Here is a 121,896-nt window from a genome sequence, read left to right on the forward strand (position 1 = left end):
GGTGAATTTAGAGAGCTAGGAAATAAACTAAAAAGTAGGACCTCAAAGGTAATAATCTCTGGATTACTACCAGTGCCACGTGCTAGTCAGAGTAGGAATAGGAGGATATTTCATATGAATACGTGGCTTGAAAAATGGTGCAAGGGGGAGGGATTCAAATTTTTAGGACATTGGAACCAGTTCTGGGAGAGGTGGGACCAGTACAAACAGGACGGTCTGCACCTGAGCTGGAATGGAACCAATGTCCTAGGGGTAGTGTTTGCTAGTGCTGTCGGGGAGGATTTAAACTAATGTGGCAGGGGGATGGGAGCTGGAGCAGAGAGACAGAGGGGTGTAAAATGAGGGTAGAAGCAACAGGTAGCAAGGTGAAAAGTAAAAGTGGCAGGCAGACAAATCCAGGGCAAAAATCAAAAAGGGCCACTTTTCAACATAATCGTACAAGGCATAAGAGAGTTGTAAAAACAAGCCTGAAGGCGTTGTGTCTCAATGCAAGGAGTATACGTAATAAGGTGGATGAATTAAATGTGGAGATAGTTATTAATGATTATGATATAGTTGGGATTACGGAGACATGGCTCCAGGGTGACCAAGGCTGGGAGCTCAACATCCAGGGATATTCTATATTCAGGCGGGATAGACAGAAAGGAAAAGGAGGTGGGGTAGCGTTACTGGTTAGAGAGGAGATTAAAGCAGTGGAAAGGAAGGACATTAGCTTGGAGGAAGTAGAATCGATATGGGTAGAGCTACGAAACACTAAGGGGCAGAAAACGCTAGTGGGAGTTGTGTACAGGCCACCTAACAGCAGTAGGGAGGTTGGGGATGGCATCAAGCAGGAAATTAGAAATGCATGCACTAAAGGCGCAGCAGTTATAATGGGTGACTTCAATCTACATATAGATTGGGTGAACCAAACTGGCAGGGGTGCTGAGGAAGAGGATTTCTTGGAATGTTTGAGAGATGGTTTTCTAAACCAACATGTCGAGGAACCAACGAGAGAACAGGCCATTCTAGACTGGGTATTGAGTAATGAGGAAGAGTTAGTTAGCAGTCTTGTTGTGCGAGGCCCCTTGGGCAAGAGTGATCATAATATGGTAGAGTTCTTCATTAGGATGGAGAGTGACAAAGTCGATACAGAAACAAGTGTTCTGAACTTAAAGAAAGGTAACTTTGAGGGTATGAGGCATGAATTGTCCAAGATAGACTGGCGATTGATGCTGAAAGGGTTGACGGTGGACATGCAATGGAAGGCATTTAAAGGTCGCATGGATGAACTACAACAAGTGTTCATCCCAGTTTGGCAAAAGAACAAACCAGGAAAGGTAGTGCATCCGTGGCTAACAAGGGAAATCAAGGATAGTATTAAAACAAAAGATGAAGCATACAGATTAGCCAGAAAAAGTAGCATACCAGAGGACTGGGAGAAATTCAGTCCAGCAGAGGAGGACAACGGGCTTAATTAGGAAAGGGAAAATAGATTATGAGGGAAAACTGGCAAGGAACATAAAAACAGACTGCAAAAGCTTTTATAAATATGTCAAGAGAAAAAGATTAGTTAAGGCAAATGTAGGTCCCTTGCAGTCGGAAACAGGTGAATTGATCATAGGGAACAAGGAGATGGCAGACCAATTGAACAAATACTTTGGTTCTGTCTTCACTAAGGAAGACATAAACCGTCTGCCGGAAATAGCGGGGGACCGAGGGTCTAAAGAGATGGAGGAACTGAGGGAAATCCAGGTTAGTCGGGAAGTGGTGTTAGGTAAATTAAATGGATTAAAGGCAGATAAATCCCCAGGGCCAGATAGGCTGCATCCCAGAGTGCTTAAGGAAGTAGCCTCAGAAATAGTGGATGCATTAGTGATAATTTTTCAAAACTCTTTAGATTCTAGAGTAGTTCCTGAGGACTGGAGGGTAGCTAATGTAATCCCACTTTTTAAAAAGGGAGGGAGATAGAAAACGGGGAATTATAGACCAGTTAGCCTAACATCGGTAGTGGGGAAAATGCTAGAGTCAGTTATTAAAGATGTGATAGCATTACATTTGGAAAGTGGAGAAATCATCGGACAAAGTCAGCATGGATTTACCAAAGGCAAATCATGTCTGACGAATCTTATAGAATTTTTCGAGGATGTAACTAGTAGAGTGGATAAGGGAGAACCAGTCGATGTGTTATATCTGGACTTTCAGAAGGCCTTCGACAAGGTCCCACATAGGAGATTGGTGTACAAACTTAAAGCACACGGTATTGAGGGTTCAGTGTTGAGGTGGATAGAAAATTGGTTGGCGGACAGGAAGCAAAGAGTAGGAATAAACGGGTCCTTTTCGGAATGGCAGGCAGTGACTAGTGGGGTACCGCAAGGCTCAGTGCTGGGACCCCAGTTATTTACAGTGTATATTAATGATTTGGACGAGGGAATTGAATGCAACATCTCTAAGTTTGCGGATGACACGAAGCTGGGTGGCAGTGTTAGCTGCGAGGAGGATGCTAGGAGGCTGCAGAGTGACTTGGATAGATTAGGCGAGTGGGCAAATGCATGGCAGATGCAATATAATGTGGATAAATGTGAGGTTATCCACTTTGGCGGCAAGAACAGGAAAGCAGAGTATTACCTGAATGGTGACCGATTGGGAGAAGGGGAGATGCAACGTGACCTGGGTGTCATGGTGCACCAGTCATTGAAAGCAAGCATGCAGGTGCAGCAGGCAGTGAAGAAAGCGAATGGTATGTTGGCATTCATAGCAAGAGGATTTGAGTTTAGGAGCAGGGAGGTTCTGCTGCAGTTGTACAGGGCCTTGGTGAGACCGCACCTGGAGTATTGTGTGCAGTTTTGGTCTCCTAACCTGAGGAAAGACGTTCTTGCCTTAGAGGGAGTACAGAGAAGGTTCACCAGATTGATCCCTGGGATGGCGGGACTTACATATGAGGAAAGACTAGATAGACTGGGCTTGTACTTGCTGGAATTTAGAAGACTGAGGGGGGATCTTATAGAAACATATAAAATTCTTAAGGGGTTGGAGAGGCTAGATGCGGGAAAATTGTTCCCGATGTTGGGGGAGTCCAGAACCAGGGGTCACAGCTTAAGGATAAGGGGGAAGTCTTTTAGGACCGAGATGAGAAAACATTTCTTCACACAGAGAGTGGTGAGTCTGTGGAATTCTCTGCCACAGAAGGTAGTTGAGGCCAGTTCATTGGCTATATTTAAGAGGGAGTTAGATGTGGCCCTTTTTGCTAAAGGGATCAGGGGGTATGGAGAAAAGGCAGGTACAGGCTACTGAGCTGAATGATCAGCCATGATCATATTGAATGGCGGTGCAGGCTCGAAGGGCCGAATGGCCTACTCCTGCACCTATTTTCTATGTTTCTATGTTTCTATGTATCGTGGAGACACCCTTCAAACATGAGTGCCAAGGGTGCTGGGTATAATTATGGTTTTTGGGAACTGCCAAACAGAACACTAATGGATGTATGTATAGCCATCGAGAATGTTGATGTAATTTTGCACAGTTCTTATTTTGTGCATTTTTTTAAAATCTTGAGTAAAGTTTATTTTGATTTTATAAAGAGTGTTAGTGACTCTGGATGCACTCCAGTGGGAGTCGGCATTGCCAGAAGTGGAGATAAGAAAATACTACATTAAAAAATCCTTACTCATTTAGCCGATTAAAATTGCCCATTGCTAAAAGCCAAGGAGGCAGTCAGCTTGCAATCAGATCACATTTGACCTGTATGATATTATGTATTTCACCCAGTTCAGCCAGTTTTGAATTGACATTGATTTCAGATTACAATGCAAGACTGATGAAAGAACAATTTTTCAGTTTAGCAGTAGAATCAAATCAAGGAATTAATCATCCATTTTATCTTTCGTTATTTCCTTACAATATGGAAATAGGCCATTTGGCCCATAGAGTCCGTGCCAGCTCACAGATCAACTCAATGAATTTCCCTGGATCCTATCTTCCCCATATTTCGTTTAGTTTAGCGGAAACGGACCCTTCGGCCGACCGAGTCCGCACCGATCAGCGATCCCCACACATTAACACTCCCCTACACACCCTGGGGACAATTTACATTTATACCAAGCCAATTAACCTACAAACCTGTACGTCTTTGGAGTGTGGGAGGATACCGAAGGTCTCGGAGAAAACCCACGCACGTCACAGGGAGAACGTACAAACTCCGTACATAGAGCACCCACAGTCAGGATCAAACACGGATCTCTGGCGCTGTAAGGCAGCAACTCTACCGCTGCATCACCGTGCCAACCCAGTTATGTGGCTCAAGTATCAAAAGCTCTCTGATGTTCCACTTGCAAGCTTACTACTCTCCCTTGCACCGAATGATTCCATCTCAAATTGACATTGAGTCCATGTTATCAATCAGCTAGAAATCAATCAATGAAAAATATTCTCTTGGGAAACGCCAGTTCAATGTAAATTAGTAGATTTCTTTCTGAATATAGTATGTTGACACAAAGTGAGTGGACCTGGTCATGGTGTGTGGATAGTGTTGAGAGCCAGGTGATCTTTAATATTGGCCTCACAAATCTCTCCCTCCCAAGGACTTTCTGCATCAATGTGAGCTCCTTGGAGATTAATTGACTGAAGCAAATAGGCGAAAGCTCCATTATTGCCAAATCCTGGTCTCTGGCGCTGTAATTGCTATAAGGCAGCAACTCGACCACTCTGCCTCTGTGTCACCCGCATTTTCTCATGAATTCTACCACCCACCTACACACAAGGGGCCATTCACAGCAGACAATTTACCTACCATCCCTCGTGTCTTTGGCATGTGGGAGGAAATCAATGTGATCACAGAGAGAATGTGCGGGGAGAATAAAATTAGGATTAGCGCAATGGATAATACAGTATGTGTCAGTATGGACTGGTGAGCCACAGGGTCTGTTTCTGTTGTGCATGGCCCTATAATTCGTCCCAAACAACATCGGAGGTCGGTATTGAACCCAGGTCACCGGAACTGCGAGGCAGCAACTTTAATAGCTGCCCAGCGTTGTGCTGTCTAATCGATCTCTGTCTAATAGGCCTGGATAGAGTGGTTGTGGGGAGAATGTTAGTTCCATTAGTGGGAGAGTCTAAGTCCAGAAGTCATAGCCTCAGAATTAAAGGACGTTCCTTTAGCAAGGAGATGAGGAAGAATTTATTTAGTCAGTGGATGGTGAATCTGTACAATTCATTGCCACACAAGGCTGTAGAGGCCATGCCAATTGATATTTTTAAGGCAGAGATAGATAGATTCTTGATTAGTATGGGTGTCAGGGGTTATGGGGAGAAGGCAGGAGAATGGGGTTTAGAGGGAAAGATAGATCAGCCATGATTTAATGGCGGACTAGACTTTATGGGCCGAATGTCCTAATTCTGCTCCGATCACTTGTGAATCTCTGCTCATTTCCCTCTGCCTCCTACAGAAAAAGGTCCAAGCTTGGTCCACTGCCAGTCTTCACACCTGCACTCCACACACTCAGCCAACAGCTGACAACGCCAGTTCTTTATCCCACAGTACTCCATATCCTAGAAACGTTCACAATTGTAAATTCCACTCCACGTGGCCTCTGATTCCAAATGTCCTAAGCTAGACATAAGGTGGAAATCTCTGCCCTGGTCCCAAGATAAATATCTAGCTTAGGACATGATGAAGCAGAGACCACATGGTGTACATACACACACACACATATAGTTATATATGTGTGTGTTTATATATAAATAAATATATATATTATATATATATATATATATAAATATATATGTGTGTGTTATACACATGTATACACATACATACACAAAAACACACACACACACACACACACACACATATATATATATATATATGTGTGTGTGTGTGTATATATATATATATATATATATACATACACACACACACACACGTGTATATATATATGTGTGTGTGTGTGTGTGTTGGTGTGTGTGTGTTTTTGTGTATGCATGTGTATACATGTGTATAACACACACACACATATATATGTATATATAAATGTACATATAGTTTAAATGGAGAGAACCTAAATACCTAAATAGTGTTCGGGTGGATTTGGGGTCCTCGTGCAAGAAACTCAAACGATGAACACCCAACTACTGCAGGTAGGAAGAGAAATAAAAAGTTGGTCTTAATTTTAAAGAAAGTGAAGTACAAGTGCTACACTTGTAGACTCTACCAGCCCAGGAATCTGAACACAGGGATGCATAGTCTGAATCTGTGGTGGCCATCAATGCCTGTGTTGCCTGCATTGGGGAGTTTAGTGAAGGGGAGCATATTAAACCGATGTAGTATGTTTTCACACAGGCCATCAATGACTGTGTTGCCTGCATTGGGGAGTTTAGTGAAGGGGAAGGGGAGCATATTAAACCGATGTAGTATGTTTTCACACAGGATCTTGCTCCTTATGGAAGGCCCCTTTCTTTTTCTCCTATCTCTATAATTCCTTTAAGATCTTGAAAATAAATACAACCCAGAGAGTCATCCATGTCTCTTATGTTAGTTGAGTGTACAGCTCTCAATCTATCGTCAACTTGCACCCTCTTCTATCAGCAATACTTCAACGGTTGTAAACATGACCCTTGGTTACACTGTACATGCAGAGGTGTGTAAGAGCTGGAGTGGAATGTTTGTTTCTGATGCAATGTTAACATTGATTAATCAATTACAAATGATAAATAGATAAGGAATCACCCTGGAATGGTTTCAAACTGTTGACCTCTTACCTTATCTGCTGTCAGCCTATTGTTAATGAACGCCTCATGCCAAAGTGAATGGTGCCAAACCTCTGACCCCCTAGGCCATTCTTCCTGACCTAGGCCAAGGCTTTACTAAGCTACTGACAGCCTTGTTCTGCTAAGGTTCGTAAAGTGAGAGTTTAATCATCCCAAAAGGAACATTCGTTCAACAGCCTGACTGTAGAAGGGGGAACAATGATGCTCCGGTAGAGTTGCTGCCTTACAGTGTCAGAGACCCGGGTTCGATCCTGACTATGGGTGCCGTCTGTCTGGAGTTTGTACGTTCTCCCTGTGACCGTGTGAGTTTTCTCCAGGTGCTCCGATTTCCACCCGCACTCCAAAGACGTGCAGGTTTATAGGTAATTGACTTATGTAAATTGTCCCTAGTGTGTGTAGGATAGAAATAGTGTCCAGGCGATTGATGGTCAGCGTGGACTCGTTGGGCCGAAGGGTACTGATCAATGCGTTTAATACAAGGCAGGGTTCACTGGGATAGACTTGGAAATGGAGTTGATCAATAAATACTGTCTGTCTCCAAGTCTATCTCACTGAACTCTGCCCTTTATTATATTGATCGGTACCTCTACCTGTATTAAACATGTTGATTAGCATCTGAACCTGCACCAAATACCTTGAAGCATTGTCCTCTCTATTTCTTTTTACGATGTCTGAAAGCCATCTTTGCACTGCAATTACTTACTCAGTTTTGCAGGAGTTTGACTGATTATATTTGTCCGGTTTTCTTCGTTCAAAATAATAATCTCTTCTCTGATTGAAAATCTCTTTAATCTTTCCGCAGCAAGGTTGTGGATGGATCAGTCCTGCTCTCCAGTCTAATGCATCTCAGGCCTGTCTGCTGGCATTACGCTGCCTCTACTTTCTGACTTTGTGTTGTGCCTTCTGTCACTTTCCAATGTATCAAAGGGTTTTCAAAATGTAACATGGGAAACACAAGGTTAATTTTCAGGCAGACAGCTGCACAATACAAGGTGAAAGTAACATCAGTTCAAGTGACGGTGGATGGGGGATGAGCGATGGACAGTATTGGATTAGTACTGAGGGATGCTGAATGGTCCATACATTAGTACTGAGGGATGCTGAATGGTCCATACATTAGTACTGAGGGATGCTGAATGGTCCATACATTAGTTCTGAGGGATGCTGAATGGTCCATACATTAATACTGAGGGATGCAAAATGGTCCATATATTAGTACTGAGGGAGTACTGAATGGTCCCTACATTAGTACTGAGGGATGCTGAATGGTCCATACATAAATACTGAGGGATGCAAAATGGTCCATATATTAGTACTGAGGGATGCTGAATGGTCCATACATTAGTACTGAGGGATGCAAAATGGTCCATACATTAGTACTGAGGGATGCAAAATGGTTCATATATTAGTACTGAGGGAGTACTGAATGGTCCCTACATTAGCACTGAGGGATGCTGAATGCTGCCTACATTAGTACTGAGGGATGCTGAATGGTCCATACATTAGTACTGAGGTATGCTAAATGGTCCCTACATTAGTACTGAGGGATGGTGAATGCTCCCTACATTAGTACTGAGTGATGGTGAATGCTCCCTACATTAGTTCTGAGGGATGCTGAATGGTCCATACATTAGTATTGAGGGATGCTAAATGGCCCATATATTAGTACTGAGGGAGTACTGGATGCTCCCTACATTAGTACTGAGGGATGGTGAATGCTCCCTCATTAGTACTGAGGAATGCCGAATGCTCTCTACATGAGTACTGAGGGGCGCTGAATTCTCCATCCATTAGTATTGATGGAGTACTGAATGCTCCATGCATTAATACTGAGAGAGTACTGAACGCTCCATGCTTTAGTACTGATGTAGGCAATGCTCCATGCATTAGTACTGAGAGAGTACTGAACACTCCATGGATTAGTACTCAGAGAGTACTGAACGCTCCATGCATTAGTACTGAGAGTACTGAATGCTCTTGCCTGACAAATCTGTTGAGTTTTTTCTTGCCTGGCAAATCTAATGGAGTTTTTTGAGTAGGTAGCAAGCAGGATAGACAAAGAAGAGTTGGTGTATGTTCTATACTTATTTCAGGAGGCCTTTGGAAGGTGCCACACATGAAGCTGCTAAGTAGTAGAGTCATAAATGAAGGCAGTGTTGAGAAAATCTGCAGAAGGACTTGGACAGGTTGGGAGTGTGGGCAAAGTAGTTGCAAATGGTATAGAGTGTAGCTAAGTGTGTGGCTATGCACTTTGGTAAAAGGAATAAAGGCATAGACTACTTTCTAAATGCGGAGAAGATTCAGAAAATGGAGGGGCAAAGGGACTTGGGAGTGCTTGTGCAGAATTCCTAAAAGGGTCTTAGGGTGGCACAGTGGCACAGAGGTAGAGTTGCTGCCTTATGGCGTTGCAGCACCAGAGACCCGGGTTCGATCCCGACTATGGGACGACGGGTGCTGTCCGTACGGATTTTGTACATTTTTCTGTGATCTCCGGTTTCCTCCCACTCTCCAAAGACGTACAGGTTAGTAGGCTAATTGGCCTGGTATAATTGTAAATTATCCCCAGTGTGTCAGTGTTAGTGTTAGTGTGCGTGGATCGTCGGTCGGCGCAGACTCGGCGGGCCGAAGGGCACTGTCTCCGCGCTGTATCTCTAAACTAAACTAAAAGAATCCTTTCACTGGTGGGGAATAGGCTGTGCTTGGTTATGGTGATGTCTATTGGATTCAGCAGCCCGCTGAAGGGAGGCTAGCACAGCAAAGGAACTCCGATCAAGGGAGCCAAGGAACTGAGAGTCACGGCGGCAATAACAGTTTACAGTGTGTGAAACAGTCTGTGCAAGATTAATGAGAGTTCAAATTCAAAGCCAATTGTCACAGTTAACAGCTTGTGTTCTAGGTTCTAGCTCTGCAACATATCTTCTGACAAATACCTAATTCAAGGGTTGACTGTCTCTCAGTCTTTCTTGACACAATGTCAGTATCAAAGAGTAATCAGATTTCATCCTCCAAAGGAATTGTGGGAGAATCTATTATTGAATAGGCTAAAGCATTGTTAAGCTGGTCACAGTCCTAACAGCACACTTACAGAATCTTAAGTCTTGCAAAAATTATACACAGAAAAAAGCCACTTGTATCTAATTATCTTCAATATAATTCATTAACAAATTGCCAGCAGAAATTCATTTCATTGTGCAAGCAGCCAGCTTGCTTCAATACATCAAAGGCCAGCTTTTGACCCTATCTCCTTCTCTCTCAGAGACACCATCCCTCCCCATTTTACCCGTTCTGCATTCCTCTCTCTCCCGCCCACTTGCCCAATCTTCAGTTCAGTTTAATTTATTGTCACGTGTACCAAGGAACAGTGAAAAGCTTTTGTTGCGTGCTAACCAGTCAGCGGAAAGACAACACATGATTACAATCGAGCCATTTACAATGTTTAGCGAATACATGATAAGCGAATAACGTTTAGTGTAAAGTAAAACCAGTAAAGCCCGATCAAAGATAGTCCGAGGGTCACCAATGAGAAAGATAGTCGTTCAGGACTGCTCTCTAGTTGTGGTAGGATGATTTAGTTGCCTGATAACAGCTGGGGAGAAACTGTCCCTGAATCTGGAGGTCTGCATTTTCACACTTCTATACCTTTTGCCCTATGAGAGAGGGGAAAGGAGGGAGTGGCCAGGGTGCGACTCATCCTTGATTATGCTGCTGGTGTTGCCAAGAAAGCGTGAGGTATAAATTGAGTCAAAGGAAGGGAGTTGGTTTGTGTGATGGTCTGGGCTGCGTCCACAATTCGCTGCAAATTCTTGTGGTCTGGGAAGGAACTGTTCCCAAACCAAACTGTGATGCATGCTGATAAAATGCTTTCTATGCCTCACCCTGCCTTTTCTTCATCCCCCATCGCACCTCCTGCTATCACTCCCTCATACCCCATTCTCTCTTTCTCCCGCTCCTTCCCTCCAAACATCTCTTTCTACCTTCCTCCCATCCCCAACCAGTCTTCATCCCCAAATTCTTCACTGAACCCCTCAAGTTTTAATGCCTCGTTAACTCTTCCCACCATCTCTGCTTGGAATCTACACACCTCACCGTGGCAGTCACGGTGGCGCAGCGGTAGAGTTGCTGCCTTACAGCGAATGCAGCGCCGGGGACGGGTGCTGTCTGTATGGAGTTTGTACGTTCTCCCCGTGACCTGCGTGGGTTTTCTCCGAGATCTTCGGTTTCCTCCCACACTCCAAAGACGTACAGGTTTGTAGGTTAATTGCTTGCAGGTTAATTGCCTTGGTAAATGTAAAAATTGTCCCTAGTGGGTGTAGGATAGTGTTAGTGTGCAGGGATCGCTGGTCAGCACAGACCCGGTGGGCCGAAAGGACCTGTTTCCGCACTGTATCTCTAAACTAAACTAAATTTAACAATACATTGGAGGGGAGAAGGTGGGAATATTAGAAGCTGGTTGCGATGATTGAGTTACTGGACGAGAACTCCAGAATACACGAGGAAAACCTGCTTGAAACTTTGATCTCAGTTAAAAGTGTAGTTTAGTCATTCATTATTCAATGCGAGTCTTGAGTGCCAAGTAACTTGTGCTATGGTAATGTAGAAAGGGCTGGACCTTCTTTCATGTAGCACATACAGTACTTGTTCGTGCGACAAGCATAGCAATCCTGCAATCAGCTTCCATCGCAAGGTGCCAGGCTCAATGTGCTCCAAGCTCTCCAGCCTGTGGCATGAGCCAGGCATGCATACTGATGCTACAAAGCACACACAGAAACAGCCCTTCACATGAAAGGTCACGCCAACCTTGCGATGGAGCTTGGCACACACTATGGTAGTGTGATAAGGTCCTTAGCTCCTTCAAAGGGTCATTCCCCTAAACATCTCCAGTTTAGTTTAGTTTTGCTTAGTTTAAAGATACTGCGCGGAAATAGACCCTTCGGCCAACCTAGTCTGCACCGACCAGCGATCTCCGCACACGAGCACTATCCTACACACTAGGGACGATTTACAATCTTTACCGAAGTCAATTAATCGACAAACCTGAATGTCTTTAGAGTTTGGGAGGAAACCGGAGATCTGAAAGAGCAATGGCAGAATGGAAATAGGCCCCAATTAAATTGATTTTCAGTCTGCCGCTGCACAGATGAAAAAGCAACCGTCATCGCCTCTTAAGTCCCCACAAGTTTTGCCTCGTTCACTGTTCACAGATTGTGCTCCATTTCCCACTCGATGCTCATGACAAAATGCCTTGGTAGATGTTGCACAGTGCTTTAAAAAATCTTGTTGTAATCTATAGTTCAGGACAGCAGTATCTGTGAGTGCAGCTAAACTCGGTTGACAGTTACTGTAACTTCATAATACATGCAGAGGAAGGTGGAAGTTAGTCCCAGGAGGTACAAGTAAATGTCTTCCAATGAGATGCCGAGCCTAATCACTGTATTTGTACAATGATGGGTTCCTCAATGTGTGCATGAATGCTGATACAATTCAGAATGAAGTCTGGTTCTGACCTTGCAAGTACACAGCGAAGCAGAGAGCCTATGTAAGAACATTGACTTTTCTAACTTCAGATAGTCCCTGCTTTCCCTTTCTATCCCCTCCCCTTTCCCAGTTCTAGTCTTCCTGTCTCCGACTACATCCTATCTTTGTCCCACCCCCTCCCCTGATGTCAGTCTGAAGAAGGGTCTCGACCTGAAACGTCACCCATTCCTTCTCTCCAGTGATGCTGCCTGACCCGCTGAGTTAGTCCAGCATTTTGTGTCTATCTTCGATTTAAACCGGCATCTGCAGTTTTTGTTTCCTACATATCAACAGATAACGTGGACTGAGTGTATATTATAATATAATTATAACATTCCAACTGCAAACATGTTCAGAAACTATTTAATTTATTGGAAGAATTTTTGGGATATCATAGAGTCAAAGTCATACAGCATGGAAACAGATCCTTTGGCCAAACGCCCACACCATCCAGCATGTCCCATTTACACTAATCTTACCTTCCTGCATTTGGCCCAAATTCCTCTAAACCTGTCCTATCCATGTACCTGTCTAAATGCTTCTTAAACATTGCGATAGTCCCTGCCTCAACTACTTCCTCCAGCAGCTCGTTACATACACCCACCACCCTATGTGTGAAAAAATTACCCCTCGGGTTCCTATTAAATCTTTCCCCTGTCACCTTAAACCTATGTCCTCTGGTTGTTGATTTCCCTACTCTGGGCATCCGATCTATTCCTCATAATTTTGTACACCTCCATAAGATCACCCCTCATCCTCCTGCGCTCCACGGAATAGAGTCCTAGCCTGCTTAACCTTTCCCTATAGCTCAAGCCCTCGAGTCCTGGCAACATCCTCGTAAATCTTCTCTGCGCCCTTTCCAGCTTGACATCATCATTCCTATAACATGGTGCCCAAAACTGAACACAATACACTAAATGCGGCCTCTTATATAACTGCAACATGACCTCACAACTTCCATACTCAATGCTCTGACTGATGACGGCTAATGTGCCAAAAGCCTATTTGACCGCCCTATCTACCCGTGATGACACTTTCAACTAACTATGTACCTGCGCTCTTAGATCCCCCTGCTCTACAACACTCCGCTGAGAACTCCCCGTCCTGGAGTTTTGAAAGTTTTGTGATATCCCATCGTCACGTTGTAGTCTGACCTTCACCACTTACCGAGTGCCAAGATGGGAGAGGTGAGGTGTCTTGACGTGGTGTTAGGAGATGAAGCCAGAGTGAATGGCCATTGCCACGGGTCACTATTGCTCTTTGAACCCTGCCGAGACCAAATTTATTTGATATGAGGCGGCCTGAACAAAATCCCTAAACCTCTGCCCCATTCTGTGAGTGCCAGCTTTTGGGACATTGGCCTTCGTCAATCAGAGTATTGAGTGTAGAAGTTGGGAGGTCATGTTACATTGCAGAGCACTGCTCAATCCATAACACCAAGGATACAGGACAAAAGCAATTCCTGCAACTAGAATGGCAGCCGATGGTGTAAATGGATCACTGGAAATGACCCGTGAGTCAGTGGGAAATTAGGTAATAAACATGACCTATTATCATGGAGCACAGACCCGGATATCTTCATGGGAACAGGCAACAACAGATTGAACAATCCATCCTCCATTACTGCCCCACAGAATTAATTTGGTTGGGTTCCATTATCTAAATGGTGCAGATCAGACCCCTATTTTATCATTGATTTGAAATCACATTTATTTAATAGCAGGATAATGAATGGTTTGCTTTGCAAAAAAATACAAGTCTTCCTATTAACGAGACGCTCCACGCGATATTCAGTTTCACGACAAGCATCAAGCCGTTCTGTATCTTCATAAACATTTTGGTTCCATATATCGAAATAAATGTTTAGAATTGATTGCAAAGAAAGGGAAAGGGGCGCGTTCAAATGACACCTGCTTTCAGAGTGTAGGAAAGAAAACAGCAGATGCTGCTTTAAATCGAAGGTAGACACAAAATGCTGGAGTAACTCAGCGGGTCAGGCAGCATCTCTGGAGAGAAGGAATGGGTGACGTTTCGGGTCGAGACCCTTCTTCAGACTGAAGCGTCACACATTCCTTCTCTCCAGAGATGCTGCCTGACCCGCTGAGTTATTCCAGCATTTTGTGTCTACCTGCTTTAGGAGTGTTTGTTGGGAAAGTGTGGAGGTTAGGAAACTTTATAGTGTATGTTATTCATTCTCCAACCTGCCCTTGGACTGGTTTGTGTGCGAAGAGACAGGGGGACATTTGAGTTCCAGACCTGACACCCTTCACCTTGAGAAGTGAAGGTCACTCGGCTTTGAGCATAAGGTCTAGTCTGTGACTCCAAGCTGTACAGTGATTAATTTCCTTTGTTTTGTTTGATTAACGTGTAATAATGTGTTCATTTCCATTGAATAAATTGATAAGGTGATTAACTGGAAGGAAGCAAATTAGCTGAGAATATTAAGCTTCGACAAATGGCCGCAGATAAATAGGAACCTTTGTTACTGTTGTTATCTAACTCTGCAAGCTGTGATACCAGAGGTTGGTCTATATGCACCAGCATTTTATTTTGGCTATAAATGGTGAACGCATGTATCTGTAGACACTGAGTGCAGCCCTGTGGAATGAGCTGCCGGAGGAGGTAGGTACTATCGCAGCATTTTAAAAAACATTTGGACATGGCACAGCAGTAGAGTTGCTGCCTTACAGCGCTTGCAGCACCAGAGGCCCAGGTTCGATCACGACTACGGGTGCTTGTCTATGCGGAGTTTGTACGTTCTCCGCGTGGCCTGCGTGGGTTTCTCCAACATTCCAAAGACGTACAGGTGTGTAGGTTAATTGGCTGGGTATAGGTGTAAATTGTCCCAAGTGTGTGTAGGATAGCGTTAATGTGCGGGGATCGTTGGTCGGTGCGGACTCGGTGGGTCGAATGGCCTGTTTCCGCGCTGTATCTCTAAAGTAAACGAAACTAAATGTACATGGATAGAAAAGGATTGGAGGGTGGTTAACTTGCTCATGGTCGCCTCACACTCCTGACATGACTCCCATGACATGACTCCTAGGAGCTTTGGCCACGAGCCCTGGTGGCACGTGGCTAGTTCCTCTAATGTCCACTCTGTCCCCATATGTAACCACCCTGACATCAGGAGCACCCTCCTCTGCTGGAGTGGCTGCGTCCTGGCTGGAAGTGATCATGCGCCAGACCCATGGAAAGGTCCCAGCAACTCCCATGGAGTTAAAGCTAGGAACTTGGTGTCATCCTAAAAGCAGTGTCCTTGCAGATAAAGTACATCATCTGGTATAACTGCAAGATCCAAAGGCGAAGATTCGTGCCTTGGTCATTTCAGCATGCATAAGTGTCCTTTTCACCTCAGCTTATAGTTGTAGATGCTTTAACAAAGTAAAATGTGCTAAAATGTGACCAAACAAAATTGAACAAGAAGCTCTCAAATCAGGTAACTATCAAACGTTGAGAGGGAGAGAACTTGAGGGACAAAATTCCAGATGTCAGGCCTGGACATCAGAAGTATAAGAAAATAACTGCAGATGCTGGTACAAATCGAAGGTATTTATTCACAAAGTGCTGGAGTAACTCAGCAGGTCAGGCAGCATCTCAGGAGAGAAGGAATGGGTGACGTTTCGGGTCGAGACCCTTCTTCAGACATCAGAATCTGTGCTGATGTGATCAGATTTTTTTGGTGTTCATGAGGGGCGCTGATATCACAGTCTGGAGAACATTAATGTAAAGTAGGACAATTCGATGCGAAGGATTTGAAATATCCCTTGACAGGGCAGCACTGTGGTGCAGCGGTGGAGTTGTTGCCTTACAGCGCCGGAGACCGGGTCCGAACCTGATTACCGGTGCTGTCTGTAGGGTGATTGTACGTTCTCCCTGTGACCGCTTGGGTTTTCTCTGGGTGCTCTGGTTTTCTCCCATACTCCTCCCACACTCCAAAGACGTGCAGGTTTGTAGGTTCATTGGCTTCAGTAAATTGTCCCTCGCGTGTAGAAAAGAACTATTGTACGGGTGATCGCTGGTCGGCGAGGACTTGGTGGGCCAAACGGCATGTTTCCACGCTGTATCTTTAAACTAAAGTAAATTAAAGGATGAAAGCGGAAGAACAGGAAGATGAATTCAGCCATTTGAGCCTTTAATTAGATTCTATCTGATCTGAACATCAGTTTCACCACCTTTAATTTACTACTTTTAATTTACCACCTTTGATTTACCACCTTTAATTTACTTCCTCGATACCATTCTCTGAAACAACATCCATAAATCTTGGTCTTGAGAGTTTTCATTGATCCCAGCAACCACAGTTTTTTGCGGGGGTGAGAGTTCCTGTTTTCCCTAAGACAATAGGTGAAACGCACCTCCTGATGTCACTTGTAAAGGCACTGGCTGTAATCAGTAATGGGCTCCTGCATCTCCCAGCAGGAAACATAATTTCTCTGTAGACACAAAAGAAGCTGCAGATGCTGGTTTACAAAATAAGACACAAAGTGCTGGAGTAACTCAGCAGGTCAGGCAACATCTCCAGAGAAGATGGGCAGATGGTGTCCATTTCCTACACTCTAGGGAATGGAGGCCAGGTTACACTACCTGGTTTTATAATGCAAGCCTGTGAATCAACTTTAAAAACGTATTGTGCAGGAAGGAACTACTGACGCTGGTTTGAACCAAAGAAAGACACAAAAAGCTGGAGCAACTCAGCGGGACAGGCGGCATCTCTGGAGAGAAGGAACGGGTGACGTTTCGGGTCGAGACCCTTCTTCGGACTTATTGGTCTGCACAGAATGCTCCACTTTGGGACCCCAATGTAAAAGGGAAGATCCACCTTGATTGAATGGCAGAGTAGACTCTGTGGAACGAATGGGCTGATTCTGCTGCTGTGACCTACATGAACTTATGAACCCATCTCACGGGCGATGGTGTCCAATGTTCCCTGCTCCCACCACCCACTGCCACACTCCTTCAGATTGTCGTCAACAGGCCAGCCCTAGACTGTCTGGTGAGGGTCCCGACTGTGCCAGCAGGATCCACCTCCATCACCATCCTGCCCCATCACCATCCCACTCCATCCCACCCCACCCTACATCCATGACAGCTTCCCCAGTCCCCCTGGAGAATCAGGCCCATAAATGACCCTGGATCAGGATCCCACCCACCCCAGGTGTCCCGATACATGGTGTAGGAAGGAACTGCAGATGCTGGTTTAAACCAAAGAAAGACACAAAAAGTTGGAGCAACTCAGCGAGCCAAGCAGCATTTCTGGGGCAAAAGAATAGGTGAGGTCTGAAAAAGGGTCTCGACCCTCACCTATTCCCTTTCTCTGGAGGGACAAGTCAGTGGCTCCAGGATTGCCATTTTCAGCCATCTCATGGCCCACAAGAAGGACGCACCAAGAGGACAATCATACAAGTAAGTGATCGCTGATGATGATCATTTTATTCATTAAAAAAAAACACACACACAGTGCTGGAGTAATTCACTGGGTCATGACCCGCAGATTTACGCCAGCACTTTGTGTTATTTTGTTTTTGTAATCCGGCGTCTGCAGTGTACCTCCTATCACTTTATGCAATATTAGGTTTATATAATAAACTTGCGTCATGTAATATTAGGTGGAGTGCGTACTTAATTTTAATAAACATTGGTTTTAATAAACTAATAACAAGTTCTGGCTTGTGTTTCTATGTGCGTCTGGTGAACGCGCGAAAAGACGGATAAAACCTATGTTTGGCAGCACGTCTCGGGCAAAGAACAGCAGTTGGCGAAGGAACATCAGGAGAATGAAACACTGAGGGAAAATAAGATAAAGCTCTAGGTGAAAGATGCGTTAATAGAAGGTAACAAATGACGCGTCAGAAAATAGACAGGAAAAAGGAAAGGACTGGAGGCAAAGTGCACTTACTGAGCACGAAAGGCAGTTGACTTGCAACGCCGGTGCAGTAAATGAAGGGAGGGAGGAGGAGGAGGAGGAGGAGGAGGAGGAGGAGGAGGAGGAGGAGGAGGAGGAGGAGGAGAGTGAACGGGCGGAAAATAATGTAGTGTCCCAGGGGTGCGGTGAATTAAGGGCAGTCTCCCATGTGCTGCGAGCACAGTATTTAGTATCTGAAGCACGCGCTGGCCATTCAGCAGGCGAGAACGAGATTGAATGGCTGCAGTGGAATTACAGAGACAGAGAGGTGTAATCTGTGCGGTGACAGGAGCGGTGGAGGAAGGGAGGCTTTCAGAAACGTGGTGGAAAGGGGCTGCGGAAAAAATACAGTGCAGAGTGGGGAATACTACACTACGTAGAGGCATAGAGTCATACAGCATGGAAACAGTTCCTTCAGCCTACACCAACCAATATGCCCCATCTAAATGTTCCTTAAACATTGCCATAGTCCCTGCCTCGACTACCTCTTCCGACAGCTCGTTCCATACACCCACCACCCTTTGCGTGAAAAAGTTACTCCTCAGGTTCCTATTAAATCTCCCCCCTCCTCTCACCTTAAACCTATGTTCTCTGGTTCTCGATTCCCGTACTCTGGCCAAGAGACTCTGTGTATCTATCTCCCTGATCTATTTCTCTCAAAATGTATGCACTTCTATAAGATCGCCCCTCACCCTCCTGCGTTCCAAGGAATAGTCCTAGCCTGCTCAACCTCAGGCCCTCGCGTCCTGGCAACATCCTCGTAAATCTTCTCTGAACCCTTTCCAGTTTGACAACATCTGGGAGGGCAGAGAGGAAGAGGGGGAATCTGGAGTTGCTAATTAATGATAAAGCTTTGCTCTCTCACAGTTAAGGGGAACACAGCTGTGTTGACGAGGAACCACTCCTCTCTCAATGGCAGGTTCATTCCTCTGCACTGATTTCCAATTGATCGGGGAACCTTCAGTTGGGGCGGAGATGTGGAAGACCACCGTGTCCATTTCAAAACAAAAGATTAGATACAGGTTCGATATATATCTGAAGAAGGGTCTCTCGAACCGAAACATCGCCCATTCCTTCTCTCCAGATACTGCCTGTCCCGCTGAGTTACTCCAGCATTTTGTGTCTACCTTCGATTTAAACCAGCATCTGCAGTTCATGCCTAATCTCAATATATTGAAGATTCAATATTGAGAAGAAATCCTTTCCGTTTGTATTGGATTATTCCACTGGGGCGAGTTGAGTTGCTGCCTCGCAGCACCAGACCCTGGTTTGATCCTGACTACGGGTGCTATCTGTATGGAGTTTGTACGTTCTCCCCGTGACTGACTGTAGGCTTTTCCTGGGTGCCCCGGTTTTCTCCAACACTCCAAAGACATACAGGTTTGTAGGTTAATTGGCTTCTTTAAAAATTGTATTGTGTGCAACATGTGCTCGTGTAATGGGTGGTGGGCGCAAACTCGGTGCGCCAAAGGGCCCGTTTCCGTGCTGTATCTTTAAACTAAAATAACTAAACTAAACTTACCCCCAGACATCAAGTTTTTATACCACCTTCATGTCCTGTGGCACACAGGAGCCAAAGGTGAAACATCTAAGTGACCATGTTTGAGGGTGAAGAGAGATTAGCAAGTGCGACCAGAAGTGTCTCACACAGGATGTGTCAATAGTTCAATGGTTCTTTATTTGTCACGTATGTACAGCACAGGTAGTTCAATGGTTCTTTATTTGTCAGAATGCACAGCACAGTGAAATTATTTTTCACAAATGCACAGTCACCGTATTTTTGGCACCAAAGAAAAATAAAAAATAAATAAAAGTCCAAAGTCGTTGGAAGTACTGGAGCACCTCTGATCCAGGTAAACTCCAGGTGCCCTCGGTAAGCCCCAGGCTGCTGCAGACCTCCCCTCCTCTCCCTGCAGTAACGTGGGAAGATATCAAAGCCCACGTGAGCAAAATTTGCAGGTGTGGAAGAAGTGATCCGGTTTGAGATGACCACACAATTATCCAGGGGAAAGAGAAGTACGTGGAAGAATTTGCAACCAAAGATTATGTTTGCATTTCAATGAGGAAAAACTTTTTCAGTCAGAGAGTTGTGAATCTGTGGAATTCTCTGCCTCAGAAGGCAGTGGAGGCCAATTCTCTAAATGCATTCAAGAGAGAGCTGGATAGAGCTCTTAAGGATAGCGGAGTCAGGGGGTATGGGGAGAAGGCAGGAACGGGGTACTGATTGAGAATGATCAGCCATGATCACATTGAATGGCGGTGCTGGCTCGAAGAGCCGAATGGCCTCCACCTGCACCTATTGTCTATTATCAATCCAGGGAGTGTTAGGTCAGGTCAGCATCTCCATGGGTGTGTGTGGGTGAGGAGGAGCTGATGTTGCTGTGACTGAAGCAGCCGTCAAGCTGGATCTGAGAGGCCGGGTGTGGCAGAAGCGTGGCGGGCGCCGGGGAACGTGGTCGTGCTTTGGAGGGACAAACACCGCAGCTCCAGGGCGGCCCGCAGAACCCACCCGAAGGCCCGGGGCGGTGGTGGATCACGGAGCCAGGAACCCGCCCACAGGGGGCCCCGAAGGCTCGGCGGAGCGTGGCACGGCGCCAGGAGGAGGAGGAGGGGACGGCCGGGCGCGCGCGAGGAGCAAGGGCCGGTTGGACGGGCGGGGTGATGCTTCCAGAACCTTCCAGAGAGAGTCGGCTGCAGGAGACGGCCCCCTGTCCACAAAGACGGCCGGCCGGGCGAGGGAAGGAGACGGGACGTCGGTTCTCGGGCCGATGCGGTCGAAGGCGACGGAGCGAGGTAGGCCCTGACGGAGCGAGGTAGGCCCTGACGGTGCGAGGTAGGCCCTGACGGTGCGAGGTAGGCCCTGACGGAGCGAGGTAGGCCCTGACGGAGCGAGGTAGGCCCTGACGGAGCGAGGTAGGCCCTGACGGTGCGAGGTAGGCCCTGACGGTGCGAGGTAGGCCCTGACGGTGCGAGGTAGGCCCTGACGGTGCGAGGTAGGCCCTGACGGTGCGAGGTAGGCCCTGACGGAGCGAGGTAGGCCCTGACGGAGCGAGGTAGGCCCTGACGGTGCGAGGTAGGCCCTGACGGTGCGAGGTAGGCCCTGACGGTGCGAGGTAGGCCCTGACGGTGCGAGGTAGGCCCTGCAAGAGCCTGGGGCTCGCCTGGGATCAGGAACCGCTCCAGTGGACAGAGGAGCGCGGGGTGGGCGGGCCCGACTGGAAATGGTGCCAAAACACGGCGGCGGCGCCGCCTGCATGTGTAAATATGCAAGAAGGATTTCACAGTGCAGCTGCACATGTGACCAATGAAACTCCCCATTGAACCACTGATGGTATGATTAGGAGATATAAGAAAATAACTGCAGATGCTGGTACAAATCGAAGGTATTTATTCACAAAATGCTGGAGTAACTCAGCAGGTCAGGCAGCATCTCAGGAGGGAAGGAATGGCTATGAAGGAAGGTATGATTAGGAGATGTTAGATGATGACCCTACTGTCAGTGCAGTTCAGGGAACTGGCAAAATGTGCAGCAAAGCATCAACTACGGTACTCTGAAGCACCAATTTGTCACTTTTGACTGTTGTAGTTGACATACGAAAGAAGAAGTGGCAGTTCAACTGCCTGCAGTTGATTACCAGGAAGCCGAACCACCTGAAGAACCACCCTGCATTTATCCCAGGAGAAAGGAAAGCTCAAAGGAACTGAAAGCAGTAACACAGTTAGTCAGGCAGTATTTCTTGAGAAAAGGAATAGGTGACGTTTCCAGTCGAAACCCTTCTTCAGACTCTGAAGAGTTCAGATTCAGAGTTTGAGGGGCCTTGACCTGAAACGTCACCTATTGCCAACTCTACCGCTGTGCCACATTGCCCTCAGTCTGCCCTCTCCCTTTCCCACCACCCTTAGAATATTAGATTCGCGTAGGTTCAGCAGGTTAATTCCTGGGATGGCGGGACTGACATATGATGAAAGAACGGATCGACTGGGCTTATATTCACTGGAATTTAGAAGGATGAGAAGGGATCTTATAGAATCATAACATTCTTAAGGGATTGGACAGGCTAGATGCAGGAAAAATGTTCCCGATGTTGTGGGAGTCCAGAACCATGAGGCACAGTTTAAGAATAAGCGGGAGGCCATTAAGGACTGAGATGAGGAAAAACTTTTTCACCCAGAGAGTTGTGAATCTGTGGAATTCTCTGCCACAGAAGGCAGTGGAGGCCAATTCATTGGATGTATTCAAGAAAGAGTTAGATATAGCTCTTGGGGCTAATGGAATCAAGGGATAATGGGGAAAAAGCAGGAACAGGGTACTGATTCTGGATGATCGGTCATGATCATGTTGAATGGCATTGCTAGCTCGAAGAGCCAAATGGCCTACTCCTGCACCTACTTTCTATGTTTCTGTTTCTATGTAGATTCATGAAAAAACTTCCAGTATAGACTCAACCTCTCTTGGAACTCAAAATGAATCATACGTTTCATGCAATATTTTCAATATTTAAAAATACACAGAGAATGCATGCACTTTAAATCAGTTCAGAAACAAATTCAAACCTTCTCTCAGGGGTAAAACTGACTGCACAGAATAAAACACACTTGTAAACAAGGAGACTTCTGAACTTCAAAGATTTGCCGCAGAGAAATGCTGTGAGTTATTGATCATGCAAACACATGCATTCAATCACTCCACAGCAATCAGATTTCCAGCAAAATTATTTGCTTTCTGATGTTTCTACTCAGAATTTAAACCTGTGACCTACAGACCTGGCCAATGTGTCACATTATAACACTCTCTCCTCTTAGATAGACACAAAAAGCTGGAGCAACTCAGTGGCTCAGGTGGGTGCCTAATAACTTTCTAATGGGGCAATGTGGATGGAGCTCTGCTCTTTCCTGGGACAGTTTGATGAGTTAGTGGAGAATTTGATGAGAGAGAGAATTTCATATCTTAAAAGGACACAAATTGCTGGAGTAACTCAGTAGGTCAGGCATCATCTCTGGACAACATGGATAGGTGACATTTCCGGTTGGGACCCTTATTCAGACTGCCATATCTCACCTGCACTGTACCTGTCTTGGAAGAATATGATGGAATCGCATGGAGGGAGTTTTCCTATGTAACTAACCCCTGCTGCCCAAGGCCCTGCAGGAGTGTGCTGAGACAGTGTGCTGAGGGTTTAACCCTATATTTAATCTGGTTTCTTTGCCTGAGTATATTGAGAGTGAGTATCACTGTTTAATGAACCCATGCTGTTCCTGTTCTGGAGCTTATTGACAGGAGAGCATAGGAGATTTATGCTACATCTAACCCACATTTGTAGGTGATGGGGCAGTATAGAGGGAAACGCATTCTGCAGGTAACCCACTTTTCGCTTACTATCCAACTCATGATCTTCCTTTCGGTGGGTTTGCAGCAACAATGGAGTGGGACTTTCACTCTGTAACTTACCCGTGGTCTATACACAGATGAGCTTTCAATGGGACAATGAGGAGGAGCTTTACTCTGTCCCCCGAGTACTAATGGGCAGTTTAGTTTAGCGATACAGTGCAGAAACAGACCCTTCGGCCCACCGAGTCCACACTGACCAGCGATCCCAGCACATTAACACTACCCTATACACACTAGGGACATTTTTACATTTATACCAAGCCAATTGACCTACAAATCTACGTCTTTGGGGTGTGGGAGGAAACCGAAGATCTCGGAGAAAACCCACGCAGGTCACGGGGAGAACGTACAAACTCCGTACAGACAAGCACCCGTAGTCAGGATTAAACAGCGCTGTGAGGCAGTGGCTCTACCGCTGCGCCACCATGCCGCCCTGTGTAGAGGAAGGTTCACTCTCAACCTAATCCATGCTGCACCAGGACCATTTGATTGGACAGGGTAAGGAGAGCGTTACTCTATTCTTATCCCATTCTTTCTCAGCTCTGGGGACATTAAATAGGAAAATATATCGGGAGCTTTACTCTATCTAGCTCCGGTGTCCCTCTATGGGACTGTATGATGGTGCAGTGTATAGGGAGCTTTACACTGTATGTAAATATGCTGTAATGCCCTGGGAGTGTTTGATGATGTAATTGGAAAATATTCCATTCGCAGCACTCACACAGCTGCTAAATGTATTAAGGTTAAACCGGTGGCACTCATCCGCATAAAATCTGCTTGTGAGACAAAGGGTCAGTTATTGTACAGGAAAAAAACAAGACAGCAATAAGCGAACCTGCTTCCAAAATACTTCCTCTATTCTTGCTGTCAGAGTGTGGTAAAGAATGACAAATTACCTATTGCAATAGTGTGGACACAAATAGCAGAAAGATATATTGCGCCATCACCATCATTATTTACCACGTATAAATCTCCCAGTGGAATATTGATGATTACCTCATGCTCTAAAAACACTGGTCTCCACACATACTATCTCTACTCCTTCAACACTTTATCTTCACCCACAGGGACTCTTTGTCAGGTCATCTCAGTACATTTTTCCTTCTCTGCAGATCTATTCTGTCTGGAGTTTGGGGTCTCACTGTTCACCAACCACTAACCTCTCCCCCCCCCCCACCGGTCCTTAAGATGCCCTAAAGAGAGATGTACGCATGCTCCTGTTCCAATGGGGTCAGGACCAGGACTTGCTGGTCAATCGGGCAATCTTCACAGGGCTTGCAAAGTCGGATGGGTTAGGGGACACGAGGAATAGGGGCAAGGGTATGGCTCATCAAAACTGCTCCTCATTTCAGCAGGATTATGCTCGACCTGATCTTGCCCTCAAACTTCACTTTCCTTCCAGTTCTCCCCAACCGATCACTCCCCAATACACCAAAGATGTAGTTATCTTAGTCTTAGATTCATAGTGGTAGAGCATCAATGAGTCATACAGCACAGAAACAAGTCCTTCCACCCAACTCATCCACGCTTACCCAAGATACTCATCTATGATAGTCCCATTTGCCTGTGTTTGACCCAAAGCCCTCTAAACTTGTACTACCCATGTACCTGTCCAAGTGGCCCTTAAATGTTGTTTGTGTACCTTGCCTCAACCCCTTGAACATGTTGAAGGACAGTCAGCAAGTTACATTGTTTTATATTAAGTGCAAGTACTTTAATATGGCCAGGAAACTGGTTGAAAAGCCTGTTTCCATGCTGCATGACCATGACTCTAACTAAAAGCATCAGTGCCAAGAATTTTAGACATGAGGGGAATACCAGTTAGGACTGAGATATGGAAACATTTTATCATGCAGAGCGAGGTGAATGGTTCAGTTCTCTATCCCAGGGCACTGCTGAGGCTGAGATGTTGAGTTTGTTCAACACAGAAATCAATGGATTTCTGGATGTTGAGGAAATCAAAGGATATGGAGATAGTATCGGAAAAGGGCGCTGACCCACAAGATGAGCCAGGGTCTGACGGATGGTGGAACAGGCTCAAAGGGCCACATGACCTACTTTCTATATTCCCAAATTCGTACGTTCCAGAGTATAAATTTAGAAATATAGGCACAAGTAACAATTAAGCTCCTGTAACTCATTTTGCCATTCGATTAGATCATTGCTGATCCGTGACCTACTTTTCCCCAAATCCTTCAATAATTTGAGTTACAATTGAGTTAAAAAAAACTCAACCATAAATGTAGCAATTGAATCGGTACTGATTAAAAGAGAACTCCAAATTTCTCCAACCCCTCTGCAGGTTGACGTGTTTCCCAATTTCATTCAAAAAAAGATCCTGCTCACATCTTACAACCCCGAACCATCAACTCTACAGCCAGTGGAGATAGTTTGTCCCAATCAATTCGCCTCAGCTTAAAAACTTAGATCAATTTATCCCCTATCCTTTGAGATTTCAGTGAATACCTTTCTGTAAAGATAAGCCGGTTCTCTGTAATCAATGGATGGGAAAAGTTGAGAAGGATATGGGCCAAATGCGGGCAAATGGGACTATCTTAAATGGAGCATCTTGGTCGTTATGAACGAGTTGGAACAAAGGGCCCTTTTCCTTGTTCTACACTCCATGACGCTACTTGTAATTTAACCCTAGGAGTCCAAATCGGTTGTGGCAAATCTATGCAATGCATTTTCCAAGATTAAGATAATCCTGCACTGCCGATAATGGTGGTTGGGTCAGTTCTGAGGACTGACGAAGCAGAATGAGGACTAGAATCCCGCTGATAAAATAAATAAGTTATGAAGCACGCACAGACAAGCCGCTCATTACACAAACCGCTGCAGCAGGGAGAACTGTTCTTTATGAGACCAAGATCTACTTTTATTTTTTTGTTGCCCATAGCAACAAGACCTTACAGAGAAAAGGCCTTGACTACTCTTAGTCCGTCACAACATTGTAAGTTAAAGGAAGGTGTAAACACCTGCCATGTACAAAAGCTCTCCCCAGCTGGGAACTTCTGCACCAGAAGCCGAGCAATCACACAGGCCTCTCCTGCCCAGTGTTCACTGTCTTCCTCACTCCCTATTTTTGTATTGAGGGGTCATCGATCGTTCTCATCGGCACGTTTGTGATTGTGTAATGATGCACAGCTTCAGAGAGTATGTTCTGTCCAGAACAGGGAAAAGCTCTGCTGCAGATTATGTACTTTTCCACTTCTGTATATTTCTGTAGGTTTGGGCAAGATGTTCTCTGGAAATATAGACACAAAATGCTGTAGTAACTCAGCAGGACAGGCAGCATCTCTGGATAGTCTGCTGCGAACCATAGAAAGATGCTGGTACGCCATACCAGCACATGCCATCACAAAATAAAACACTGGTTATGGGACTGGTTACAGGGAATATTACAGTGCAGAAAAAGTTGTACAGCAGCTGTCACTGTGCAAGAAGCATTATATAGTGTTATAACAAAGGAATTCAATCAGAAATTATAATGTGCAAGAGGTTGCATATAGTGATATTCAGAGTGCGGTTAGGATAATACAATGAATGTAACGGTGAGGGAGAAGCAAAGATTGTTACCTTTGTGGCAAACAGTTTAAACAGTGTGGTATGGTGAGGGAGATTATACAGGTAATATTACTATGAAGGAGAGGTTATGCAGAGGAAGGTAAATGAGGTATTTTTTACATAAAGTGTACAATCAGAGAGGTTATACTGTAAGAGTGCAGGTGTTTCATGCAGACAATGCTACCATTGAGGGGAGTTGCAATGCAATGCGTTACAGAGGGATAGACACAAAAAGCTGGAGTAACTCAAAGGAACAGGCAACATCTCTGGAGAGAAGGAATGGGTGACGTTTCGGGTTGAGACCCTTCTTCAGACTATAACCCCTGTTATAGCCTGAAGGGGGGGGGGTGTTCCTAGAAAATGTTCCATACACAAAGGGTGGTAAGTATAGGAATGCTGCCAGAGGAGATAGTTGAGGCAGGTACTACCACAACATTTAAGAAAGGGCTTTTTCCTGTACTGTATTGTACTGTTCCATGTTCTATGAATTCTGTGAATTTGTGAATTTCCATTGCCCAAACGCCCATAAAATAAGAGTCACTTGTATTACAGTCTGGGATGAATAATATCAAGACTATCTCATGGGGGGAGGTTCTACGGAAGTGTTACTGTGTGAGGAGTATGGAGAAAGTATTACAGTGTAGAAGGGTTATTTAGAGTTTGCTGTGGTGAGATTTAGTTTAGTTTGGTTTAGATATACAGTGCAGAAACAGGCCCTTCGGCCTACCGAGTCCATGCCAAACAGTGGTCCCCATACACCAACACTATCCGATGCACACTAGGGACAATTTACAATCTTTACCAAAACCAATTCACCTACAAACCTGTGCGTCTTTGGAGTGTGGGAGGAAACCGGAGCACCTAGGAAAAATGCCTCAAATGGTTATACGCGGAGTCTTAGAATGTGGAAGTGCTTAGAATGAGGAAGTGCTATGCAGAGAGTGTTATGCTGTAGGAAATTATTCAAAGGTGGGAGAGCAAGGAAAGTTGTAGTGCAGGACAGCTAACCATTGACTGTGACAGTGATGAAAGTTATACAACAAGTGTAAGATATATCATGCAGGTACAGTTACTATGAAAAGCTACAAGAATACATAGAGTGGTAATCCGAGAAAACAGATGAACTATGTGAATGCTTTCAGTAGGTGGACTAGTCCATATTCAAGGACTCAGCAGCCAATCTAAATGAATACATCATTGTAGTCACAGACTTGCCAAACAAGTCAATCCAAAGTTTCCTCAACCAGAATACATGAATGAATCATGAGATCCACTCCCTTGTGAAGGCAATTCCACCAGGGGTGCTAAGAGACAATTCTAGAGCAAGTTAGAGTCCAGACTAACCTCACCAACACCCATTGCTTATGGCAAGGCTTGCATGCTGTAACGGGCTACAGCACTAAGTCAGGCACAACCGCTGTTAACAACACATTCCTCCCCATGGAGCTCATTGCCTTCTACGCTCCTTTCGTGCAGAAGGTCAGTGGAATGAATTCACCTGCCCAACAGCCTTGAGTACCCAATGCCCATGGTCCATTGCAGACCCCAGGTTAGTCTTCCTGAGAGTGAACCCACGGGAAAGCAACTGGCCCGGTTGGAGTCCACGGCTGTGTCCTCGGAACCTGCAAGGACCAGTGGGCGGGAGTATTAATGGACATCTTTAACTTCTCCCTAATCCAATCTGACGTTCCCACCTGCTTTAAGAAGACCACTATCATCCCAGTGTCAAAGAAAATCAAGGTAACACACCTTAATGACTCCTATCCATTGACTCTGACATCTACCATCATGCAGTGCTTCGAGAGGCTGGGCATGGCGCTCATCAGTCTCTCAGGCAGCCTTGATCCTTTGCAATTCACCCATTGCCAGCTCCCAGACTTAGGACTCAACCTCCCCCCTATCTCTGCAACTGGATCCCTGACGTCTTGACCCATTGAGGCAGGGGAATGGGGTTAGGAGGGAGAGATAGACCAGCCATGATTTTGAATGGGGGAGTAGAACTTTAGAACTGAGATGAGGAAAAACTTTTTCAGTCAGAGAGATGTGAATCTGTGGAATTCTCTGCCTCAGAAGGCAGTGGAGGCCAATTCTCTGAATGCATTCAAGAGAGAGCTAGATAGAGCTCTTAAGGATAGCGGAGTCAGGGGGTATGGGGAGAAGGCAGGAACGGGGTACTGATTGAGAATGATCAGCCATGATCACATTGAATGGTGGTGCTGGCTCGAAGGGCCGAATGGTCTCCTCCTGCACCTATTGTCTATAGACATGATGGGGCAAATGGCCTAATTCTACTCCTATTCCTTCTGACCTTATGATTGCAATCAGCAAGAATAGGCAACAAAACATCTTTAAAGTCAGCAAAACAGAGCAGCTGGCCATTAACTGAAGGACGGGTGGAGTACATGCCTTGATTAGTATCAATGATGCTAAAATGGAAATGAGCAAAAGCTTCAACTTCCTAGGTGTAGATATCACCATCAGTTTGTCCTGGTGCAACCTCATTGAGTCTTTGGCCAAGAAAGCACACTAACACCTCTACTTCCTCAGAAGGCGAAGGAAATTCCGTATGTCTCCATTGACTTTTACCACTTTCTGCAGATGCATCAGGAAGAGCATCCTATCCAGACACATTACAGCTTGGCAAGGTAACTGCTCAAGAAATTGTAGTTATGAACGCAGTCCAGTTCATCTCACAAACCATCCTCCATTCATCAGTTCAATCTACACTTCACAACGCCTTGGGAAAGCAGCCAGAATAATCAAGGACCACTCGCACCCCAGTCATTCTCTCATCGCCAGTCAGGCAGAAGATACAAAAGCTTGAAAGTGCGTGGCACGAGATTCAAGAACCGCTTCCCCTCTGTCATCAGACTCTTGAACGGTCCTCTCATATGCTAAGGATGAATTACTGATCCTCCAATCTATCTTGTTGCAGGCTCCTGCACTTTTTTATATCTGCATTTTCTCTAGCTGTAACATTATAGTCTGCAATCTGTTTGTTTTCTCTTTTGCAGTACCTGATGTATTCATGATTGAAGTATATAGATTGTGCAAAATCATGTTTGCCTGGATAGCATGCAACACAAAGTTTTTACTGTGTATTGGTCCACATGACAATAATAAACCATTACCAATATCAAGGCAATGTACAGGAGTGCTACAGAGAAGAAGGTTATATAGAGTGTGTTACTGTGTCGGAAGATTTATGCAGAGAGACTTATAGGGAAGAGGTAATGTTGCATAGAAGATTTTACATTTATTTAAATTATATCACAATGAGGATGGTTGTATAAAGAGTTTCAAAGTGCAAGATGGCTTTAGATTGAATGTTACAATGAGTGAGGATACAAACAGAGTGATACAGGGCAGGGTAGGTTAACCAAAGAGTATTACCTGGAATGTGCCTCTACAGAAGGAGAGGTAATTGTAGAGCATGTTAGAATGAGAGACGGGTACAGAGAAAATATTGCACTGGAGGTAGTTAGATGGGAGTATTGCAATGTACTAGATTATACAGAGACTGTTACAATGGAGATACTATGCCATGGATAGAGAGCAGAAGCATTTACACATACAGATCGTTTCGGGTCGAGACGCTTCTTCAAAAGAAGAAACTACAAATATTTTGTTGGGTTAGGATGTTTAGGTATGCAGAGCAAAGGATGCGAAATGGAGTTACATCACAAAGAAGCCATGTTGCAACTCATGATAGAATAGATTGGAAAGCCTGAATGGCCTCCCATTATTCTTCCTGTATTGTGTTAACTTGCAGTCAGCCCATTCTGGCACCAGGGGGAGCATCAGTAAGAGTTAAAACCAGCAGGAACAATCAAGATTTTCCTGACACACTACAATCAAACACACAATTGCAGGGCTTTGTACAGTTGTACTCTGTAACCTTCCCACGTGCTTCATTCTAATAAAGCACTGCTTTTTTTCAGATATTGAGTTATTTCCCCCACTCGGAGAGTTTCAAACAAGGCAGCACTTTATTTTTCAAATCCCTTCGTTTTACATTCTCCCACAAGTGGAAACATCATATCATATCATATCATATATCTACAGCCGGAAACAGGCCTTTTCGGCCCTCCAAGTCCGTGCCGCCCAGTGATCCCCGTACATTAACACTATCCTACACCCACTAGGGACAATTTTTACATTTACCCAGCCAATTAACCTACATACCTGTACGTCTTTGGAGTGTGGGAGGAAACCGAAGATCTCGGAGAAAACCCACGCAGGTCACGGGGAGAACGTACAAACTCCTTACAGTGCAGCACCCGTAGTCAGGATCGAACCTGCGTCTCCGGCGCTGCATTCGCTGTAAAGCAGCAACTCTACCGCTGCGCCACCGTGCCATCCTCTCCACATCCACCCTGTCAAGACCATTGAATCTGATATGTTGCATGCAAGTCTCCTCTGGCTCTTCCGAGCTTCTGTTTCCTCCCTCACCTCCTCCGCCTACGCACAGCCCTGCGTGAGGTAATGAGGAGGTGTGCATTTGATTTCACAGCTGAGACCCAAGCCAAGTGGCACTACGAATACTATAGACTGGAGCAGGAAGCCGGTGGCACTGCGAATACTCTAGACTGGAGCAGGAAGCTGTAGCACTGTGAATACTCTAGACTGGAGCAGGAAGCTGTAGCACTGTGAATACTCTAGACTGGAGCAGGAAGCCGGAGTAGCACTGTGAGTACTCTAGACTGGAGCAGGAAGCCAGTGTAGCACTGTGAATACTCTAGGCTGGAGCAGGAAGCCGGAGTAGCACTGTGAATACTCTGGGCTGGAGCAGGAAGCCGGAGTGGCACTGTGAATACTAGACTGAAGCAGGAAGCCGGTGGTACTGTGAATACTCTACACTGGAGCAGGAAGCCGGTGGCACTGCGAATGCTCTAGACTGGAGCAGGAAGCCAGTGGCACTGTGAATACTCTACACTGGAGCAGGAAGCCAGTGGCACTGCGAATGCTCTAGACTGGAGCAGGAAGCCAGTGGCACTGCGAATGCTCGGGACGAGCAGGAAGCCGGAGTGGCACTGCGAATGCTCTAGACTGGAGCAGGAAGCCGGGGAGGGTTGCTGTTCGGCTGAATGACTGAACCAAGCCGTTTGATGTGGGTTAAAGTGAGGACACCCACAACAAACCCCCAAACAAAATCATAATACTTTCAAACTATTAAAAGTTGAGAATTCTGAAGGAGCAGAGAGATGTGTCGGAATGAACTGCAGATGCTGGTTTACACTGAAGATACCCACAAAATGCTGGACTAACTCAGCGGCATGGGCAGCATCTCTGGAGAGAAGGAATGGGTGACATTTCGGGTTAACACCCTTCTTCTGAAAGGTCTCGACCCGAAACGTCACCCATTCCTTCTCTCCAGAGATGCTGCCTGTTCCGCTGAGTTACTCCAGCATTTTGTGTCTATCTCAGGAGCAGAGAGAATTGTGGCTCCCAATGTAGACGACACATGATTGAGACCAACACTAATTTAAAACCGGGACATAAGGAACTTCAGGTGCTAGAGTAACTCAGCGGATCAGGCAGTTTCTCTGGAGGACATGGATAGGCGTTCTCTCCACAGATGCTGCCTGACCCACTTAATTATTCCAACAATTTCTGTTTTGTACTATTTTAAAACCATCAGACCATTGGTTTTAATCACAGGGCACAGTCACTGTGTTCCAGCTATAGTGAAAACTATACAGGGAGCTGCAACCACAGGAATTGGGAAAGAGCCGTAAGCAATAAAAGAGTGCATATAAGACAAAGAGTTAAACTATGAGGACACACAACTTGGATTGCAAATCCGCAAGAAAATAGGTTATTGAGGCGTGATTTGAGTGAGGGTGTTTGGGTTTATCAAAGGGCTGATAGGGTAAAACAGTTCCTTCTTGTAGTAAGCGAATGGGACAAAGAGAAATAACATGAAACATGGGTTCAGGGTAATGTCTGAAAACATATATTCGCATTTAGCCAAAATAAAATTATTTTCCCTAAAAGGTGTCAGAACTGGGGCTCCAGTGAAAATGTCAAAACTGAACTGTTGGAATTGTATTGGAGAAAGGGAGAGAGGTCTGTGGGCAAGAGCAGGGAGATAGAGTCAAGGCACATATCGATGGCAATCTAACTGAACAATCAAGAGAGTCAAGACTATTTTATTGTCATGTGTTCCAGATAGAACAATGAAATTCTTACTTGCAGCAGTGCAACAGAATATGTAAACATAATACACTGTAAACAATATATATGAGAAAAAAAGTTCAGTGTGTTTATATACACACGCACACGCATACGTACACATAAAAGACAAACAATAATAGTGCAATAATTACAATAATAGTCTTAAGTAGTTCAGAGCTTATTTGAGGTAGCAGACTCGAGCGACAAGGAACTGCAGTTATCGGAGTCTTGAGTAAAATATAGAATGCTGAAGGAACTCAGTGGGTTGGACAGCAACTGGTGATGTTTCGTATCGGGACCCTTGTGCATGTGAGACAAGATGGCGGTGAAGTCAAGCTGACGAAACGTAAGTGGCTGAGGTAGTGAAGAAGTGTAAAAACAAGGAACTGCAGATGCTGGTTTACAAAAGGACACAAAGTTCTGGAGTAACTCAGCGGGTCAGGCAACATCTCTGGAGAACACGGATGGGTGACGATTCGGGTGGGGACCCTTCTTGGGTTCCAATCGGAAACTTCACCCATTCATGTTCTCCAGAGATGTTATCTGACCCGCTGAGTTACTCCAGCACTTGGTGTCCTGGGTACAGCAGTGAGTTTGGGTCAGAACATGGTCATGAACAGGAGAGCAGCAGGTATCACAGAGGCAGAGCAGTGAGAGAGGGTCTCACACTCCCATCAGAGAGAGGAGGAGAACTTCTCCACAGCAGGCATACCTTTTGGAGATTCGCAGTGGAGCAGTAAAATTGAGGGAGACACAAAATATTGGAGTAATTCAACGGGTCAGGCAGCATCTTTGGAGAAAAGGAATGGGTGATGTTTCGAGTCAGAACCCTTCAGACAAAAATTGAGACAGGAACAACTAACTGCAGGTGTTGGAATCTTGATCAAAATACAAAATTCTGGAGCAACCAAAGGAACTCCACCCAAAACGTCAGTTTAGTTTATTGTCATGTGTACCGAGGTACAGTGAAAAGCTTTTGTTGTGTGCTGACCATTCAGCTGAATGACAACACATAATTACAATTGAGCCATTTACAGTGCAGAGATACATTGATAAGGGAATAACGTTTATTGCAAGGTAAAGCCAGCGAAATCCGAAGGGCTGCTCTCTGATTGTGGTGGGATGATTCAGTTGCCTGATCACAGCTGGGATAACACTGTCGCCTGTCCATTTCCTTCATGGATGTTGTCCGAGCCGCTGTTCCTCCAGCACTTTGTGCAGAGCAAACCCAATGGGCTGAATGCTTGCTCCCACCTGCCCTGCTATGACTTGCTCTCCGGGTTCTAGGGTGGGAATTTGAGTGGAGGAATTGAAACTGGCAGGACGCCAGCCCCTTTGCTCTGCACGGTACCTGGCGAAGAGTTATAAAGATTACACCCGCCTTGCCATTAGCGTGCAGCTCCTCGTGGGATCTTGCCGTGCCCCTAAACTGGTGCAACTTGGCTGCAAGGTTCCCCGGGGTGTCCGGAAAGGTAACAGGATGGGCAATGAAAAGAAACCTCCCTCTTCCCCCACACACTCAAACTCCGCCCAACCACGCCTCCAAGCGCACTACTCCGCGGCCTGCAAATTGTGTCCCGTCCTTGCCACATTTGCCCCTTGTTTCACCATCTCCCCCCCCCTCATTTAAACCCCGAACCCAATTTACTCGCATGTCTCTCCGTGAATCTCCTTTCCCCTCATTCCTCTCTCACACAATCTCTGCCTGCCACTTCCCCTGCTCTCTGGGCTGCCACTTCCCCTGGGCCCTAGCTACGCCTGCCTCTTGTCGGGTTGTTGAACAATCCCTGTTCCGGGCGTACACCGGCCCCATCCACGAACTCTACCTCCGCTACATCGACGACTGCATTGGTGCTACCTCTTGTACCCATGCAGAACTCACTGACTTCATACACTTCACCTCCAATTTCCATCCTGCCCTTAAATATACCTGGACTATCTCCGACATCTCCCTCCCGTTTCTGGACCTCACCATCTCCATCACAGGAGACAGACTAGTGATGGACATTTACTATAAACCCACTGACTCGCACAGCTATCTGGACTACACTTCTTCCCACCCGGTCCCCAGCAAAAAGTCTATCCCCTACTCCCAATTCCTCCGTCTACGCCGCATCTGCGCCCGGGATGAGGTGTTTCACACTAGGGCTTCAGAGATGTCCTCGTTCTTCAGGAAACGGGGCTTCCCCTCCTCCATTATAGATGAGGCTCTCTCTAGGGTCTCTTCTACATCCCGCAGCTCCGCTCTTGCTCCCCCTCCCCCCCACTCGCAACAAGGACAGAATCCCCCTCGTTCTCACCTTTCACCCCACCACCCAGCGGATCCAACAAATCATCCACCAACATTTCCGTCACCTACAACGGGACCCGACCGCTGGCCATATCTTCCCATCCCCTCCCCTCTCTGCGTTCCGCAGAGACCGTTCCCTCCGTAACTCCCTGGTCCACTCGTTCCTTCCTACCCGAACCACCCCAACCCCGGGCACTTTCCCCTGCAACCGCACGAGATGCAACACTTGTCCCTTTACCTCCATCCAAGGACCCAAACAGTCTTTCCAGGTGAAACAAAAGTTCACCTGCACCTCCTCCAACCTCATCTATTGCATCCGCTGCTCTAGATGTCAACTTATTTACATCGGCGAAACCAAGCGCAGGCTCGGCGATCGCTTCGCTGAACACCTGAGCTCGGTCCGTATTGACCAAACTGATCTCCCGGTGGCTGAGCACTTCAACTCCCCCTCCCATTCCCAGTCTGACCTTTCTGTCATGGGTCTCCTCCAGTGCCATAGGGAGGCCCACCAGAAATTGGAGGAACAGCACCTCATATTTCGCCTGGGCAGCTTGCAGCCCAGCGGTATGAACATTGACTTCTCCAACTTTAGATAGTTCCTCTGTCCCTCTCTTCCCCTCCCCTTCCCAGTTCTCCCTCTATCTTCCTGTCTCCACCTATATCCTTCCTTTGTCCCGCCCCCCTGACATCAGTCTGAAGAAGGGTCTCGACCCGAAACGTCACCCATTCCTTCTCTCCCGAGATGCTGCCTGACCTGCTGAGTTACTCCAGCATTTTGTGAATAAATACCTTCGATTTGTACCAGCATCTGCAGTTATTTTCTTATACTTCCCCTGCTCCCCCCCCCTTCCCTCTCTCCCTCTCCCTCTCCACTCTCTCCCTTTCACCCTCCCCCTCTCTCCCGCCTCCATCTTCCAATCCCTCACTCTCCCTTTCCTCTCACACCCTCTCCCTCCTCCACTCCCTCTCTCCCTTTCACCCTCTCTCCCGCCTCCATCTCCCAATCCCTCACACTCTCCCTCCCTCTTCCTCTCCCCTTTCCTCTCCCACTCCCTCTCCCCTGCCGGGCGGTGGGAGTGGGCGGCGGCTGAGTGTAGCAATGTCCCGGAGCGGCCGGGGTAGCGCTGCTCAGGTTAAACAGTGAGGATCGGGGTGGGGGGAGAGGGAGAGAGGAGCGTCAGCGGCGCGGGGACGGCACGTTTAAATATTGATATCTCCCAGTCTCCTGCATTGGCATTCCCGGTCAACTTTGCAACAAGGTCCAGGGACGAGCGACTGGGAAGCGGGGCGACGGGCGGAGGGGAGAGCTGGCACTGTGGGACACTACACTATCTGCTACACTGCGAAAGGACTGCTACTCCTCGGATACATCGGTCCGGCACGTCGTTGAAAGCTGGGCGGAGGGTGGAGGAGCTGCCAGTGGATGGGATTTGTGTGTGAGAGAGAGAGAGTGTGTGTGAGAGAGAGAGTGTGTGTGAGAGAGTGTGAGTGTGTGAGAGAGTGTGAGTGTGTGAGAGAGAGTGTGCGAGTGTATCAGAGAGTGTGAGAGAGAGAGAGTGTGAGTGAGTGTGTGTGAGTGGGAGAGTGTGTGTGTGGGGGGGGGAGAGAGTGTGAGTGGGAGGGTAGGGGAGGAGATTGTGATTCTCCCTCTACAATGTCAGGTTAATGTTTCCCGAGCCGGCGACGGACGGGTGGTGCTGCACGAACGCCGCCGATGCCGAGGCACCTGAAAGCCGGAGTTGCCAGACGGAGTAGTGAGTAGTGCAGGAAGGAACCGCAGATGCTGCTTTACACCGGAGAAAGACACGAAATGCTGGAGTAACTCAGCGGGACACGCAGCGTCCCTGGAGAGAAGGAACGAGTGACGTTTGGGAGTCGAGACCCTTCTTCAGACGGATTTGGGATGAAGAAGCTGGGATTGCAGGAGCGGACCTCGCCTCGTCCCACTGAGCACCGGTTACATCTCCCCTCTTAAACAATCTCCCCCCCCCCCCCCCCCCCCCCCCTCGAGCTTAGACCCTAATGTCCAAAGGTGTATCCCCCCAGATCCTGAAGCAAGATCATGTTGGAGTGTTTCTGGGCAGCTGTCTGTAGCCATGCCATCTAGACATGCCACCCGCGGGGCGCCGCCTTCCTCCAGGTTAAGTCGCAGGGTGCTATTCATCTTCAGCTTGTCCCTGTGTTTCACCTACCTGTGCTACAGCCTCCTGTACTGCGCCCACCCCGTCATGCAGAGACCCCTGGGCTTTGCTGAGGACCGCGCCTGTTACTTGCTGCAGCCAGGGCCGCCGAAGAAACTCCTGCACAAGTCACAGTATTGTGGCGACTCGGAGCAACACGGCCAGGCAGCGGTGGTGGAAAGGGACCGAGATCATGGCGCTCACCTCCGGGCTTCCCCTCCAGCCGCCGGGCCGCTCACCCAGGGGGCTCCTCACCAACAGGACAGGAGCGCTAATGGGACCTTCAGACTGGGCAACAAGCGCCTGCCCAGGGCTATCATCGTGGGCGTGAAGAAAGCGGGCACACGGGCCGTGCTGGAGTTCATCCGTGTACACCCCGACGTCCGAGCGCTGGGCACCGAACCGCACTTCTTCGATCGGCACCACGACAAGGGGCTGGACTGGTACAGGTAACGATGTGGGCACCCCAGCTTCCCCTGCCCCTCCCGCTTCCCTCTCCCTCACACCATCCCTCTCCCTCCCTCCATCTCCCCCTCTTTCTCCCTCCATCTCCATCTCCCTCTCCCTCCCACCATCTCCCTCTCGCTCTTCCTCCCACCATCTCCCTCTCCCTCCAACCATCTACCTTTCCCTCCCTCCCACCATCTCCCTCTCCCTCCATCCATCTCCCCCTCCCTCCCTCCATCTCCCCCTCCCTCCCTCCATCTCCCCCTCTCTCCCTCCCTCCCTCTCCCTCCCACCATCTCCCTCTCCCTCCCACCATCTCCCTCTCGCTCTTCCTCCCACCATCTCCCTCCCTCGCCCTCTCCCTCCCTCTCTTCCTCCCTCCCATCTCCCTCCCCCCATCTCCCTCCCTCTCTCCCTTTCCCTCCCACCATCTCCCTCTCCCTCCATCCATCTCCCTCTCCTCACCCTCTCCCTCTTTCTCTTCCTCCCACCTCCCTCGCCCTCTTCCTCTCTCCCTCCCTCTCTTCCTCTCCCTCCCACCATCTCCCTCTCTCCCTCCCCCTCTCCCACGGGTAAAGATGGGTACCCCTGTGGAAAATAAATAGGAATGGTTGTGGTGTGGGTCCGGCTGTGTGTGCAGAATGGGAATGGTATGGGAGAGGAACGGATGAGAAAGATTTCAGTACAGACGTGGGCAGGGTTCAGTGCAAGGAATGGGTAAAGGGTGGGTGTGGATATGCTGGGGCAGTTTGGTTATGGGATGAGAATGCTGATTGGCACAATGCAGATGGTGTGGACTTGATTATCGATGGGTATGGTCCAGGCATAGTTATGGATGCTGTATACCAGACCATTGGCACAGTCATTGATGCAGTATAGGTATACTGTGGTAAGCAAGCTCTCTGTGAGGTTATACAAGTCAGTATAGACACCACATGGATATTGGGTAGAATGGAACTGCAGAGGCTGGTGTATACTGAAGATAGACACAAAGTGCTGGAGTAACTCTATGGGTCAGACTGCATCTCTGGAGAATATGGGTGAAGTTTAGTCATCGATCACGGAAGGCATGGACTATGGTATAGATGTCATAGGATGCTCAGGGTTATAGATAGATAGATATTTTATTGTGTATTGTTTTGGCCATGAAGGTACAATGACATTCGAGGTTATAGGAGTATTTGCCAACTAGTACCGTGACCACAGACAAAATGGACAGGTGACGGGCATGGTTCAGGCACAGAATTGGCATGGTTTGACTTGGTTACAGCTGCAGTATAGTAACTCTATGGCATAGTTATAGTGAGAATGGGTTAGGTATCACCATGGTTAAAAAGCATAATGAATTTGTGATTTTGGAATGATTGCAAGTACAGTATGGCTGATAAGGGCAATAGGACTAAGGCTTGGGCATGGGTATAGATCTGGTGTGGGTATGAATAGACATGCGTATTGGCATTGCATTGATGATGTTACATAGTTATAGGTACTGTAGATATGCTATTGGCATGGTTAGCACAGCGCGGAAAACGAATGGGGATCACCGTATGGACCTTATTGGTATGGCACGGACATGGTAAAGATGCAGCATGGTACAGATTTGGGCACAATTATAGATGCCGTATCGGCATGGCAAGGGCCTGGATGGAACACAGAATGAACGTGGTTGAAGGCATGGAACGGGTTTGCCATCGACATAAACATAGGTGCAACACGGGTAGAATATGGGTCAGGGAATAGGTGCAGGATTGGCTTTAGCTTATTATTATCACGTGGACAGTGAAAAGCTATTTTGTGTGCTATGCAAGCAAATCATACCATACATGAGTACATCAGTACTGCAAAAGGGAGAATGGACAGAATGCAGTATATAACGTTACCGGTACACAGGAAGTGCAGATAAAAATGTATAAGGGCAGCAACAAAATACATTGGAACATTAAGAATTCATCACTAACATACGAGAGGTCTGTTTATATGGATTGGTTATTGCTGTCGGATAGTGTTCATCATGTGTGGTGATAGGCAATGTCTGAATATGTTTTGGCATTCTGCATGCACTGGAGTCATGATTCTAAATACAAACATGTGCATGATTGGGGTAGACTCTAGGTAGGGCATACATGGATATAAGCTCAAGATGGGTATTCCTTTCGTATGATTCTTGGTGCAGTGTGGCCCTAGTGGAGGCTTGGTCATATGCATGAAATGGCCACTGTAAGAGCATGCATGAAGGCATAGTATTGATACGGCATATAATTATTGCTGTGGTATCACCATTATATGAACATGGATATAGGCATTATATGGACATGGTACATTATGTTTCTGGGTGCAATATTGGCATGATACTGGCCTGCTTCCTCAGGCACTTGGTATGTGTGTTGTGAAGGTTTATAGACACAGTACTGACATTGTTTTGGGCATCATTATAGGTGTAGTCTTGTATTCAACATAAGTAGAGGAAAGTGATCTTAGTTGTGAAAGTCAAGAAGTAGATTCAGAGCAAAAGTGCTGGAGATACTCAACAGGTCAGGCAGCATCTGTAGAAACAGAAGCAGAGTTAATTTTCTGGTTGATGATCTTTCCTCAGAAACCAGCATCGCCGATTTTCTGCCTTAGGAAGTCATATCAATTTGTATAGAGACAGGAAACCGCAATAGGCAGTGAGATCAGTGAGTCAGGTATAGACAGCCAATTGATAATAGAAATTCAGGGCATGGCTTATGTCAGGAAACTGGAGGTAAAATGCAATCTTAACAGGGGAGTTTAATCCTCATAATGTCTGGGCAAATTGAATGAGTAGCAAGAGTATGGAAGAGTTTATAGATTACTTAAGGGATAGGAACAGACTGGTTTAAAGCTGCTATTGTGTATTCAGAATGGGTTAATTGATACGTTGATACTTAAGGATCTTTTAGGGAACACTGACCCAGTTGATACAGTTTAATATTAAAATTGAAAGTGATTTAATTTAATCTGGAAATAAGGATCTTAAATCTGAGTGTAGCACCCCACGAAGGAATCAGGTGTGAGTTGACAATAGTAGTAGTTTAGTTTATTTTAGTTTAGAGATACAACGCAGAAACAAGCCCTTCGGCCCACCAAGTCCATGCCGACAAGCGATCACCATAGACTAGCACTATCCTACACACACTGGAGACAATTTACAATTTTACAATTTATAATTTACCAAGACAATTAACTTACAAAGCCTGTACGTCTTTGGAGTGTGGGAGGAAACCGGAGCACCCAGAGAAAACCCACATGATCACAGGGAGAACGAACAAGCTCCATACAGACAGCACCCGTGGTCAGGATCGAACCTGGGTCTCTGGCGCTGTAAGACAGCAAATCTACCGCTGCGCCACTGTGCAGCTCTGGTAGGAAAACTACATTGAAAGGTATGAAAGTTAACTAGCAATGGTTAACTTAAAAAAAAAGAATATTTTTCTTACCAGCAATATGTTTTCTGTCTGTTAACCAATCTTCAATCCACACTGGTGGAAATGGCAGGTGGAAATATTAGAGCTCATCTGCTTTTGTGAAATAAATAAGATGTAGTTATTTTTTAAGAGCTGTACGAATGTGAGGTGTTTGCATTCAGAGGGCCCCGGGTGCCTATGTTCATGCATCAATGATAGTTAACGTGCAGGTAGAGCAGCAATTAGGAAGTCAAACATATGTTGCCTTTACTGCAAGAGGATTTAAGTACAAGAGTAGAGACATCCTGCTTCAATTATAATAGGGCCTTGAGGAGACCGTTTCTGGAAATCTGTATTCGACAGGGTGAACGTAACAGCCGATGTTTCCCCTGACTGGTGTGTCTAAAACCAGCGGGTCGCAATCGTACCATAACAGATCAGCCATTCAAATAAAGATGAGAAGAAATGTTTTCACCCAAATTGTAGAGAATCGTTGTAATTCTCTACCCTGGAGGACTGTGGATGCTCAGCTCTGATTATATTCAAGGCAGAATAAGGGAATCAAAGCCGAAGGGGGTCAGCGCAAGAAAGTGGAGCCGCGTGGTTGCCTGTGATGTTGCTACAATCAAGATTTTCATTGTACCTGTACCTCACTATACAATACACTTCAACCATGACTTCAATGAATGGTGCAGACCCAGATACGAAGGTTTGAATGCATATCCCTACTCCTATAATCTTATATTCTTACGTGAATGACGTGATACTGTTTATAGATACAGTCTGAGTATGGTGTGATCTTCGGATCGTTCACCTTGTCGTGGTGAAGAGGCTTGCGTGCCCCCATGATTCCGAGAGTGATGCCATCGGAAGCACTAGCTTCTGGTGGGTCACCCATGGCGGTAAGGTCGAGGGTGAGGGTCCGGACTATGAACGATCTAACCTACAAGGCCTCCACGGCGGACCAGGTGGACAAAGTTATCTTGAGCTCAACGGCAGTGAAGGCAGTTGATGGCTGCAACAGATCTATCAGCTCCAATCATCTTGGTTCTCTTGCCATTGGAATTAGTTGATTGATTTGTGAAGGACCGGGTCATTCTTGGAGTGCAACATCAAGTACATGTTAAACAGACACACACGCACAGGCGTCTTCGTTCTTCGGAACATAGACCATCATCCTCGACCTCGAGGGATAGCCATGACGAGTATGGTTAAAGGGATAGTATAGATATGGTATGCACATGGTTACAAGCATTCTCTGGGTGTGGTATGGAATTATTGTGATATAGTAGATATAGAATTGGAGTGGTATGTGTCAGATTACATGGTAAAGTATGTGCTTGGCATGGTAAGACAGAATGCGATACAATGTGGAAAGGACTTGGTTACACAAGTTCATAAGTCTTGGAGCAGTATTAGGACATTCGGCCCATTAAGTTTACTCCGTCATTAAATTATGGCTGATTTATCTTTCGTTCTCAACCCCATTCTCCTGCCTTCTCCCCGTATCCTTTGACACCCTTACTAATCAAGAATCTATCAATCTCCACTTTAAAAATACTCAATGGCGGCTTGCACAGCTGTCTGCGGCAATGAATTCCACAGATTCACCACAGATTCACCACCCCTTCTCCACATCTCCTTTCTAAAGGTATGTCCTTTTATTCAGAGGCTGTGCCCTCTGGTCCTAGACTCTCGCACTAGTGGAAACACCCTCTCCGTCACATCCACTCTGTCCAGGCCTTTCACTATTCGGTGTGTTTCATTAAGATACAGATGCACTCCGGGTACAGTGCTCATGGACGAATTATGGCCTGGTGTGGACAGGGTCATAGGTTCAGCGTGGACATAGTAATTTGGTTTTGGTCACAGTGTGGATATGGTGTAGTGTCCGTGTGGTTATAAATTGAGAATGGGAATGCTGTGAATAGTGTGGACAAGCACAGTGCATGGCACTGAGCTGAACAAGGGCAGAGTGTGGACACGGCCCATTAATACATCTCCCCCTCCAAACATGTTCTTTCAAGCCATAGAAGCTCAAAGCAGGTAAGCGGGCCATTCAGCCCACCGCATTCATGCTGACAAGCTGCTCAATCCAACCAAACGTTTGTACTCTGTTTATGACGTTTCGGATAAAGAATTAATGGCACTGTCAGGAAGAGTTGCACTGAGGGAATTGTGATGTCTACACGGGTGTGAAATGCATCTCTCTCCAGCTCTGAGATGTGGCCAGGTCTGTGTTAGTTTATTTCAAAGTGGCCACACTTCTTCCAGTGCCCACGGTATTTCGAATAAGTTTAATAAGTAGTTGATTGATGAAATAAGAAAGTTATTGCGTTTAGCTCAGTAAACTCTGAAAGACGCTCTAATTCTCTTCAATGCGAGTGTATGGAACCCGCCCCAAAGGGATGGTCCTTTCATCGATCTCTGTCACAGACATTCAGCACTGGAACTGAGGCAGGTCTTAACTAACCACGAACACTGGATGCAAAATAACAATTTTTGTTTGTGATTCAATTAATCTTGATCATTTACGTTCCAGCTCAGGGACACAGAAGCCTCTCATCAATTCTTGGCTTATTATTTTTAAAGCAGTAACACTGGAAAAAATATCCTCCTTGCGGTTACACTAATCCGAGACATGATCAATGAGAAATATACCATGATGTGTCACAATGACTGCAGTGAAAGAATTCTGTGACATTAGCTTGTTCCTCATTCCCTCCCCTATCTCTCCCTTCCTTCCGGCCCATTCCCCCAGGTCTGCATCTGTCCTCCCCCCCCCCCCCCCCCCCACACCTTTCAGTCATCATTCTCCCCTGCTTTCCTGTCTCGCTGAGTTACTCAAGCACTTTGTGTCTATTTCCTGTCTCCCCCCCCCCCTTATAGCTCTCACACGCTCCCTTTCCATCTCTCTCTCTCTCTCCCTTATTCCCTCCCTCATTCCCTCTCTATATCTCTGTCACTGTCTCTCGCTCTTTAACTATCTCTGTCTCTGACTCTCTGTCTGTCTGTCTGTCTCTCTCTCTCTCCCTCCATTCTGCTCTCCCCTCTTGCTCCCTCATTCGCAGATTAAGGCTTCACCTGATGCCCTTTTCAAAAATGAATGGTATAAGGTCACTGACAGATAAGATGCAGTGAATCCAATGAGTGACTAGGCTCGCCCTTTCCAGATCAGCAATTAGTTAGTTGAGCAAGAGAGACCTCGTGCCACTCTGCTGTACAGTCAGCTCTCTCCAGTATTCACTTCCTTGGTTCTGGACCAGCGAGGGGAAGCAAGACATTAACCCCAATTGGAGAAATGTTACAGGATGAATAACAGCTCAACCTTGACGCTGATATCCCCATGGACACAAGGGTTACTGACACTTGCTGCGAAACCAAGCGCAGGTTCGCCGATCATTTCGCTGAACACCTCTGCTCAGTCCACCTAATCCGACCTGATCTGGTTGCCAAACACTTTAACTCACCCTCCCATTCCTACATTGACCTTTCTGTCCTGGGCCCCCTCCATTGTCAAAGTGAGGCCCAGCGCAAATTGTAGGAAGAGCACCTCATATTTCACTTGGGCAGCTTACAGCCCAGCGGTATGAACATTAACCTCTAACTTCAAGTAACCCTTGCTTTCCCTCTCTCCCCATCCCAACCCCCGTCCCAGTTCTCCGACCAGTCTGACTGTCTCCGACTACATTTTATCTCTGTTTGCTTTGTTGTTCCCTTCTTTCAGCTAACAATGGTCTATTCTACATTTTCCTTGATCTCCTTACCCTTTGTCCTGTTTTCACACCTCAAACTTCCTTATCTATGTATCTCCCTCTTCCCTGAAGGATCTCGACCCGAAACGTCACCCATTCCTTTTCTCCAGAGATGCTGCCTGTCCTGCTGAGTTACTCTAGCATTTTGTGTCTATCTTCTTTCAGAGAAAGGCTGGAACGAAGAACAATACAGAACAGGAACAGGCCCCCACGGCCTACAATGTCTGTTCTGAACATGATGTCAAGTTAAACTAATCTTATCTGCCGTCACGTGATCCATATCCCTCCATTCCCATGCATATCCATGTGCCTATGATAAAGCCACCACCATATCTGCCTCCACCACCACCACCACCACCACCCCTGGCAGCACGATCCAGGCACCCACCACCCTCTGTGTAAAAAGAACTTGCCCAGTACATCTCTTTTAAACTTTGCCCCTTGCACCTTAAAGCTCTGTCCTCGGTGTTTGACATCTCCACATTAGAAAGAGGTTCTAACTGTCCTATCGTTGAGTCATAGAGAGTGAAAACAGGCTCTTTGCCCACACCGACCAAAATGTCCCATCTGCATTTGGCCCATATCCCACCAAACCTGTCTAATTGCTTCTTAAACGTCCTGATAGTCACTGCCTCAACAACCTCCTCTGGCAGCTCGTTCCATAAGACCACCAACCTTTGTGTGAAAAAGTTTCCCCTGAGATTTTATAGATCTTTCTGCCTTCTCCTTAACCCTACACCCTCTGGTTCTCGATTCCTCCACTCTGGGCAAAAGTATACCCAATCTATTTCTCTCATGATTTTGTACACCTCTATAAGATCACCCCTCATCCTCCTGCGCTCCAGGGAATAGAGTCCTAACCCAAAGCCGAGATCATCGACACCTGGCAACATCCTCAGTAAATCTTCTCTGCACCCTTTCCAACTTAACAACATCTTTCCTATAACATGGTGCCCGGAACTGAACACAATACGCTAAATGCGGCCTCTCCAACGACTTGCATGACAGCAACTATCTCCGCCTATAATTTGATACGCATACTTCTATCAGGTCTCCCCTCAACCTGGGAAAAGGAAGGATGATTACTGAGCCTCTTCAGGAAATGCAGTGAGTTTGCATGTCAGCCCCCTTCCAGACTCTGTGAAATAGGTCAGCCACTCCCAGTGCATCGCTAATCCATTTACAGAGTCGTGTTAAAATATATTAAAACAAAGGCATTAAACAAAGCAGAGGCCAGGCAAAGCAGACTAAATCAAAATGAAAGATATGTTCCTGTGCTTGGCGCATCCGTCAGCTTTTGCAGAGCAGTCGGTGGCCTTTGTTCTGCTTGACTCTACGCAGGAAATCAAATGAGCTACAAAGAAAGAATGCCTTTGTAAATCTACGATTATTAAAAAACATCCTCTCCCAGACAGCAGAATGGATTGCAATGGACTCTCAATGACTCCCTCGCAGTTTCAGGGACGGGAGAGTTGCTGGGTTGGACACACCTGACCCTCGCTCATAGTTCTCGGTGACAGATTCACCGACTTTGATTCGTAAACAACAACCCTCCCCACCCTACCCCCCCTCAATTCCCTCCCAAATGCCCCCACCATAAAATGAATTCACATCAGGCAACAAGAGAGATGCAAAGTGCTGGAGTAACTCAAGGGGTCAGGCAGCATCTCTGGAGGAAAAGGACGGATGACGTTTCGGGTCGGGACCCTTTCTCATACGCAAGAGAATCTTTTGGCACCGTGCCATCCGTACAGGTGAATGTAAAAATATGTGGGCAGTTGATATCATTGTTGGGGGTAGACACAAAATGCTGGAGTAACTCAGCGAGTCAGGCAGCATCTCAGGAGAGAAGGAATGGGTGACGTTTTGGGTTGAGACCCTTCTTCAGACTGATGTCAGGGGAGGGGGCGGGACAAAGATAGTAGGAGACAGGAAGCCAGTGGGAGAACTGGGAAGGGGGAGGGGAAAGGGAGGGACAGAGGAAGTTGGAGAAGTCAATGTTCATACCACTAGGGTGTAAACTGCCCAAGTGAAATATGAGATGCTGTTCCTCCAATTTGCAGTGGGCCTCACTATGACAATGGAGGAGGCCCATAACAGAAAGGTCAGACTGGGAGTGGGAGGGGGAGTTGAAGTGCTGAGCCACCGGGAGATCAGGTTGGTTAAGGCGGACTGAAGTATGATTATTGCAGGATTAATGCAAGCGGGGTTTGATAGTCGGTATGGACCTGATGGGCTGAAGGGCCTGTTTCCATGCAGTGCAGATCCATGACTAGCCACTCAGGGGTACATAACGGAAACCCACAGCAATATTCAATAGAGAACAGTGGGCTTACCCCTGGTGTTCTATTCAATATTTATTGCTCAACTGAAGCTCATCTGTTTACTTATCCCACTGCTGTTTGCAGAAATACAAACAGAAAATGTTGGAAACACTCAGCAGGTCCGAAGAAACGGCTTACATTTCGAGTTGAAGATCCATCATCGGTTCTGATGCAGAATCTTTGATGTGAAACATTGACTGTGTTTCTCTTGCAATAGATGCTTCCGGGACCCATTGATTGTTTCCGCATTTTAGTTTCATATTTCCAACGCCCGTCGTTTTTTTAAAATGTTCATTTCCTATTTGTAGAAGTTTGCTATGCACAAATTGAATGAAATGGCTCCAGCATTAGAATAGGTTCCACATTATAAAATAGATCATTAGCACCCAGGTATTTTTTGAATATCCTCAGGCTGAAGAAGGTTCTGTCAAGATGTCATCTCATTGATTTTTTTGTTGCAAAGCCCTTGTCATTCTTAAAATCTCTTTAGTTTAGTTATCTCTCGTTTATTTTTAGAGATACAGCGCGGAAACAGGCCCGTCAGCCCACCGAGTCCGTGCCACACACCAATCCCTGTACATGGTGGTTAGGTCGGCATGGTGATCAGCGGTGGAGCTCCTGCCTTACAGCGCCAGAGACCCGGGTTCAATCCTGACTACAGGTGCTGTCTGCACGGAGTTTGTACGTTCTCCCAGCATGGGTTTTCTCTGAGATCTTCGGTTTCCTTCCGCACTCTAAAGACGTACAGGTTTGTAGGTTAATTGGCTTGGTATAAATGTAAAATGTAAAATGGTCCCTGGTGTGTGTAAGATAGTGTTATTATGTGGAAATCACTGGAAATCAGCGCGGACTCGGTGGGCAGAAGGGCCTGTTCCTCGCTGTATCTCTAAACTAAACTAAATTAGCAGTACCCTACACACTAGAAATAACTTACAATTTTTATCGAAACCAATTAACCTACAAATGTGTACGTCTGTGGAGTGTGGGCTGCAACCGGAGAAAACCCATGCGGTCATAGAGAGAACGTACAAACTCCGTGCAGCCAGCACCTGTAGTCAGGATCGACCCCGGGTCTCTGGCGCTGTAAGGCAACAACTCTACCGCTGCACCACTGTGCCTCTTCTATCTAGGGGGTTTGCTAGTCTACCTCATGTACTTCTGTAGAGATTCCACATGGTCAGGGTAGCTTTTGATAATACAGCTTAAGAAACAGATCGAACCAATTTAAAACCCTCACATTATAACACTACAAAGACATGTGAGTATGTAAGTAAATTGGCTTGGTATAGTGTAAATTGTCCCCAGTGTGTGTAGTAGGACAGTGTTAATGTGCGGGCATCGCTGGACGGTTGGGCCGAAGGGCTTGTTTCCACCCTGTCTCTCCAAACTAAACTAAACTGAACTAAACTATAACCTGCAACTTACTTGTAATTGGCAGGCTGGTTCAAAATAATTGGGAGCCTGAATTCAACTGAACGCATTACATAAAAACCAAGAAGATAAGAAATAAGGAGAGGAGTCAGGGATAAATCCTCCTGAGCTGTTCTGCCGTTCAATAAGTTCAAGCCTGATCCTGTGTCATGTCCAGATTCATGTAGCACTTGATTCCCCTTGAGTCCGAATACGTTAACTTTAGCTTTCAATGTTAATTTGAATTAGTATTCAATAATGACACATGAATTAGGAGCAGGACCAGGTCATTTGGCCCCTCTACCATTTAATAAGATCGGGCCTGATCTGATCTGATCCTCAGCTCACTATTCTTGTCTCCCTGCCAGATTTGCAATGTCTGTACTTTTAATCTTTCATCTTTTAAGGCTACCTCTGCCTTAAAAAATATGAGGTTTTATTCCTGCCACCTTTTGAAGAACGAGAGATCCAAAGACTCACGACTCTGAGAAAAAAAAAGTTTGGCCTCACATCTGTCTTAAAAGAGTAGCCCCTTATTTTTAGAAAAAAGACACAAAATGTTGGAGTAACTCAGCGGGACAGGCAGCGTCTCTGGAGAGAAGTTTCTCTCCATCACAGGCAGCATCTTGCTCCTCTCCAGAGATGCTGCCTGTTCCGCTGAGTTACTCCAGCATTTTGTGTCTATTTTTGATTTAAACCAGCATCTGCAGTTCTTTCCTACAGCCCCTTATTTTTCCTACTTCTAGACAGTCCTACAATATGAAGCATTCCTCTCTCAAGACACCTCTTTCTTCATAACTTCATTACTTACGAACGTAGAATGTCCAATTCTTCTTCATAAGTCAATCTGTTCACTCCATCTAGTAATCCAGGATGTCTTCCCTGAGTTCTTTCCAATACACTAACATACTTCCTTAAATAAGGCGTCCTTCCCAGCTGTTATCAGGCAACTAAATCATCCTGCCACATCTAGAGAGCAGTGCTGAACTACTATCAACCTCATTGGTGACCCTGGGACTATCTTTGATCGGACTTTACTGGGTGTACCTTGCACTAAACGTTATTCCCTTATCATGTATCTATGCACTGTAAATGGCTCGATTGTAATCGTGTATTGTCTTTCCGCTGACTGGTTAGCACGCAACAAAAGATTTCCACTGAACCTCGGTACACGTGACAATAAACTACACTAACCAACCAGCAATATTGTGCACATTACTCAGGAAGTGGTCTCAGCAGCTTCGTAAATAACTGAAGCACAAGCCTCCCTGCTTTTAAACCATAGGACATAGGAGCAAAATTTAGGCTCCTGTACTTTTAATCTTTCATCTTTTAAGGCTACCTCTGCCATTATAATGCTCCGCCATTAGATCATGGCTGATCTATTTTTCCATTTTTGTAGGCATAAGAGACTCTAGCTGCTGGAAACTGATGGAGAAGAGTCACGACCTGAATCATCTTGTCCACATTCTTGCACAAATGGTGATTTCCTCCAATAGTATGTTTTTGCTCCCTCCATTTGTATTCAATCCCCCTTGCGATAGCGATAATACCTGTTACCTTTCTCAATGTTGCCCCATCTATGTACCATGAGTTAAGCACCCGGGCACCCAGGATGGCACAGTGACATAGTTAGTAGAGCTGCTGCCTCACAACCAGTGCCTCAGGTTCAATCCTGACCTCAGGTGCTGTCTGTGTGGAGTTTACTCGTTGTCCCTGTGACAACTTGGGTTTCCTCAAATTCCCAGATGAAAGGTTTGACCAACATATCTCGTTTAGTTTAGTTTAGAGATACAGTGCGGAAACAGGCCTTTCGGCCCACCAGGTCCACGCCGACCAGCAATCCCCACACATTAACACTACACCGCACACACTAGGGACAATTTTACATTTATACCGAGCCAATTCACCTGTAAGCTGTGGGAGGAAACCGAAGATCTCGGAGAAAACCCACATAGGTCACAGGGAGAATGTACAAACTCCGTACAGACAGCACCCGTGGTCAGGATCAAACCCGGGTCTCTGGCACTCTAAGGAAGTATCTCTACCGCTACGCCACCGTGCTGCACAATTTATTCATTTACAAGTTGATGCTAGCAAAGACAGAGTGTATTGCCCATTGCCTGTTGCCCCTGAGAAGGTGGTAGTGAGCCACCATCTTGAACTGCTATAGTGCATCTCATGAAGGCGCTTGCGCCGTGTGTGGTGGTGGGAGTGTCAGCATTTATACCCAGCAGTGATGTGGGGTCAATTATATATTTCCAAGTCAGGTGTATGACCGGGAGTGGAGCCTGCATGTAGGGTTGGTCCCATGCACCGGCTGTCCTTACCCATCTTTGTCGTAGAAGTTATTGCTTCAGGAAGTACTAAGAGTACTAAGAGTGGGTGTCACGGTGGCACAGCGGTAGAGCTGCTGCCTGACAGCGCCAAAGACCCGGGTTAGATCCTGACTACGGGTGCTGTCTTTACAGAGTTTGCACATTCTCCCTGTGACCACGTGGGTTCTCCAGCTCTTACGGTTTCCTCCCACACTCCAAAGACGTGCAGGTTTCTGTAGGTGAATAGGCTTCAGTAAATTTATAAATTGTCCCTAGTGCGTTGGATAGTGTTAGTGTGCGGGGTGATCGCTGGTCATCGCGGACTCAATGGGCTGAAGGGCCTTTTTGCTGTATCTCTAAAGTCTAAAAGAGCAGTCCAGGCAAGTAATTGTGATGCATTTTGTGAACTTAATGCGAAAAATTATGAACAAAATGATGAGAAATCTCTTCAATTGGAATCGGAGTCTCCACCCTGGAGAGGCGGATAAGCTGAGACACTGAGACGTGAATCGGGAATCAGAAGGGAGGGAAAATTACAATCATCAAGGAAGTGCCAGTGAGCAAGTGGTTGGAGTGAGGACTGACAAGTCTCCAGGTTCTGATGAACTTCATCCAAGTGACTTAAAAGAGGATCATGAGATAGTTAGACACAAAATGCTGGAGTAACTCAGCAGGTCAGGCAGCATCTCTGGAGAAAAGGCAGAGGTGACGTTTCAAGTCGAGACCCTTCACGGATCAGGTCTCGAATTGAAACGGGTCTCGACTCTGAATGTCACCTCTTCCTTTTCTCCTGCCTGACCGTTGAGTCACTCCAGCATTCTGTGTCTTCCTTCGGTGTAAACCAGCATCTGTAGCTCCTTCTTCCACATCAGGAGATAGTTGATGCATCGGTTTAATTTTTTTTTTAATTCCTATAATTCAAGGAAGGTTCCATAAGACTGGAAAAGACCAGATGTAACTCTTTTATTCAGAAAGCTGGAAACTCCAGGCTTGTGGGCTTAACGTGTTATGGGGAAAATGCTCGAAGCTATCATTAAACACATAGCAGCGCACTGAAAAAAACTGAAAAGGTACTCAAGCAAAGTCTACGTGGCTTTGTGAAAGGAAATTAATGTTAGACTAGTTTATTGGAGTTTTTTTTAAAGATATAACATGTGCTTTGGATGCACCCTATTTACATTTCCAGAAGGCATTTGATAAGATGCCACATCAAAGGATTATGCCGGAAATAAAAGCTTGTGATGTAGGAGGTTAAATGTTGAAGTGGATAGAAGACTGTCTGGCTTCACAGGAAATACAGAGTCGGTACAACTGGGTCTTGTTCTCGTCGACAAGGAGTATTGTGCAGTGCACCGCGGGAATTGGTGCTGGAGCCTCGACCTTCCATAACGTATATCATTTATTTGGTCAAAGGCACCAAAGGGATGGTCACTAAATTGATAATTTAGTTTAGTTTAAAGATACAACGTGGAAACGAGCCCTTCGGCCCACTGAGTCCGCACCAGGCAGCGATCCCCAGACACGAACACACACTGCACCACGCACACCAGTACGTTCTCCCCGTGACCCCGCATGCGTTTTGCCCGGGAGCTACGGTTTTAATAGACAATAGGTGCAGGAGTAGGCCATTCGGCCCTTCGAGGCAGCTCCGCCATTCAATGTGATCATCCACAATCAGTACCCCGTTCCTGCCTTCTCCCCATACCCCCTGACTCCGCTATCATTAAGAGCTCTATCTAACTCTCTCTTGAAAGCATCCAGAGAATTGGCCTCCACTGCCTTCTGAGGCAGAGAATTCCACAGATTTACAACTCTCTGAGTGAAAACGTTTTTCCTCATCTCCGTTCTAAATGGCCTACCCCTGATTCTTAAACTGTGGCCCCTGGTTCTGGACTTCCCCCACACTCCAAAGACGTGCAGGTATTTTTAGGTTAATTGGCGGTCACATGGAGAACGTACAAACTCCGTACAGGCAGCACATGCATTGCATCTCTGTTCTTCCTCCCTGAATGAGGGTCCTCACACTTTGCTATGGATCAGATGGGGATGTCAGCCTGGGAGGCAGAATGGGCAGCAAAAAAAACTGCAGATGTTGGAAATCTGAAATCAAAATATAAAAATATGGGAATGGAGATATATGGAACCTGTGCAGGCAGATGAGATTAGTTTATCTAGGCACCATGTCTGGCACTGACATAGTGGGCCATAGGCTCTGTTCCTGTGCTGCACTGTTCTATAGACTGCACAATGCTGGAGTAACTCAGCGGGTCAGGCAGCATCTCCGCAGAAAAGGAATAGGTGATGTTTTGGGTCGAGACTCTTTTTTTCTCCTGAGATGCTGCCTGTCCCACTGAGTTACTCCAGCATTTTGTATCTATCTACGATCTAGTCCGGCATCTGCAGTTCCTTCCTACACATTCTGTACTGTTCTCTGTTCTAAAATGCTTCACACACTCAGCAAGCCGGGCAGCGTCTGGAGAGAGGGAATTGTTTTAGATCGATGACCTTTCATCAGGAATGGAGTGGCCCATGCCCTTTGCAAATAGACTCTCTGCATTCTCCCTGCAGCTCACTTATTAGTTGGTCCCAAAATGGATACAAGGCCCCTAGTCCTTGCATCCAAGTCACTAAGCTGGTAAATGGATGAGGTCACTGTAGTGATCTGTGTAACACTGCACTAGCAACAGTCCATCATGTTGTCCCCCTTATTACAGTCTCAGTGGAAACTGATGATTTTGGATCCTGATTAGTTGAGAACAAAATATAGGCGGCACGGTGGCGCAGCAGTAGAGTTGCTGCCTTACAGCATCAGAGACCCAGGTTCGGTCCTGACCACAGGTGCTGTCTGTACTTCTCCCCGTGACCTGCGAGGGTTTCCTCCCACACTCCAAAGACATACAGGTTTGTAGTGTAATTGGCTTTGGTAAAAATTGTAAGTTGTCCCTAGTGTGTAGGATCGTGCTAGTGTACAGGGTGATCATCGATCGATGTGGACTCACTAAACTAAACTAAACTAAACTAAACTAAACTAAACTAAACTAAATTAAACTAAACTAAATTAAACTAAACTAAACTGACCACTCACCAGCATGTGTTAATCATTTTTAGCTACAGAGTAAAGTTCCCCCTACACTGACCCATCAGTTACAGTTTACAGGACAAAGTGAGGAGATTACTATCACTTTACTCCTGATGAGATTGCCATTTGCCTGGAGTTCAGTGTTAGTGACCTGTGAGTGAGTGGTAGATTCAAATCGATGGACAATGTAGCTTGTAGTGGCTAAGATCAATATTATATGGGGAGGTGGAAAGGCAGTAGTGGACTAAGGAGACACACAAAGCACACATGCACAAAACCTCTTTCTTAGTTGCTCATTGATCTTTGTCACAAACCCTCAAAGATCGATCACTTCAAATGGCAACCCTTCTTTCTGTATACACTAAGCAGACGGGAAGGAAAACAGTGCATTGGCCCTAATGTCAGAGCTTTTAGTGCAAAGATACTGTGACTATAAGGTGCCCTCATGAGACCACAACTGGATTAAAGTTGAATGTATACATGGGCAGGAAAGGTTTACAGGGATATGGGGCAAACGTGGGCAGGTGAGGGCAGCTTACAGCCCAGTGGTATGAATATTGATTTCTCTAACTTCAGGTATCCCTGGCATTCCCTCTCTCTCTATCCCTCCCCCATGCAAGTCACACCAGCTTCTTGTTTTCACCCAACAAACAGCTAACAATGGCCTGTTTCCTCTATCATAGTTATTTTTTTGCATATCTTTCATTCATTGTTCTTTATCTCTCTACATCATCGTCTATATCTCTCATTTCCCTTATCCCTAACCAGTCTGAAGAAGGGTCTCGACCCGAAACGTCACCCATTCCTTCTCTCCCGAGATGCTGCCTGACCTGCTGAGTTACTCCAGCATTTTGTGAATATAAACCTTCGATTTGTACCAGCATCTGCAGTTATCTTCTTATGTTACTCCAGCTTTTTGGGTCGATCTTGTGTAAATGGGGCAGCTTTGTCGGCATGGCCAGGATGGGCCGAAGGGCCTGTTTCCGTGGTGTATGACTCTATGACTCCAGAGAGAATTGAGACCGGCAGATATGCTGAAAAGGTAGGTTGATGGTATGCTGGATATATAAGACCGTGTTGGTGACATTGGCAGATGGGAAAGCTGAGCACGTGGGAGGGGACAGGGTTGTTTTGTCTGATGACCTTCACCTTGTCCATTCTAGCCTAAAGTGTTAGTGTGCGGAGATCGCTGGTCGGTGCGGAATCTGTTGGTTGGAGGGCCTGCTTCCACACTGTATCTCCAAACTAAACAAAACTCACCGGGTCAGGCAGTATCTCTGGAGAAGCTGATCTGAGTCCGAAGAAGGGTCCCAACTCGAAACATCACCTAGGCATGTTCTCCACAGATGCTGCCTGAAGTTCTGAGTTACCCCAGCACTTTGTGTCTTTTTTAAAAATATGATATGATTTACCCAGAGAGTATGTGAAACAAAGTTTTTCACTGTACCTCAGTGCACATGGAATACCTGCATGCCAGCAGACTTACCTTGTGAATCCTAACAGCAGATCGTCGAGGTATAAATACTTTACATTATTTGACAACAACGCATCACGCTATATAAATAGATTATAGCTGGGTATTTATTCCACTTGTGAAACAGACTCTTGTCAGTTGCAACTTCGTTGCTTGGGTTTGACAAGATTTCTTCAACCTCCGGATGAAACATTACTTTTGCTGTTTCCCAGTTAGCGGGCAGTTCATCCTGTCAATGCTTTCAATCGCTCACGATCTTCTAATGCTATAATTGGCATCATCAAGTGAGCCATTTTCCTCCGCTTTCACAACAGCAGCTCCTACTTGTTCTGTTAATTGGAAGCTACATCAGGGCACTATTCAGATCATTAAATTGCAGAAGAACTTATTTTGCTCACTAACCCCCAGTCTACCAATTCTATAAACTGTGCAATTTACTGCTTCATTCATTGGTTTATTCCCTGATGTTCCTGCTGTTAATGCTCTATCGCACACTGTCTCACGCTGCCTCGGCAAGGCCAGCAGCATAATCAAGGACGAGTCGCACCCCGGCCACTCCCTCTTCTCCCCTCTCCCATCAGGCAAGAGGTATAGAAGTGTGAAAACGCACACCTCCAGATTCAGGGACAGTTTCTTCCCAGCTGTTAATCAGGTAACCAGCATCTAGAGAGTGGTCCTGAGCTAACATCTTCCTCATTGGAAACCCTCAGATCGGACTTTATCTTGCACTAAACATTATTCACGTTATTTACTTTATCGTGCATCTGTACACTGTGGGTGGCTCGATTGTAATCATGTATTGTCTTTCCGCTGATTGGTTAGCTCGCAACAAAACCTTTTCACTGTACCATTCCCACACGCGACAATAACCTAAACTCAAACTCAGACTCAAACCCCTTCCTGGCAGGTCGAATAAGCCACCCTTGCCCAGTACGTCCAAACCCACCCAGATCTCTGCCCCAGAGTGGGTACTTTGTTCAATTCAGCTCATGGTGCAGGCACAGTGCACCCACTTTCTGCACTCACTCCTGAAATCAACACACAGTTCCCACATCCCTGCATTCATGCCCAGCATTTTGCACTCATTCCCAGACTCTCATCCTCCCGGAATCCAGCACTGTTCCCAGAATGACTCTCCCAATCCAGAATCTTGTATTCACCTTCAGACTGAGAATCATCCCTTTCTCCATCAACCGTTCCCACAACCCGCCCCCCCCCCAGCCATTCCTGCACTCCCCACCCATTCCTTTACTCCATCTCCCTGTCCCTCTCCCCCTCTCTTTTTTTTTCCCATTCCAAGAACTTTATTCAACAAATACATAATACAGTGTGCCAAAAAGTAAATAAACACTCAATGGTCACAATACATCAATCAATCATTACAGTACAATGGTGCAATCTCTATTTACAATAGCCTCTCTCTCTCTCTCTCTCTGTCTGTCTGTCTCTCTCTCTCTCCGTCTGTCTCTCTCCCCCTCTTATTCTCTCTCTCCCTCCCATTCTCTCTCTCTCCCTCCCTCTCCGCCTCTCTCTCTCTTCATTTATTACCACACATTCACCCAAAGCCCCAATGACTCCAACAACCTACCCATCCAGCACACCAGTATCATCCACCCTGTTAATCCCCCCACATGCAAGCCTCACCTGCCCTCATCCTGCTGTTCCCCGCCTTCACTAACATTTGAGGGGGAAGTCCCACAGTCGCTTCAGAGATCTACAGATGAGATGTTTGACACGTTTGCACCATCCATGGCCCCCCAACTCCAGACCCCAACCTGCCCTCTCCTTATCCACACCTCCCGCTCCAAGTCATAGATCAGCACTCTGGTTGGCAATTCCAGTGGGACCTCCTCTGTAATTATATATATTACTCACACTTACAACATTAATCAATGATAAGTTAACACTATGATAATTACAGGGCTATATCTCATAATGTGATACAGTCTCTATCCACTGGGTGATCCCACGATATCTATCCTTGAGGGCTGGATGCATCAGCTTGGTTTAGATTGGTTCTCCCCTCTTTCTTTATTGTTGGTGATCCTCATATCGTTCGTGTAACATTGTGTTGAGGCACAGCCACGGTTAGCTTGCATGACAACATTTTGAGTCGTACTCAATGGGCAGCCTTTAAGGAAGAGATGGTTCAAGTACAGTCAAGGCATGTACCGTGAAGGACCAAGTAAATGCAAGTAAATCAGGAGCTGACAAGAAAGGCGCCAAGTAAGATGAAGCATAAAGAACCTTGTGTACAGCAAGTATTGGTTGCAAGTACCGGGGGAATAAGGCTGACTGCAAAAGAGACAGAAAGAATGAATATCAAAATAAGAGGCAATGAGGGGCCGGCAGAGCAGCACAGTGTAGAGCTGCTGCCTTACAGCGCCAGAGATCCGGATTCAATCCTGCCTATGGGTGCTGTCTGTAAGGAGTTTGTACTTTCTCCCCGTGACTGCATGGGTTTTCTCCGGGTGCTCTGGTTTCCTCCCACACTCCAAAGACGTACAGGTTTGTAGGATAATTGGCTTCAGTAAAATTGAAATTTATCCCTGGTGTGTTGGATAGTGCTAGTGTATGGCATGAGCGCTGGTCGGCGTGGACTCGGTGGGCCAAAGGGCTTGTTTCTATAAAGCGCTGTATCTCTAATGTCTAAACTCTATAGAGAGACGACATGTGAAAAGATGGGCTGCCACCGCAAATGGAAATTCAAAAGTGTTCTATGGGCACATAAACAGTGGAAGGATAGTATAGTGTGGACTGGGATCTACTGAGGAGAGAAATGGAAGTTTGTACATGGGTGCTGAGGCACTGTTAAGATATTAAATGAGTATTTATCATCTATCTTCATCAGGGAACAGGGAAGAAGTAACAGTGAAGGAGAAGGTAGTTGAAGCCACTCGATGGGTTAAGAATGATAGCTCAGAGCTATTAGAAATATTGGCTGAACTTAAAAGTAAATAAGTCACCAGCACTCCATGGGATATTTCATAGAATTTCCCAAGGAAGTTCGGGAAGAAATTGTTGGACAACAATCCAAAATCTTCCAATGTTACAGGGTGATGATGACAGGAGTTTGGAAACTGCAAATGTTACTCACTTATTCAATGAAAGGAATCAGGATAAACCCCACAACAACAGGTCACTCCGTTTAACCTCGATGGTGGGAAAGCTGCTTGAAACATTGACCAGTATCTGTGGAGGCAAAGGGATGGTTGATGTTCCGGTTCGATTCCCTGTAGAAGGATTGATGCAGGGTCTCGCCCCGACATGTCGACTGTCTCTTTGTCTCTACAGATGCTGCCTGACCTGCTAAGTTCTTCCAACACCTTATCTTTAGCTGCAGATTCCGACTATTGTGCTTCCAGGAATTAATAGTCACTTGGAGGAAAATCAATTGAGGCAAATCAGCTGACAATTTTTATGGTCAATTCAAAGATCTTATAGAAACACATAAAATTCTTAAGGGATTGGACAGGCTAGATGCAGGGAAAATGTTCCCGATGTTGGGGGAGTCCAGAACCAGGGGCCACAGTTTAAGAATAAGGGGTAGGCCATTTAGGACCGAGGTGAGGAAAACCTTTTTCACCCAGACAGTTGTGAATCTGTGGAATTCTCTGCCACAGAAAGCAGTGGAGGCCAATTCACTGGAAGTTTTCAAGAGAGATTTAGATATAGCTCTTAGGGCTAACGGAATCAAGGGATATGGGGAAAAAGCAGGAACAAGGTACTGACTTTGGATGATCAGCCATGATCATATTGAATGGCGGTGTTGGCTCGAAGGGCTGAATGGCCTAGTCCTGCACCTATTTTCTAAGTTTCTATGTTTATTTAACCTGTTAGGAATCTAGTAAGAACTGACTGCAAATGTGGTGGAGGTAGGTTTCACTGTGGCCTTTAAAAGGGAAATGGATAAATAAATATATGGTGGAGAAAGATTTGCAAGTGGACAGAGAAAGGGCAGTAGGTAGAACGAGTGAGTAGCTCTGGCAGAGAGCTAGCATGGATGTTAAGGGCTGAATGGTCTTCCTGTTCTGATCTGATCGTTCTCTGATCCCACGATTCTCAGATTCTATATTGGGTACTGTAAGCACTGTTAGTTCCAATGAACATTTTGATTCACTCCCATCATCTGGGATCCAGTTGATCAAATCAGTTCCATTCACTCCCACAGCACATCATGTGGGGCCACATTTAGAATATTGTGTTCAGTTCTGGGCACCATGTTACAGGAAATATGTTGTCAAGTTGGAAAGAGTACTGAGAAGATTTACGAGGATGCTGCCAGGACTCGAGGGTCTGAGCTACAGGGAGAGGTTGAGCAGGCTTGGACTCCATTACTTGGAGCGCAGGAAGATGAGGGGTGATCTTATAGAGGTGTGTGAAATCATAAGAAGAATAGATCAGGTAGACATGCAGAATCTCTTACTCAGAGTGGGGGAATCGAGAACAGTAGACATAGGTTTACGGTGAAGGGGCAAGGGTTTAATAGGAATCTGAGGGGTAACTTTTTCACACAAAGGGTGGTGGGTGTATGGAACGAGCTGCCAAAGGAGGTACTTGAGGCAGGGACATTTAAGAAACAATTAAACAGGTACATGAATAGGACAGGTTTAGAGGGGTATGGGCCAAATGCAGGAAAGTAGGACTAGTGTAGATGGGACATGTTGGTCGGTGTGGGCGAGTTGGGCCAGAGGACCTGTTTCCACGCTGTGTGACTCTATTACTCTATCCCACTGGGCCAATTGAATTCCCAAGCAACCAATTTGTTAAAGGTTGCATCCTGCAACGTCCTACTCTGTTTCCACCTGCTGTATAGCTTCTCTATGGGCCCAACCTTCTCCATTTCACTTCCAATATAAAATATTCCAATTGGCCACCATTTATCTCATTCACTTCCATTTCGCAGAATCTTCATAAGTTCATAAGTGTTAGGAGCAGAAGTAGGCCATGCGGCCCATCAAGTCTATTCCGCCATTCATTCATGGCTGATCTATCTTTCCCTCTCCACCTCATTCTCCTGCCTTCGCCCCATAACCCCTGACACCCTCACTAATGAAGAATCTATCAATCTCTACCTTAACTTGACTTGGCCTCCACAGGTCAAGTGGCAATGAATTCCACAGATTCACCACCCTTTGACTCAAGAAATTCCTCTTCTTCTCCTTCTTAAAGGTACGTCTTTTTATTCTGAGGCTATGGCCTCTGGTCCTAGACTCGATTATTAGTGGAAACATCCTCCCCACGTCCACTCTATCCAGGCCTTTCACTATTCGGGGGTAAGTTTCAATGAGGTCGCCCCTCACTCATCCTTCTAAACTCCAGCAAGTATAGGCCCAGTGCCGACAAGCGCTCATCGTGTGTTAACCCGATCATTCCTGGGACTTCATGGAAGAAACTTCACCCAGTCACTCATATTAGGAAGAATTTCAATGGATCAAGCCCCTTCCCATTTATCCTCATTAAAAAATCCATATGGATCAAAACTACCACATTCTCTCTTACGGTAAGGAATCAGGATGCATCACATCACTTGTTGTTGGACCCCAAATGGAGAAGTTTAGCCAACCATCATTAAATCTTGGTTCACGATTTAACATGCATTTGTTATATGTTCGACTATGAACATGTATTATGTTCACTTGGGAACGTAATGAGAAAGACAGGTGCACCAAAGTCTTTGTGTGTGGGCATAGCAGTGTCCACACACAGCAAGCAAACCTCAAAATAGAAACAATTAAATCAAAAAATGCTGATTAAATATTCTCTCTTATCAGGATTTTGAGATCCGTGCACCATCTATTTTGAGCACTGTTGCAGAGTGAAGAATGTGCCAATAGATTCACAGCTTTCACATAAAGCTCACTACTTTGCACCATTTCTATTTTATTCTTTAATTGTATTAAAATGAGATAGGCAGTGTGGGCAGATGCACTCGTTGTAGCTGGTTTAGAAATATTTGATCCTAATTCCCAACCTCTGTGTTAACGTTGAGTTATGTTTAATCTGAATTGAAGGCGATCCATGGTCTCCTTGGATGAGCTGGTCTCTGTGTCAGCTTTATTTTAATTGGGAAGCAGAGAGAACATCTCCTCTGGCAACAGAACATTCCCAGAATTTCTTATATTCGGGCTGGGAGCCTGGCACTCCATGCGACGTACAACACACACCCCTAATGTTCCTTCTGTTGCAAAGCCTGGCAGTATATAATTCAACAGCTCTGTGTACAATGCACTTCTCAGTATGGGACCTATACCATGTATCTAAAGTCATGGAGTCATACAACATGGAACCAGGCCCTTTTGCTCAATTTTGAGTAATTCGGCATGGAAACAGGCCCTTTGGCCCAACTTGTTTATACCAACCAAGATGCCCCAGCTACGTTAGTCCCACCTGCCTGCGATTTGGCCCAAGTCCCTCTAAACCTTTCCTATCCATCTACCTGTCCAAATGTCCTTTAAATGTTGTAATAGAACATCCCTCAACTACCTCCTCTGGCAGCTAGTTCCATACACCCACCACCCTCTGTGGTGTGGAAAAAGTTGCCACTCAGATTCCTTTTAAACCTATGTTCTTTTTATGCACCTCTCTATAAGATCACGCCTCATCCTCCTGTGACCCAAGCGATAAACCTCTAGAGCCCAGGCCCTCAAGTCTTGGCAACATCCTTGTAATTCTTCTCTGCATGCTTTCCAGCTCAACAATATCCTTCCTATAGAAGCATAAGCAAAACTGAACACAATATTCCAAACGTGGCCTCAAATCTTATCAAAGCACCAGAATTTTTATAGTAATATTCTGGAATATAGGGTGTTCCATAACCCACAAATATGGCAAATGGTAATTCTAAAGGAAATAAGAAAAAAATGGACACATTACACAATAATTGAGTTGGCATTGCCTGTATAGGAAGAGAAAACTAACGTTGAATCAGGGACTGCATCTTGCCAAAATTAATGTGAGCAAAATGAAAAAAACATAGTGCCAATGACAGACAACCTCTCAGGGCCAGATATTCATGGTAAGTTACATAGTTTAGTTTATTGTCACATGTACCGAGGTACAGTGAAGAGCTTTTGTTGCGTGCTAACCAGTCAGCGGAAAGACAATATCACTGGATAAATTTAAGAGAGAGTTAGATAGAGCTCAGGGGGCTAGTGAAATCAAGGAATATGGGGAGAAGTTGGGCACAGGTTACTGATTGTGGATGATCACCCATGATCACAATGAATGGCGGTGCTGGCTCAAAGGGCCGAATGGCCTCCTCCTGCACCAATTTTCTATGTTTCTATGTTTAATACATGATTACAATCGTGCAGTGTACAGATTTAGATTTTAGATTTAGAGATACAGCACAGAAACAGGCCCTTCGGCCCACCGGGTCCGCGCCGCCCAGCGATCCCCGCACACTAACACTATCCTACACCCACTAAGGACAATTATGTTTACATTTGCCCAGCCAATTAACCTACATACCTGTACGTCTTTGGAGTGTGGGAGGAAACCGAAGATCTCGGAGAAAACCCATGCAGGTCACGTGGAGAACGTACAAACTCTGTACAGACGGCGCCCATAGTCAGGATCGAACCTGAGTCTCTGGCGCTGCATTCGCTGTAAGGCAGCAACTCTACCGCTGCGCCACCGTGCCGCCTTATAGGATAAAGGGAATAATGTGAATAACGTTTAGTGCAAGCTAAAGTCCAGTGGAGTCCGATCAAAGATAGTCCAAGGGACTCCAATGTGGTAGGTAGTAGCTCAGGACTGCTCTCTAGTTGTTGGTAGAATGGTTCAGTTGCCTGATAACAGCTGGGAAGAAACTGTCCCTAAATCTGGAGGGAGTTGCTGGGGTGCGACCCGTCCTTGATTATGCTGTTGGCCTTGCCGAGGCAGCGTGAGGTGTAAATGGAGTCAATGGAAGGGAGGCTGGTTTGTCTGATGGTCGGGTCTGCGTCCACAAATCTCTGGATTTTTAATAAGTAAGTGAAAACATTGAAATAATATTTATGACTTCTTTAAAGTTCCTTCCATTGGGGAACCATTCCTTCAGGTTGGGAAATTGCCTTGTCACTCCACTGCTTGAGAAAGTGGAGAAAAGTAAACCGAGGAATGAAAGATTGGTTAACCCAGCATCTGTTGTCATGAAATTACCAGAGCCTATGATTAATGGCGGAAAAATTGAACGGCTTAAAAGACTTAGTTGAACAGCGCAAGCTAGTGTGGATTTATAAAGACTGTTCAACCGTATTGATGTTTTTTGAAGAGAATGACTAAAAAACTGGGCAGGAGAATGTCTATGATTGTTATAGATTTCCAATGGTCATTTATAGAACGTGGAACAGTGCAGAATAATAACAGGGCCTTCAGTTTACAATGCCTGTGCCGATCATAATGCCAAGACTATCTCTTATCTGCCTGCATGTAATCCAAATCCCTACATTAACTGCCTATCTAAATGTTTCTTAAAAGCCATTATAGTATCTGGCTCAACCACCACCCAAAGCAGTGTATTCCATGCACACACAACCCTCTGTGCAAAAACACAACCCGAGACTCAGGTTCGATCCTGACTACGGGTGCTGCACTGTAAGGAGTTTGTACGTTCTCCCCGTGACCTGCGTGGGTTTTCTCCGACATCTTCGGTTTCCTCCCACACTCCAAAGACGTACAGGTTTGTAGGTTAATTGGCTGGGTAAATGTAAAAATTGTCCCTAGTGGGTGTAGGATAGTGTTAATGTACGGGGATCGCTGGGCGGCACGGACTTGGAGGGCCGAAAAGGCCAGTTTCCGGCTGTATATATATGATATGATATGATATGATTACAAATCCTGGGCAAAAGGCTGTGCATTCACCCGATCTATTCCCCTCATGATTTTATGCACCTCTACAAGATTTCCCCTCAGCCTCCTGCTCTCCAAGGAATAAAGTCCTAGCCTGTTCAACCTCTCTCTATACTCAGGCCCTCAGGTCTTGGCAACACTGTCTTAAATCATCTCTACACTTACTGTGTGCGTAGAGGGGAGATGAGGTCAGGTACGGTATGTGGTATTGCATGAGGAGTGAAATCTATAAAGCAGTTTGTCGTGTGTGCCACTGTATGAAACTCCTCTCAAGCCACCTGGATCTACACGCCCATAAACGTTGGAATAGGAATATTGGAAGTTAGGGGAGGTCCTTTAGTTCCTTAAACCATTTTCATCCCTTCATTGCAATAAGGAACACAGATTGAACTGACTCCAAGCACATACCATTTCTCCACATTCCTCAATAGCTTTGGCCAAAATGAGTCAGTTTCATAAGTGATTAGGAGCAGAATTAGGCTATTCGGCCCATCAAGTCTACTCCGCCATGGCAGATCTATTTCTCCCTCCTAACCCCGTTCTCCCGTCTTCTCATGTTGTTTGGCTGAACATCTGAAAGGTTTGGGTTCTAAGTTTTAGACAATGTCCCCTCGTCCAGGACATTCTAACCCCCAGTTTCAATTTAAATAATAATAAGTGACCGGGCGTGTAGTTCCAGCTATGGAAGCAAGCTTATGTTTAGTTTAATTTAGAAATATGGTGCGGAAACAGGCCCTTCGGTCCATCGAGTCTGTGCCGATCAGCGTTCCCCGCACAATAGCCCTATCCTACACACACTATGGACAATTTACAATTATACCAAGCCAATTAACCTACAAACCTGTATGTCTTTGGAGTGCGGGAGAAAACCGGAGCACCCGGAGAAACCCCACACGGTCAGGGAGAACGTACAAACTCAGTACGGACAACACCCGTAGTCATGATCGAACCCGGGTATCTGGCGCTCTAAGGCAGCAACTCTACCGCTGCGTCCCAAAAAATGAATCAATATTTCTAGCATTTGGAGAGCCTACTAGCAGCTCGGAGAAGCTACAGTCATGAGCCTTAAATTAGCAGAACTTCAACCAAAAAAAATCACCTGAAACATAATCAGACAAATGATTGATCTCCACCTGGAAGCACAACGAACTACAAATGCTGGACTCTTGAACAAAACACAAAGTGCTGGAGTAACTCAGTGGTTCAGGCAGTGTCTGTGGAGTGAATGGATAGATGATGTTTTGGGTTGTAAGAAGTCTGAAGAAGGGGTCCCGAACTGAAACGTCGCCTATCAATAGACAATAGGTGCAGGAGTAGGCCTTTCGGCTCTTCGAGCCAGCACTGCCATTCAATGTGATCATGGCTGATCATTCTCAATCAGTACCCCGTTCCTGCCTTCTCCCCATACCCCCTGACTCCACTATCCTTAAGAGCTCAATCTAGCTCTCTCTTGAATGCATTCAGAGAATTGGCCTCCACGGATGCTGTCTGGCCCACTGAGTTATCCCAGCACTTTGTGTTTTGCTCAGTTATCTCCACTTTCTTCACATGACCACAAATATAATATGAGTACAGGTATTACCAAAACAAGGCCCGCACGGTGGTGCAGCGGTAGAGTTGCTGCCTTATTATGCCAGAGACCCGGATTCGATCCTGAGTGTGGAGTTTGCCCATTCTCCCTGTGACCATGTAGGTTTTCGCCAGGTGCTCCAGCTTCCTCCCATACTCCAAAGACGTACAGGTATGTAGGTTAAATGGCTTCGCCAAAAATTGTAAATTGGCCCCAGTGTGTAGAACAGACTAGTGTACAGGGATCGCTGGTTGATGTGGACTCGGCAGGCTGAAGGGCCTGTTTCCACACTGTATCTCTAAATTAAACTCTAAACTAAAAGGGCATTAACCAAATATGAACATTGATCAAACAGGAGCAATAACCAGTCAAGGGCATTTAGTCAATGTGTGTCAAACAGATGAGCAATAGTTCAGGATTAGTTAAAGAGGGGAGAAGACTGGATATTTTTTTAACTAAATGTGAGCAGGCTCGGTGGGCCAACGAGCCAGTTTCCATGCTGTATCTTTCAATCCATCAATCAATATGGCAGCATTAGGGGAATAGAAATACTAGAAACATAGAAAATAGGTGCAGGAGTCGAAAATTTTGCCTTTCGAGCCAGCATCGCTATTCAATATAATCATGGCTGATCATCCAAAATCAGTACCCTGTTCCTGCTTTCTCCTCATATCGCTTGATTCCGTTAACCCTCAGAGCTAGATCTAACTCTCTCTTGAATACATCATAAAGTTGCCCAGTTGTGAGTTCAAATATTAATGTAATGAGTGCAATATGCGTGTGCTGGACAGAAATATCATCTGATGAAGGTTCCTAACGTTAAATTAAGCATTAATAATCTGAGAATCTTGACCAACAAAGTTCATTAAGTGGGAGTATTAACTGGGATTCACTGAGGAGGAGGAGGAGGATTAACCAAATGAGAAGTGTTTGGGTAGTGTCAATAGCTTTCATCAAATGAAAATATCAGGGGTGTTAATTAAATGTAATTATGAACTGCACGGGGCATTAGCTGAGCAGGAGACGTAACATTAGTGCAGTAAAGTGTTCTGAACCATGAGCAGCAACCAGATGTGAGGCATGAACTACACCAAGGAAGTCACACAGAATTTAGTTCAGTTTAGTTTAGAGATACAGTGTGGTAACAGACCCTTCGATCCACTGAGAGCGCACCGACCAGCAATCTCTGCACATTAACACCACCCTACGACCAGCGATCCCCACACATTAACACCACCCCTGCTCACATTAGGGACAATTTCCATTTATACCAAGCCAATTAACCTGCAAACCTGTACATCTTTGGAGTGTGGGAGGAAACCGGAGATCTCGGAGAAAGCCCACGCGGTCACGGGGAGAAGGTACAAACTCTGTACAGACAGCACCCATAGTCGGGATTGAACCCGGGTCTCCAGAGTTTCAAGCACTGTAAGGCAGCAACTCTACCGCTGTGCCACCGTGCCGATCTAATTGCTGTGTTTCTTGGCAAATGCCTCCAGCAGTTGTCCCAGTCCCAGTGCCATATGCTGTTTATACTTCACCGTGCTTACACTTTGTGTACTTTAAGATGGGTACAAAGGATTAAATGCAGCCTCCATCTGATAATTGCCTTGCAAAGTCTATCATGATAATTTTAGGTGGCAATGCCAGGGGGCTTTTTTACCTCAGTTCCAGGCTTTTACTATGCTAAGCGAGCCTTTGAATAAATACCTGGTGACCGGTAGCTTGAGGTTTAAAACTGAAAGCAAAGTAATCCTTCATGTTTTGACATGTCCAAACACTCCTGAGTGCGTCACGGGCCTGACAAGGGAATACTACAATCTCATCGCCAATTAAAGTCATCACCTCCCTGATGCTTTCTTTACATTTTCTGAGGTTCCTTCATCTTACCTGCAGGTTTACCCTACTCCCTGTCAGGTGCTACCCAGGGCTTAGTGGGTAGTGCCCTTAGCTGTGAGTCAGAAGGCTGTGGGTTGAAATCTCCCTTCAGTCATAGAAACAGAGAAAATAGGTGTAGGAGGAGGCCATTCGGCCCTTCGGGCCAGCACCGCCATTCATAGAAACATAGAAACATAGAAAATAGGTGCAGGAGTAGGCCATTCGGCCCTTCGAGCCTGCACCGCCATTCAATATGATCATGGCTGATCATCCAGCTCAGTAGCCTGTACCTGCCTTCTCTCCATACCCCCTGATCCCTTTAGCAAAAAGGGCCACATCTAACTCCCTCTTAAATATAGCCAATGAACTGGCCTCAACTACCTTCTGTGGCAGAGAATTCCACAGACTCACCACTCTCTGTGTGAAGAAATGTTTTCTCATCTCGGTCCTAAAAGACTTCCCCCTTATCCTTAAGCTGTGACCCCTGGTTCTGGACTCCCCCAACATCGGGAACAATCTTCCCGTATCTAGCCTCTCCAACCCCTTAAGAATTTTATATGTTTCTATAAGATCCCCCCTCAGTCTTCTAAATTCCAGCGAGTACAAGCCCAGTCTATCCAGTCTTTCCTCATATGCAAGTCCCGCCATCCCAGGAATTAATCTGGTGAACCTTCTCTGTACTCCCTCTAAGGCAAGAACATCTTTCCTCAGGTTAGGAGACAAAACTGCACACAATACTCCAGGTGCGGTCTCACCAAAGCCCTGTACAACTGCAGCAGAACCTCCCTGCTCCTAAACTCAAATCCTCTTGCTATGAATGCCAACATACCATTCGCTTTCTTCACTGCCTGCTGCACCTGCATGCTTGCTTTCAATGACTGGTGCACCATGACACCCAGGTCACGTTGCATCTCCCCTTCTCCCAATCGGTCACCATTCAGGTAATACTCTGCTTTCCTGTTCTTGCCGCCAAAGTGGATAACCTCACATTTATCTACATTATATTGCATCTGCCATGCATTTGCCCACTCGCCTAATCTATCCAACTCACTCTGCAGCCTCCTAGCATCCTCCTCGCAGCTAACACTGCCACCCAGCTTCGTGTCATCCGCAAACTTAGAGATATTGCATTCAATTCCCTCGTCCAAATCATTAATATACACTGTAAATAACTGGGGTCCCAGCACTGAGCCTTGCGGTACCCCACTAGTCACTGCCTGCCATTCCGAAAAGGACCCGTTTATTCCTACTCTTTGCTTCCTGTCCGCCAACCAATTTTCTATCCACCTCAAAACTGAACCCTCAATACCGTGTGCTTTAAGTTTGTACACCAATCTCCTATGTGGGACCTTGTCGAAGGCCTTCTGAAAGTCCAGATATAACACATCGACTGGTTCTCCCTTATCCACTCTACTAGTTACACCCTCGAAAAATTCTATAAGATTCGTCAGACATGATTTGCCTTTGGTAAATCCATGCTGACTTTGTCCGATGATATCACATCTTTAATAACTGACTCTAGCATTTTCCCCACTACCGATGTTAGGCTAACTGGTCTATAATTCCCCGTTTTCTCTCTCCCTCCCTTTTTAAAAAGTGGGGTTACATTAGCTACCCTCCAGTCCTCAGGAACTACTCCAGAATCTAAAGAGTTTTGAAAAATTATCACTAATGCATCCACTATTTCTGAGGCTACTTCCTTAAGCACTCTGGGATGCAGCCTATCTGGCCCTGGGGATTTATCTGCCTTTAATCCATTTAATTTACCTAACACCACTTCCCGACTAACCTGGATTTCCCTCAGTTCCTCCATCTCATTAGACCACCGGTCCCCCGCTATTTCCGGCAGACGGTTTATGTCTTCCTTAGTGAAGACAGAACCAAAATATTTGTTCAAATGGTCTGCCATCTCCTTGTTCCCTATGATCAATTCACCTGTTTCCGACAGCAAGGGACCTACATTTGCCTTAACTAATCTTTTTCTCTTGACATATCTATAAAAGCTTTTGCAGTCTGTTTTTATGTTCCTTGCCAGTTTTCCCTCATAGTCTATTTTCCCTTTCCTAATTAAGCCCTTTGTCCTCCTCTGCTGGACTCTGAATTTCTCCCAGTCCTCTGGTATGCTACTTTTTCTGGCTAATCTGTATGCTTCATCTTTTGTTTTAATACTACCTTGATTTCCCTTGTTAGCTACGGATGCACTACCTTTCCTGGTTTGTTCTTTTGCCAAACTGGAATGAACACTTGTTGTAGTTCATCCATGCGACCTTTAAATGCCTTCCATTGCATGTCCACCGTCAACCCTTTCAGCATCAATCGCCAGTCTATCTTGGACAATTCACGCCTCATACCCTCAAAGTTACCTTTCTTTAAGTTCAGAACACTTGTTTCTGTATCGACTTTGTCACTCTCCATCCTAATGAAGAACTCTACCATATTATGATCACTCTTGCCCAAGGGGCCTCGCACAACAAGACTGCTAACTAACCCTTCCTCATTACTCAATACCCAGTCTAGAATGGCCTGTTCTCTCGTTGGTTCCTCGACATGTTGGTTTAGAAAACCATCTCTCAAACATTCCAAGAAATCCTCTTCCTCAGCACCCCTGCCAGTTTGGTTCACCCAATCTATATGTAGATTGAAGTCACCCATTATAACTGCTGCACCTTTAGTGCATGCATTTCTAATTTTCTGCTTGATGCCATCCCCAACCTCACTACTGCTGTTAGGTGGCCTGTACACAACTCCCACTAGCGTTTTCTGCCCCTTAGTGTTTCGTAGCTCTACCCATATCGATTCCACTTCCTCCAAGCTAATGTCCTTCCTTTCCACTGCTTTAATCTCCTCTCTAACCAGTAACGCTACCCCACCTCCTTTTCCTTTCTGTCTATCCCGCCTGAATATAGAATATCCCTGGATGTTGAGCTCCCAACCTTGGTCACCCTGGAGCCATGTCTCCGTAATCCCAACTATATCATAATCATTAATAACTATCTCCACATTTAATTCATCCACCTTATTACGTATACTCCTTGCATTGAGACACAAAGCCTTCAGGCTTGTTTTTACAACTCTTTTACCCCTTATACAATTATGTTGAAAAGTGGCCCTTTTTGATTTTTGCCCTGGATTTGTCTGCCTACCACTTTTACTTTTCACCTTGCTACCTGTTGCTTCTACCCTCATTTTACACCCCTCTGTCTCTCTGCTCCTGCTCCCATCCCCCTGCCACATTAGTTTAAATCCTCCCCGACAGCACTAGCAAACACTCCCCCTAGGACATTGGTTCCATTCCAGCTCAGGTGCAGACCGTCCTGTTTGTACTGGTCCCACCTCTCCCAGAACTGGTTCCAATGTCCTAAAAATTTGAATCCCTCCCCCTTGCACCATTTTTCAAGCCACGTATTCATCTGAAATATCCTCCTATTCCTACTCTGACTAGCACGTGGCACTGGGAGTAATCCAGAGATTATTACCTTTCAGGTCCTACTTTTAAGTTTATCTCCTAGCTCTCTAAATTCACCTTGTAGGACCTCATCCCGTTTTTTACCTAAATCGTTGGTGCCAACGTGCACCACGACAACTGGCTGCTCACCCTCCCCCTTCAGAATGTCCTGCAGCCGCTCAGAGATATCCCTGACCCTTGCACCAGGGAGGCAACATACCATCCTGGAGTCTCGTTTGCGGCCGCAGAAACGCCTATCTATTCCCCTTACAATTGAATCCCCTATCACTATAGCCCTTCCACTCTTTTTCCTCCCCTCTTTTGCTGCAGAGCCACCCACGGTGCCATGAACTTGGCTGCTGCTGCCTTCCCCTGATGAGCCATCTCCCCCAACAGTATCCAAAATGGCATTGTGATCATGGCTGATCATCCACAATCAATAACCCGTGCCTGCTTTCTCCCCATATCCCTTGGTTCCACTAGTTCCTAGAGCTCTATCTAACTCTCTCTCTTATATCCACCCAGTGATTTGGCCTCCACTGCCCTCTGTGGCAGAGAATTCCACAAATTCACAACTCTCTGGGTGAAAAAGTTCCTTCTCACCTCAGTTTTAAATGGCCTCCCCTTTATTCTAAGTCTGTGGCCCCTGGTTCTGGACTCGCCCAACATTGGGAACATTTTTCCTGCATCTAGCTTGTGCAGTCCTTTTATAATTTTATATGTCTCCATAAGATCCCCTTTCATCCTTCTAAACTCCAGTGAAAACACAAGCCTAGTCTTTTCAATCTTTCCACATATGACAGTCCCGCCATCCCAGGGATCAATCTCGTGAACCTACGCTGCACTGCCTCAATTACAAGGATGTCCTTCCTCAAATTAGGAGACCAAAACTGTACCCAATACTCCAGATGTGGTCTTACCAGGGCCCTATACAACTGCAGAAGAACCTCTTTACTCCTATACTGAAATCCTCTCGTTATGAAGGCCAACATGCTGTTAGCTTTCTCCACTGCCTATCTGAGCTTAAAGTCTCAAATGCCACAGCACTCCTGGATGAGCAAATTAAAACTGGAGCCAAATTTCTTCTTGAAGGTGGCCAATGTAGCGAAGAGACCATTGCCTCATCAAGGCAGGTCAGAGCCTGGGCAGCACGAAGTTTCTGCCTTACAGCGCCAGAGACCCGGGTTCAAACCTGTTCATGGGTGCTGTCTGTATGGAGTTTGTATGTTCTCCCCGTTTTGTCAGAGAACTTCGGTTTCCTCCCACACTCCAATGACATACAGGTTTTTTAGGGTAAATTGGTTTGGTATAAATGTAAATTGTCCCTGGTGCGTGTAGGATAGTGCTCGTACAGGGGGATCGCTGGTCGGTGCGGAATCGGTGGGCCGAAGGGACTGTGCTGTGTCTCTAAACAAAACTAAAAACCCTAAACCTGGGTTAAAAAAACACCAACACTAAGCCAGATCATCCCCAGCACTAAACCACAACACTAACTCAGAGCCCCAACATGAATTCAGCTCTAAGATAAACACAAAGTGCTGAAGTAACTCAGCGGGTCAGGCGGCATGTTTGGAGAAAAAGGATGGGTGATGTTTCGGGTCGGGTCCCTTCCTCGGCCTGAGGTCTTCTCCACCTGAAGTAACTCCCATCCTTTTTCTCCAGAGATGCTGCCTGAGAGTCAGGGGAGAGGGAGTCTAGAGACATGGAAGGGTAAGTGGTGAAAACGACAGATCAAAGCAGATGCTGATGGGGATATGTAGAATGGTTCATTGTTAGCTGAGGGGAAGGTGACAACGAGGCACACAATGTGATATTTAATCAGGAGGACAGTAGAACTAGTTGGAGACAGGATTTGGGAGGGACATGGATAGGATGTGTTTTGGACTGATATGGGCAAAAGTAGGCAAATGGGACTAACCAACTTTGCCAACATGGTCAGCATGGGCAAAGTGGGCCAAAAGGCCTGTTTCTGTGGTGCACAGTTGTCTATGACTCTCCTCTGCAATAGTGCCCCATCACAGTGCAGTACTCCGAGATTTTCTGTCTGGATTTCCCTCTCTCAAGCGTTGCGGTTCTGGTAGTTGAACTCTCAAGAACATGTGGATTAAGGAGCTACAGGAGCCTTGGCAACAGATGCCTTTGGAAGTCTGGAGTTGCTGCCGCATTTTCCTTTGAGTGTAAAGTGTGCTTTCCGAGAGGGTGCTGCTATTTACTGTGCCGTCCTCATCACTGGAGCCTGGAAGAGCAGTCGGCTCCCTTCAACGTCCCTTTATCTTGCTGGTTGATGTCTTCTTTTCCAGTCATTGATGAGCGGTTTAGAAAGAGTGCTGGCATGTCATTAGCTCCATGGTAGACAGCTCTGTCACTTTGGCTGCCGCTCTCTCACTGGGAACAAATCTCCTCCTGCACACACGCTCCTACATCACCATTCACTCAGCACACCGCAGTCAATTGTTACAAAACAGAAAGGAAAGACATGAAAACTCAATGGAACAGAGGGATGACGCAGGACATGAGCACATGGCAACCTCAGCTTAGGATAACCATCGTGCCCTCCCACTTAGACACCTTGGGCTTGCATTTATGTTTGACTTGCGACGTCATACACACGCACTCTCTCACGCACACACGCACACTCACAGACACACATGCACTCACACATGCACACACGCACTCACACGCACTCACACATGCACACACGCACACATACACACTTGCACTCACACACACACTCATACACGCACACCCTTACACATACACACAGCTTTATACTCATACACCGGCACATACACAGTAAATCACACACATGCACACACACATTCACATGCACACACACACTCATATGCACACACACTCTCACACACACTCATATGCATGCACACACACACTCATATTCACGCACCCATGCACACACACTCATGCACGCACACACTCATATGCACATACACTCTTACACATACAGTGCTTTATACTCACACAGAGAGAGACACGCACATTATCTCACTCATACACTCAGCTGTCCCACTCCACACACTCATACATACACACCTACACACACACTCACCGTACCACACAGACGCATGTACACACACACACTCATACACATACACATAGCTTTATACTCACACACAGGCGCATACACAGTAAGGTACACATATACACACGCACACATTATCTCACACATACACTCAGCTGTCCCTCTCCACACACATGCACTGCACACTCACAGACACACACATACTGTATGCATGGCTGTTAGAAACACATTTTTATACATGCGTGTTAAGAAGTTGTTGTTGGAAACAGATTCAGTGTAACCCTTAATGGAAAATTTCACACACTATTGAAGAAGAAAAGCTTTGTGGGGATAGGGGAAAGAGGAGGAGAGTGGCTTAATTAAATAAGGAAGAGCTGGTGCAGACTGGATGGGCACAATAGTCTCTCCTGTACTCAATGATCCTGTGGTGTGTACACTAATGTTCCATACTCATCGTTCTCTACTCAGCCAGTGCTCAGTGCTGGATTCCTCCAAGTGATTTTATCAACACCTTGTAACTGGTATAATTAGAATGTATACTGAAACCTGAGGAAAATATAAAATATAAATTTGTGCAGATGTTGGTGGATGGCGGTTGATGAAAAGGGATGGGATCAGCTCCTATTAAGTCACAAAATGCTTTTTGCAAAACTGTAGTAATGACCTAGGGCGGCACGGTGGCGCGGCGGTAGAGTTGGTGCCTGATGGCGCCAGAGACCCAGGTTCAATCCTGACTACGGGTGCTGTCTGTACGGAGTTTGTACGTTCTCCCTGTGACCGTGTAGATTTTCTCCAAGTGCTCCAGTTCCCTCCCATATTCCAAAGACGCACAGGTTTGGAGGTTGAGTTTTGTAAATTGTCCCTGGTGTGTAGGATAGAACTAGTGTATGGGTAATAGTTGGTCAGCACAGACTCGGTGGGCCGAAGGGCTTGTTTGCACACTGTATTTCTAAAAACTAAAGACTGCCTAACCACCGCATATATTCCTGTTCGTTTCATCAGAGTCAATACTGAAACATGGGTAGGAAGGAACCGCAGACACTGGTTTACACCACAGAAAAAACACAAAATGCTGGAGTAACTCAGCGGGTCAGGCAGCATCTCTGGAGAAAAGGAATGTGAGGTTTCGGGTCGAGACCCTTATTCAGACAGGGTCTTGACCCGAAACGTCATCTATTCCTTTTCTGCAGGGATGCTGCCTGACCCTCTGAGTTACTCCAGCATTTTCGTCTATCCGTGTAACATGGAAAGCAGCGCCCAGATTTTCACGGTGAATATAGTTCTGAATTCAGCTGGCAGAGAACGAGGAAGGAGCTGGAAGAGAAAGTGCAGGTCATGGGGGAGATTGGGGAGAGGTGGGGATGCAGCAGAAATGGTGAGGATTAGGTGTGTTGGCTACAAAGGTCAGGATGAGGGAGATCTGGAGGTCCCAGAGAAATGAAGATGAGATGGAAGCTACGGAGAGGAGAGGAGAAACTGGAAGCCTGTTGCTGCCTGCCAGCTAAGTTGATCTACTTATAGAGGAAGCTACAGCATTTATTAGGATGAGATTGGAACAGAGAGGATAATGTTACTCTGATCAGTGTTAATGTTAAAACACAGAACATAGAACAACACGGCACGGTGGCGCAGCGGTAGAGTTGCTGCCTTACAGCGAATGCAGCGCCGGAGACTCAGGTTCGATCCTGACTACAGGCGCCGTCTGTACGGAGTTTGTACGTTCTCCCCGTGACCTGCGTGGGTTTTCTCCGAGATCTTCAGTTTCCTCCCACACTCCAAAGACGTACAGGTATGTAGGTTAATTGACTGGGTAAATGTAAAAATTGTCCCTAGTGTGTGTAGGATAGTGTTAATGTGCGGGGATCGCTGGGCGGCGCAGACTCGGTGGGCCGAAGGGCCTGTTTCCACGCTGTATCTCTAAATCTATAAAAAAATCGAAATCTAAAAATACAGCATGGGAACAGACCCTTCAACCAACAATATTTGTGCTGAAGATGTTGCTGTTAAACTAATCTCCTCTGCTTGCACGTGATCCATATCCCACCATTCTCTGTATATCCACATGCCTGCACCAAAGCCTCTGAAATGCCACTATCGTATCTGCCTCCACCACCACCCCTGGCAGCGTGTTCCAGGAGCCAACTACTTTCTGTTGCCACAGAAGGCCTTGGAGGCCAAGTCAATGGATATTTTTAAGGTTGGAGATTGATAGATTCTAGATTAGTACAGGTGCCATGGGGTTATGGAGGGAAGGCAGGTGAATGGGGTGGAGAGGGAAAAATAGATCAGCCATGCTGAGCCGAATGGCCGAATTCTGCTCTGACAACAAATGAACTCATGAACATAAAAAGCTTGCCCCCGCACATCTCCTTGAAAGTTTTCCCCACTCACCTTAAAGCTGTGCCCTTTAGTTCCTTGACATTTCCACCCTTGGAATAAGGCTCCATTTACCTATCTATGTCTCTCATAATTAATTATTTCTACTATCAAGTCTCCCCTCTGTCTCTGGCGTTCCAGAGAAAACAATCCGTTTATCCAACCTACACTTACAGCCAACACCCTCCAATCCAGGCAGCATTCGGGTAAGCCTCTTCTGCGCCCTCTCCAAACCCTGAACAGTGCAATGGGCTGCACACAATATGGCGTGACAAATAAAAGACTATTTTATCTGTCTTGTGCTTCATCGAGGACGATATTTCCTACATCATTCAGAACCCAGAATGAATTCCCAATTACAGGCACCAAGTTACAATTGTCTTCCAATTCCTTCACATTTCAGACACCTATTGACACCTATTGACATGGTAAACTAATATCAATTTCATTCCGTTGTTTGGAGAGTATTGCAGGAATCAGGATGACATTTGGAGATGATTTGATGGCCTGGTTCGTGACACTTCTTTGCAAACGGTACGGAGAATATCATCCTCAGATTATTTTGTCAGTCACCCATTCTTCAACAAAGCTATTCCCGCAGTGACACAGCACGCCACAAAGGCTTTTCACTGTACATCGGTGCCCACGACAATAAACTAAACTGAAGCAAACAGCATCAGTGAGACACCTCTCCCTCCCGATGGCAAGCATTAATCAGTCCAACCCATCCCGGAGAATACACTAACTCTGTCCTTAACTAACATTTACTGAACAATAACAGGAGCGGGAATTATTTTCATACTTTAGATATGGAGCATCATGTACTAATGCTTGTTTTGTGTCCGAGGTGTGTGTCCTTGGTGAACTAAATAATTCTGATATGGCTAATGGATTTTTTTGTTATATCTGTTACCCGTAAGAATTGTTTAGTTGATCAAGGACATGCCACAAAACATGACTAACAGCTATTCACTAGCATGAGTGTGCAGCACGGTGGCGCAGCGGTAGAGCTGCTGTCTTACAGCGCCAGAGACCCGGGTTCAATCCTGACTACGGGTGTTGTTTGTACGGAGTTAGTACCTTCTCCCTGTGACAGTGCGGGCTTCCTCCCACACTCCAAGGAGTTGCAGGTTTGTCTCACCTCTCTCACCACCCTCTCTCAGATTGCTATGTCTGGGAGCTATTCCGTGTAAACTCTTTGCTCATTTAAATTCCATCCGTCTACCTGGGTCCTTGGCTCCACTTAGCTCAAGCCAGCGGCTGGTCTCTTTCCTCACTGAAAAAATAATTAACTATCATAAATTGATATGGCATATCCTCTGTTAGCTGTGGAGAGAGTTCAATAAGCTGTCTGAGATCTTGAATCAACAAATCTGAATACTTTTTAATGAATAGTAAATCTCACATTCTGTAGTTATTAACCAGTTCTCAGACCCTGCTCGGGAATAAAACCAGCATCAGTCCCTGTCCTGCACCACATGTCAAAGGCAGGCTCTCCCTCTCTCTCAGAACCCTTGCATTGAGTTCCTTGCAGCTTGCCTCTGCTCAGATGCCATTACATCAACGCTTTCTGTCTCTTCATCTCGTGCTTTTGTCCAACCATCTAACTGTCAAAGCCTCCCTTCACCTGTATCCACCTCTGTATCATTTGCCAATTTGCCAGACTTTGTCCTGCCCCTCCTCTCTTCCAGCTTTCTCAGCCCCCACCCCCATCACAATCAGTCTGAAGAAGTATCCCAGCCCGAAGCACTATCTGTCCATGTCCTCCAGAGATGCTGCCTGACCCGCTGAGTTACACCAGCACCTTGTGTCTTTTAATAGAACAGTGCAGCACAAGAACAGATCCTTCGGCCCAGAGCGCCTGTGCCAAAGATTCTGTGTCCTTGCTATTCAAAGGTTAAGAATGTTTAATTGTCATACGCACCAGTATCAGAACAATAAAATTCTTACTTTGTGTTGCCTTTCAGACACATTAACGCAACAACACAACAAAAATATTTTTGTTACATTAGGTATTCAGGCCATAATAGTTAAAGGCAAAGTACGTCATGTAATTTTATGCAAAGCTCATAGTAGTTTGGTGCTGAGGTTGGGCTGTGCAAGGTGGTTCAAAAGCCTGTTGGTTGAAGAGAAGAAGCTGTACCTGAACCTGACTGTAACAGATCTCAGGTTCATGTCCCTTCTTCCCAACGGTGGCAGTAAGATGAAGTGTGGCCAGGGTGACGTGCTTCTTCGATGTTTCCAAATGCACAGGACGTGATGTTAAAATCCAAAGTACTAACTCTTAACTTGGTGATGGAAGGCTTAAGGACCCACGCTCCTCCGATGTTGAGACAGGCTGGGCAGACACGTCATTGGGGTTATCAAGTGGGCTCCCACTTTTATCAACGATTCGCTGACTGGGCCCACGACGTCTCCAGTAGGCTCAGCGGTGCGTTCTGGCGTCCCAGAACCACCCCCCTCTGCATCTGCCTCGCCGGCTTATTTGGGAGGCCAGATGGTGTCTTTCCTCTTCAGCCAGAGCCACTGGCTACTCCGCTCTGCCACCCCTGATGTTTCCTTGATGGCCTGGCCTAGGGCTTGTCCGCTGATCCCCAGGTCCTTCATCAGTCTTACAGTTGATGTTGCCACGAAGCCCCGACATCCCACTTCTACTGGGCAGATCTTTGCTCTCCAGCCCCGCTGCAAGCTCTGTACATCGCAGTTTCTTTATTTCCTTCTCGAGGCAGCGCTTCCCGTTGATCTCTTCGATTGTGCGGAGGGAGGTCAATCCGGTTGTTGGAGGAGCACTGATCCATCGGATAAGGGAGGAACGTCGGCAGTGATACAGTGTCGGCGGTTTCTTTGTCCGTGTTTAAAAGGACACTTCATGGAATCTAAAGTCAATACTGAGGTCACCCAGACCACTCCCACTGCGTGTGAACTACCAGCCATCCAATGACCATTAAGTGGCCTGCAAATTAATTGCACGGAATCTAGATTAGTTGTTTTATCACCAGACAAGGAAAAATATATTTTCCACAGAATGAAATGGGGGAACAACCATTTAGTTTAGACCAAAGATAGGCACTAAAAGCTGGAGTAACTCAGCGGGACAGGCAGCATCTCTGGAGAGAAGGAATGGGTGACTTTTCGGGTCGAGACCCTTCAGACGTTTCGCGTTGAGACCCATTTAGTTTAGTTTAGAGATACAGCACGCAAATGGGCCCTTCAGCCCACCGAGTCCGTGCTGACCAGTGACCCACACATACTAACTCTTTCCCATATACTAGGAACAATTTACAGCCTTTACCAAAGTCAATTAACCTACAAACTTGTATGTCTTTAGAATGTGGGAGGAAACCGGAGCAGCCGGGGAAACCCTCGCGGTCACAGGGAGAGTCCATACAGACTCTCTGTAGGACTACGGCACCCGTAGTCAGGATTAAACCCGGGTGTCTGGCGCTGTAAAGAGCCTGTCCCACTTAGGCGATTTTTTAGACGACTGCTGGCGGCTGCCAAAGTCGTAGCAGGTCGCCGCAAAACCGGCGACTGGACCCCCTCTATGACAATGTCTACGACAAGCTACAACAACCTACCACCTAGTCGATGTCAAGCTACGACAAGCTACCGACAACCAGCGACCCAATCGTCGCGAGGAGGACGTCCACCTACGACCGCACCTACGACAACCTATGACGACACCTGCGACAACCTACAACAAACGAAGTCAACCTACGTCCACCCACAACAAACTATGACAGGCTACGACCCTGAAGACTGAAGACAACCGAAGACAATTCAAATTTCACCCAGTTTCCCAATAAAAGGGGGTGTAAGGTAGGGTTTCCAATCATTCTGCATCATGACTATTTGAAAGTGGTGCCATGAGAAACTACTCTGAAATACAATAACTTCACACGTTAATTTTCCGTCAAAATGTCAAGTATTTCCTTTATTGATATTGAAACAAACAAAAAATTTTAATAGGTTGATAAAAACATACAACAGTGCATACAAAAATATTGTAATAAACTTTAATAAATCTCAATAAACTTCAAACTTCAAACTTTAAAATTCAAACTTTAAACAGAATACAAGTGCAAAAACATATAAAACCTAACATCATTTATGGACACATTAAACTGATGGGTAATCAGATCGAATCCACACTTGGAATTCACCAAAGTCAGCACTGGCGACAACCTACATCACCTGGCGACAACCTACATCACCTGGCGATAACCTACATCACCTGACGACAACCTACGACAGCACCTACGTCAGGAGACGTCAAACTACGCTCATTGGCGTCAAACCCACTGTCACCGAAATTTTTTCAACATTCTGAAAATCCAGCAGTGACCAGAAAGACGCTACGACTCTTTGGAGACAACTCACGACCAAACAGGCGACACCCCAGCGACCGTGTGGCAACAGCCTAGTCGCCAGTAGAGCCTTAAAAAGTGGGACAGGCCCTTAAGGCAGCAACTCCACCCCTGCGCCACCGTGCCGCCCTTAATCCAGAATGAAATATGCATCAAATTAATTATTCTGTATTCAATACCTCGCTTGGAGTACTTCAGGGAAATTAGACCTTAATCTGGGTACCTCCACCACAGGACACTGAGTGGGAAAGTTGTTCTTTGTATGGTCAGGCTGCACTAGGACCCCATGACGGGATGTTCCATGCTTTTACCTTTACAACACTTCTGCCCATCAGTCTCTTCCATTTTCCAAGCAAGCCTGGATTCCAGCCTCTTCACTTCACTTCACCCAGGAATCTACCCCCTTTCAACTCAGCCATGTCCCTGCTACCGACCCGGTTACCTGCTGTCCAAGTCATTCCCACCAACCTTCTGAAGAAGGGCCCCTAACCGAAACATCACTTCCCCATGTTCTCCAGAGATGCTGCCTAACCAGCTGAGTTACTCCAGCACTTTGTGGCTTTTTGTCCCTCCAACCATAACCTGTTACCATTGACTAACCCATCCTGACCCCAACCCATGATAGGGTAAATACCCATCATCCCTCTCGCTCTCACATAGCCTCCTTCCTGACTGCGCATCTTCATTCACCACACAATGCACTGTGCACACAGCAGAATCCAAGGGCTTGTCGCTGAATTTCTCGGCTACTATGCTTCCAACAGGCAGCTCCAAGTAGCATTATTGAGATATTACAGCATCACTTAATGAACACGTCGACAAGTTGTTCGCAGTAAGAACCGGAGCCCAGACACTGTGTCTTCCCTGCTAAACATCAGAGGCAGCATTGCTGTTAATCTGCTAGAATCGAACATGCTTCAGTTTGCCTGAAGGCTGCTTACAGTGAGGTTAATAATTCACAGTGTAGGAAGAGTCACTGAAGAATTAATGAAAAGCAGCTGGATGGCTTATTTCGATCTGATGTCCTCTCGGTGTCTTGCAGTTCAGCTTGCTGTAGAGTTGGAGGGAAAAGCCCGCTGAGAGAATGCAGTCAGTTGATAACGCACGCTCAGGAAAGAGGGCATCCTGGTCCGCAGGGCTGCCACCCACCCACGAGGAGTCTCCACATCAGATATCACAGGGAGCATAGCTTGGTTACAGAGGCAGAACTGAATGAGCGCAGTACTCTCAGAGGGGCAGTACTGAGGGAGTGCAGTACTGAGGGAGGGCAGTACTCTCAGAGGGGGCAGTACTAAGGGAGTGAAGTACTGAGGGAGTGCAGTACTGAGGGAGTGCAGTACTGAGGGAGTGCAGTACTCTAAGAGGGGGCAGTACTCTCAGAGGGGCAATACTGAGGGAGTGCACTACGGAGGGAGTGCAGTACTGAGGGAGTGCAGTACTCTCAGAAGGGCAGTACTGAGGGAGTGCACTACGGAGGGAGTGCAGTACCGAGGGAGTGCAGTACTGAGGGAGTGAAGTACTTTCAGAGGGGCAGTACTGTGGGAATGCAGTACTGAGGGAGTGCAGTACTCTCAGAGGGGCAGTACTGTGGGAATGCAGTACTGAGGGAGTGCAGTACTGAGGGAGAGCAGTACTGAGGGAGAGCAGTACTCTCAGAGGGGGCAGTACTGAGGGAGTGCAGTACTGAGGGAGTGCAATACTGAGGCAGTGCAGTACTGAGGGAGTACAGTACTCTCAGAGGGGGCAGTACTGTGGGAATGCAGTACTGAGGGAGTGCAGTACTGAGGGAGTGCAGTACTGAGGGAGTGCAGTACTGAGGGAGTGCAGTACTGAGGCAGTGCAGTACTGAGGGAGTGCAGTACTGAGGGAGTGCAGTACTGAGGCAGTGCAGTACTGGGGGAGTGCAGTACTGAGGGAGTGCAGTACTCAGAGGGGCAGTACTGAGGGAGTGCAGTACTCTCAGAGGGGGCAGGACTAAGGGAGCGCTGTACTGTTTTTTTTCACAAAATTAAATTTAATCAATTATTGCAAGAATAATATATACAATACCAAACAAACCCACCACCATATACAAAATCAAGCAATTATCTCAACAAATATTCTTAAATGTCAAATATTTTCTTAAACAATTATATTACAATCCTTGTCAAGGATGCATTCCACCCCCCAACTGTCCTGGAAATCCCCCAGTGCACCCGTGGACAGCGCACAGTCCCTCTCTAGTACCACCCGGGCGCGGACGTAAGCCCAGAGAAGGGGCAGGCAGCCAGCTCGGGCAGAGCACTCTTCCGCCTGGCGCCGTGACTCGCGGATAGCCAGCTTGGCCAGGCCCAGGAGCAACCCAACCAGGGCATCCTCGGCCCCACCATCTCCCCTACGCACAGGGCGTCCAAAGATGTGGATGGGTGGGTGTGAAGTGAGCCAGCAGGCAAGGAGCAGCCCCTTTAGATATTGGAACGGGAGCTTCAACCTCACACACTCCATGTACACGTGGTACACAGAATCTTCCAGTCTGCAGAAGTGGCAGGTGGCTGACAAGTTTGTGAACCAGGATAGGAACAGGTTGCCCAGGGCTCAGTGCAGTACCCCCACGGACACTCGGGGGTATTTCCGGGACCGTTGGGATCCACGTGCGGTGGAAGTCATCCTCAATAAGAATTATAATTGAGTTGGAGAGTCGTTTATTTAGTATATTTGTTTGTCTTGTATAATGATGGTGGGTTTTGTTTTGATTTATTTTGTACTGTAAATATTATTGTTAATAATTGATTCAATTTTTTTTGGTTAAATTATTTTTTTAAATTAAAATATCAGTGCAGTACCTCCCACGGTGCTGCACTGTCAGAGGGGCAGTACTGAGGGAGGGCCACACTGTCAGAGGGGCAGTACTGAGGGAGGGCCACACTGTCAGGGGGGCAGTACTGAGGGAGTGATGCACTGTCAGAGGGGCAGTACTGCGGGAGTGCAGGAGCACTCACTGCCTCGACACCTTCCCCCTCCTCCCAGCCACTCCTGGATGCAGGAGCCTGAATATAGTTTACTTTAGTTTAGAGATACTGCACAGAAACAGGCCCTTCGGCCCACCGAGTCAGCACTGACCATTAACACTATCCTACAAACATTAGGGACAATTTTACATTTATAACAAGCCAATTAACCTAAACCTGTACATCTTTGGAGAGAGGGAGGAAACCGAAGATCCCTGAGAAAACCCACACGGTCACAGGGAGAACGTACAAACTCCGCACAGACAGCACCCACAGTCAGGATCGAACCGGGATCTCCGGCGCTGTAAGGCAGCAACTCTACCGCTGCGCCACCGTGCCACCCCAGTTATGTGGCTCAGGTGTCAAAAGCTCTCTGATGTTCCACTTGCAAGCTTACTACTCTCCCTTGCACCGAATGATTCCATCTCAAATTAACATTGAGTCCATTTTATCAATCAGCTGGAAGTCAATCAATGAAGAATATTCTCTTGGGAAACGCCAATGATTCGTTCAATGTAAATTAGTAGATTTCCTTCTGAAAATATTATTTTGACACAAAGTGAGTTGATCTGGTAATGGTGTGTGGATAGTGTTGAGAGCCAGGTGATTTCTAACATTGGTCTCACAAAGCTCTCCCTCCCAGGGACTTTCTGCATCAATGTGAGCTCCTTGGAGATTAATTGACTGAAGCAAATAGGCGAAAAGCTCCATTATTGCCGAATCCTGCAGTTGCCAGGAGTGTTAAATGATGGAGAAGAAGCCTGGATACTCACAGAGTGCTGGAGTAACACAGCATCTCTGGACAAAAAGGATGGGTCACGTTTCAGGTTGGAACCTTTCTTCAGACTAAAAGTAGAGGGGAGGGAACTGGAGGAAGTAAAGGCCAGAACAAAGCAGGGCTGACAACAGATGACCAAGGAAGGGTGGAGCCCATAATGGTCCATTGTTGGCTGGGGAACAGGTGACAACAAAGGGATACAAGGAGGCAAACAGTGGAACTAGTACAATGATTAGGGTGGGGGAAATTGGGGAGAGAGGGAATGCAGGGGGTTATTTGAAATTAGTGAAATCAACGTTCATACCATTGGATTGTAAGCTGCTCAAGCGAAATATGGGGTGCTGTTCCTCCTATCTGTGTGTGGCCAAACTCTGACAGTGGAGGAGGCCCAGGACGGAGAGGGGAGGTATGGGAATGGAAGGAGAGTTAAAACGTTTGGAAACCGGGAGATCACATAGGCCAAGATGGACTGAGTGCCTTGGTGCCTTCTTGCCCTGATGCCAGAAGCCTGGTACTAGTGACAAGTAATCGAACTGAAACATTGCCTGTACCTGTCCTTCCACTGATGCTTCCAGGGCTTCCATTCCACGCTCTAATCATTTTGCATTAGATAGACCAGGCTCTTTCCTGTGTCAGTAACTACTGTGTTGATACTGAGACTGACTTCACAAATCCGATCCAGTTCTTGCAAGGGATGTGTTGGTGTGTTCGACTTCAGTTGCTGTGTGACTGGTGTAACAGTCGCTGGGACTGAGGTTCAGTGGCTGCACTGAGCCAATCTTAGCTGCTTCCAGATTTTCCTCAGGAACTGACTGTTCACGTTCAGTGCAGGGAACACTTTCAATTACAGAGACAGGCTGTGGTAAAGGAAATACCGGGAACTTGAGGCAGCACAAACTGCAGTGCCTTGTAAACCGCTGTAAATCAGAGATTGCCAGCACCAAAGGACAGTCATCTTACATTGTGTCTGCTGACTGACTGCTGCAGAATCCCATGTTTGAAGAAGGGTCCTTCCTGAAACGTCACCTATTAAGGCCCTCCAAGAATGCTGCCTGGTCCGCTGAGTTAAACTAGCACTTTGTGTTGGTTTAACTCAGAACTCCAGTGTTCTGTTCACTGTCTGTAGTCCTGAGTCAACCCCAAACTAATTTCACAGCTGCAGCACTCTCTCCTTGTATCATTCCCAAATAAAGCCCATGATCCCATTTGCTTTCCACGGCCTTGAAGTGATCCCGTTGATCCCACCACCCTTCGATTTATTTCTACAGATCCTTCCTAGCCTGCTGCGTGTGTCTTTATTTTAAGAGGATGACCTCTAATTACTGTATAACCAGTGGGATTCATCTCACATGTTCCTGGGACATTACCAACAGGGACAGTGGTGCAACGGTAGAGATGCTGCCTCACAGCAGCAGAGGTGCAGAGATAACGGATGTTATCTATACGGAGTTTGTACGTTCTCCCCGTGACCTGCGTAGGTTTTCTCCGGGTCCTCCGATTTCCTCCCACACTCCAAAGATGCACAGGTTTGCAGGTTAATTGACTTCTATAAAATTGTAAATTGCCCCCAGTGTGTAGGATAGTGTTTGTGTACGGGGTGATTGCTGGTCGAAGCGGACTTGGTGGGCCGAAGGGCCTGTGTCTCTAATGTCTAAAGTCTAAAGAGAGCTGACATTTAAATTCTTGAGCATTTTCCAACATTCAGAACCCTTCAGAACTTGATAAGCACCCATTAAATTTCATTTTGGAGCACAAGGTTTCCCTGGGAAAGGACCCATAATTTTATCCATCAACGTTTGCAGGATTGGTCAGGGGTCAACTTGAGAGTGATCTGTCTGGACTATATGACCAGCTAAATCAGGCTGCAATCTTGTACCCACCTGGCCGATCTACACTGTTGGCTCACTCCCTATCGCTATAATGTCCTTTGCGTGACAAATAACCCGAAACTGCCCTAAGAACTAGAATTCTGGAGGATCTCACTGCTTAAGCCAAAGTTGGAAAAATACTTTGATTCGAGGGAAACAAAGGAGAGGCGGGTGGATAAAATTGAGCTACTTGTCACCATTACGTAGTGGATGGAGTAAGGTCAGACGCTGAGTGGACTCTTTCAAATCCATGTTCCTACAACGCTGGACAGATGGAGATGAATCTTATCGAATGCCCCTGCAATTTGTCCTAAATGGGTATGTCATTGGAACAAAAATACATGGTGGAGAATCATTATTCTTTGAAATAAAGAGCTGTAAAATGCCTCTCAAAACCCTTTTCTAATTGGAAAATTGATCTGAAGAGCGATAAAAAGGCTCGTAATTTTTATTAATTTCATTGCCACTTCAGTAAAGTTCTGCTGAAGTAAAATCCCACATTGTGTAGTTAATGCAGTTTCTCGCGGCACTCCACATCAGTGATTTAACATGCCCCGTATGCTAATGGCCTGTATAACACCTTCGGAATTACTAGCTGATTAATGCCTGCGATCATTACACGGAGGCTGTTGTCAATGTGTCGAGCGTTGCAATGTGATTTAATCAGCCTGTCTCAATCCAATTTCCTCCTTCATTTGGGTAATTGATTGACACAGGCACCCTTGTCTGATATCTACCAATCCTTGACTGGACTGCATGAAGAGACAAATTGATTTAGTGGGCATCTGGTATTGAAAGCATGACAAGAGAGGGAATGTTTCATTAATTTAACAGCAATTTTCACCCAGGTTCTGAGCTAATGGTAATAACTAGATGCTTATAAAACTGTCACCTCCTCACGATTGATCTCAAGTGCTTGTTCCTAATACAGAGGGAAATGTGATCTACTTTTGGCCTGCCAATTAGCGGATTGCGGCCCTGATTTAGCTTGCCATTTCGTGCAGGCAGATCACTTTCAAGTTCACCCCTGACCAAACCTGCAAAAAGGATGGCTATTTTAGGAGACTTCAGGGGGCGGCAAGGTGGCATATCGATAGAGCTACTGACAGCGCCAGAGACCCAGGTTCGATCCCGACTGCGGGTGCTGTCTGTAACGAGTTCGTTTCGTTGTCCCCACGACTTGCGTGGGTTTTCCCCAAGATCTTCGGTTTCCTCCCACACTCCAAAGACGTACAGGTTTGTAGGTTAATTGGCTTGGTATTAACCTGCTCCAAACTAGGTCTGGATTATTAAAGCATAAACATGTGATGAAATGTGTGAACAAATAGATACGGAGAAACTTTAGACATGGATCTAATGCTCACCGCAACTGGAGGAGGAAGATTCTTGATCTTGGAGTAAAGGCCATTAAATAGCACTTGTTTGTTCCGATACCTGCCTTAAACATGTGAACTGGTGTATGTGATTAGATGGAGCTCTGGTGGGTAGAGTGGTGCAATGGTACTGTGATTTAATTGAAAAGCTCAACAGGGTGAAGAGGCTTGTGTAGGAAGGAACTGCAGATGCTGGTTTACACCAAAGATAGACACAAAATGCTGGAGTAACTCAGCGGGAACAGGCAGTATCTCTGGATAGAAGAAATGGGTGACGTTTCGGGTCGACCCTTCTTCAGACTCAGATTTCTGAAGAAGGGACTCGACATGAAACGTCAGCAATTACTTCTATCCAGAGATGCTGCCTGTCCCGCTGAGTTACTCCAGCATTTTGTGTCTATCTTCAGGGTTTAGTGGCTTAATAGCCTCCTGTTTTTCAGAGAAACTTCCTTGCCTTGACCAGAGACTACTTAGCCTCTGCTCCAATGTGTCCCAAATAATTTGCTGGAAGAGTTTGTGAGGACCATGTGGACAATTCTTTCTGCAACTCTGCATCGACCAGTGACAGGACAGGGTTTATTACTCAGCGACAGTGACAGTCCATTCTACAGTAAGCAATGAAAACAACCGAGGAAACATAAACTACAACAACTTTTCCCAATAAGAACAGGACAATTTCACCAGAAAATTGTAGTCATCATTCTTGTCTGTTACAGGGCTGTGGTCACTGTGTTTGATTGATAGCATAATTACCCAGTCCCCTCCACTCTGGCTGAGAAGGGAGGCCTTTGGTTTAATGCTTATTCCAATGATGTGAGTGTAATTTGCAAAGCCCTCATCTATTGCCCATCCCTCGTTGCCTGGAGCTTTATAAGCCTCATGGTTTTGCCAGGCTTCTTCAGAGCACAATTAACAATGCTCTGGCTTTGGAGTCACTTAGGGAGTGCATAAAGACCTCTTTCCTTAAAAGACACTAGGCCGGCATGGTGGTGCAGCGGCAGAGTTTCTGCCTTACATCGCCAAAGACCTGGGTTCGATACTAACCACTGTACGGACTTTGTGCATTCTACCTGTGACCTGCGTGGGTTTTCTCCAGGATCTCCGGTTTCCTCCCACACTCCAAAGGCGCACCTCCAAAGGTCTGTAGGTTAATTGGCTCAGTAAAAAGGTCAATTGTCCCTAGTGTGTGTAAGAGAGTGCTAGTGTGCGTGCATCAATGGCCAGGGCGGACTCGGTGGGCCAAAGGGCCTATTTCCGCGCTGTATCTCTTAGCTAAACTAAACACCATTGACACTTAGCATTGACTGTTTCTCTCTCCTTATCCGCTGCTAGGCCCGCTGTGTGTTTCCAGCATTTTTCTTTTTGTTTAAGGTTAGCTCTCTCTGAAGATAATTTTATATTACTTGAGTGTTTCTGGCATTCCGTAAACTTTCCTGGTCTCTTTCTAAAAAGTTGAACTCAAATTTCCAACCAGAGACAATGGGATTTAAGCTCACATTTGTTGGATGACTGACCCAGTGGTATCATTGCACCACTCGACCCATCAGAGATCAATCGAATCACGTGTTTAAGGCAGGCATCTGAACAAGCAAGGCAGCTGGTGTGAGGGGAATTAGAACCATAGTAGCAGTCATTGGGTATCAAGGAGTGGAGGAAGGTCATGTGTGATTCATTAGTGAGGTGGCAATTGGAATATTATTCCTGCAAAGGTGACCACATCTCCAGAGAGACAGTAATGGATGAGAGGGGTGCAATGCGACCACCCTCCGTGAGTGGCAGGTTAAAAGAAGCCAGGATTACAAGCAACGAAGATTAGATTCTTATGGTTAATTGACTGGGTAGATGTAAAAATTGTCCCTAGTGGGTGTAGGACAGTGTTAATGTGCGGGGATCGCTGGGCGGCGCGGACTTGGTGGGCCGAAAAGGCCTGTTTCCGCGCTGTATATATATGATATGATATGATATGATTATGAAATTAGTTTATTGTCACATCTATCTGCAATGAATGGAAGGATTTGGATTCCATGCAGGCAGATCAACGACACTGTAGACTTGGCATTATGATCAGCACAGACATTGTGGACTGAAGGCCCTGTTATTTATTATTCTGCACTGTTCCACGTTCTATAAATGACCATCGGAAATCTATAACAATCATAGACTTTCTCCTGCCCAGTTTTTTAGTCATTCTCTTCAAAAAACATCAATAAGGTTGAACAGTCAAAAGCCATTCTTTACAAACCCACACTAGCTTGCACTGTACAACTCTTAAGATGTTCAATTTTTCTGCCATTAATCATAGGCTCTGGTAATTTCATGACAACAGATGATGGGTTAACCAATCTTTCATTCCTTGGTTTACTTTTCTCCACTTTCTCAAGCAGTGGAGTGACAAGGCAATTTCCCAACCTGAAGGAATGGTTCCCCAATGGAAGGAACTTTAAAGATGTTATATGTTTCCAAATACACAGGACGTGATGTTAAAAATCCAAAGTGCCAAATGTCAACTTGCTCCAGGTGGTGATGGGAGGCTTATGCACTCACCTACGCTCCTCCGATGTTGAGAAGGGCTGGGCAGACACGTCATTGGGGTTATCAAGTGGGCACCTACTTTCATCGACGTTTCACTGATTGGGCCCACAACGTCTCCAGTAGGCTCAGCGGTGCGTTCTGGCGTCCCAGAACCACCCCTTCTGCATCTGCCTAGCTGGCTTATTTGGGTGACCAGATGGGGTCTTTCCTCTTCAGCCAGAGCCACTGGCTACTCCGCTCTGCCACCCCTGATGTTTCCTTGATGGCCTGGCGTAGGGCTTGTCCGCTGATCCCCAGGTCCTTCATCAGTCTTACAGTTGATGTTGCCACGAATCCCCGACATCCAACTTCTACCGGGCAGACCTTTGCTCTCCAGCCCCGCTGTTCTGCCTCTGCTGCAAGCTCTGTGTAGTGCAGTTTCTTTCTTTCTAAGGCTTCCTGCACAGCATCCTCCCAAGGGACTGTGAGCTCCACAAGATAACATGCGCTGAGAGTTTGACCAGAGGACAAGATCAGGCCTCAAGTTGGTGATGGCTATATCTGATGGAACTATAAGCCGTTGGACCACATCCACCAGCATCTGCCAATCCCGGGCTACCTCCAGCTGCCCAAACCTGGTCCTTGGTGGAATTTTCTGTTGCCTTTGTTCCTCCTCCTGAACAAAGACAATTGGCATAACTGGGTTGGTTGTTCTGGGCGGCAGGGCATTGTTGGTTATTCTCCTGCTTTCCAGAGTCACTGCCAGGCATTTGAGCACTTGATTATGTCTCCAGGTGTACCGTCCTTGGGAGAGGCTTACTTTACACCCAGTGAGGATGTGCTTAAGCGTAGCTGGTGTTGAACACAGGGGGCATGATGGATCTTCGCCCAGCCATTGGTTGAGATTTTTTTGGCTAGGAAGGACATCATAGGTTGCCCGAATGAGGAAACTTATCCTGCTTGCCTCCATCTCCCACATGTCCTTCCAGCTGATCTTCCGCTTTTCCACACTCTCCCATCTCATCCACTGGCCCTGTTTAGCTTGTGACACAGCCTTGGCACACCCACGCCTCCTGTCGGCGCACTTCGGCCGTGACCAACTTCCGGCGCTCCAGTGAGGATGCCTTGTTCCACCAAGCTCGCTTTCCGCCAAGCCACAACCCACTTCTTCCGTGTTGGACTTGCCCAATCATGTCGCCTTGGTGGAGAGCAGATTTTGCCTGCTGTGTCGCATTCTTAGCCGTCCACTTCCTTCCTGTTGCCAGGGTTGGGGCAGCAGCTCGGATGACAGTGTCCCTCGATTCTGCCAGGGTCATCTCTAGTCTGACTTTAGTGCACTTGAACTCCTGTGTGAGGCTAGAGAGAGGCAGCTGGAATACCCCCTGCCAATCCCAGTCTGCCTCCAGCTGCCCAAACCTGGTCCTTGGTGGAATTTTCTGTTGCCTTTGTTCCCCCTCCCGAACAAAGGCTCCCCCTCCCGTACAAGCCTATGCAGCTCAGGCATCGAGGAACACCTAACCACTTTCTCACAAAAGAGCTGCTTGTTCTTTCCATCTTCTTGACTCTTGTGAGGGTGATGTCATACATGGTTAGTGGCCACAAGGCGAGGTAGTAACCCAAACTGCAGGCACCAGATTTTCAGCTTTCCAGGCAGCGTGGATCGGTCGATGTTCGCCAGACCTTTGATGATTTCTTGCCTAAGCTCATTTGCCTGATCAGTGTCATTCAGTTTAGAGTCATACCATCTTCCCAGACTTTTGATTGGCTTCTCTGACACATTTGGGATAGGTTCTTGATCAATGAAGAACCTTTGATCTGTCATTTGCCTTTGATTATAGAAATGCTTCTTGATTTGGATGGCTTGAATTTCATTCTGACCCCAGTGATGTTCTCTTGAAGCTTCCCTAAAAGGCGCCTGGTGCAAGGTGCTGTTGTTGTTATGATTGTCATGTCATCCATGTAGGCCCTGATGGGTGGTAGACAGACTCCAGACTTCAGCTGCTCGCCTCCCACCACCCACTTGGAGGCCCTTATGATGACTTCCATAGCCATTGTAAAAATCAATGGGGAGATGGTACACCCTGCCATTATGCCAATCTCCATGCAGTGCCATGTGGTGGTAAAGTCTGGCGTGGTGAAACACAGCTGCAGATCTTGGAAATAAGGCTTGACAAGGCTTGCGATGGTCTCAGGTATCCTGAAGAAGTCAAAGGATGCCCACAGGAAACTGTGAGGGACAGTTCCGAACGCGTTGGCAAGGTCAAGGAAAACGACATGCAGATCTCCTGTGGGCGTCTGGATATGGTGCCAAATCATGCTGGTATGTTCGAGACATCCAGAGAACCCTGGGATGCCTCTCTCTAAATGGCAGGTCATGCTCTGAGCTATGATGCTGAAGAAGATCTTACCCTCTACATTGAGGAGACTGATAGGGCGGAATTGGCTGATATCTGTGGATTCATTCTCTTTCGGAATCGGGACTCCTCCTGCCCTGCACCATGCTTTGGGTATAATTCTCTTCTCCCAAGCCACTCTCATTAGTCTCCACAAGAAGCGAAGGACATCAGGAGCACCCTTGTAGAGTCGATACGGAAACCCATTTGGCCCTGGGGCTGAAGATGCTCTTACCCGCTTTACTGTCTGTTCCACCTCCCTCCACTTTGGAGGACTCATGTCCATCTGGCGCTCTGGTTGTTCAATTGGTGGAATGTCCGATGGAATAGCTGTCTTCAGGTGTCTCTTGTCATCCGCATGCATTCTTTTCAGTTGCTCATCCAGCTCCTGCCTTGATGTTTTCAGGTTTCCTCCCTTTTCTTTGATGAAAAGTGATTTTACGAACTTATAGGGGTCCTTGAAGAAGCGTGATCTCGTTCGTTCTTTCTTTTTTCGTGATTTCCGCAGGTACTCTGCTCGTCTCAGTGTTGCTAAACGGCTTTTGATGTTTCCCTGGAGAATGTTGATGCCCTCCTTCTCACTATCAGAAGCCTTCCTCCACTGCTTCTTGAGTTGCCTTCTCTCCCGGATTAGGCATTCCATCTCCTTTTGCCGTCTGGACTTGCTTTCCAAAGCTGGTGCCTTTTCTTTTTCTCCCTTATTCCATATCGTTCTGCTCCATAGCCATAGATGATGTTCCCCATCTTGTCAAGCTTTCTTTCGACTGTACTCCTTACACCCTGTAGGATACTGGTCAGGTCTGCATTTATGGTCTCCCATTCTTTCTTCTCCGAGGCTCCAGGCCATTTCACGCGGGGTTTTCTTCTGCTGATCTTTTTCCCCATTGCTGGTTTTCTTGGCTGGATGGGCTCCATATCTTCCTCTGCCTGCATAACTGTTCTTGAGCTTCCTTCATCAGGGGGGCTGATGCTCTGCGAACTTTGGTGAGACTCCAGTCGCTGGACTTCATTCGACTGACTTGATTGACTTCTCAGGAAGTACTTATCAATGCGAGGTCCCTGTTTTCCCACCCTCAAGCACCCCTTCTTTCCTTGATAGACAATAGACAATAGACAATAGGTGCAGGAGTACGCCATTCAGCCCTTCGAGCCAGCACCGCCATTCAATGCGATCATGGCTGATCACTCTCAATCAGTACCCCGTTCCTGCCTTCTCCCCATACCCCCTCACTCCACTATCCTTAAGAGCTCTATCCAGCTCTCTCTTGAAAGCATCCAACGAACTGGCCTCCACTGCCTTCTGAGGCAGAGAATTCCACACCTTCACCACTCTCTGACTGAAAAAGTTCTTCCTCATCTCCGTTCTAAATGGCCTACCCCTTATTCTTAAACTGTGGCCCCTTGTTCTGGACTCCCCCAACATTGGGAACATGTTTCCTGCCTCTAATTGGGAACATGTTTCCTTTCATTCTTCCAAAGCAAAATAGACAACATCTACAGCACCTTAACCACCAACGCACCTGCTCCCCCTCAAACCACCTGCCCCCCCTTATCCTGTCAGCCCCTGCCTCAATTCTCCCCAATCTCCACCACTGACCTCTCTGACCTCTTCACAGGAATAAAAACTGCCACCTGCTCTCTGGACCCCATCCCCTCCAGCTTTGTCAAGGCCTGCCTTCCTGCTCTCTCTCCACTTATCACTGCAACAATAAACTCCTCCCTGTCCACTGGCATCGTCCCGCCATCCCTCAAAATCGCTGCTGTCACCCCCATTCTGAAAAAACCTGGTCTAAACCCTGACACCCCAAACAACTTCAGACCAATCTCCAACCTACCCTTTCTGTCCAAAGTTTTGGAACGTGCTGTAGCTTCCCAACTCAAATACCACCTCTCTACCAATAACCTGTATGAAACTTTCCAATCCGGATTCCGCTCAAACCACTGTACTGAAACTGCGCTCCTCAAAATCACAAACGACATTCTCCTCACCTCCGACGCTGGCAACCTCAACATCCTCATCCTACTTGACCTCAGCGCCGCCTTTGACACCATAAATCACTCCATTCTCCTCACCCGACTTGAAACCTCCTTTAACATCACCGGCACAGCCCTATCCTGGTTCAAATCTTACCTCTCTGACAGACACCAGTTCATCTCCATTAACAACTGTAAATCCCCCACCGCTCCCCTCCCCCAAGGTGTCCCCCAAGGCTCAGTCCTTGGCCCCCTCCTCTTCATCCTCTACCTGTTCCCCCTTGGTCAATTAATCCGCCGTCATGGTCTCAACTTCCACTGCTTCGCCGATGATATCCAGCTCCTCATCTCCACCAAGTCAATTTCCCCCACCACACACTCTACACTGACAAACTGCATCACTGAAATAAAATCTTGGCTTCAATCAAATTTCCTCAAACTCAATTGCAACAAATCTGAAATCATCATCATTGGTCCAAAAACGCTCACCAAATCCACCCAAAACTTCATCCTCAACATTGATGGTCTCCCAGTATCCACCTCACCTCACATCCAGAATCTTGGAATCATCTTTGATCAAGCCCTCTCCATCGACAAACACATCAAACACATCACAAAGACAGCCTTCTTCCACCTCAAAAACATTGCCCGTCTCCGTCCATCCCTCTCCTCCACAGCTGCAGAAACCCTCATCCACGCCTTCATCACCTCCCGTCTGGACTACTGCAACAGCCTCCTCTATGGCGCACCCTCAAAAATCATCAGTAAACTTCAATACATTCAAAACTCCGCTGCCCGTCTAATCACCCACACCCCGATCCGTGACCATATCACCCCCGTCCTTTATAAACTCCACTGGCTCCCCATCCCCCAGAGAATCCAGTACAAAATCCTCCTCATAACCTACAAAGCCCTCCATAACCTGGCCCCATCCTACCTGACCGACCTCCTCCACAGGCACACTCCCACCTGCACCCTCCACTCTGCTGCTGCCAATCTCCTATCCCCCCACATCCGGACCAAACTCAGATCCTGGGGGGACAGGGCTTTCTCCATCGCTGCTCCCACCCTATGGAACTCACTACCCCGAAACGTTAGAGACTCCTCCACACTCACCACATTCAAAACATCGCTGAAGTCTCACCTGTTCAGTACTGCCTTCAACCACTGAAGGTCACCTCACCTTCTGTCTCCTTTCTCTGTTCGTTTACTTATTTACTTATTTATCTATTTATTAATTTCCCTATGTTCTCTAAATCTCTGTAAAGCGTCTTTGAGTATATGAAAAGCGCTATATAAATAAAATACATTATTATTATTATTATTAATGTGTCCAATCCCCTAATTATCTTATATGTTTCAATAAGATCCCCCCTCATCCTTCTAAATTCCAGTGTATACAAGCCTAATTGCTCCAGCCTTTCAACATACGACAGTCCCGCCATTCCGGGAATTAACCTAGTGAACCTACGCTGCACGCCCTCAATAGCAAGAATATCCTTCCTCAAATTTGGAGACCAAAACTGCACACAGTACTCCGGGTGCAGTCTCACCAGGGCCCGGTACAACTGTAGAAGGACCTCTTTGCTCCTATACTCAACTCCTCTTGTTATGAAGGCCAACATTCCATTGGCTTTCTTCACTGCCTGCTGTACCTGCATGCTTCCTTTCAGTGACTGATGCACTAGGACACCCAGATCTCGTTGAACATCCCCTCTTCCTAACTTGACACCATTCAGATAATAATCTGCCTTTCTATTCTTACTTCCAAAGTGAATAACCTCACACTTATCACCATTAAACTGCATCTGCCATGTATCCGCCCACTCACACAACCTGTCCAAGTCACCCTGCAGCCTTATTGCATCTTCCTCACAATTCACACTACCCCCCAGCTTAGTATCATCTGCAAATTTGCTAATGGTACTTTTAATCCCTTCATCTAAGTCAAATGATGTATTATGTAATATAAAATATTATCGTAATATTTTTACTTACTTCTTTAAAGTCAAATGATGATAAATATCTGTCCCTAAGGGCTTGTCATTCACTGGCACTATTTTTTTTTCATTCTGCTCACATTAATTTCAGCAAGACCCAGTCACTGATTTAATATTAGTTGTCTCTTCCCACACAGGTAATGCCAACTCAATCGTGGGTCACATTATCCCTTTATTCTTGAATATTATTATAATGATTTTTATGCTTTGATAAAATTTGAGACCACGTTTGGAGTATTGTCTTCAGTCTGGGTTACCCTGTGAGAGGAAGGATGTTGTTAAGCTGGAAAGAACGTAGAGAAGATCTACAAGGATGTTGCCGGGACTCGAGGGCCTGAGCCATAGGGAGAGGTCGGGCAGGCTAGGACTTTATTCCTTGGAGCGCAGGAGGATGAGGAGTGATCTTATAGAGGTGCAAACAATTATGAGGGAAATAGATAGTGAATACACAGAATATTTTACCCAGAGTAGGGTAGTCAAGAACCAGAGGACATGGGCTTAAATTGAGAAGGGAAAGATTTAATAGGAACCTGAGGGACAATTTTTACACACAGGATTGTGGATATATAGAATGAGCTGCCAGAGGAGGTCGTTAAACAAGGTACTACAACAACATTTAGAATATATTTCGACAGGTACATAAATAGGAAAGGTTTAGAGGGAATCTGTTGAAACTAACTGCGGATGCTGGTTTAAACCGAAGATAGACACAAAAAACTGGATTAACTCAGCGGGTCAGGCAGCATCTCTGGAGAAAAAGAATAGTTGACGTTTCTTGTCAAGACCCTTCTTCACACTGAGAATCAGGGAAAAGGGAAACGAGAAAGATATAGACGGTACACACACAGGCAAGTGGGACTCGTGCAGATGGTCAGCGTGGGCAAGTTAGGCCAAAGGCCTATTTCGGTGCTGTATGACTCTATGACTTTATGATAACCTCCCCAACTCCATTTTCAGCTTCTCTTTTGTAGCTCTTACTGTCAGTTTTGTCAGCTCTTGCTGGGTTTGCATTTCGTCAGTTTACAAGGATCAGTGTTCGTTTCTCCCCACCTGTAGGCTGTCGCCTGTGCGATGATGTAGTTCCTGACCTTTGGCAACACGAGATCATGAACGTTGAGAAGCAGGAAGCTGGCTCTGCATCGTACCAAATTATTTTCTCTTCTGTTGCCTTATTGTATTTTTATCCATTTGCAGGGTTGTCCAGTTTACCTCAGTCAATAAAATCATGAGCCCGATTAGATAAATGTTCACAAACTGGCAGACTGTCAACTGTCAACCATACCTGGCTCATTACAATTAAATCTAATACGGCTTGTTTACAATAGATGGGTTTTCACCCGAAATGTCACCTATTCCTTTTCTCCAGAGATGCTGCCTGACCTGCTGAGTTACTCTAGCATTTTGTGTCTATCTTCAGTGTAAACCAGCATCTGCAGTTCCTTGCTATCTATGGCTTGTTTACATGTTGGTTTCAGATCATTATTCTTAGAAGACTGCCTTGAATCCATGACAGAAACTCACAATCCTTTATGTTATCCTGTCTGTATGAAGTTTGAAGTCGTCCATTATATATAGCTCATGCAATTTCACCATTCAAGCATTTTGCCATTTCTCAGTTGCTATCAGCAGTCCTGTAGACAACTTCTTTTATTCTTAAATCCATTTCTTATTTTTACCCATAAAGTCTCCTCCGCCTTCTTACTTCTCATTCTATTTCTCGCTCTTTACTGATGTGGTTTCTTCCTTCACCACTCATCCAACTTCCTATCCTTTGTGACTTTTCTTATCTATTCTACAGATTTTATAATCTGCTACATTCCCAGTCCTGACCATTGCATCTCTGTCTTAATAATTGCTTGCACCTTGTACCTTCGAAGTCAAGTGTATGCCTAAAATTTGTTCACTTTACTCCTTACAATCTGCATGTTTGTATTGCTTGGCCCATTAACCCTATCCTATCTTTCTACTCTAATGCCTTGCTCAGACATTTATCTTTCCTTTCGTTAAATTATTTTACATTCTTGAAGTACAGTGCCTAAATCACTATTTCTGGCTATAAATCCACAATATTTTATTTTTCACCCTAAACCCTCCTGACTATTTAATAATTTAACATGCTTTTCCTCGCCCTTTCTACAGCAGTACCACTTCCCACTAATCTACTCCTTCCTGCAATTGCCGAGGTGCTGTAAAATGGAAGCCCTCTTTCTCCCATCAGTTCCTGACCACACGTCCACTACTCTAGGTCTCTTGTCACCACTCCAATTTGCAAATGGTTAAAAAAATTGGTAATTATGACCATTGAGATCCTATTCTCCAAACAGGACTTCTTGCCCACTTAGGGCCTCTTTCCCACTCTTCCCAGTGTTGGGGGTCCGGGATGGATCTAAAGGAAGCCTTTAATTTTTATTATCCTTTCAATACAAACCTCGGCATCTTTTTTCAGGCACCAATCAGGCATAACAACATATAGGGCTCTTTGATCCTGTTTTTAAAAAGATGTTCTCTGTATACGTAATCATGGAATCCTGCACAGGTACCGCTTTACTCTTCCCACCCACTCGACTTGCACTGGAGTTCTGCTCCAAAGTCAACAAGGCCAACATTCTGACCCTCTAATAGTCATACCTTGGGCAGCTTACAGCCCAGCGGTATGAACATTGACTTCTCTAACTTTCTCTAGCTCCTCTGTCCCTCCCTTCCCCTCCCCCTTCCCAGTTCTCCCACTGTCTTCCTGTCTCCACCTATATCCTTTCTTTGTCCCGCCTCCCTGACATCACCCTGAAGAAGGGTCTCGACCCAAAACGTCACCCATTCCTTCTCTCCAGAGATGCTGCCTGACCCGCTGAATTACTCCAGCATTTTGTGATACCATCTAATAGTCATTATCATTTTCCTTACGTTGCAAGTCTACCAGACATTACTAGGCACTGCCAGACCCATTGAGTCCATTGTGGGCTCCACCATTCCTTGATCATCGTTGTGGCTTCGATTTGTTCTTTTCATACCTTTCGTTCATTTGTTCTTGATATCTTTTCATATCTCTAGTTTCCCTCTTCCCTGACTCTCAGTCTGAAGAAGGGACTCGACCCGAAACGTCACCTATTAATTTTCTCCAGAGATGCTGCCTGACCCTCTGAGTTACTCCAGCGTTTTGTGCCTATCTTCTTTTGAGTATGTCCAACAGTTTGTTGCTCAGGATTCCAGCATCTGCTATCTCTTGTGCCTCAATTACTAGGCACTTCTCACCTGCTTTTAAACTGCTAACAGTCACTCTGCCTCCAACGTCTACCTATGTGACCTTCTCAATGACAAGATACATATTGACGTTGAATGCACTTTCCACACTGTCAACTCTTGCTAAATTGACCATGCTGCAGTAAAATTTTATTCATCCGTGCTCTCGAGATTGGCAGATTTTCCAGACTCTCGATTGTTACTCCACTAATACTTCAACACATTTTTAATTCACATTTTAAAACAGACATTACACAGTGAGCCCAGTAGGTTCATAGGGAACAGAGAAAAAGATCCAGGTAACTTTCAAAACAGCACATAGGAGCTGGGGCCCCGTTAAGTCGGGCAGAAGTGCTGGAACCAAGGTCCCAATGAGTGGCTGGGGCACAAAGCCAACACCACCCAGTGAGCTCGATGCTGAACTGTCAAGATTTGTCAGTGGACGCATCGCAGACTATTGGAGTTTCATTGTCCCTGGTAACCTTCAAAATGGTGATGCCGTCGTCTTGAATCTGATGAAGCAGTACGCCAAGCCTTCAGGCGCTACACAAATGTAGGTAGCAAGTGCCTTTTATCTGCAGGATAGGAACAGCTTCCACAGATCCTTATTCCTTATCTCCCTCATTTCCCCTTTACTCGGTGCCGCATGAAGGTCCCGACCCGAAACGTCACCCATCCTTTTTCACCAGAGATGCTGCCTGACCCACTGAGTTACTGCAGCATTTAGTAAACCAGCATCTGCAGTTCCATTCCATCCAGTCTGAAGAAGGGTCTCGACCCAAAACGTCATCCATTCCCTCTCTCCTGAGATGCTGCCTGTCCCGCTGAGTTACTCCAACCTTTTGTGTCTATCCTCACGTTCCATCCTACACATTTCCTGCTGTCTTTAAGCTCACCAGGTTCACTGGAAAATGTATTAAACTACTGTGTTAACATATGAAAAAACATTAAATAAATGTGTATCACAGTTTAACACGTGTGTAAACACATATTAAATAAATGTGTGTTTGGGTATTAATAGGAATAACGTCCGAAATGCAAGGAGTGCCAGATTAAAGGAGTTTTATTGCATTAACGTTATTCAGATCTAGATCTGTAATAAAAAGTTTGTAAATTAAATACACTAACTTCTACGGCACTAAAACTGTTAAATACTTTGATTTACATAAATCACCTTGAGCTTTGGGGAGAGATAGCAGCAGCTCATTGCCTGCCCTTCTGCGGTGAATTTCCACTTCAGACGAACTCTCAACTTCACACTGTGTTTGAAGCAGATTCTTATTTAGACTCACTAGGCAGGACAGTGTACAGTGTGGAGTAATTAGTGTAATGATCGTCCTTCATTAGGTGCTCCACAGGTCCAGAGAACGGAAGCCCTCGAGTAATCTTACCACAGTGCGGACTACCAAGCAAAACCTCAGTGTAATTATTCCAAGGCAGCTCGCGGGCAACTCCGATGTTGCCCTTCACCTCATTACTGCCAACTACCACCCCCTTGCACTATTTCTGATGGTGTTTCTTGAAGCAAGATCTTCTTGATTCCCAAGAAGTTTTTGACAACCGCAGGATGTCTCATTTAGTTTAGTTTAGAGATACAGCGTGGAAACAGGCCTTTCGGCCCACTGAGTCCGCGCCAACCAGCGATCCCCGCACAGTAACTATAAGACAATAACTGCAGATGCTGGTACAAATCGAAGGTATTTATTCACAAAATGCTGGAGTAACTCAGCAGGTCAGGCAGCATCTCAGGGGAGAAGGAATGGGTGACGTTTCGGGTCGAGACCCTTCTTCAGACTGATGTCAGGGGGGCGGGACAAAGGAAGGATATAGGTGGAGGCAGGAAGATAGAGGGAGAACTGGGAAAGGGGGAGAGGAAGAGGGACAGAGGAACTATCTAAAGTTGGAGAAGTCGATGTTCATACCACTGGGCTGCAAGCTGCCCAGGCGAAATTTGAGGTGCTGTTCCTCCAATTTCCGGTGGGCCTCACTATGGCACTGGGGGAGGCCCATGACAGAAAGGTCAGATTGGGAATGGGAGGGGGTAACACAGTAACAGTAACACTTTCCTACACACACTAGGGACAATTTACATTGTTACCAAGCCAATTAGCCTACAAACCTGTATGTCTTTGGCGTGTGGGAGGATTGGAGCTCACGGAGAAAACCCATCCACACGGTTTTGGGGAGAAGGTACAAACTCCATACGGACAGCATCCGTAGTCAGGATGGAACCTGGGTCTCTGGCGCTGTGAGGCAGCAACTCTACTGTTGCGCCACCGTGCCACTCACCATGTCCTAAGGTGCATTACAGCTTATGACGTATTTTTGAAGTGTAGTCATTGTTGTGCTATCGAGAAACGTGGCGGGTTCAGCCAGCTCCCAAGTTCATACCTGGAGCAGTAATCACATCATCTGTTTTCCTCTGCTGTTGAGAGCCAACAACAACACTTGTTCACAGTTCATTCATTAGAAGTTATCCATGGCTGCTTCAGGGCAGCACAGTTACCAGCCAGTATCACGATTCCAGAGATCTGCATTCAATCCTGTCCTCTGGTGCTGTTCGTGTGAAGTTTGCACATTCTCATTGCGATCTGTGGAATTCTCTGCCTCAGAAGGCAGTGGAGGCCAATTCTTTGGATGCTTTCAAGAGAGAGCGAGATAGAGCTCTTAAAGATAGTGGAGTCAGGGGGTATGGGGAGAAGGCAGGAACAGGGTACTGATTGTGAATGATCAGCCATGATCACATTGAATGGTGGTGCTAGCTCGAAGAGCCAAATGGCCTACTCCTGCACCTATTGTCTATTGTCTGTGTCAGGGGAATAGATCGGGTAAATGCACATAGTCTTTTGCCCAGAGTAGGGAAATCAAGAACTAAGGGACATGGGTTTCAGGTGAGGGGGGGGAAATTTAATAGGGGTAACATTTTTACACAAAGGCTGGTGGGTATATCGATCGAGCTGCCGGAGGAGGTAGTCGAGGCTGGTACTATTGCAATGTTTAGGAAACATTTAGACAGGTACGTGGATAGGATAGTTTTTAAGGATATGGCCCCAAGCACAGGCAGGTGGGTCTAGTGCAGATGGGGCATGTTGGTCAGCATGGGCAAGTTGGGCCGAAGGGCCTTTTTTCCACGCTGTGTGACTCGATGATCATGTGGTTTTCCTCAGGATGCTCCCACATTCCAAAGATTTGTGGGTTAATTGGCACTGTAAATTGCTGTAAACTGTGTGGAGGTGACTGGTAGAATCTGGAGAGAAATGAGTGGAATACGAGAGGCAATAAAAAATGGAATTAAGTGGGATTACGTAAGTGGGTGGTCAATAGTTGGTGTGGACTGGGTGGCCTGTAGGTCACACGTCTCTGCTGTACAGCTCTATGTCTCTCTACCTGCAATCAACCAACTCATTTATTGTCATTTCTAAACTAGTATCAACCAATTTATTTGTCTGATTGGGTCTTTAAGTTTAATACTGAGCTAAACTGAGGAGTATTTTATTCAAAAGCCATTCAAGGACAGATCATTTCATTGAATAAAAACGTGTTTTACATCCAGAATCCTTTCCCCTTCCTTTCTCCTCTCCTCCACCAAGCCCACCCACCAGCCTACACCAAGGCCTTGAGATACCCATTGTTGGATAGGAACTGACGTACGGGAAATGAGCCATGCTTATCAACATAACCTTGGTCTCAAAAAACAATAGGTGTGCCTTTAATTATCAGAAATAATCTTGTGCACTCAGCAGTCTTTTGTATCAACGCTGAATCATTGCTGTTTCCTGGCAAACATTAATGGAAGTGGCGAGTGTTAGTATTAGACGTTAGACATTTAGACTTTAGAGATACAGCGTGGAAACGGGCCCTTCGGCCCACCGAGTCTGCGCCGACCAGCGATCACCACTAGGGGTGCCAACTATCTCACTCCCAAATAAGGGACAAGGTGACGAGTGGGGGGGGGGGGTGTAGAGGGGCAGGACAAAACCTGGCATGTTATATGTGAATATAGGTCTCCTTCTCCTTCTGAATTTTATATGACACTTTAAACTTGGATGCTGTCTACTCTTTCGCTATTTTGAAGACCCAAGGAGTCATAGAGAGAGGTACCATGTGGAAATAGGCCCTTTGGCCCACCGTCCACGTCAATCATCAACCGCCCATTTACGCTGACCTTACATCAATCCCATTGTTTTACTCTCCCCACATTTCATCAACTCCCCCCAGATTCAATCAATGACCTATACACAGGGTGACCTTACAGCGGTCAATTAACCTACCGACTATTACTTATTTGGAATGAAGGAGGAAACCGGAACACACTGAGGAAACGCACATGGTCACAGGGAGAACCTGCAAACTCCACACAAACAGCACCGGAGGTCAGGATTGAACCCAGCTCTCTGGTGCTGTGAGACAGCAGCTCTACCCACGGTGCCATCCTTCCCGGTATCCTGATCAATAGATATCCTCAACCAACATATCATATCATATCATGTCATATCATATATATACAGCCGGAAACAGGCCCTTCGTCCCACCGAGTCCGCACCAACCAGCGATCCCTGCACATTAACACTATCCTACACACACTAGAGACAATTTGCATCTATACCAAGCCAATTAACCTATAAACCTGTACGTCTTTGGAGTGTGGGAGGAAACCGAAGATGCCGGAGAAAACCCATGCGGTCACGGGGAGAACGTACAAACTCCGTACAAACTCCGTACAGACATCACCCGTAGTCGGGATCGAACCCGGGCTTATGGCGCTGAAAGCGTTGTAAGGCAGCAACTCTACCACTGCGCCATTGTGTCGCCCAAGTTGGAATTTGTGATCCAGACTAAGTGACAGTGATTTAGTCCAATGTGGATCTGTACAGCCAGAATGACTGGTGGTGGGTTAGTTCAGCATGAATCTGTACAGTAGGAGTAAATGCGAGGATGGGAGAGGGGATTTGAAATTCTGTGCAATCTTGATCCAGTGTTTTTTTTCCCCCGATATCCAATCTGTACAACAGAAAGAATGGGAACAACTATCTTTTGATTGCTTCTGTCAAACATGAAAAAATGGAAAGAAATACAGTCTCTCTGAGCCACAGTGAATACAAAAGGAAGGCAACCGTATTAATTTATTTTCATTCCTTCACAAAATCTTGCGTTTTCTGCAAGCCCGACTCTTTGTCCATTTATTTTTCAATGGTCTAATAGTTCTTGGGATTATCACTGAGGTACAATGACATTTCTTTTGCATACAGATCAGTAAGATTATTGTGTAGGAAGGAACTGCAGATGTTGGTTTACACCGAAGATAGACACAAAAAGCTGGAGTAACTAGTGGGTTAGGCAGCATGTCTGGAGAAAAGGAACGGGTGACCTTTCAGGTCGAGACCCTTCTTCAAACTGAGAGTCAGGAGAGGGAAATGAGAGATGTGAAAAGGTGTATAGAACAAATGAATGAAGGACATGCAAAAGGACAAATCAAAGCCAGCAACGATGATCAAGGAAAGGTGGAGCCCAAATGGTCCATTGTTGGCTGTGGAGAAGGTGATAACAAGTAGATACAAACAGTGAAACTCAGCAGGCCAACAGAGAAATTAGTACGGCACCTAGGGTGGGGGAGGGACTGAGAGAGAGGGAATGCAAGGGTCACTTAAAGTTAGAGAAATCAATATTCATGCCGCTGGGTTGTAAGCTTCCCAAGCGAAATATGAGGTACTGTACCTCCAATGTCCGTTTGGCCTCACTCTGGCAATGGAGGACAGAAAGGTCAGTATGGGAATGGGGAGGGGAGTTAAAGTGTTTGGCAACCGGGAGATCACATAGGCCAAGGCGGACTGAGCGAAGGTGTTCAGCGAAATGACCACCCAGTCTGTGATTATTAACTTGTAATTACCACTGCGCTGTTGGCAAGTAGATGGTTAGATATTCTCCTGTGGAAGTGGTCAATGCTCTGCTGCTGTGGAATGTATCTTATTTTCCAAAGTCTGAATGTTGTCTACAACTTAGTGTAGGTTGTGCCGACATGGCACAGACTGAATTATGTAGTGAGAAGTAATTGAGCATTGTGCAATCATCTATGTTCAGACTGTCAAACATATTATACACGTCATTAGTTTCCCACCAGTCTTATTTATGAATATGGTTCATACAGACACAGCCATAAAACATTGGCTCTTTAATATTTCTGCAGGTGCTCAACGTCCAAGCTTAACTAATGAGGTTCATCATTCCTGAAAGGTGGGACTCAGAAGATTGAGGACCTATTTGAAATGTTCTGGGATAAATCCAATTAATACCCATCAACCAAACAAATATTTACAGGCTAATAAGAGAACATTCAATGCAGCAGAAATGTTAAAACCAATGAGATCAGGTACAGCTACATCTCCAAAGGCATACAGGTATGTAGGTAAATTGGCTTGGTAAATGTTTAAAAAAATTGTCCCTAGTGTGTGTAGAATAGCGTTAATAAGCGGGGATCGCTGGTCGGCGCAGACCCAGTGGGCCGAAGGGCCTGTTTCAACACTAAACTAAACTAAACAAGGTGTTGTGTGAGTCACGTTTATAACTAGTCTGGTGGGAAACGAGTGTTGAAACCCACTCCGTTCCTGTGTCCTTGCAGAATTGCAGTATGCACATGGAACACAGATGGCTAATACCTGCTGACATTCAGGCAATCAAAGTTCAGAACAATATTGTTCCTTGCTGTATAATTTTCACATCCCCTGTGAAGGAGACGGTCTCACTTTTTTTTTTAAATTCCCAGGTAGTTAGTTCCTCCTGGGGTGTTACCCAGTGAAAGGTTGCTACCCAAGAACATGAAACATAGAACAATACAGCACAGGAACAGGCCATTCGGCCCACAATGTCCGTGCCAAATCTACAGATGTGCCGTAGAAAGATAGAGTGCAGGCACAAAAATAGCCTGGATTAATTAAAGTGGTAATGAATTAAGTTGCTGCAAAGAGAAGGTAACAAATCTTACATTGTCCTTGCATCTATCTCTGCTTAAAGGTACGTGCATCGCCTCTATTCAGCTTCAAGAACAATTCACGAGGGGGTTATTTCTGCATCAATATATCCCTCCCAAGCCAAGCGGGCTTGTCAATTGCTAACCTTCCATTTTACAGGGTTAAAAGGCACAGCAGCTCACTGCATCCTTGTTTTAAGGGGAGAGATTCACTCTCAGCTGACGACTCTCCTATTCAGTCTGTACCTCAGTGTCACTTCCCCATTGTATCATGACCAGATGTGTTATTTCCTGTAACATTAATCCCCAATGTGGCATACCATGGCTGCATTACTCCGAGATCTATTGGTCCCTGAAGTACTGTTCACAAAGGAATATTGTCCCTGCTCTGTTACTCCCTGATAGATTGCCCCCTGCTCATTATTCCCAGCAGTGTTCCTGCCTCTGCTGTGATACTCAGTTTCATTCGATGTGCATGGCCCGCTGTGTGTGGTGTTATTCCTGATGGACTGTGCCTGGCTGTACTGTTTGTAGAGGAATGCGGTCTGCTGCTCTGTTTAAAGTTTTTGTTCTGCAGAGGGTGGTGAATGCCTGGAATGCACTGCCGGGGATAGTGGTGGAGACGTATATGACAGTGGCATTTTGGAGACTTTTGGAGAAGCACATGGATATGCAGGGAATGGAGGGATATGGGTTATGTGCAGGCAGATAAGAGTTGGTCTTGGCCTAGGCTCAGGTTTGGCACAGATACGGGGATCTTGTAGAAACATATAAAATTATAAAAAGGACTGGAATAAATAAATGAAGGAAAAATGTTCCCAATGTTGGGGGAGTCCAGAACCAGGGACCACAGCTTTAGAATAAAGGGGAGGCCATTTAAAACTGAGGTGAGAAGGAACTTTTTCACCCAGAGAGTTGTGAATTTGTGGAATTCTCTGCCACAGAGGGCAGTGGAAGCCAAATCACTGGATGGATTTGAGAGAGAGTTAGATAGAGCTCTAGGGGTTAATGGAATCAAGGGATATGTAGGTTAATTGGCTGGGTAAAATGTTTTTAAAAAATTGTCCCTAGTGGGTGTAGGATAGTGTTAATGTGCGGGGATCACTGGGCGGCACGGACTTGGAGGGCCGAAAAGGCCTGTTTCCGGCTGTATATATATGATATGATATGATATGATATGGGGAGAAGGCAGGCATGGGTTATTGATTGTGGACGATCAGCCACGATCACAATGAATGGCGGTGCAGGCTCAAAGGGCCGAATGGCCTCCTGCAACCTATTTTCTATGTTTCTATATAGTGGGCTGAAGGGCCTGTTTCTCTGCTGTATTGTTCTATGTGGATGTGTGGACCAGTCTTGTCAACTGAGGTAGTTAAGAGACTGTTTGTCCTGCTGAGAGGTGATGGACACATGAAATAAACTCCCAGTGAAAACCAGTGACAATTTCTACCTTTACAAAGGTGCTGGGTCAAGACTTGTGAAAGGAAATCGAAGGATCAGTAAACAGCATTCCACTGTCTAGACTCTAGAGAGAGTGTGAGTGCGTGTCTGAGCCACTTCACTACAGGCCCTTCATGAGGGAATGATTATGCACGGTCACTGATTGAAACAGTGGCGCAGCTAGTAGAGCTGCTGCCTCTCAGCCTCAGAGACCCAGGTTCGATCCTGACTTCCGGTGCTGTACATGTGGAGTTCACACATTCTATCTGTGGCCTCGTGGGTTTCCTGCGGATGTATCAATTTTCCTCCCACGCCCCAAAGACGTGCAGGTCGATAGTCAATTGGTTGTTGTAAATTGCCCCCCAGTATGTCGGTGATGGGAAGTAAGATTCAGGGGGAATTGATTGGAATGAGGATGAGGGGGAGGGGGGGAATAAAATGAAATTAAAGTATAATTGGGTGGTTGATGGTCAGTACAGACTTGGTGGGCCGAAGGGTCTGTTTCTATGCTGCATGGCTTTATGACACTTCTGTCGATGTATTTGTTCATGCAACTAAATGCATCCAGTGGAAGTGAGTAGGGTTCAGGGATTGCAATGTGAGGAGCAATCTCAGTCCAACATTTAAGTAAGGCTGTATGTGTAAGAAGGGACTGCAGATACTGCTGTGCACCGAAGATAGACACAAAATGTCTGAGTAACTCAGCGGGTCAGGCAGCATCTCTGGAGAAAAGGATTAGGTGACGTTTTGGGTCGAGACCCTTCTTCAGACCCTTACATTAATGTAAGGCTTGTATGGCCATTCCATCTATCTGATCTGCCAGAACCATTTTATGTACATCCATCAATGCTGCAAATCAAAGATACTAGAGGAGCAAGATGAACCACTCGGTCGAAATCACCTGTACTGAAGTGTAGTATACAACGGAGCGGAACAGCCGCCATTTTAGTAGGCAAAACCCGCCGTTCGCTATGCCTCTCGCAGTGTAATCAGTGTTGTGGGGGAACAGTATGTGTGATGATACCATAAAAATGCAGAATATAGCTCATCTATCAATTCACAGATTTTTGTTGTTTTTCTTTTAAAATGTTTCTGCAAGTTTCTGCCTACTAAAATGGCGCCGTGACATACAACGGTTTTCAGAGTCGAGTGGTCTATCTTGCTCTGTTCTATTATCTTTGCTGCAAATCCAACAGCAGTCCACTCAGTCCGCATCAGGGAACTTCCAAGACTGTGGAATTTAGCCAGTGGGCCTTTAACGCTTTGTTCCCGACTGGCAATGATCATTCCTACCCCAGCACGGAATTCTCCAAATATCACACACAATGTGGGTTGGAGATTTCTCCATTATTTCTGCAAAAAAGTGAGAAGAATCCAGATACAGTCAATGCCTCAGTAGACCAGGCTAATACTGGATGGAAATACACTGAGATTGTAGGAAGGAGGGAATGTTGTTGGAAATAAGGAGTCGGTCAGTTGATGGAAAACTAGAAGTTGAAATCAAGTTAGAGCAACACGGTGGCGCAGCGGTAGAGTTGCTGCCTTACAGCGCCAGAGACCCGGGTTTGATCCTGCTTGCGGGTGCTCTCTGTATAGAGTCTGGACGATCTACCCGTGACCACGTGGGTTTTCACCGGGTGCTTTGGTTTCCTCCCACACTCCAAAGGCGCAGACCCGGTGTGCCGAAGGGCCTGTTTCCATGCTGTATCTCTAAAGTCTGCAGTCTAAAGATTATATACTGATTCCCTGAAAGTAAGTGGCAACACAAAGAAGTTACAGATGCTGGAATCTTGAGCAGAACTCAAAGTGCCGGCGGAACTCATTGGCTCAGGCAGAATCAGTGGAGGGAATGGGCGGGTGACGTTTCGGATCGGGACCCTTCTGACCGATTGGAGGAGGGTTGTGAAAACTGGAAAAGGGAGGTAGGGGCAGGACAAAGCCTGGCGAGTGATAGGTGGATGCAGGTAGTGGTGGTGGGGGGGGGGGGGTGCAATTGGCATTCGGGTGGAGTAAGGGAGAGGCTAGATATGAAAAGGAGTCAAAACAGTGCTGGATAAGGAGAGAAGAGGAGTGAAATATTAAACCAGAGGGAAGAAGATTGGTGAACGAGGACGGGGATGGGGGGGATAGAGGAGGAGGGGATAATGGGAGAACTTGTGAGCTCAAGGGTTTGGGGAGCACAGGAAAGAGAGAGGGGGTAAGGAGGATTTTATTGAAAACTGGGGAAATCACTGTTCATCGTTAGTTTTTTAAGCATCTCAAGTGGAACCTGAAGTGTTGTTCCTCCGGTTTGCATACGGCCTCACCCTGGTCAAGGAGGGAGGAGGTGCATGTGCGGGAACAACTGAAGGTGAACTTTGATTAAGGATGTTGTGATACAATAGTGGCAGGGAAGGTGTGCGGAGATGGTGTTGAGGGGCTGGAGATGCATAAGGTGCGCATGGTCTTGACAGATGTGCATTTATATGGAGCTTTTCATAGCCTTGGGACCTCGGACAGCTTTAAATCCCATTAATTACTTCTAATAATCGTCACTGTTGAAATGAAGGAAATGTGGCTGTGAATTCGCTCACAAAATACTTCAGAGGCATCAATGTGATCGTTTCTAGATTGCCCAGTTCACTGACGTTGGCTGGGAGATAAATTGTAGCTAAGGCAACAGGGCCACAAGCCTCCTACTGCTGCCATTGGATCTTTCTGTACCTACATGAGAGGAGGCAGGGTTTAATATCTGCTCACTTCCTTCATGATGCGTTGAAATGACAACCTAGACTTTGTGCTCAGTTCCCTGTTTAGGTTTAGGTTTATTATTGCCAAGTCCACCGAGGTACAGTGAAAAGCTTTGTTTTACACGATAACCAAACAGTTTAGATATACCAGACATAAATGCAATCAAGTCAAACTCAAGTAGATTAGACAGAGCAATGGCAGTGATACAGAATGCAAGGCAGAACTGACGCATCATAGCACATGAGTTTCTTAGAAAATGTCCGCAATGGGGTAGAGGTGAATCAGACAGCACCCTCGCTGTGGAAGGTCTATTCGGAAGCCTGATTAGAGGGAAAGAAGCTGTTTCTGAGTCTGGTGGTGTGCACTTTCAAGCTTCTGTACCTTCTGCCAGACAGGAGCAGGGAGAAGGAATGACTGGGGTAGGACAAGTCTTTGATTTTGTTGGCTGCTTTTCTGAGGCAGCATGTAGTGTAGATGGTGGGAAGTCTGTTCTGTGCGATGGACTGGGCTACACTGATAACTCTCTGCAATTTTACGTGGTCTTGGCAGAGCTGTTCCCAAACCAAGCTGTGAAAAACAAAAGCTTTTCACTGTACCTCGGTACGAGTGACATTAAACTAAACTAAACTAAAAACTGTGATGCAAACCAACAGTATGTTTCCACGGTGCATCTTTAGTTTAGTTTATCTTTAGTTTAGTTTAGTTTAGAGATACAGAGCGGAAGCAGGCCCTTCGGCCCACCGGGTCCGCGCCGACCAGCGATCCCTGCACATTAACACTATCCTACACACACTAGGGACAATTTTTACATTTACCAAGCCAATTAAACTACAAACCTGCACGTCATTGGAGTGTGGGAGGAAACGGAAGATCTCGGAGGAAACCCACGCAGGTCAAGGGGAGAACGTACAAACTCCGTACAGACAGCACCCGTAGTCGGGATCGAACCCGGGTCTCCGGCGCTGCATTCACTGTAAGGCAGCAACTCTACCGCTGCGCCACCGTGACCGCCCTAATCTGGTTTCCCTTATCCCTAACCAATCTGAAGAAGGGTCTCGACACGAAACGTCACCCATTTCTTCTCTCCAGAGATGCTGCCTGGCCCGCTGAGTTACTCCAGCTTTTTGTGTCTATCTTCGTGCATCTGTAGAGGTTCGTAGGAGTCACTGGAGACATGGAATGGGACTTGAGGCAATGACCTCCCAAGTGGGGGCTCAATGCATTTACCTAAGCAAAATACTTCAATAGAAAGGTATTAGAAAGCGTACACCAGGAATGTGGTCAGAAAGGGAAGTGTGGTTGGACTGAAACGACACTGACGGGATAAGGTTTAATGAACTCTCAATCACATTGGGCAACAAATATTCAGTCTAAGGACAATCTCTGCGGTTGTGGCCAGCAGAGGAAGAACAAGGAAGCTTCGCAGTAATCAAATAGCTTCAGAAGGAAGTCAGTATCACATTTACAGATCAGCAGTCAAATTAAATTTGAAATAGAAGATCCATTTAACCCTCAAACCAGCGTTTGTCCTTCAGGATTTAAAATCAAAGTGGCCAACTCACCAAAGCATGATTGTTGGCCACAAACAGAACACTGAAAAGTTAGTTGGTTGGTTTAGTTTATTGTCACGTGTGCCCGAGGAAGGGTGGACAGCTTTTGTTGCGTGCTAACCGGTCAGCGGAGAGGCAATGCACGATTACAGTCGATCCGTTTACAGCGTAGGAATAGAGATCTAAGAGCGTGGAGCGATTGTAATATGTGACTGTAGATCTGCTTCTGTGGCTAGCACGCAAATAGTCGCCTGGGTTGGGCGCCATCTTTATACTGACCCCATGACTAACACAGAGCAAAGATAGTCTAATCATCTGTCTCCAGATCCATGAATAAACTCCTCATCATATATTCTAGCCCCTATTCCCCTGGTGCTGAATTTCCTCCGATATGCAGATATCTTCCACACAGAAAGTATTTTTCGTTCAATTCTTTTCAAATCTGGGTTGGAAGTATTCCCAGTGTATGGGGAATCAAGAACCAGACGACACAGGGTTAAGGTGAGGGGGATAAGATTTAATAGGAATCTGAGGGACAACTTTTTTACACAAAGGGTGGTAGGTATACGGAACGAGCTGCCAGAGGTGGGAGTTGAGGCAGGTAATATCACAATGTTTAAAAAACATTTGGACAAGTAGACGGATAGGAAAAGTTTAGAGGGGTATGGGCCACACACAGATAGATTGGACTAGAGTAGATGGGGCATGTTGGTTGGCATGGGCATTGGGCTGGAAGGGCCTGTTTTAGTGCTGTATGTGTATTGTTAACCTCTTTAGTCAATGTGAAATTCATTGCCACAGACGGCTGTGGAGGCCGTCATTGAGTATTTTTAAGGTGCAGATTGACAGATTCTAGATTAGTAAGGGTGTCAGGGAGAAGGCAGGAGAATAGGGTTGAGAGGGAAAGATAGATCAGCCATGATTGAATGGCGCAGTAGACCTGATGGGGCGAATGGCTTAATTCTGCTCCTATAACTTATGATCTTATGAACCGTATTCGCCTTCCATTGCTTTAAGCAGCCTGCAGATATTTCATAGATTGCTGTTGAGTTTTCTAAATCGTGTCCCTTTCGCCTTTAGAAGCTTGATGCCGAAGACGTTGGATGGCCAGCTCACCATGGAGAAAACGCCCAGTTACTTCGTCACCAGGGAGGCACCAAAGCGCATCTTCTCCATGGCGAAGGGCACCAAGCTGGTGGTGGTGGTCAGGAACCCAGTGACCAGGGCCATTTCGGATTACACCCAGACACTGTCCAAGAAACCCGAGATCCCCACCTTCGAGGTGCTGGCCTTCAAGAACAGGACCCTGGGCCTGATCGATGCCTCTTGGAGCGCCATCCGTATTGGGATCTACGCCTTGCACCTGGAGAACTGGCTCCAGTTCTTCCCCCTCTCCCAGATCCATTTCGTCAGCGGGGAGAGGCTCATCATTGACCCGGCCGGAGAGATGGGAAAAGTCCAGGACTTCTTGGGCCTCAAGAGGATCATCACGGACAAACATTTTTACTTCAACAAAACCAAGGGATTTCCGTGCCTGAAGAAGCCTGAGAGCAGCAGCCTGCCAAGATGCCTCGGCAAATCCAAGGGAAGGACTCACGTCCAGATGGACTCAGACGTCATTGAGCAGCTAAAAGAATTTTACAGACCATATAATATAAAGTTTTATCAAATGGTGGGACAGGACTTTCGATGGGACTAACTGTCGGCTGAATTACACTTTGAGAAAATAAAGGAAATAACATTTATAAATCTTGCACCATATTCACCCAAGTGGTTTGTGATAACACATACAGTGATGGCATCCAAGTCCATGGATATGTTTAAGGCGGAGATCGACAGATTCTTGATTGGTCCCGGTGTCAGGGGTTATAGGGCGAAGACAGGTGAATGGGGTTGAGAGGGAAAGATAGATCAGCCATGATTGATGGGCCAAATGGCCTTGTTCTGCTCTAAAGGTTATGAACATGATAGAAGCCAGACGTGGCCAGAGCTCACACCATGGGACCCTGAGGTTAGACTGCGAGCTTAAGGATCTCCCTCCTGCAATGGGATTTAGGGAACCCACTGCTGCAAACAGAAACAACTGGGGCAACCATGGGGGAAAGCACAGGCAACCATAGGAACCAATGCTGGTCCCACCACTAGAACATCTGTAGCAGAAACCATTGTAGGGGAAGCCATTGGGGAAACAGGACCAACCACTGGACCAACCACTAGTGGCGAAACTGAAAGGTCGTTGCATCCTTTGGTGCAGGGGATGCCCATTGGGCAAACAGAATTGGGCAGCCATAGGGGAAGGGCACTGAAGTAATCAATGGACAAACCAGACGAACCACTGGGGTAAGAGAACAAACAAGTCAGGCAAGACACACACACACATTCACACAACCACAGAATAGTTACAGCATGGAAGGAGACCACCTAGCCCATCGAATCTATCTTTGCTCGATGCCAGGGCGATTCAGCTGATCTCTCCCTCATGGCACGGTGGCGCAGCGATAGAGTCGCTGCCTTACAGCGCCAGGGACCCGGGTTTGATCCTGACTACGGATGCTGTTTGTCCGGTGTTTGTACGTTCTCCCCGTGACCTGCGTGGGTTTTCCGTTTCCTCCCACACTCCAACGACGTGCCGGTTTGCAGGTTAAGTGGTTTGGTGTCATTGTAAATTGTCCCTAGTGTGTGCAGGATAGTGTGAAACTGAACTAAACCTCTCCCCATAATCCTGCAAATTCATGCCTTTTGCACGCCTGACGCCTTTGAACGTTTACATGAAGGATCAGTCTATCCCCTTCCTGACTTGAAACACATCCGCTCCATCCCCTCCATCGTAACATTCTCTACCACAAATAAACACCTCGGCTTCTCCAGTCCATCCCCCTGCTTCCCCTTTCAGTAAATCCCTTCCACAACCCCTCCTCCTCAAAAGCCTTGACACCTCTCCTAAAATGTGGGTCCCAGGACTGGACACGTTACTCCAGTTGAAGCCAGACCAGTGCTTTATGGATGCTCGCCGAGATGTCCATACAGATGGTCACTATCCTGCTCTTGAACTCTCTGCCTTTATTTATAATCCACAGAACGCTTGGGCTTTGCTGACCACTTTCTCGACCTGCCCAGCCGTTTCCAACGAACCATACTCATACAAACCCAGATGTCCCAATCCTTAAACACCTTTTAAACTTGTATCCTCTGGTTTACAATTCATATTCTCACGCAACCTACAAAATGCAACCTGTCATGCCTTGTAATATTAAACTTTATCCATCAACTTTTCACCCCTTCCAACAGTCTGTCCATATCTTCTTGACACTTATAGCTATCCCTGTCATCATCTGCTATGCCTCCTAGTTCTCTGTGTATTTGGACATTGTGTCACATAAGCCCAAGCCTCAATTATTAATATACGTTAAAGAGAGCAGTGGTCCTAGTACTCACCCTGGAGAACTCTATTGGATATATTTTTCACAGTCCAAATAAAATGATCTTTCACAAACATTGTTTGTTCCCTGCTGCTTAACCAATTTTCTATCCACACTGCTACAGCCCCTTTCAGTCCACAATCTTAAATCTAGTTGACAAGCCTATTAAATGGCACTTCATCACATGCCCTAAACACACACGTTGATTACAATTCCACCATAAACCTTCTCTGTCACGGAGTCATATAGTCATACAGTGTGGAAACAGGCCCTTCACTCAACGTGCCCACAACGATAAACATGTCCCATCTGCACTTGCCCCACCTGCCTGCGTTTGGCATATCCCTCTAAACCTGTCCTATCCATGTACCTGGCTAATTGTTTCTCAAACGTTGCAATTGTACCTGCCTTAACTACCTCCTCCGTCAGCTCGTTCTATACACCGATCACTCTGTGAAAAGGTTACCCCTCAGGTTCCTATTAAATCCTTCCCTCTTCACCTTAAACCTATGTCCCCTGGTTCTAGATCCCCCTACTAGTTTCCTGTGTATTTGGATAGATACATAGTGTGTGTCTACCCGATCTATTCCTCACATGATTGTATACACCTCGATAAGATCATCCCACATCCTCCTGCACTCCAAGGAATAGAGTCCTAGCCTGCACAAACTCTCCCTACGGCTTAGTGCTGGCAACATCCTCGTAGATCTTGTCTGCGCACTTTCCAGCTTGACAACATCTTTCCTATAACATGGTGCCCAAAACTGAACACAATAATCTAAATGTGGCCTCACCAACGTCTTACAGAACTGCAACATGACCTCCCAACCTATACTTCTATACTCAATACTCTGACTGATGACGGCTTCATCTAAAAACTTTTATTGTTAGCTAGACGCAATTTTCCTGGAGTAAACTGGGCTAACCTCTGGAACAATGACAGAGGCATTATAGACAATAGACAATAGGTGCAGGAGGAGGCCATTCGGCCCTTCGAGCCAGCACCGCCATTCAATGTGATCATGGCTGATCATTCTCAATCAGTACCCCGTTCCTGCCTTCTCTCCATACCCCCTGACTCCGCTATCCTTAAGAGCTCTATCTAGCTCTCTCTTGAATGCATTCAGAGAATTGGCCTCCACTGCCTTCTGAGGAAGAGAATTCCACAGATTCACAACTCTCTGACTGAAAAAGTTTTTCCTCATCTCAGTTCTAAATGGCCTACCCCTTATTCTTCAACTGTGGCCCCTTGTTCTGGACTCCCCCAACATTGGGAACATGTTTCCTGCCTCTAACGTGTCCAACCCCTTAATAATCTTATACGTTTCGATAAGATCCCCTCTCATCCTTCTAAATTCCAGTGTATACAAGCCTAGTCGCTCCAGTCTTTCAACATATGACAGTCCTGCCATTCCGGGAATTAACCTAGTAAACCTACGCTGCACGCCCACTAAGTGAACCACTGGGAGATACAATGTCAACCCCTGGGCTATTCACTGGGGCTACAATAGTGATTAGCATTAAGGCAACCACAAGGGCAAACAGTACCATTCACAGATCAACGAGCAACAGGCACGAGGGCACACAGTCAGGCAACCAGATTAACCACTGGAACAGCCATTGGCTTAACCTATGGGGAAACTACTGGAAAACCATTGGGGTAACATTTTTCACATGTGCATCTAAATGATCTTTTTGAAATGAGGTATATTGTATTACACCGATATTTTTGATGTTATCATGCTTGTCACCAGAAGACATACGGATACTTTCCCATCACAAGATAGCACTAGCACTCCCATGGAAAGAAGTGATTGTGTGTTGAGGCCTCTTCTCTCCCACCATTGAGCTTTCACCTACATGGATTATTTTACTGCAACTATTAACCTATCTTTACTACTCCCTGTGGGTGTTTCAGTTGTCACAGGTTTAATTATCTTGGGCTTATCAGCAATTGCCCCAGATTATATTTAGAATCCACCGCTGCATGACACCACTGTATATTATTTTTTTTCTATATTCTTGGCGTGTGGGTCTGTAATTATAGACCTGGGTGTGGTGTGCCTTCTGATACAGAGTATCCTGTTTCAGAGGGATGGGTCAATTAGACTAAAGGCCCAAAGCAGGTAAGAACAGCAGCTTTCCGGCCCTAAAGGACACCGGTGAACTCACGGGGCATCTCTATCAGTTGTTCAGATGACAATTCACCAATTTGGGGAATACTTTAATTGAGACATATTTTTTAATTTCATAACTGGAATTAATGTTAACAATTTCTCTTACCACAGCTGCCTCCTGAACTGCTCAGTCCCATAGAATTTAAAAAAAACTTTTAACCCAAAATGCTTTAGTGAGATTTGAACTCTGGGATAAATTTGGATTTGGTTGGAATGTAAAAGATTGGCAACATCGAGGTAGGCAGAGAAATCGAATGGTCAGCTAAGACGATAAACTTACATTACCCAAAATCAGGATCACGCCCACTCATCACCCCAATACTTTGGTGGCGCAGAGGTAGAGCTGCTGCCTTACAGCGCCAGAGACCCGGGTTCCATCTACTGTCTGTACAGAGTTTGTACGTTCCCCTTGTGACCCTGCGTGGGTTTTCCCAAGGTGCTCCGGTTTCCTCCCACACTCCAAAGACGTATAGATTTGTAGGTTAATTGGCTTGGTATTGTCCCTATTATGTGCAGGATAGTGTTAGACAATAGACAATAGGTGCAGGAGTAGGCCATTCGGCCCTTCGAGCCTATTCAATGTGATCATGGCTGATCATTCTCATGGTAGCGTATGGAGTAATCACTGGTCGGCACAGACTCAGTGGGTCGAAGGGCCTGTTTCTGCGCTGTATCTCTAAACTAAACTAATAGTTCAATGACAAAACTTCTCAGTCCACCCCATGCAATTGTGTTCTTTCTGGCAGGAGTGAAACCTTTCTATTTTCCAACAATTTAAAATGGATATATTCAAAAAAATTAGACTGTACCCATGCAGATGCACTGAAATATTCAGTCCATTTTCTCCCCTAAAAAAACATTAGTTCATTGTTCGGTTATAGAGTCATAGAGTCATACAGTGTGGAAACAGGCCCTTCGATCCAACTTGCCCACACCGACCAACATGTCCCATCTATACTAGTCCCACCTGCCTGCATTTGGCCCATATCCCATATTACCCGAAAAGCTGAAATGTCTCAAAATGTACAGACATATCCTTCTATTTGAACTTGTCTCATCACACTATCTGTATGGCCTGTTTTTGTGCCACTGGCTTCCATCAAAGTCTTCAATGCGAAACTTTTGTTGTTGTTTTTGTTTTTGTTGTTGTTGCTATTGTCAACCAACATCGAGTCGTCACTGGTAATCTGTTGAAATGCATTATCAATGCGAAATTAAGGAGAAACAGATAAGAAATGGTAGACACAAAATACAGCAGTAACTCAGCGAGACAAGCAGCATCTCTGGAGAGAAGGAATGGGTGACGTTTCGAGTTGACATCCTTCCTCAGACCCGAAACATCACCCATTCCTTCTCTTCAGAGATGCTGCCTGTCCCGCTGAGTAACTCCAGCATTTTGTGTCTACCTTCGATTTAAGCCAGCATCTGCAGTTCTTTCCTAAACAGATAAAAAATGATGTCTTCATAATTCGGAAAGAAGGAGCAGGTGTTTTCCCTGTCGTAGGAAATAGCAATGTGACGGAGTGTCAAACTAAGTTGTACAAATCTATAGCGGCTCATCTCGTAGCATTGAGCCAAATATTTGGATTAGTGAAATGCTACTAACATTTCTCTTTGACAGATTTACAAATGCACAAGTTATAAGAGAAGAATTAGGCCATTCGGCCCATTTACTCATACATGAAATCATGGCTGATCTCTGCCTACTAATCCCATTCTCCTGCCTTCTCCCCATAACCCTTGACACCCGTTCTAATCAAGAATTTGTCTATCCCTGCCTTAAAAATATCCACTGACTTGGACTCCACAGCCCTCTGTGGCAATGAGTTCCACAGATTTGCCACCCTCTGACGAAAGACTAATTTATGAAGGAAAATAACTGCAGATGCTGGTACAAATCGAAGGTATACACAAAATGCTGGAGTAATTCAGCAGGTCAGGCAACACCTAGGAGAGAGGGAATAGGTCTCGACCCGGGTTTCGGGTCGAGACCCTTCTTCAGACTGATGTCGGGGGCGAGACAAAGAAAGGATATAGGTGGAGACAGGAAGACAGTGAGAGAACTGGGAAGAGGGAGGGGGGAGGGGGGAAGAGAGGGACAGAGGAACTATCTAAAGTGTTTAAAGTGACTAAAGACTAAATTATCTACATTGATGCCCCAAGACGACAGAACATGGAGCACAATGAGCCAAAAGCATAGAGCATTGATAGGACACACCACTCAGGCTTCTGAGCACAATTCAATGTGATCACATCTGATCTCTATCTAATTCAATCTGCCCATCTAAGGCTCCATTTCCCTTATACTCTTGGCACACAAAACCCATTGAACTCAGGTTTCATGTAATTAATTAAGCCTTTGCCACTGGCCCACCTCTGACACTGCCACCCATAATCCATTGAAGGCCATTGAATGTGCTTGCACACACCAAGGTCTGCTGACCCATCGCTAATCCATATCAGTGACTGATTAACTAACTTTTCAAATTAAAAAAAAAAATTCACACATGGTTTCAAATCCCTCCATTAATCTGCCCCTCCCTATCTCCAATCTCTAATCTCCTTCAATTTTGCAGTCATTGTTGGCAGATAACAGAATTATATGTTCCAACAGAAATGCAGTAGTCTGAAGGCTGATCAATAATGAGTCATCTTGGTGTAGTTAACTCTGGCCTCTCAATCATTGTATCACTCCACCGCTGTTGGATGGTCTTTGACTTCCTTGGCCCTCAATGCTGGGTTTCCCTCCCAAAAACCCTCCATCTACGCTCCTCCTTTATGAAGCTCCTAAAGACACATCATTGAGCAGGCTTTCACTTTGCATGGATCAGTTTCTGATTTTATTTGATAAGCCTCCCATAAATTGGCCTGGGGCATTTTACAATGTTAATGGTGTTATGTAAATACAAGCTAGAAGCACTCAGTAGTCAGGCAGCACTCAACAGTACAGGGCAACACCCCTCATCAGTTCTGATGCACGAACAAACCAGCC

General features: G+C 46.0%; 1 protein-coding gene across 1 annotated transcript; it reads left to right on the top strand.

The window, feature by feature from the left end:
* Positions 1 to 37,606: 37,606 nt before the first annotated feature.
* On the top strand, positions 37,607 to 115,034 carry LOC144604249 (heparan sulfate glucosamine 3-O-sulfotransferase 2-like). The gene is made up of 2 exons (XM_078418482.1): positions 37,607 to 38,212; positions 114,389 to 115,034. Exons 1-2 carry the CDS (start codon positions 37,680 to 37,682, stop codon positions 115,005 to 115,007), a joined length of 1,152 nt encoding a protein of 383 aa, XP_078274608.1. The 5' UTR covers positions 37,607 to 37,679; the 3' UTR covers positions 115,008 to 115,034.
* The last annotated feature ends 6,862 nt before the right edge of the window (positions 115,035 to 121,896 follow it).

The sequence above is a fragment of the Rhinoraja longicauda genome, chromosome 21 (genome assembly GCF_053455715.1).
Source record: "Rhinoraja longicauda isolate Sanriku21f chromosome 21, sRhiLon1.1, whole genome shotgun sequence".
Classification (NCBI taxonomy): Eukaryota; Metazoa; Chordata; class Chondrichthyes; order Rajiformes; family Arhynchobatidae; genus Rhinoraja; species Rhinoraja longicauda.

Coding starts and splice junctions, on each gene's coding strand:
- LOC144604249 (XM_078418482.1), top strand. CDS start 37,680: ATGCCATCTAGACATGCCACCCGCGGGGCGCCGCCTTCCTCCAGGTTA. Junction 38,213..114,388: donor AAGGGGCTGGACTGGTACAG/GTAACGATGTGG, acceptor TTTCGCCTTTAG/AAGCTTGATGCCGAAGACGT.